We start from the raw sequence: 144,179 nt of genomic DNA, 5'->3' as shown, positions 1-144,179 counted from the left end.
ATAAAAATGTGTTTTGTAGAGACCCGCACTGGTCATGCCAAGGTTTCTCTCCACCCTCTCTTTCTTGGCGTTCCCACCGAATGTTGTCCAGTGTCTTCCAGTTTCATGGAGGAGCAGTCCCGTTATAAACACAAATTGGCTTCTCCCGTTTAGTTAAATTTGTCTTCTGTCGTTGTTACGAGGAGTCTCGTGTAGTTACAATCGTCCAGAGTACAGGTTCGCTGGTCATCCGCTTTCACTGTGTGGGATCGTTTATGAAGGTTAAAGAAGATAATCTTTGTTCGGCTCCCTCCCCCAAACATTTTGGTCTGTCTGTCTGTGTGTCTGTGTGTCTGCTTGTCTGGAAAAATTTAGAAGCTGGAAACAATGAAAAATATTTCAAGCAAAATTCATAACATCAAGAGTCATTGCATTGAAAATGATTTATTAGGAGGAATCTGTAAATCACGAATTTAATTTGTAGAGCGTTCACGATTATAAGGACTGTTTTTTATATTTTCAGGATTCTCAAATATATGTTCAACTCGTGGGACTCTCAGTAATTGAAGTACTTATGGATGTAAGTATTGCTTTGCGGGGGCTTTTGAAAAAAAATCAAATATTGCCACATTGCAGAAGATGCAAATTTTATGTACACAACTATTACGACCAACCGGGATGATTTAAATATTTTTGTGGTTGGGCCTAAAGTGTTAAACACTATCCCGATGCCTTCTTATCAACCGCATCTTATCAACCTTCACGGTCCGTTATTATATTTAAATATTTATGGAGCTGTCCAGCTCCAAACACTGATTATATTTGCTTATACAACGAATTTCCCCTGGGAACTATTGCATTTAGGCTGGCCAACACATCAGCAATACGGCAACAAACCAGAAATAAGAGTAATATTTAGAAGAAGGATGTTTTATGGCCGCCCTGGTGATAGTGACAATGTTGGGGGGGATGGTTGTTTTTATTTATCTGCGCTGTAGCGAAAGCACTTACATCCAAATTTTGTTGTTATGGCACGTGGCATTTTTAGGATAATCGCGAGTGATACGATGTGGTGAAACGGTGATATTGGTATTCCGTGTAGAAATTAGAATATTATAAGCGCACATAATATTTTAAATAGTAATATATAAAGAAAAGACTATAACTTTATGTGACTGCTGGGGGTTGCAAAATGCTTTTACGGGCAAAACGATGATATTTTTGGAATAGTTAACACCCCTTTGAAAACATATATTCTGTTAGCAATTGCGGGTTTTCTATGGTGACCTCATTGTCATCGAGCGGCGGCGTTTATTCAAAAAACGTCCGACGAATGGCATTAAGTAGCGCAGTACCTTCGTTTTACAAAACAAATGCGAAATAAAATTCCCCAAAGAAACTACAGACTATTGCATCCGGGAATGGTTCACAAGGCGAGGAACGCTCCCGACACTGCTTCCGCCATCTTTAGAGGCCAGTTCGGCGCAGTTCGGGCGCAGTTCGGGCGCAGTTCGGGGTTAAACGGCGGTAAACGTGCGGCGAAGTTCGGGATGAAATAGCGGTAAACATTTGAGAGGACAAGAAACTCGCGGAACTTGCGTATGGAAGATGGCTGCAAAAGTCTTGAATGGCCTGAACATTTAAAGGCAATGGTCGAATGCCATACTTTTCGACACGGTGACCGATGTTGCGATATTGATGATAAGGCCGTATTCGGCAAGGCGACTGAAGAGTTGGCGAAGGTGGTGGATGTGTTGTTCTGCGTCGCGACTGAGCACAAGCAAGTCATCGATGTAAGCGGAGCAGAAACGTAATCCTCGGGTCACAGTGTCAATCACCCGTTGAAAAGTTTGTGCAGCGTTGCGAAGGCCGAAGGGCATGCGGAACTACCGAAAAAGTCCGAAGGGCGTGATGGATGTCGTCTGCGAAATATTTGCCGGCTCCACAGGAACCTGATTGTAGGCCGTACCAACATCAATCTTAGGAAAAACCATCGCTCCATGCAGTGATGCTGAAAAGACGCCGACGTGCGGAAGTGGGACACGATCGGGAACAGGGGCATTATTAAACAACCGACAGTTCCCGCTTGGACACCAGTCTCCAGTGACGGCTTTGGCAGAAGGGCTTGACGACAGTCGAACTATTCCGAGCGCTAGCATGTGTTCGAAGTCGTCAGGGGCGATCTTGTCCCGATCAGGCTGTAAGCGACAACCTGGGGCGTGAATGGGTTGGCCACTAGTGACAATGTGGTGAGTGACGAAATGTCGGACGGGCAGGTGAAGTTGGCGGGTCACAGAAGAAACGGAAATTCCTCAAGAAGATTGTCATAGACCGACTTCGACGAGGTGTTTGCGACCCCCTAGAGCAGTTTCTTTGATGCTATACCAAGCACAGCGAGGTGCCTTTTAGCAACCGTGACGCGCTCTTTATGCATGTCACCTAAAAAGTTGCCAAGACAGCGCGAAAAAGACCAGGGACGAACGAAGACGACAAACAAGCGCTGTCGTCTTCGTTCATCCCTGGTCTTTTTCGGGCTGTGTTGCCAATGAATTACCAACTAGCCGGAACCCTTACGCTTTTAAAAAGTTGCAGTGATATAGAAAGCCTGTATCCAGAATGGGGCAGGCCACATCAGCGATAATTAAAATCCATCTAAATGTTCTCCGGCGGGCAATGTTGAGGGACAGCCATTGTTCTGCGTAGGTGGCAATGGGGGACTTGTGGCTTCTTGTAAGCTGCTTGCGGCTGTCCTGCGATTGCTCAACACGTCTAAGGAGGGTATTACGCTGCCGTTAGCGCCGGTGTCGACAAGGAAACGCAGTCCGGTGCTTTTGTCCGTTACAAAAAAACGAGCGTCTTACTTTTCAACTGACACCACTCGCCGCCTCTTGTCGGGCGCCGGCGAGTTTACATGAAATGTGCAGGGTGCCGTACACTACCGCGCTTATTTTTCATACTTTCCGCGCCAGGTAGAGGGATGGCACAGGTAGAGGGATCGCGAGAGCGGCTATTCTATCTGATAGCCTCGTGTTATCACCCTAGAATTCCTCGCGCAGGCTCGTCAGCGCAGGTGAAAACTGCGTTGTGGGTGCCCTTTAATGAGCCCAGAACGTTCCGGGAATGATAAGCTGAACACAGTAAGTTCACCAGGAGTCGTTACGTCCATGACGGAGTCTGAAAGTTGGGCCAGCTGCGAAATGGATGAACTGTTCACGCTCACCAGCACCAGCATGACAAAGGTGGGGTAACGTTGAAGAATAAGCTGGCGAAGCAAATAAAGATTGAACAGAGCTGCCTTTTCTCCAAGGAGCTATTAAATGCAACGCAGTAGCTGTGAGTGCTTGCGATCTGCCATCTCTTGTGATTGTAGAGGCGCAGCTGTTGCTGTTCCACATTGCCGCCCACTTGATAAGTTCATTCATAATGGTGGCAAACCGGGGGTGCAACAATCACGTGGCGAAGCCCGGTTTCGAAAGATCTCAGGAGGCAGCGCAGACACGAGTTGAATTTTTGTCTAGGCGACGTGAAGCACGCTCTAGTGAAGTGGCTGTTAACTTGCGCGAGCAAGAGCTGTGGGGAAGCCCCATCGAAAGTGCAGCCACGTGACCCTGCGCGGCGTACAATGTTCGATCGCAGTCATCTGCAGGGATGGTTTGGAGCCGAGCATCCAAAGCGTTGTGATTGTCGCCAGTCATGGCCGATGTCCGTGGTAACCATTACTGTGGCAGCACGAGGAATCGAAAACGCCGAACCACAGAACGACGCATCTACTTAGAACAGAAGTAGCAGCTGACGAGCCAGCGGCAGCTATGCCTCGTCGAACGAACGGAGTTCCTAGGAGCCCTGACTGCACACGTAGTAGGGTCGCGCTGTGACCCCATAGTGGTGCTTCGTTGTCTTCGGCAATGTCGCTACAAAGTCGCCCTGCATTGACAACCTCCGACCAATCTCGTTAACGTCCTGTGTCGGAAAACGCATGGTGCATATCGTCCACGCTCACCTCCGGCGTCATATAGGCGATCACGATCTCCGGCCGGCCTCTAAGTTTGGCTCCAGACCTCACTTCCCCAGCCAGGACATCCTCCTCCAGAATAACGAACTGGTCATGACCCCGGCCACCCAACACTCCCCAACAGCGATGCCGGCATTGGAATTCCATGGCCTTTTCAGAATGGGCCTCACTCAGCCATTCTGTCCGGCCGTCGAGATCTGCATTGCGGGGAACGCACATACGCATACGTGTGTGACTTCTTCGCAAGCATGCAAGCGGTGATCCACATCGGTGAAGCAAAGTCTCATCCCAGCAACCTGACGGGCAGAGGCACGCCGAAAAGCACAGTACTCTCGCCAATGTTCTTTATTATCGCCCCAATCAAACTTCCACAACGTTTTGCGGCTCTCCGAAACATTAAGCATGGTATCCATACCGACGAAGTGACAGTCTGGACAGGCACAGGCTCATGCGGGGACAGGTAAGCTCGCCTTCAAGAATCGGCTGATGTGGTCAAGGAGTACGGGAAATACTGCGGAATCTATTGCGTCCCGATAAAGGTTGAACGATTCTTAGTCTAACCAGGAAAACCCAAGAGGGACCCACCCCCACAAGTCGAGATAGCCCTCTAGGGCCACACTATTCACCCCACACCTCAAATCGAGATCTTTGGTATGGTCTTCCAGCAAGCCTAATACACACTACGCACAAGGTGTCCCATATGCTGCGCAGGATCATCACGAAGATACGCGGCTTTCGAGAGTATGCGGAGATAGGTCTTGTGCAGGCCTTCATAATTTTTCGCGTCATTTACGCAGTCCAATACGCTCAGCTCAACAAGCACGAAGAACAATGCGTGAATACCATCATCCAAAGATCATACAAGCGCGCGATATGCCTTCCCCTAAACACATCCACCTCGTTCCTCCTTCAAATTGCATCGATAATACATAGTCTGAACCTAGTTGAAATAGATATGTTAGAGCAATACCGACCACTTTCTCTCACCAGGGCTGCCCGCCGTGTCCTGTCAGAATAGGGAATACATACACCAGGCTACAATGGCCCACTTCTGGAGCACTTACTACGACTGACTGCAGATCTCATTAAAGGCCGACCCTTACAGCGCAACACGCACCCCGAACACCACAGTGGACCACGTAAGGCTGGCGCGGAGGCCATCTCATGGCAGTACACTCAAGATGCTGATGGAGTCTTCACACACGCGGCGGCATAGCCCTTATATACCCAGCGTTCGCCCTGGCAGTAAGCCCCGCCAACAACAGATTATCACTGCGTCTATGAAAACACGCTCACCAGCTGAAGCTGAAGAAGCACCAATCGCGCTAGCCATCTCCTCTATCCAGTCTACCTCTGTAGTGACCGATAGCAAACAGGCCTCCCGCCACTTCCAGGCAAGTAAGATTCACGCTGTCGCCCGCACAATGCCACTCCTCCAACCCCCGTAGCGACATATCAAGGTCGTATGGACTCCAGCCCATCTGGGAGTGAGAGGGAACGAAACGGCCAACGATGTTGCGCGAGAAATGACAAGGCGCAAGAGGAGTGAAGACGCCGCCCCGGAAAGATTCACTGCCCTGATTGCATACACAGAAATGACCCAACATCTATGCCTGGCCCAACGCACCCTTCCCCATCCCAGCGACACCAATCTACTGAGCAGGCACACCAATAGCGTGCCTTGTAAATGAACATCTTTCCTCACGCAAAAAAGGGTCTGCCACTACTCCTAAGGAATTACGTCCCCAAGCTGCCCCTTCTGTGGAGCAGACTGCACTTTTTTCCAACATTGCTGGAGGAAGCCCATCTCACCCCCTCCCCAAACCGAATCCCTACACCCTCCCTAGCCCTGTAGGCTCGCCCTGTCCAGCTTGTGCCTGTCCAACCAGCACCGACCGGTGTGAGCGGGTTGTAGCGGCTGGCAGAGCATATGGGATCCTGGACTGAGAACTCCAACGCCTGGAGACGCCACGCAAATTTGCTTTCAATAAAGGTGTTTATCCTGCTTATCTTCCCCAATGTACGATGATATTGAAAATGTTGTTCGAGCCCATCAACTATGACGCAATAAAAATGGTAAATTTGAAGCCATTAAATTACAAAATAACATAACATAACAAAACTTTATTTCAGAAGGTGGACGCGTCGGTCAGCATGGGGATGAAAGGAAGGTGGGGGGGGGGAGAGTTTAAATGTTACATTCTGCGGTCGACACCTGAAGAGCGCGCGAAATCCCACAGCGAAAGCAGCGTCTGTCTTGCAGTGGCGGGTTGCAGCGGGGTTGTCCATTCCACAAGCCACTGGACGCCGGGCGGAAGATACTGTAAACGGAGCGTTTGAAGGCCGGGACAATCCCACAACATGTGGTGTACAGTGGGCGTGGCTCCTGTGGAGCAAGAGGTGCAGGCAACTGTGGCCACAGATTGCGCAACCTCGACGGCATGGTGGTGACGTTTTGGCACATACGCACGCCACTTGGCCAACACATCATCGGTTAGCGCGGCACCAGCCCGTGCCTTGTGCAGAAGTACTTGTGCGCCACGGGGCAATCCAGCGGGCTGGGGGGCGGGGTCTGGTGGAACCAAATTCCGCAACGACTGTTTGGACGCGTGCCGTGCTGCCGCTTTTGCTTCTGAGGGGTCGGGGTCGTATTGTGCAAATGGGACGGGCAACGCCGGGTTGGAGCGGAGTTCAAAGTGCTCGCTCGCGCACGCGTAAGCGGTCTCGCTGCCGATTCCGCCTGCGTGTCCCGGGACCCAGTCTACCCGAACGACTATATTGCGTGTGTCTCGCAGTCTGCGACAAATGGTCTTGATGAGGTCGCAGGTGGTTCCGACGTATGGGGTTTTGCCAAGTCGATCGAGGGCTTGGGGGCTGTCCGTAAATATTGTGAAGTGGTGGTTGTCACCGACGCCGTAAGTTGCCTCAATGTGCTCCGCAGCGAGAAGAACTGCCGCAAGACGGGTCTGACATGGGCTTGGAGGGTGAAGAAATTGAATTGGCGGGAAATGCGCATTTGGCCGTCAATACAGGAAAGTGAAGCGCGAGATGTTGTTTCATTTAGGACTGCTGTTATAAAGATGGCGCCGGCTCGGCGGTCTGCGCGTGCAGCAATAGCGGCGCGGTCATGGTGGTTATGGTTTCGGCCACGCAGGCGAGATAGAGGCTTTGACACACGAACCAAGACATCTTCCCAAGGGGCTCGAACAGCCGGCAGTTGCAGGAAAAGCGAATCGCTCTGACCGGAAGCCAATTTTTGGACAAGCTGCCCCGCGCGGGTTGCGGCGCGTCTCCTGTTGTGGCCTTCGACCCTCTCCGTTATGATAGCGCGGAGGGGGGGCAGCTGGGAATAGCGGTAGAGTTCTTCCACGCGGGTGTGCCGAGGTAAACCAGTAATTACTCTGAGGCTCTCGCGGTGTAATGTCTCCAGTCGGTCATAATGTGTCTTCGTAAGGGCAAAGCATGGAGCACCGTAGCACGCCTTGGAAGTCAGGACGGCCTGTGTAGGTGTGCGCAGGACCTGCGTTGTTGCCCCGCCGAAGCGGCCTCCAATTCTCTTGATGATATGAAGCTGCTGCTTCCAAACACATATGATTTGCCGGATCCATTCACTGGCCCCTCCGTCTTCGTGTAGTGATACGCCAAGTATCCGGAGCCACCTGTCGGCAGCACGCTCGATGGGTTGACCATTCAGCGTGAAATGTATTTGTGCCTGCAGATGGTCGAGCCCTCCAATGACGAGGTATTTTGTCTTTTCTGGAGACGGACTCATTCCAGTCGGAGGCAGGCACCTGTCAATGGTATCAAGTCCGAGCTGAATTGTGTCGATGACTTGCTGCGTGTTCAGCGTAGTGCATCGAGGGTCAACCCAGGTGGTGATATCATCAGCGTACATAGTGTGCTGCAGGTGTGGAATGTTGCGAAGTTGTTTTGCCATCTTCCGCATCACTAGGTTAAACAGCGTGGGTGAGAGGATGGCTCCTTGTGGTACACCAGTTGTATTGGTGAAGACGCGGGGATGGTTTAGCTCCGTTCTAATTTCAAACGTGCGGCCATTTAAAAAGTTTTTAACAAAATTAATTACGCGCGTACCCGTACCACAGTCCTGGAGAGCTTCAATAATGGCACTATGGCGGACGGTGTCGAAAGCCTTTTTGAGGTCGACTGCCACGATCACGGCGGGGATCTTCGTTCGTCGGCGCTTCTTGCCGGTCAAGTTGCGCAGCAGGCTGTCGTAGGTGCAAAGACCAGGGCGAAATCCAGTTTGCCCTTCGTCATAATACGGCTCTGCGCCAGCGTTCTCAAGAATGTAGGTTAACCTGGTGAGAACCATGCGCTTAAGAAGCTTGCAAAGTGTAGAAGTCAAGGAGATGGGCGTCATGTTGTTGATGTTATTCATCTTTTTTCCTGCCTTAGGAATGGGGTAAACTACTGAGTGCTTCCAGTCGACTGGCAGCTCACCGGACATCCACACAGCGTTTAACTCTGATAACAACTGCATTTTGGCGTCTTCATCCAAGTTTTGAAGCATTCGCCATGTAATCCCATCTTTACCGGGCGCGCTCCTCACGTTGATCGCCCCCAGAGCTATTGCCATTTCCTGTGGAGTGAACGGCGCATTTTGGGCCACATCATTCTCTGGTGGTTGCCATTGATACGTAGTCGGTGCCGGGGAAATGCTGGGTTGCGGGAAAAATGTGCGAGCGGCCTCCTCCTCAAATTCTGCAGCAGAAAGGCTGGTTGCCAGACAAATATTGCGGCCCGTATGCGCTGCTTTGGCCTTCCCTATCAGGGTACGAAATGTGTGCCATAGCTTGGTTGAACCGGTCTTTTCACTAAAGGAGGCGCAGTGGTCGAGCCACCGCGATCGCGCTAGTCGTTTGGCGTACCGTCGAGCCTCAGCCGCCTTTTTTCGTACCCTGAGAAGATCTTTAAACAGCCTTCCATTGTTCAAGTACTGAATGCATAGTTGTTCCCTCGTATTCCAGATATTGACGAGGTGTTTGTCCGGTACCGGCATGTCTTCACTCACTTGGATTACGCGTGTGGAGTCCTGAACTGCGCGCTTCAACTTTTGAGTGATGGAAAGATTGCTTTCATATTCAGCCATAGCAGCACGGAAGGCATCCCAATCGACTGTTTGTGTTGTACGCTTGGACTGTCGGAGGCTTCGGGGGTTTAACTGCAGCCATATGGGATAGTGGTCGGAGCTCATGGGATCTGCTCCGCAGCGCCACTCTTTAACGACGCGGTGATCTGCCCATGTGAGATCTACGGTGGTATCGCGCTGTCTCACGTGAAGTCCGCGCCTCGTAGGGTATTCCAAGTCATTGATGAGTGTAAGGCGGGCTGCTTCAGTAGTCTCCTGAAGTTTGTTGCCACGTGCGTCCGCCGTGCTGTATCCCCAGTCTGGGTGGTGTGCGGTAAAATCTCCAGCCACAAGGAAGCGGTCCTCTGGGTACTGTTTTCTCATGTCGAGCATCCACTGGTACCCGACAATGCCCCCTTGGGACCCACGGCGGCAGCAGCTGGGCTCAGGACGCGCGTAATACGACGCAATTAGCATAGTCTTTCTACCAATGTATAAACGTACAGCCACGATCTCTTGGAAGCTGCTGCAGTATTGAGCAGTATCGATTTGCGCGTGGGGAATATCCTGTCGCACAAACACAGCCGCTTGTGCCTCAACCTTGTTTGATTGTTGTTGAGTTCTGGGCACACGATGTTCAATAGTGGGTTGGAAATAGCCTTTGTATCCGGAAATACCAGGTGTATCTCCCCGAGTTTCTTGCAACAGGAGTGCTATGGGTCTACCGACATTACGGAAGAGCTCATTGAGCTCGGCCGCACACTGTCGAAGAGAGCGGCAATTCCACTGTTGTAGGTCCGGAGGTGTGCCCGCTGTGGATGCCTTACTGGAGAGCTGCATTTGATGTCTGCTTGCTGATCTCTGTGGCATGTTGCGGAACTGGTGTCGTGGTAGTCGTCGCTTGCTGTATTACGCATTGAGGAATGCTTTGTGCTATGAGCTGCGTAATCTGCTGAACTAGATGGTTGAGTTGCTGCTCGTTTAATTGTTGTTGCGCCTTTAGAAGACGGTCCACCCAAGGGGGAGGTTCCCCTACCGTTTTATTATCCGTTGTAACTGTAGTTGCAAGCTGATGTCGTTGCTCTGTTGCCACAGGAATGACATGAATCACCTGGGAATTCTGGTAGTTGGGTGGTTGGTTGGGGCTGCACTGCTTGCCGGTTGTATGCTCGGCTTCACTTGAAGGGAGATGTCCGGGTGTTGACGCTGGGCATCAAGTTTGCAATGCTCCACATATTCGCTCCGTTTGCGGTGAACCTCAGCCGCTTTATCTTGGGCAGTGCGCAGGAGGTTTTCTTGATCCTCTTCCCAATGGCTGTATTCAATACGGAGCTGACCTATTTGTTGCTCAAGTTGAATCAGCCGTTCCTCAAAAGCAGCACGCTTATGTTGCCGTTCACGCTGCAACTCTCTGCATCGCTGCTCCGCGTCCGTGCATTCTCTGTCGTAAGTCGCAAGCACTTCGTCGTTTGATTCCGCATTTTCTTCTGTGCGAACTGTACCCGTGGAGTATTTCACTGGAGTTGCGCTGGCTGAGTCCACTCTGGAAGGGTTTCGCCCTGCGTGATGTTGGAGTAGGCCACTGGAGTAGGTAGCTGTTCTGGATGATTCCCATTTCTTCCAATTTTTCCGGTAATTCGCTTTCGCCGGGCACTCAGGTTCGATAGCGAGGTGACCGACATGCTTACAACGCACGCAGTACTTCTCCCCGTTGCTCGAACAATCATCCGGCGTTTCGCCATGCTGCTTACCACACTTCCCACACACGGCTTCACCTGCGGGGCAGGTGGCCGCTTTGTGACCTGGGCGATGGCATCGAAGACAAACCAAAGCACGCTGCTCGTATTAACGGACTGAGCGACGAAAACTCCAGTAAAAGACTTCTTTTGGTGGGCTTGGCGACGCAAACGTTATAAGTACGGTCCCGCGGCGCCCCATCGGGCGCGCAGCAACAATTTCTTCCATATCAGCGTCAAGAGCTTTCATCAACGTTTTGAATGTTTCACAGGGCCTGCAGCCGTAAATTACTCCACGTGAGATGCCGCTCGCAGGAACTTGGTGAGATATAACTGGCAAGTGCGGCCGTGATGACAGCGGCAGCTTCTGGATACGCAGGAGACGCGCCGCTTGCTTTGTGTCGCAAGTTGTCACAATCAGTGCGTTGGACGACCTACTCAGCTTCAGTACCAAGTATTTGGCTAGCTGCGGGTCTTCAGCCATGGAATGAATGATCTGCTGGAGCTCGGCAGGATCAAGTTTGGACATATCGCATCTCTCTGAAGGTTGAATGCGGATCACATGCGTGCCGAGCAGCTCACGTTCCTGGTGTTTAGTAATGGTTGTTGCGTTCCCATTCTCCTTGAGTTTAGCTCGGCGTTGTGCACGCGTGGTAGCTAGTTCCCATGGCCCGTCATCCTCCGGCGTGGGTTCTCGTGCTGTACAAGACGCTTGCAGTTTAGCGGCACGTTCAGTGTCATCAGTTGATCTCCTGCGCTTGACCGCGACTGCTGCGTGCACAGCGCCTCTCGTAGCTTCCTCTTGGGACTCCATCAGTGGTTCATATTGGACTGCGACTTCCACGCTGAACTGAATTGGCTAGAGAGCGCTGCCTCACTACAGGATGCAGCGGCGCCAGCACCTTCTAGGCCTAACCTGCCCACGGTTGAAGATCTCAGCTTCGCCTTTACAATGGACAACATCTAGGTCGAAAAACATGCTCCGTGGTGATGCACGAGTACTTCACTGACCTTTCGGTAGTAGTCGCAGGTACTCCGCCGATAATTTGAAAGACTAAGGTCCGAATTTCTCAGAGCAACAACGTACGCCCGACTCAATCCCCCCCCTGAGGGGGAAAAAAAATTACAAAATATAACTGTGCCGAACCTGGCCTATATACTTCGATATTCAAATACCGTATTTCCTCGTATAATGATCGCACCAATAAATATGTCGTCCAAGTGCGTTTTTTAATTCCCCGCGCAATGAGCGCCCCCTGAACTAGCCGCAGCAGTATGTCGTATGCGTGCAACATCTAGGTGATGATTGTTACGTCTACCCCTGTTTCATTCCCATTTGAAGATATCTGACATGGGTACGTTACTGCAGCAGACAAGCATGCGTTCAATATTTATGAGGAAGAAACTCTCAATAAATGCAGATAATATCCTCAAAGCACATAGAAAAAGCGCAGTCGGGTGGCTGAGTCGGCCGCCATGTCTGCTTTCCTGTCCCGCACTGCATTAGTGGCAGCAACGTATTAGTCCAATTGTTGTCACCTCGCAAGAAACTGATACCGGGCGTTCAGTAATTCATGAAAACAGAGTGGATGGTGTGGTGTGCGCAGCTTCCATCTCCTTTTTTATTATTATGGTTGAGTTCATGAGAAATGTCGTATACATTTTTCCCCACAACTAGCTTGTGTTTACTGGGCTCAAACATGTTTTGCAAAACATTTACACCCCGTAATAAACGCACCACTAAATATACATCAAATTTATTGAAAAAAAAGTTCGATCATAACGCGAGTAAATACGGTCTCTCTCTCAGGAGCACGACTGGTTCATTATGGATGTTCTACATTTTATGGTTTAAGTCATTGTTATTTAATTGTGCATAGATATATAGCCAATTAAAAACAGCGTGCATATTTTTATTCCGAAGAAGGTATGGCGTATTACAAAAGCATTACAAAACCAAATTGGTCCGCTTTTTAAAGAGCTCTCCTATCAAACTTTCTTGCAGTATTGGTACGTGTGATGGTTTTGTTGAAAGGATAACCATCCATTTCTAACTAAAGTTGACAAAAGCGCAAAAGCTGTGTGCATCCAACCTTCACGTCCAATGAATTTGCAAACCTCCAAAGGGTGAAATCACAAGCAAAAAACGAACCCTCGCGACGAGTTTTTGCGTATTAACTAAACGTATCTAAAGTTTATTCCCTAAAGTTTTTACCAAATCAAGGTGTACCATTGCATTCCGTCTTCGTGACCGATACTGCTAGTCTCACATAAAACATTTACACTCCCGCAGATTTCAAATATTCGTTTTCACAAAAGGTTACCACGGTCTGACACATGCAAAAGGTGGCCAGAGACCTGATCACAGAATTTTGGTCGGTCAGCCAGTTTAAGGGGAAACGCATTGGCTTTTAAGTGCAATGCACTTCTTAAGCGACCCTGAACCTGTGTCCACCGGCGATGTCCGCATAACATACCCACGTGGGGGATTGGCCAGTTAAGTGCGAATGCACTTCTTAAGCGACCCTGAACCTGCGTCCACCGGCGATGTCCGCATAGCATACCCACGTGGGGGATTGGCCAGGAATCTCCTCGTCTTCCTTGGCAACGGGGGGAGATGGGCGCGCGCTGCCTGGCCGCTGACATGGCACATACCCACGTGGGGGATTGGCCAGGAATCGGGCGTGAGAAGGGCTAATGCACCCGCTTAAAGGAGTACTGACACGAAATTTCAAAGCTGAGATCCGCTCTAGCAATCAAGTACAACGACAACACAAATAGGTGTCTGTGAATAAATGCATCTTTCTTTCTTTGTAGTTGTGTGTGTGTGTGATCTCTCTTTCGCGAACATTACCGAACCGCGCAAATTCAACTCGTGCGTTTGCACTTTCACATTCTTCCCCTCGGGGAAATGCGGGGAATTTTTTTTACATGACGCCGTTGGTCTCACCAAGAAAGCTGTCGTTTTAAAAACTAGAATTTATAGGTGAGGATTGGAGAGATAAATTCAAAAATCCAGTGAGCCTACAAAGAAAACTACATCGTAGTGCTCTTTCTTAAAGCAACATACACTTACATGCTTGTTATTTATTGTGAATTTCAACCAAACAAAACGTTTAGGCACCTTTTCTACAGTTCTTACCGCGCCAGGTCGGCAACCCTGGTAGCGCGATTTACCTCTGAAATCGAAAGTACACTGTGCAAAATTGTCTCCAATGTATTTTGTCCTATACCTAGGCTCGCGATGGTATATCGAAACCTCAATCTTCTCTGACTGCTCATTAGTTAAAATCTAGAGGGAAAGTGTTTCACAGAATATTGGTGTACATATTAGCGTCTTCGGCCACTCAGCCTATTTGAGCTCACAGGAATACAAGGCATGCAATGTTCAGCACAAAACTCCGCAAAGTTGTACAATTCGCTGACGAGGCAGTGAAAAGCTAACCCAAAATCGCGTTTTTAGTGCGTTCATGCGTGATGGGTGGTTATGCTGGCACACAAGTCTAGGCAGTTCTTTTTTGCTCGGTTGTATACAGTGGCCCTCAAAATCCGGTCGGGACAACTATAGTCAACGCTTAAACTACTCACTGTTTTAATACCCGGCAGTCTGCGCATTGCTTCTGTTAAGGTCTCTTGATACCTGCAATGTTCTGTTTTTGTCTTTCTTCATGCAGTGCATCGTCGCCCAGAGACTGAAAATTTATGCCCACAAGATATCCACTTCGTCAGCTGCAGTTAAACACTGAGCTTGCCCCGCAAGTGAAACTGCAGACGACTCTCCCGGGATATACATGCTGCGTGTCTATTTTGCATCTTATCATACCTCTTTTCGAGAGCAAATAAAAGCAAGCGACTGTTTGCTGAGGAGATAACATTCCTGCAATTATGTCTACGCATAAAGAACATTCATCTGGGGTTGTTGATCTCTCGTTTAAGCACGGCGAATGCAAGCTAGGACATATAAAAGAGTGTCACTAATATATTCCACGCGGTAAATACAAATTCTATCCTCGCAAAAAAATTGTTTATGTTCGATTCAAAGAAGGAACAAGTGTTCTTTCTTGCATAGCCATAATCATCACGATCATGGGAAGGGAAACGTTATATTGAAAAGTGTTCGCTCGTTTTCTTCCTTTGTGTAAAGAATTCCTGAGTAATTAACATAGCAGAATCCACTTCGCTGTTATTTATTCAAGGTCATAGCCAACCTCCCTGGTACATGGCCGGAGTGCATGTATCCGCCGTTAAGAAAATGGCGCAGGTGCAGGAATGCGGCTCCGCAAAAGCTGCACGCCTTGTTAACAACGGCATTGTGCCTAACCTGTGTACTGCGATGACACGACCTATGTATAGCAAGACAAGTTTTAAAGCGACAGCTCTACTACCATACATCTGTCAAGATCAATGATTGTGCCCCAATAACGTTGCCGTGCCGGTGCGCCAGCTGCACCTTTCTTATCTCTTCGCATGCAGGGAGCTTTCCAGGTGCGGTACCACGTCTACAGGCGAAGATCAAATGCGTAGTTCACCTGCGAAAAAGGGACGGCTTCGCCGTCTGTGCGTGCGCTTCAGTGCAAGCGAACGAAATGTGTTGGACGGCTTTCAACGATTCAGAAATGAATACACTGGGCTGCCATAATTTAGAGAAAAGAAATCTAGAGGACAACACGATGCACGCCGACAAAGCACGGGTATGTGTGCGTGCACTTGGGCGCCTGCGAAAGGATGAGTGCATTGTTCCAGATGGTACAGCTTGACAGCAGTGCACGATATCGCAAAAGCAAGGTTTCACAAAACATACTCTGGATAGCCTTTGCTGTCACACATGATAACTAGATTTTTAAGTGTTCAATCGAAGTTCCAAGTCCTCATATAAATTTTTATCAGATCTAAGAAAACACAGGCACATGTCGGTGGACGATACTTGTGCGCCTTTCTTTGCGCAGCCTTCTTAACACTTAAACATTCAACCTTACCTCCTACCGTTGCTTTTCTTGCTACGTTTAACCAGCCGTAAATATTCGCTAATATTGTTTACATAGTACGTACTAGCGGCCAACGTTAAAGAGGTATAATGTGTTCGGTACGGCTAAAGTGTTTGACAAGATTATGCAGAGTATTTGCATATTTGGCTTAGAGGGATTGATCGTAATGGTTCATTTACAAAGAAGAACGACGCCATTCCCCAAATTTAGCGCTTCATTCCTACATTTGTGAGCCGTAATCTATGTCACAGTAGTATTCAAAGTAATTGCAGCCACTATGATTACACAAACATCGCGTACCTGCAGTAATAATTCACGTACAGACGCCTGCCGTTTTTATCATACTCTAACAAATCCGACTTCCTAGACATTGGAACTTTCTCTTCAAATACCAGTTATCCCATATCAATAATAAACAACAGATATTTCGGACAAAATAGAGAGAAAAGTTGGATGTTTTCGATGAACGTTTCCGCGACAGTTGCAAGGTGCGACTCCAGGAGGACCCCATTTTGAACCCTGAGCACCTGGCTATCTTCGGATTCGATGGGGATTAGCTTAACTCCCGAGGGGAAACAACTTTGATGTTTCGCGATATTTCGAGAGTTTGCTGCCGTGGACCGCAACATAGTGTTGTGCGGGGAGTTAACGGACGAAGATATCGTACGTAATGTGACCGCGCTGCAACATGGGGACCTGACTCCGACGAAGGCACTCCAGACCGCCCGCAACCATCAACGCAAGACATTGCGAACGCTTTGGCGTTGTTGTCCAACATTGACGAAAAAAACATGACGCTTGCTATTCGCGACTTCAACAGTCCTGTTTAAATAAAATAAACGTTGTTTTCAGACTTGCGGATTCATCCGACATCTCTTTATTCAGACTATTTTTAGTTCCCTTCCAGGTCCGAAAAATCGGTCGGCTACAGTCCTGCATGCAAACAGCTATCTTGCTGCAGTTCCTTATGGTTGCGAGTTTCTAAACGCTTTGCTGATTTTCCATAGGACTAATACTGTCTTAAGCGTATTCGTATTTCAGTTACAAACCAACGTTCGCAACTGAAACTTCGGATTTACATCTTGCTAATGAACATTTTCAGCTCCCCTTTAACGCAGGTCCAAACAACTGCTGAAAAGTTTATATAAAATATTTTCCACCACAGCCGATACTGCGCCAAGATTTTGGCTGTCAAATATTACGCCACCGTGCACTCTAAATCAGCGAACGCTTAGGTTTGAGAACTGAAATTTCTGAAGCACGAAAGGCAATACATCAGAATTTGGCGACTAACTTTCAAGCCACCATGGATGCCATAACATTCACAAATGCCCCAATAATTATTAAACGTTCCTTTGGCAAGGCGAACATTTTCGCGACATTATGCGTGGAAATAAATATTATATCTTTTACGCTGACTGAACAGTATGGCCTTGGGATTTTTTAAATTTTGTGACAAATGCAAGAAAACCAACCGCTCAACAAGATGCTTAGCGGTGGAACCCTTATTATTGATTCAAAGATATTTCTTATTACTGCATGCGAGACAGATAAGGTGATCGCTTGGCCAAACGAATCGTAAAAGCAATGTCAAGTTTTATATTTTTTTTCTGCCACTGCCAAAGATAAATATCTACTTTTGCAATATTGATTTTGAAATGGCCGATTTCTGTCGCCGATTTCACCACTGTATTGCCGATTTCTGTCACTTTGAATATTTTAACAGCGAATTTTTTTATCGCACCGTTACAGTTTTGGATCCAGACTAAAAAATACCAAGCAAATGCTTAGCGCCCGTGGGCGCGCGCCTGACAGGTTCCGCCGGGCAGTTAAAAAAAAACTCAGAGCGCTCGTGTGTGTGCTCCTCGCCGCGACCTTCCGGCATCCCGGGCGCACGATTGTCACGCCAAGCATACCCACATGAGAAGGTCAGCCAAGATTGCAGTAACCTCCCAGGAATTAAAAACCAAGACAATGACAAACACTCGTGTCTGTGTGACGAGCGACCACCGCCCAGCGTTCCCCGCTCACGTTCGTCAAGCCACGTATACCCACTCATTGAGGTTGGCCAAGAAGGGCAAAAATAAAACTCCAGCAAGGACACACATCATAGCGTACGCCTTTCCAAGGTGATGCCCAATCATCATCGCATCCAAAAAACAGTAAAGATCGTTACGGCAGCGAAGAAGAAGCAAACCGGCTGCAATCCTGAATTTAATTCGCCCTGATGGTCGTGAAGCTTGCCTACAGCTTCGCTACGTTCAACTCTTACGCGTTCTTGTTAACTTTCGGCTTGTTTCAGATGAGAGTTTCAAATTTATTTGCAAAAACAGAATGCTTGAAAACCTTCCTGGTGGAGTGAACGTAATTAACTTTTTTCGATAGCCAGTGGCCCTCTCTTCGTTGCACGAGCGCTATTTTGCGGAACATTGTTTTCAGAATATAAAAAAAAAATGTATAACGAAGCCGCAACAAGAACGTCATTGCCAAGATTGCCAAATAAAATATCAGAAGGCCAAAGCTAATATTGATGCCTGAATAACCTGGCTAAATAGATTGTTTCATGTCCGGGGAGAACACTCATTATTGTTTCTGTCCTGCGCATAATAACCTACTAAAATGCGTGGTTGCCTTTGTTTTGCCCTCATTGTACTCCCAGAATAAACCAAGAATTACGCTGGAACCAATACTTCACACTACACAACGATAACATCAGCAAGCTCTTTTGTCTATGCAGTATACACCTAAGCTAATGCGTTCAAGCGATTTCAGCTGGTCAGTACTGAAAATCCGTGGTAAAGCATCACTTCGTTTGTTCTAAGTTGGCTTGATAATACGCTATAGAAGCTAAAATAACATACAAAGCATTCCTTGATCTTTTTCTGCACGTTGCGTGCTCTTTTTTTAGGGCAAGGCGAAACACATAGTATGCTTACATAAAAGAGCAGCCAGACGTGAGCAGTTTCATTTCCGTTGTGTTTCTACCCTTTAGGTTCCGTTTAATGTTTTTCTTAAACTTTTGGTCTCATTGGAAGTCTCAAAGATAATTGGAATGTAATCCCGCATTCCAGACTTTTTAATCATGTTTATTCAAATTAAGAGGCCTGTTTCTAGAACCTAATCAATTTAATTTTGCTGAGCGGTTGCTCACAGTAAAATATAAACAAATATGGAAGGGACCGCAGTCTTATATTTGTATTAGATTCTGAGGCGACGGAAATATGTATATAGATTTACGTTGAGAGATCTGAGAAATTTACCAGAACCATGCTTTTGGTTTGCCTGTTTGTTTTGTTTTTTCTGACTGGCTGCACCGGACTATGTTAGGTGCGTTATCCGTGGGCCCAGTTAAGCACATGTTCTATTTCTGATGCAGCACTGGTTATCTCGTTTGGTAGAGAGTGTCGCGAACTAACGTCACAAGCCTAGAATAATCTTCTGATCTACAGTGTTCTCGATGCCATTCGACTGTTCTAGAAGCCCTCGAGCCGAGAAATAAATTTGCTCCGGCATGAAGCCCCCGACGTCCTAATCGCGGACCGCAGAACGGCCTTTCCTGTGGAGCTCATGCAGGGAATCTTGAGCTACAGCAATACGGTTCAACGAAGAACGACGGCGTCCCACACCCGAAAGAACGGACTAACGGAACTTCTAAACATGACAATTGCGTATATGCAGTCAATGTACGTCGACGTTGAACATGATACTTGGGACGAAGTGCTCCCGTATGTCGCGTTTTCGCACAACATGGGTCATCAAGAAACAACGCAGATAATACCGTTCGAGCTTGTCTTCAGAAGACGCCCACTACGATGCTTGACGCCAAGCTTGCGCATGTAGGAGACGACAACCTCAACGCCGACGTGCAGGTATACCTTCCGGGTTGACAGGACGCCCGCCAGCTCACTTGAGTTCATAGAGCGTACCAGCAGCTGGTGGATGTTGGATGCTGGGCGCTACAACCTCCAATGCCGAGACGCCCACTACCACACAGGGGATCGTGTGTGGTTGTGGACTCCCATCCGACGACATGGACTCAGTGAGAAGCTCCTGCGGCGGTATTTCGGACCTTACCAGACTCTAGAATGTGTTGGCCAATTTACCTACAAGGTGATCCGCGATAGGAATTTCGGAACGTCACGACGACGCACGCGGCCCGAAGTCGTCCATGTGGTTCACCTGAAACCTTACTACGCTAAATAAGGAACTTTTTTTGTTCTTTGTTTGACTGTCTTTTGTTTTAGCATCGGGTCGATGCATTCTCCGAGGGGTAATGCCTCAGACCATGCATTTGGTTTGTTTGTTTATGTTTTGTTTTGCTGACTGGCGGCGCCGGGCTATGTTATCGGTGTGATCCGTGGGCGAAGTGAAGCCCATGTTCTATTGTCCATGCCGCACGCATTATGTCCTTTGATAGAGACTGTCGTGAACTAACGTCACCACCCTACACTAATCTTCTATGATTTACAGTGTTCTGGATGGAATACGACTGTCTGAGAAGCCCTCGCGCCGAGAGATAAATGACCGAAGAGCAGACGCCGTGGCATTTGACTCCCTGACACTCGCCTACACACATCGCTTTGTTGAATGCTGCTTCGCAGCTTGTATACCTTTTCAGTTGTTAAGAGAGCAAAGGTTCGCTCCAATAAACGTGTTTTTCCTTCAAGACAACTGTGTCATCTTAGGCTTCGTGACAATATTTTCAGAGTACCTTGAATTCCCCCCCTCCGCCCCTCCCAAAAAATTACTGACCATGCTTAGGACTCTAAAAATATCGGAGAGATGGCCTATTTACCCCTTCTGGTCACCTTCTTCTGAACTCTCAGTTGCGGAATATCCAGTCTCTCGTTGACCAACCCTGAATATGACCCACCGAAACTCGTTGCGCGCGCTAGCCACCCTCAGGAGCACTCACAACTGAAGCTGCTCCGCACTGGAGTACATTTTTTTTATAGCTCGAGGCAAATGCCCGCGCGCGTGAGAGAGAAAACATCTTTATTTGTCTTGCAAACGTGACGCGGCCTCACGTCGTGTCAGCCGGCCACTCGGCTTCCGTCACCTACTATGCCTTACCCCTGGTTGGGGGTGACACATTGGAGCGTTGAAGCTCGAGGGCTTCCGACACTTGCTGGACGGCCATGTGTTGTATCACGTAGTCTTTGCACGCCACCGCACTGACAAGGTACGGCGGGAACGTCTCTGCTGCACTGACCTCGCTCGGGTGTCTTCTGCAGTAACACAGGATGTGGGCCGCCGTGGCCCTGTCCTTCTTGCACATCACGGGGTACACCTCCAGGCATGTGTGTTTAGCTATCACTGGAGTCATCAGCTCACATGTTTGCTACGGCCTAAACACCACTGCTAAGCGTCGCGTCTGCTTAGGGTGGGGTGGGGGTAGCGTCCGGCGGTTAGTCCGGTACCACTCCAGGGTGTCCTTGTAGGTGGTGTGTAGCACCACCTCCTCGTCTTTCTCCGCCGCAAGTTGGGGGCTCGGGCTGCCTCGTCGTTGCGGTTCTCGCCCGTGCTCAACGGGCCGGCGTGCGCCGAGAACGACTTAATAGTCAACGCTGATCGTCTGGGGAGTAGGGCCCCCCACACCCTCACAACACTGAGGGAGACACTATTCGTAGCGTTCTGCGATATCGCCTGTCTCTCGTCACTGATCACTGTGGTGCACTCTGGGTTCGCAAGGGCTAATGTGATCGCCATCTCTTCGGCCTGGTCCGTGCTCTTGGCCCTGATGCTGCCCGCCGTGTACAGCGCCCCGGTGGTGGCTGCTACCACCGCCGCGGTACATGTTGGGCCGGTCCGGGTACTTGGCTACGTCCCCGTAGTATGCTCCGGTATTCGTCGCGTGCGTCACCGTGAGTGTCTTGGCTCTGGCGAGCCGTCGTTCCTGATTGTGCTCAGGATGGATGTGCCGGGGGATGGGTGGCACGTGGACGTTTCGGAGCAGGTCTTGCGGGATCGAGGCTCGCTCCGCGCCGTCCTGGGTTCCTTGTCCCTGGTGTCCATCCGATGTAGGATCACGCGTTCCGCTGGTGTTGGTCTTAGTCTCGTTAGTTGTGCCGTGCGCTGGTCCTCCGCTATCTCGTCGAGAGTGTTGTGAACTCCCAGCTCAAGGAGCTTGTCCGTGCTGGTGTGCGTGTATAGCCCGATTTCTACGCCTTGCGGATGATGGCGTCGAGCTTCATGCGCTCCGCCGCCTTCCAGTCGTGGAAATCCGCTACATAGGCTACGTGACTGACTGCGAATGACTAGACGAGCCGGAGCAGACTTGCTTCCTTCATCCCCGCATGCCTGGTGGACACTCCCCGGACGAGTCTAGTGGCCGTTTCCATCTTAGTTTCCAGCTTCCTGATTGCGAGACCGTTGTGCCTGAGCGCGTCTATGTGGAGGCCAAGGACCCTCAGGATCTTAACGTGTGGGATAGCCGTGCCGTCCCACGTTCTCAATGTGATGTCCGCGGTTGTACCCTTGCACCTTCCGTTGGGTGGCAGAATTAGGACCTCCGAATTTGGAGGCGAGCAGATCAGCCCGGTTCCCTGCAACTCGTTCTCGATAACGTCGATCGCCTGCTGGAGTGAGGCCTCAATGTGGCCGTCACTGCCTCCCGTCATCCACAGAGTAATGTCGTCGCTGTAGATTGTGTGCTTGACGTCCGGGAGGCCGGCCAGCCTGTTGGCCACCCCGATCATCACCATGTTCAACAGAATAGGCGATATCACCGACCCCTGTGGCGTCCCGACACGGCCCAGCATCTTGATAGGTAGCTATATATCCCTGAATTTGATTGTCATCGTGCGCCCGGTGAGAGTGTCCCTGATGTATGCGAACGTTCGCTGCCCCATGTCGAGGCGGGACACTTGCTCGAGGATAGCTGCACGCTTGACGCGATCAAATGCACTTTGTAAATCTAGGCCCAGGACCGCTCGGTTCTCTAGAGAGTGGGTCGCTTGGTCGATCACCTTCTGCTTAAGCAACAACATGGCGTCCTGAGTGCTAAGCTTAGCCCAGAAGCCCTGGATCGTATCGGGGTAGAGTCCTTCGTCCTCGAGGTACGACTGCAATCGCTTGAGAAGCACATGCTCTAGCACCTTGCCCACGCACCACGTAAGCGATATCGGACGCAAGTTGTCGATGTGAGGGGGCTTCCCGGTTTGAGAATGAGCACCGTCCACGCCTTCTTCCATCGCTTCGATAGGTTGCCGTTGCGCCAGCACTCGTTTAGTACCTTGTGAGAGCCGAGATGGCCGCGTCGTTCAGGTTGCGGAGCGCCTTGTTCGTCGTTCGGTAGGGTCCTGCCACCGATCTGCAGTTTATTGTCTGGAGTACCACCCTGACTTCCCACTCGTCGATGTCGCCGTCGAGTTGCGCGTTGACTGCTCCTGTGTAGTTGGGGAGGGGCTCCGGAGGCGTGGACGGCAGGTGCTTCTCGTTCAGGCGTCGGCGATCCTCCGCCTCGCCGATTTCCTACCAGGTCTTGTGTAGGGGGCGGGGCAGGACGTGCTGCTGCGTTCCCTTGGTCTTGGTCTCGTCGAGCAAGTGGCGGAGTAGCTGCCAGGTGCGACTCTTGTGCATCTTCCCGTCGCAAAACAGTCGCGCGTGGTGGCAGACAGTTGTGTTTGGTATGGGTACCTAGTGATATCAAAAGGGCATCGGCAAGGTGCACAAAGTAGTTACTCCCTAATGTCGTGGTATCTGTTGGAGACGCAGCCAAGTATATGACTTCACACCTGGACGTGGTGCGCTCGCATATGGTACCATAATTCTGTTTGTAAACTTGAATAGTGCCACAAAAGCTCAAATAAGAGCCGAAACATATAGGCTAATTTCATTGACTCTTCATTGGATTAGCGGAAATCTTTTGCACACCATGATAAGCTCAAATATTTAAGAGATACAGAGAAGGAGAATCAATCGCGCGTATTGTTTCTGTGTAAGTGGCTGCTGTAAGTTTTTTCCGAATTTCACCTGAATCACCCTTATCGGTCCAGGTAGTAATATGAGACACTCCTAAAGAGCACAATGAACATAAGAGATGATTCGAAGCTGACGAGAAGGGACTTGCAAGGCTTTTTCGAAAATTGAAAGTTAGAATTTGAGTTGTTTTCATACAGACGTCCAACAGCCTGCTGCGGGGGCATGCACTAAAAGCAGCAGTACCTGATGGTACCCACGTCCCGCTGCCATTAACAGCTGTTACAGGTGTCCATACTACAAACAAGTGAACCAGGAAAAGCAACAGACAGACATTAAAAACCCGAAATGAACAAACTCGCATAAAAAGCAATTTTATGCAAGTTCACAATACCTCTTTTCTTAGAGATAGAGTTGAACAACTATTCGGGCTATATTGGGTAGGGAAAAAAACTAGTAAACAGAAAAGTTGCAAGTTGAGTGTAAAAAGTACTGACGTTTTCTGCTAATGAAGTGATCGCGCGGACGGCTCTAATTGTAATTGTTTAAGTTCAATACTGCCAATTTCTCTCAGTGGGGTATTTGAAAGCTTTGTTTTCAAGTATTTTTAAAATTTGTCTTGCCGCTAATAAAGTTTAGTTTGTTATAAAATGTAAAAAAAAGTTAATTTACTTGCCAAGCAATTGTCCTGTTAGCGTAATTCGTTGTTTTTAGCGGTGTTCCGCATTTTGTAGTATACGAAGGCATAACAACCATTCTCTTTCTGTGCATACAATTTGCTATCCAGTATTATTAAGCAGCGAATTGAAGTAGTATATCTTGTTCACAGTACCATGACATGTTTAGTGAAGAGTAGAGCTGTTCGGAGATCTTGGTACATACCATAATTTTTTTTGTTCCCCAAACTAATATACCGTAAGCTAACCGTAGGAAAAAAGGTAATAGTACCACATATGTTTATCCAAACATGAAATCAACTCGCTAATTTGTAAGGATACAACATGGTTCGCGCAAGCCCACTAGTTTTTTAGTTGCACAAGTTGCCCAGCTACAAAACTCCAGTGCGCAAACGCCAGACATTTTTCCGTATTGACTTAAGGAATATATTCTCCTTCCAACTGCACATTTATAACACTGTCTTTTGCTTTGTTTACATGAAGTACAAATATTTATGAAGGTTTTAAAGCGTTTAACTGCAATTTTGTCTCCTTATTCAAATCGGAAGTTCATTACGTAGTTGTGTACCCTAGATTCCGGAGTGGTGATATTTTGTTACGAAAAATAAAAGTTTGCACCATCCGCGCAGCTAATGATTTCTACGGAACTGGGTATGTAAGTAAGGTCGTTCATGAAACAGAGACACACAATGAACACAAGTATGGATCCCTGCGGATTGTTTTGTATTGGCGTATTTGCTGCAGACGTTTTGGGCTTAATTCCATTCAGCTGTTTTCGCTTACAAATGTAACGACTGAGAAGCTTCGGGGTGAGGCCACGTATGGATTACTTGGAGAGTTTGCATAGCAGAAGATCTAACAGTAAAAAATTTAATGCCTTTTTCTATCAAAAATAAAAGAGGGGGTATTATCTTATCAACAAGTTTTAGTGTAACTGTCCTGAAATGTAGCTACCGCTTGTTCACTTGATTACTCTTTTAAAAGCACTTCTTACTGTGTTTTGCGGTGTTTCCAAAAAAACTAACACGTTTCGCAGAAATAATGCCTGCAAAAAAATTCCGCAACGTCAGAAATTCCAAAACCGGGCAATAATTTGACAACTCATCAACCCCTACTCTTTTATATAGCGTTTTCATCGTAGTTAGGCTGAGCTTTTTCGGAAGCACACCTGTGACAAAAGTAATGTCTTTGACGTGAGCTAAAACATCGCATAATAACGGTTAGATAACTTGATTTCAGTGGCACTCCTGGATACACTGTTTTCTCAGTTTACTAATTTTACGTTAAAAATTTTTCCGCAACGTTGTTCGTAGGAACATATGTTCGTGTGCTGTTGGGGGAGCCCGAAAGGCTTCATGATCTTTCTCGGCACAGTAGATACTGTATAGGGACATGTCTCTGTAAAATGCATGTCAATTGCATTGGCCAAACGTTCACGTTTGGCCAATGCGTGGGGGATAACCTATGTAGTTTGCAAAGCCGTATGTGGATAATAGTATGGAAAAATCGCTTTCATGGGGGTTGTTACTTCACATATCAACATTTACGTCCCCCTATAATCAGGGAAAGGATATTTAAAAAACCAGTTGATTGCATTGTGTCAATAAAATATAGAAACTCTCTGTTTCGTCCGTGGGTAATCTGCACACATAAAAACATATTGTTTTACACAAACGTTTAGCTGCGTATTTTATATCTTCATCTACTACCAAAAAGTCATCTAACAGGTCATATAAAACGTCATCTCCGAATTTAGGTCCAACGCCTTATTCTTTTTTTCTTCTTGCAGAAAAGAAGATCAGAACAGTGGCCAGAGAGCTACGGTGTGTCAGTTTTTATGTACTCCAGGTTTCTGTGAAGCTGGCCGTTGAAAGTTATAATGTGTCAATGCGCTACTTCATCATGGAAGAAGGGTAAGCGCCAAGCACAACTGGAGGAAGCAAAACTGACAGGAAAGGGGCGCACTGACAACTGAGCTTTATTCGATTCGGAATCGATGATAATGGCACAAAATAACACCATTTAATACTACTTACACTACGTGTGAAAACGATAACAGCTGCAGCTTCCGCCTTACTGATCACCCATATAATCCACCTCACTCGAAAGAAGGTCAACTGAAGGCTTGCTAATGCATCAGTCTTCCATATGTTTCATGACGTAGGCCTCGAACGCTTCCCTTTTGTTTCTGCTGTATGAATGCACCACTCTCGTCCTATCGAACGGTGGTACACAGCCCCTTGGGTCGCATTCCGTCTTACAGTGAAGCGCAAGATTGCTTCCTAATCCCGTCTTCACCGCCGCCGCATGCTCATGCAAACGTTTGTTGAGGGAGTGCCCCATCTGTCGTACGTATGCAATTCAAGGGGATCTGATACACTACACTGTGCTGTACGCTCCAGAAAAGAAGAACAGGAAGTGTTGTTCCGAAAAAAAGAAAAAGGGGAAAAAAAGAATTGGAACCTTTTCACTCAAGGTTTTGGAGGCGTTGATACAATTTCAGGTCTTCAAAACGTTGCGTTAGTCTTTTTTTCAGCCCAGTGGCGTACACTTCTTATTTTTCCGGGGGGGGGGGGGGGGGGGGGGCAGATCTGGAGTGCGCCTCGAAGCGGCTAAGGAAGGGGAAAGGAAGCGGTGGGGAGGTCCAAATGAGATGACACGTCATCACCCCCCTACAAAGAGGCTACCACTGATCATTATCATCATCATCATAAGGGGCACCTGCAGCAGTGAGGGCATTTTACATTGTGTCGGCTAACTACGAGGTGTACCCAAATAAGACGTGCCGCAAATCTATGAACCGTGAACTTCAGCGGTTTGACGCATCCAGTAGAAATTTCTTTGCATACGTGTTTTACTGGTCACATTTATTCAAAAATATTGCATGACTGAACCATCACCAAAAAAAAACGAGTCGATTTGTTTTTCTTTTAATGGGCAGCTCGGGGGTAAAAAGAAAGGGACACGACAGGGGCGCTACGCGCTGCTATGTTCATTTCCTTTAAGAGCCCCCGAAACGGGTCTGACTTTGACCACTCATTTTGTATCCGTTCGTGTTTTGTGCCAGAGCACCCGACACAAATTCGCTGCACCTGGCGACGTGCCGATGGCGGGGTTGATTCGCGCCTAGGTCAAACCACCCGCGTCAGACGTGCCGCGACTTGGCGGGAAAGGCGCCGCCGAGTCTGCTCTCCCTTTCCCACCACGACGGCTGGACCACATCATGCCTGGGACGAACTAATCCCCGCATGCACGCAGCAAGTAGCGCCTGGAGACGCCGCCGCAGAGTCGCCTTCCCTTTCCTGGTCGAGGCGGCTCAGCTGACGCAATCGCTTCGCCTCCATTCACCAGATTCATAATGCGGCCAGTGATAGCTCCGACTGGGTGGCATTGGAACTGCACGCCGCTGCAATCGAACCCTGGGGCTATAAAACCAGCCCGGAAGCAGCGGTGGTGCGGCGGCATCTCATCCAAGGCCCTGAGTTCAGAAGTGCTACCGCGCTCGTCTTAGCCATGTAAAGCTATTGCTACCTTTGTATATATTGTTTATAAATGCTGCTTCAAATAACCGTCAGCTCGGCTACTTCGTCGCTATGGTCTGCGCCGCGTCGATAGCGGACTCGGCAGGGCAACGTCGCAACAGTAGTGACTGAGCTGGGATGGCCCAGTCCCAACAGTGTATGTGTATGTATTTTAGAGACTTGGAGCGAGTATCGCTCGCAGTCGACGGCCGCAGTGCACCCAGTTGCTGCCGGTGCTTGGCAGCCGTTACAGCACTGTCAAACTGCTCTGGCGTGCTTTGTGGCATCGAAAACAAAGTTTGCAAACAGGCTTTTCGGAGGCGTGATAGCTTGCACTGACGTCACTGTATTCCCGTGTTGGTGCATTGGTTGCACACTGGAAATCTGCAGCTCTTGGTTCGAGAAGCGCTGATGAAGCTGAGAGCTATCGATAAAAAAGTGCGGTGGCGTCGTTATGAGCAAGCAACGTGTTTTACGAGATGTTCCAAGACGCGAGCTAAAGGTAAAAACCCAACGTCTGGCGTTGGCGTTCATCATATAAAACGGCCGTTTCACGAGGCCTTCCACAGTGCGAGCTTAAACTCGGCACAAGTTGCTAGCGAGGAGTGGTCGCCCCGCCAGTAAACAGCAGATGAAAGTAGAGGAAGAACAACCACCGAACTTCACCGTCGCCGTCAGCTTCATCATTACACGGTGGCATAAACGAGAAGCAGCGCATCGGGTTGCCATTCGAAAACAAAACGCTCCTCCAGCAGCAAGATGCCAGCGCTGTTCGACAAAATATGCGAGGCGAAACAAGCCGTCACACGCGTTTACTGGGCATTATGATGTCCGATTAACAACCCACAACCTGCACGGTGGGGCTATATGCTCACTTGTAAATGGACAGCACGAGGACATAGTCCTACCAAACCTGAGCAAAAAGTTTCAAAACGGGAGCCTAATAAAACCATGTGGTTGACACAAACCATGCAGTCAATTTGACGCGAATCACGCAAACTAACTGCGACTGTTTAAATGAGAGGTTCCGCTCACGAAACGACTGCAGAGCATGACATGCATCTATGGAAACTGCTTAAGACCGGAAAAGAGCGACTTCGGTGCGCGTAGTGGATGCATTGTGAGCAGCCTCCACCGCTTCCCCTAAAACAATTTTAATGAAGCAAGCGGAACGAAGCAGCTACGCGTTCCCAGGCCGCGCATTTGTAAACAAAAATATTTGCTCCAACCAACAGGTGCCGTAGAAACAGAGCAACTGTGGCCGCGCTTCCCACCGGGACCTAACCCCCTCGTTTTTCCCTTTTCCCCGTGACCCCTTAGCGAGCGACCGCCGAAAAACGTTAATAGCGCCAAACAAGGACAGCCAAAGGAGGGAGGTGCAGTTTTCGTTGCCTGATTTTGCCATCCTTGAGAGTTAAGTGCTAAGCGCCACCGCTGAATGTCTGTAACTCGTACACGTGCGTCCAGAGTTGAGTTTGTGATATAACTTGTTTGAACTGCTGTACTCATGAGTGCATGTACTCACGAGTGAAATCACTCGAAAATACAGTATTCATGAGTATTGTAATCATGAGTACTGTGTACTCATGAGTACCATACTCACTAGTACTCATACTCATGAGTACTCATGCTCATGAGTATTGTACTCATGAGCACTCATACTCATGAGTAGTGTACTCATGAGTTCTGTACTCACGAGTAGTGGACTTACCCCCGTACTCAATCGTCATCATACTCACTTTTTTAATCTGGAGGTGTACTCACTCATCATCGTACTCCCTAGTGAGTTTGAGTATAAATGAGTGTACTCACGAGTGAGTGCGCCGACCTATGCTCCCGACAAAATGTCGCTTTGCTGGCGTGCTGCTGAAGCCAAGCTATGGTGGTTAGAAGGGCCACCCTCCTAGCCACCATAGCCAAGCGCAGTGCTACATTGTTGTCAACAATCCGCACAATGAGCACGTCTAACTCACCGTGAAGAAAAGCGACACGGCCCTGCGTTTCCCCCTGCCCATCGGGAGGATGGAACTGTCTTTCAAGATGCCAACCCCTATTGTAAACAATAGTCGGCAGACAGGACGGCCAACAGTCCGATGTCGACGGACGCGGAGCCGAGCCAAGCCCTTAAAAAAATCCTCAGCCGGGGCCGGAGGGGGCTCTGCCCCCCCGTAAAGCCGTCCGGGGGGGGGGGGCACGAGCCCCACTGCCCCCCCGTAGTTGGCGCTTCTGTTCAGCCTATATTCTTCACGTTGCCTCATCAACTCCTAAATTTGAAGCTTCAAATTTTTAATGTAGGTTGTTACGCTTTTTACGTCATTACACACGTCAGTGCAAAAAAACTGCGGTCTTCCGATTCCCTCGTTTTATCTTGAAATGACGTTTGATGTTTTCGAATGATCTCAAGAACTGGCGCAGGTCTGTAGCGCTTCTATCAGAATATTTTCGGCACCATCAGCGCCATCTTTTCCCATCATCGAATTGCCAATAAGAGCTGCGTTTGGTAGCACTGCACCAACACAAGACCAACCTAAACACTGCTCGTCAAGATCTACCCTTCAAAGACTAGTAATGAATGGTTACGGCCTTGTCATTTGTGTACTGCTGCCGAACTATCGACATTTCCAGGCCACCGACTTTCTGTGTCCAGTGGATACACAAGTTGACCTGCCGCCAGAGATAGTTGAGATTCACGCGCAGACGCACTCGTCCACTTCACAAAATCAGTGCGTCAGTGATTCCGGAACCTGAGACTTGGTTATTAACATGGCAACTGCAGGCGAAGAATAGAAATTCTGCAAAATTGGAGACAACAATGCTTACGGCACTGTCGTGCGCACAGTAAAGTAGCTGTACCTAACTGTAAAAAAAACGTGCCTAACTGTAAAGTAAAGGTACAAGAACAGGTGAAGGGTAAAAATAGGGCCGTGAGGGTTCCTCGATCTTCTATGACGATGCGGTTAGAATTGAGATTGCTGCCCGCAGTATTGCCTGATTTTTCCTAAGAAGTTCGATGTTTGAGTTATTGTCAGCTTCACACTGAGATACCTTCTAATTTCACACAAATATAGATGCAACTCAAACGTGATTAAGGATATTTGTGTATATGCAATCTCAGTGCGGGTGCGCGCCATTTATCGAAAAGCTAACACAAGTGTTCATCTTTTCTCGACGCGTCCTTCTTCAAGCCATACTGTTTCTGCAGCTACTAGGGCGGCCTGGGAGTAGGCTGCCCAGACGTCCGTCTCAAACTGCAGCCCTTGACCCGCTCCAGTCTATTAATAAACTATTTTGGGTTTACTTCAGGTCCCATCGAAGAGATCAAAACGGAAACGGCGCATGCAAAAACAAATGCGTTCTGCGCTCTTGCTTTGTTTTTTTGAAAGGTCCGTAGAACAATATGATGACTGCCAGGCGAGATCATGTGCGTCAGCGCAAAATAGTTGTCCTAAACAGCCTACTGTCTTTACCTCTAAATATTAGGCTGATTCCCGGTGTCTTCATGCTGAAGCCCGACTAGGTCGGGCGCAGAATCCCTCTCACTACCTTATTTAGAAAACCACAGCTTATGAGACATCTTAGTTCTGCTTCACTGAATTTTCGGTTGACCTAGTGTACATGTAAAACGTTTAAAATGAATTGAAACATGTTGCGTGGGACCAATACTGTAAATGTGACAACTCAGAATTCAGTTTTTTTATGCTACCTGTTCAAATATGTTGGGGCAAAATGCATCTTATTCTACAATTACAACTCCAATCTTCAACGCGCACTCACAAATACACCTTCGCTGATTTTCCATCCATTATTAATGACAACAAGCTGCTCTTGTCCTTGACGGCTGTCCAAAGACAAATAATTGTAGAAGTATAGTTTTCTTGGCACTATGCTTTTTTGGTGCGGCTGACTTCAGGCTTTCACATGTACGAATGACAATATCATTTCCGAAGACAACTTAGCCGCAATGAGGTCTCCAGTTCTAAAGTGTTACTAACCGCAATTGTTGGAAATGGCGGTTTCGTGTTGAGAAGGTACACCCATCACTTTATTTTCCAGAGTAACCATTTCCATTATTCTGCCCTGTCTGGGGGAATTTTGTGAAGCCTGTTTTGTGAAGTCTCAATTGTCGAGTTTGTTTGGCGACAGTTTAGCATAGGAGAGACACAGAAAACATTTATTGCCCAGCCTCGAAACTAGGTCTAGGTGAGCTAGAGGGCCGACGCCCAGGCTTTACTGTCTTCTTAGTAGGCAAACGCTATTTAAAACCTTCTCCTGGGCCACCCAAAAGTCTAATCCGGGAGACATAGCTAGCCATGTCTCCCAGGGCATGATGCTGTAGAGGGAGAGTGAAAGGTTTGCGTGCGGCAGACTCAGTTGTATTAAGACATATAGGAGAATGCACCAAATAAAGAGCATGTTTTCCGAGCAGCTCTCTTGCGTGTCCGATTTAAAAGCATTCAAAATTTTTAAAAGTAAAAAAGCTCATAGGACGCAGACAAAGAAGCCAAAATATTGTGGACAAGCACTGAGGGCGAGCTGGTTTATTTGAAAGCACCTCTTCGTATATAAATGCCGGTACATCGCGGTCGCGCGTGGACACCAGCTACCCGAAGTTCCATGCACACGCGCTGATAATTAATGCAAAAAAAGCATATCTAACTCTCCCGCAAATACACTGCCCGTCATTATACATGATTTTTTGTGTCAAATGTAGAATTGAGATGTGTAAAATGTGGTGAAATGGGAGGGAAAGGAACTGGAGAAGCGTAGGCTGTGTGGGTGTCAGGGTAGGAGAGAAGAGTGAACTGACGGCTTGCGCGATGGCGGAGACGAATAGAAGATGGTATAACGTTGCCGGAAGCATAGATAGACCCGTTTATATATTTTACCAAACGTGTTTCCTCTTGCGCTGCAGTGAACGTTGGTTCGACCACGTACCCATACATGGATGAAGAGGGCAAAAGTATAACCCTTGAGACTTTAAGTGGCTATTTAGAAGAGGTGGAATGTATTGCGTAAATAATTCCGAATCTCCCATCGCGACTCTGTGAAGATGTAAGTGGGTTTTCCGGGGGAGATTGCGAGACTGGCACGCTCTAGGCCCAGAGCCATAATGGTAGGTTGCGTCTGTGGGCAAAAAAATGCTGTTTGTTCGGAAACTAGGAATAGGCGACTGAAAAAGTTTCCGGTTCCTCTTTTCCAAGATGTAAAATAACTGGCGCATATAAAATATGCCGTCGATCCCTACTTTCTATTAATGATGAGGCAAGAGTTCTATGCGGGGAAGAGGGAATGTGGTTCATGGAGTGGGAGTTGTGCGTATTGGGGTGATGACGCATTTGGATAGGTCACAGTCTGCAAGATGGCTTAGCCTGCTGAGACCCCTGAAGGAACTGAATTTTGGCTAGTATGTCTACTTGATTACGTTTTTGGGTAGGTTTATATATCCTAGTCTCAGTACGATTGGGAGTAGGTAAGGGGGCAGGCTCCGGCATTTCTTAAAGGTTACGGAGAGCTTTCTATGGTTGGGTTAGGTGTGTGTGCACCGAATGCCGATATGGTATCATGTATATACAGTATGCGGCACTTGATAAAAGCCTGTATAATCGCAAGGAGGAGCAATGAAGAGTAGCGATTTGTAGCCTTAAGTAGCACTTTCTGGGAAAACACCTGCTGTTGTAATAATACTTGTGGCCCATCCATCAATACAATGGACGCTGCTTGGAACATTACTTGAAACATGAGTGTTATCCAAAAGGATTTGAAATTCTGTCTTCCTACTATATGCCCGATGTAAATGCATCACTAGCAGACACACAGTAGATCCCCACTGCTCTAGCGCTTCGAAGTCTTGCGATTGGACAACAGTTAGAGCAGCACAAGCAGCTGTCCAAGTGAAGGTGTGCGCACGTGAGTAGAAACTTTGCATCACAGCCGTGCACAACTCTGATTCTGGGGAACCTGTGGCTTGACTCAAAAGTTATATCGACGTATTTTGCACCCGACACGATAAAACGAAATCCAATGAAATGACGCGAACAAACTGCAGCGAAATGTTATTCACTCGTAGAAATTCCCGCCAACTACGAATAAATGAGCGAAGGAAGGGACCTAAATTCGACGCAGCGGTAAGGAATTTTGGTTTAAGTGTAACGACGGACCTCTTCGCATCGCAGGCGTTACTCTTCCCGGAAGTGTTCTGCTTAGAAGATTCCGATATGTTCCCTTTCAGAACATGCTTGCACTAAGGGGAAGGGTGTAATGCGGGCACGCAAAAACACTGGGTTACGAATAAATGAACATTGTAAAGTCAGCATGGCGACGCAGTGCCGTGAGCGTTACCTGCAGTGAGTGTGGCATTGCTTTTCTCGTCGGATGGCTCAACTAAAAGCTCCCGTCATGTGTAAGCAGGAACGTATGTTAGTCTTAAAGTCAACATGTTATATCTTATATCGCGCAGGTGGCTTTGCCATTGGCAATAGCGGTATTGTAAATACTCCTACGTCAACCTCCGTGCACCGTTTTCACTCTTAATACCTTGTCGCGAATGCGACAAAGATAAGAGCCGATACACAACCGAATGCTATACCGTGCCCCCAAAAACTGCGGCCCCGTTTTATTCTACGCTGGTGGCGTTCGTGGCTGCTTGCACACCAGTGCTGCATAGCCCGCACTCATTGGTTGGCCCAAGCTCCATCCCCGCTGTAGCCAAACGCAGTCTTTGCATTGCGAGATTCACGGGTGGCGGTTTGACCTGGAGGGAGAGTGGTGGTGTTCAGGGTGCAATGGTGGATGGTAGAGTGGAACGCAGGCAGGGCAGCTTCGGTGAAAGCGGGCTTCAGGAGATCAATGGATACGATGGTGTCGCGGCCGTTGACGCGACCTGTAAATGCCTGGTCAGAGCGTGAAATGACGAAATGAGGGCCGGTGTATGGCGGTTGAAGTGGCTCGCGGGTACTGTCGACACGGATGAAAACGTATTGGCCCTTAAAAGGGTTTGTATAAATAAAAGTGTGGTTACTGGAACACGACCGTGGTGCTTGTGGATGAATATAGCTGAAAAACCTGGTTAAAACGTTTACGTAGGACACGCCAGGGGAGGAAAGTTTGTCTTGCGGCTGCGGAGGTACGAGGAAGCCTTTCGGTAAGCCAAAGACGTGCCATAGACCATGTGAGAGGCCGCATTACCAAGATCGTTTTTGATGACAGTGGGTAATCCTAGCAGCAGAAAAGGAAGGTGAACTGTGCACTGTTCCGGTGATTCGGGCGCCATCAGTGAGGGCTTCAGCTGCCGATGAAATCTGTCGACCTATCCGTTGGCTTGAGGATGGTAGGCCGTTGTTTTCAGATTAGTTACACCGAGTAGGCATGTCAAACTGTGAAAGAGCGTGGACTCAAATTGGCGGCTACGGTCTGTGATAATCTGTGAAGGCATGCCAAAACGGGCGGTCCACGTGGACATAAATTTGGAAGCAACCGTCTTGGCTGTAATATCGTCGATTGGAACCACCTCTAGCCTGTAAGTAAAACAGTCGATCACTGTCAAGATGTAACGGTAGCCCTTAGATGGTGGTAGCGGGCCAACGAAGTCGACGTGAATTGTGGATAGGCTAGGGTCCGGCAAGAGAAAAGGAGCCAAAGGTGATGTGGTTGGCCGAGATATCTTGCAATGCTGAGAGGCGAGGCAGGAACGAGTCCATGCGCGTAGGTAAGAATTCATGCCAGACAAGACGTATTTCTCGGCAATCAAACGCCGTAAGGCACGACCTCCAGGGTGAGAGAGACGGTGAACACAATTGAAAGCAATGCGCCTGAGAGAAGCAGGAAGATACGGTCGTCTGCGGACTGAAACCAGTTAAATGTCACAAACGATGGTGATTCAAAATCAGGGCAGATAATGTCCTGGAGTTGCAGAGAGGAACTGTTTGAAGAACCCAGAGTGCGAAGCTCCCCGTCATCTCGTTGGGCTTCAGCCAAGTCCTGAGTAGTGAAACCGACACGTTGTATGGCCGAAATACGGCTAAGAGCACTGCATGGCATGTTGTGAACTCCTTGACGGGCTGAATGTACGTCGTGAACTCTGCAAGATACTCCAAGTGTCGCGTCTCTCAGGGAGAATATGTAGTCTTGATGACTTCAAGGCGCTCGTAAGAAGCTCGTGATCGGTGAAGATCAAGAAGCTGCGGCCGTCAAGGAAAAAACGAAATGCTTAACAGTGAGGTATCCCGCCATGAGCTCCCGCCCAAAACTGCTGTAGCGTTGCTAAGTGGGACAAAGCTTCTTCGAAAAAAGACAGAGCGGGTGCCAGGTGTCACGTTTGGTTGCTGAAGTACACCTCCAACTGCACAGTTGGAAGCGTCTACCATCAGGCTCGTGGGCGCGTTGTGCCGCGGGTGCACAAGGAGAGTAACAGAAGCCAGGCGCTCCTTGATGTTAGCGAATGCGCGATCGGCGGTTTTAGGACATTCAAGCTTGCACTCGGTAGTCTTGGAAGCTTGAAGGGAAATTTCGAGAGGGTGCACATCGGCGTCACAGTTTGGAATGAACCGTCGACAACAATTTATCACTCAAAGGAAACGGCGCAGTTGGCGTATGGACTCAGGCCGACGGAAGTCGATTATGGACTTGAGTTTGTCTGACAGAGGGTGAATTTCATTGTGGCCAACGAGGTGACGAAGAAAGTCCAGAACGGCAGCCCGAATGCCCACTTTTCCTTGTTAAGAATGAGGCCATGCTCTGCTATGTATTCGGAAACTATCCGTAGATGGTTCAGGTGATCAGATGATGATGAACTGGCGACATGAACATCATCTATGTAGGGGAAAACAAAAGGTAAGCCTCGGAGGCCGACATCTATGAAGCGTTGAAAAGTCTTAGCTGCGTTGCGCAACACGAAAGGCATCCGGGCGAATTCGAAAAGGCCAAGCGATGTAATCCTGGCTGTTTTCTTAATGTCATGCGGGGCTACATGGTTTTGGTGTTAGGCTTTTTGGAAGTCAAGCTTTGGAAATATGGTACATCCGCTGAGGTTATTGGTGAAGTCCTGTATATTCGGTAGATGGTACCTGTCGAGTACAGTGGGCAAGTTCAAGGAGCGGTGGTCACCGCAGGGTCTCCACTCAACTGATTTCTTTGGAACCATGTGTAATAACGAGGACCAGTTCCTCGAGGACGGGCGAGAAATGACTATCTGGACCATGTAATGAAATTTTTATTCCGCGATTTTGTGTTTCTCCGGAGCCAGGCGACGCGCCACGACATGCGTAGGGGGGCCGGTTGTAATGATCTGCTGAATGACGTCTTGCTTCACTCGCTTTGCCCAGTCAAGAGGTGCAGTCAAGGAAGAAAACTCGTTCAGCAACTCCAGATACGGAGAAGATAGGTAGCAAAAAGCGTAAACGGGAAAGGGTAGACGGTGGACGATTGGCCTGTGATAGAAAGTCCGGTTGCGGCGTCGAAGATTCTTTCCCGCGCCATTCCAGCAAGGAGGCCGAAGATCGAAAGGAAATCGGCTGCTACAATGGCGTGACTCACGTTGGCCACGAGGAAAATCCAGCGAAACGCAGGGCGTAAGCCAATGCTTACCATCAATAATTTTTTTTTGTGCGCGGGAATGCTGGACTTGTTAAAGGAAGGTAGTGGCAGTTTAGTGCGGTCGAAGGAATTAGCGAGGATAACACCGACTTCTGCACCAATGTCAACTAGGAACCGTTGACACTCGTTGCTTCCGTGATGTAGAAAAGGCGAATGTCGTTTTCTGGGGGATCAGTCTCCAACGCTAACGATCCCTCATCGCGTTTCCCGAGAATGCACAAGGACGGGTGCAACGTTGCGCCGCTGCACCGAAGCAGCGGTGGTACCAGCACAAGGAAACAGTGTGTTAAGGTTGCTGGCGCGTTGTGTATTCATGACGGCAAAGCAGCGTCGAGGGGTGGGGAGAACGACGAAGCCGACGGTTGTTGCACCCTTGCGACGAGCGGTAGCCAGCAGACGCAACAAACTCCTCCAGGTTTCGCATACGCTCTTGTAGAGCGGCGACGCCGTCGGATACCGGTGAGGGCAAGATGGTGGGTGCCACCACGGTGGTATGTTCGGAAGATCGAGACTATACCAGCGTGGATGGAGACGAATGCAATGTGGCGACATCTATTGCCTTGTCGGTGTGCGCTGCCAATCGTGGTAAGGGGAGGTCAGAAGCCGTCGAGAGGATCATTTGGACAAACGAGGGAAGCCGTGGCAGAAAAAGTTCCTTCAGTAAGCGGGAGTCTGTGTCAGAAAGCCTGTAGCCGAGCACGATTTGCAGTTCGCAAAGGAGCTGCGAAGGGCTACGATCACCAAACTTCTCCGCACAAAAATTCCGCTAGAAACGCTGCCGTTCTGAAGGCCTCATGCGGCTCAAGATGCCGCCTTTATGGGTCGTAAGGACTGTTGATTGGAGGGTTTGCGAGGATGTCGTGAACCTCGACCGCGATCTTGATAGGTATTGACTGTCGGAGATGGTGGAAGCGGGTCTCTTGCGACATGATGTGGCTCACCCGGAAACTTGCCTCGGTTTGAAGGAACTACACTTCGGGGAGCTCAGCGCTGAAGGTGGGCAAACGGCGGGCTACGGCGGAGATGTCATGGGAAGAGGAAGCGGAGGACGCCGAATTACCGCCGTTGTCGCGACAAGGGTCTATTCTGGCTCCTTGACTCCTCTGCGGTGTCCGGGTCACCAAATGTCTCGAACGCGACAGAGATGAGCCGAGACACGTCCGAATGGTATGCCGTGCCCCAAAAAACTGTGGCCACGTTTCATTCTGCGCTCTTGGCGTTCGTGGCTGCTTTGAGACCGGCGCTGCAAGGCCCGCACTCATTGGTTGTCACTCAGCCCCAGCGCCATCGCCGCTGTAGCGCCGCCACAACCTCAAGGCGAAAGTTACGTTGCTAGAACTTACGCGAATGTGGCTGATGTATTTTTATAAAAACAGTAGGTAACCGCCTCGTTGCGCATATACTCTCAAGACAATTGACATTGCTCTGAATCTCACGCGCACCGTGAGTCGGACGGCGCAGCTACATAACCAAAGAGTACCGTATTTTTGCTGCAAACTGTTGGAGCACAGTTATTCAGCCGATATGCTTTCCGTTTCTGGGTGATATTGGGCGGATGTCGCAGCCCAACCATCGGCCAATTTGTTTTTGCCCACTGAACATATATGCGACAATAACCTTGCCCGTGCCTTACTCGTGGTGCAAGACCAGTCGGCTGGATCAACTAGATTTCACGCACTACGTCCCGCGTGCGGCATAAATTATACAAAACAGTGTGCTCGCACAGCATGCACAAGTGTCCGCACTTTGAGCCTTTGAGTAGCCATACGCACCGCTAAAGTTACTTTCACTTTCGGCTTCTGGTCACAATAGAAGCCATGCACGCACCCCAAATAAACGGAGATATTTTTGTTCATGAATCTCTAAGACACATCATAAAATTTGCTGTTATACCGAATACCTAACCAGAAGTCGCAATGCCTACACAAACAGTAAACGAAATCCTCACCAGGGCTGGAATTCTCGGTTGTGTTCATTCTCCGCTATTTTATTACTTGACTTTGCATCGATCTTCGATTGGGTAAAGCAAATGATCGGATCATAAGCAGCACTAGAAATCCCGAGCATTGATTCGTTTTCGACGCATTTTTAGGAGGCATCCGAAGTGCCCCAACGTCACAATAAACATGAACGCGGAATCACCGGTCTGAAATGCCCACAAATCCTAAATATTCGCCCATTAATTCCGTGAACGCTCCAATAAGCATTTTAATTATATATATATCCCTATTCATAAATACCTACGCGGACGTGTCAATTAATCTGTAACCTTTCAACAATATAACTGCTACCAGCCACTACGATAAACACTAAACCACAAACACATAGGACAACAGTTGCGGCCGAAATCATACTTCATTGCTTCAGTGCGACTGTCGTACAATTTTACACATTCGCCTGCCTAGAACACTATAATAATCACAAAAAGGCCATTTCCTGTTATAACTGGCGTGGAAAACTATAGGTTATTTTGAACACGGAGATTGTTACAGATTGCTCAGTGAATTTAGATTGCACGCGTTTGTACGTCAACAACTCTTCTCCTTGTTGTTTCATTGCGTTGGTGTGATGGCATGCTAAAGGCCAGATTTGTCTGGTTTCATGCGAGCTAACTTTCGCGCTAGAAACTGGCAATTTTTCAGTTCACGATATCCCAATCGAACAACCGAGTTCCAACAAACCCCTTTTGCACCAATGTAACCAGATTTTTAATAAGTTTGTTTTTATATTACCACACCTGGCATGTAGATACGAAATATTCGGAACGAATACAGACTGATCATGTGCAGGGTTATTCCTCAAGGAAAGTATTTTCTTAATTGAGCTACTGCGCGGCCTTGCGTATTGCAGAAAAATTTTAGACACCACAAAAGCTACAGTGTAAAGAATTTTTAAGCATTGCATAATAAACTTTGTTGCCACGAAAAAAACAGATTAATCATTGCTTTATTTAAACATTGCAATTTCCAGTGCTTAAATAAACAAATTTAAATCATTTCTACCCTGTAAAGTAAATATGTTTTGCTTGACATTTGTGGGTATTTAGGCTTTTGGTACGCAGATAAAAAGATGCGACTATGTTTCTTATTCTTCTCCATTAGGGCTTCCAGAGAAGAAAATGAAAGCCGCCCATTGTTTGTTCCTCGGAGCTAATAGAGAGACGGCAGAAAACTATTTCTGTTCTCATTGTATTTTATTCGCGCAAGTAACAGGTTAGGGATACCGAGCAAAAGTAGTATATCATCATCCTAAAATACCTGCTCTATAATTACAGCGGGGCTGTCTATGATGCGAATCTACCAGACCACTTCTGGCAAAATAGCAACGTAGATTGTATAGTACGCCAGTGCATGTCACTTTGCAGCGCCCACTCAAATCCCTTTCATGGTAAAAACTTTACGCCACACCTTCGCGTGTATAGAAAGTTTAGAAATCCATTTGAAATATCTAAGATCATTCATATTTCATTTTTTAAAGCATATGCTGACCCTTGAGAAGTCTTTTCCGGTGAAAGCTTTTTCGGGAAATTGGCGCCAGCTCGGTCTTTGTAAGCTGGCTTTTCCACGTTGTGCGTTGCGTGGTGAAGCATGGCCTTCTGCGGAAGGAGTATGATTTGCGGAAAAGATCATCAGTCCCTTGTTCCCAAAAGTATTTAGAAATAAATTATACGACAAACACATGTCGGGACAAATGTGCCATTTCGGATGGTTTCATTTACTTTCCATAGTTCAGAGTAATGTAGTAAACATCAATAACTTAGTATGTGCTGTCTCGGTTTGAGAAAACGGCTGTAAGGGTTTCCCCAGAAGCATCCAGGAAAAATTGTATGACAATCAGACGTTCAGATTACTGAAAGACTAGGCACCACTACAACGCTTGTCATCTTTATTAACAGCGTGGAAAGGCAGTGTAGTTTTTCTTGTAATAATTACATTTGTGTTCAAAATTGCTATTTCAGCGGCGCATGTTTAATTTTTGGCAATTGAGTAATCTGTATTTCGCAGTCACATTCCAGGTGCACTAGCAGTTCGACGTTGTTGTAATGGGTCAAGTAGATAGAGGGTTGTGCGTTGCAAGCCGAGAAAAGACACATGAGCATCTTAGCCGGCTCCTGTTCTTCCACAAAGAGCAGGCACTGTTAAATGACCTGAAAAATGCACAGCTAAAAAACACGGTTGAGCTCCGTGAAAACAAGATTATCGACTGATAGTGCGCGTCTGGCGGAGTGCAGACCAGAAAGCCGCTTTTGTAGCAGCACCATCCGCGTGTGTACTCACTCCTGCAATATGTACCTGCAGCTGCAGCACTTAAAATGTGTACCATGCACAGTGGGCGTCAGGCGTGTCTCTGGCAAGCAAGCGCGCGGATCGTGAGCATGCCGGCAACATGCAGTGGTGGCTGCTGGGTTCGGGATAGCTGGCCGTTGCACGTTAGCGCATCTCGGATGAGGTGGGGCCAGTCATTGTTTTGCATGGGCCTGCTTAAAGGGACACTGAAGTGAATTTGTCAAGCTCCCGTTTTTGCTTGCACTGCGTAGACTGGCTCAAATTAGCACACTTTTCATCGTTTATCCGGTTGACAAATCCGTAATTATTTTACAAAGCGCGAAAGAAGAAAAACTACCATGCGCGGTTTGCGCCGGCCGCACCAACTAAGGCTGTGACGTTGGGAGGAGGGCACCGGGATTGGACGATGCCCAAGGTTAACAATCAAACAAGTTTCGGTTTCGGTTCTGTAAAACATAACCAATGGCGTTGCTGGATGGGCGTTCTCAATATCTCAGTAATCATCGTACCGCGCTTCTGCCATGTTGTCGGCTGTAAAATGCACAAGATAAGCCTCCCAGGACGGCTTGTAGTCGTAGCATTCACTAGCCGAGACCTACGCAGTGCATGAACGCCCTCCGCGTACCCGCAGGCGCCCAAATGTCATGCGCTTTTCCCCCATATTTGGAGCTTGCCTCCCTTGTGCCTGTATCGTAAAAAGCGTGTTCGCACCAGGCCAAGGGTCTGTTCATTCTGGCCTGTGCCACTGCCTGCAAGCAGTCGGTGCTTATGGCAACAGCACACCAACGAGAACTCGCTAGCGCGCCAGTGCCAGCCTGCGCGCGTTTTGTGAACTAGTTCGTGTAGCCATGAACGTTGCGGCCCAAAAAAAGGTGAACTCAATATAGAAAACATCGGCAGAAAACAAAAAAGTTAACTTGCAAAAAAAAAAAGCACGTACCCGCGGGGATTAGAACTCGTGACTTGCAAAACACTTGCGGGGACATACCTAGCGCCACAGGCCACTGAGCCATGAAGCGGGACGCGAAGGCCGTGCTAATATAAGGTATATATTGTACAACCGGTTTACACTTTTATTTAGTTTTGGCATTTCAAGCAGCGTAGGTGACTATTTGTTGTACTAGGCTCGTGCAGTAAGCGTCGCCCCAGTTTCCTCAGTAGCTCACGCCTAACCATTGCATTTCGTAGACGTAAAAGCGTTCGCAGATGCGTAGTCGTGCTGCTGACCGCTGTGCACTCTTGCTCCGTGCCGCTGTGCTTGTTCGCCCAGCGCAAAAAAGTGCTTCCCGCACCCTAGTTTTACGCTGTACGGTAAAAATATCAGATGATTTTATTTCCTTAGTACCTATATTGACTTCGCTGACTCTTCTCCCGCCTTCAAGAGGCCTTATATTTTCCTACTGGCGTACCAGTCAGCGAAGCGTCGCATGTGCGCTTGTGCAGCGCTTGTGTGAAGCGACCTTGACTTGGAGCTAGATACAGTGTACAAACTAACCAAGTAAAGAAAGGCACATTCTTCCATTCACAAACGAGTCCTGGCTTCGTTTCAACTGACCGAACGAATTGCGAGGACCCGTCGGCGGCCGGCGGACGAAACGCTGGGCCGACTGACTCTGTCTGAAGGCCGGGGAGCCGTGCAGTAGCGCAGCCAATTGCCAGCTCATCCCCTCCTGACGTCACACGAAAACGCCACAGAAAATGGGCGAGCGTAAAGAGAGGAGGACAGCATTTTCGAATTAGTTTTTCTACTAAATAAAATCGCGTAAACGCGCCTAGAGTGGTCGAAACATGGCCTGGAGACTCCGGACTAGAATTTGCGCTAGTAATCCCGCAATGTTTACATATCACTTCAGTGTCCCTTTAATTTGCAGACGCCAGAAAATACGAGATCCCATTTTCCGCCGCGGTGACTGCCGTAGGCAGATATAAAGGATATTCCCGCGAACAACGCATTGAGTTGGTTTGTATATGTTTCGGTTTTACCTCCCGGCCGCGCTCGGCTGTGTTATCTGTGTCCCAAGGGAAGCGCGTGTTCAATTCGTTATTTTTATGTTGCACGGGGTGTCTCATTCTGATACGGAGACCGTTGCGCCCTAACGTGATTAGCATAGAATAATCTTCTTTAATCTACAATGTTCTGGGTGTAAATCGACGGTTAGAGAAACACTCGCGCCTAAAGGTAAAAGCCTGCAGAGCAGAAGCCACAGTATTCGACTTGCTGACGCTCGCTTGCGCACGTCCCTTTGCTGAGCGCTGTTTCGCCGCCTCTGTATTCTTTGAGTTGGTAGGGGAGCACAAGTTTGCTCCAAAAAACGTGTTTTCTTTGAAAACAACTGCGTCGTCTTTGGCTTCGTGACATCTGGTAAGGTGCTGGGTACGCACCCTTTATAGTCACTGCACCCTTTGGAAGCCCACAACCCAACCCAAGCCATTCAAGCCGCTGAATTTAAGGTTTACCGCCGTGTTCAGTCTCCTGCCAGAAACAACGAAGAGTAAGGCCACCGTACTCAACAACATGGTGCATGAAGCCAATCCTCCTTTGTTCTGGAATAGCCGCGGGAACCCCCTTCGTTCCGCGCATCTCCCACTCAATACCCTGAGGCCTGGTTGGAGAAAGTGGAGCGTGTTCGGTTCTTTAACTGGTGGGATGACGTAGAAACGTTTCGGCATGTGTTCTTCTATTTGGAGAATGCAGCTCGAGCTTCGTTTGACAATCATGAAAGCTCTATTACTGACTGGACCCGCTTCAACACCGGCTTCCTTTGAACATTCGCCACCGTCGTGCAAGAGGAGCGCCCGCACTTGTGATTTAAATCTACACACAACACCCCAAAAAGGGATAGTGATCATTGGTTTGGAGAGGAAGAGTTTGTTTCACCGTGCGGATCCGGAAATGAGAGAACAAAAGAAATTAAGATTTCTGATGCAAGGGGTAAAGCAAGAGTTCTTTGCTCCTCTAATCTTTTACGCAACCCTCTTAATATGGTGCTGTATACGCGTCTCAGGCGGCAGCAATGGAGACGACGCTGGAAGTTCAAACGAGGCAGTACTATCGCCTGGTCAAAGCGCTGATTTCCGAGACGATCGGTGCAGGGTCTTTTACCTTCGACACTGCGCGAGGCCATCCGAGCAGTGGTCAGGGAGGAGCTTTGGAAGCTTTTTCCAACGACGCCGCAACCTCCAGTGGCTTCCCTGACTGGCGACATCAGCGAAGAGGTTCAACGGGCACTCGGGACTTCTACGCCATGCGAAGCACAACGCGAGCCACAAGCGATGACCTACTCCACGGCTGTTCGTCGACCCCGCCCTGCTCTAACCCGTCGTAGGCACTGTCGCCCGTCCGACCCCCTCCAGCCCAAAACCAGACGCCGAGGAAGAAGGAAGTATGGTGAACCGCTGATAATCGTCCGCTGTGGTACCACTGCGGAGAGGCCGGCCATATCAACCATCCCTGCCCCTACAGGAGGCTAGGTGCGAGGGTACTCCGTCGACTTAGTGCGCCCCCGACCCGGCCAGAGGCCATCTAACATCGAAGAAAACCTGCCCAACACCAGCTGTGAACCAGCCTGTTTCAACCATTTGCCGTCACCCTATCCATATCAGTTGCCGAACCGCAGTAGCAATGCTGACTTCGCGCGTGGAAGGTCCCCCAGCCCACGCGGGGGAAACTGAAAACAGCAATTTCTTGAGGTGAAATTGCTCTTCCGCCAAAACCCGGAAACCATTCAGCGACGCACGGACGAGCCGTAGACCGTGATTCACGACATGCGCCCATCCAGACGACGCTCCCTATCCCTGACGCCACTCCCGAAGGTGACGGCAGCCACAAGGTGCGATGCGTACCCGAAATAACCGAGCCTGCCGCTGAGAAGACGATGACAACGACGACGCACAGTGCCTGGCCGTCAACAAGCACAGGCCGAGATGCAACGCTCCGACGCACCCGGAACTCAAGGAAGGCTGCGTGCGACTTCAAGGCGTCTATCGACGGCTTTGATGTAGCTCTCATAGACACTAGAGCCGACTACTCAGTAATGAGCTGATCATTCGCGTCCAAGCTGAAGAAAGTTACGACCAGATGCGACGGTCCGGACATACGCACAGCAGGAGGCCATGTCGTAACTCCAAATGAAACGTCCACATCACCCATAACCATAGACGGAACCCGCCGCGGTGGCTCAGTGGCCAAGGCATTGCGCTGCTTAGAACGAGGGTGTGGGTTTGATTCCCCGCCGAGGCGGCCGCTTTTTCGATGGAGGCGAAAAGCAAAAACGCCCGTGTGTTCTAGATTTGGGCGCACGTAAAGACCCCCAGGTGGTCAGATATAACGCCTATCAATTGCAATCGCATGAATCAGGTTGAAATGACACAGGCACCAGTGTAGCTTTTGAGGTGTTTATTTTACTTAAAACCCAGTTCTTTTTATCATGTGCGTTGCCACTTATAGAACATTATAAAATTCTAAACAGAATTTTGGGCGTTTTTTGTCGTTTAGGGTCAATTCCAGTTCTCGTTTTGTACTGTCATTGGCTTGGTCCCATTCATGCCAGTTAAGCCTACCACTGCTGAATATTTTTTTGTATTAGCATGATTTTATTCATGATTCGATGTATTCTGGTTCATAGTTTTTTTAAGATGGGAGGTTCTGTCCCTTTTAGGTCATTTTGAACTGTCCAGTAGCTAGCTGAGCAAGGGCTAGCTGTGGTGAACATGTGTGCATGACTTACCTCTCAGTGGGGCTGTGTAGCCTGTTTTAGGTTGCTATTTCATTTAAGATGCTTTTCATCTGCTTAATATAGGTTTCCGCTGCCAAACGTGCCCCCATCAGGTGCAGGCCCGTATGGGATTGGGATTGTGAATACGCAAACGGTCCAGGCTCGCCGGTCAGTACTCTTTGTCAGAAGGGGCCAGGTGTACTGCAATAGGCACTAAGCCCGGGCACAAATTTCCGGCCCGTGCACAGGTCTAGTACAACACTCACTCTATTTTTCATCTAGTTTTGCTGGCGTAGCACGCGTATTAGTCACTGTCGGGAGCCCGGTGATCCGGGAGTGTAATCCGGAAACACACCGAACGTCCATCTGGGCTTGGGTCCAATAGTGATGCGCCAGATCCCGCGCCCCCTTCATTTCCTGCCTACGTGCGGTAATATATTTGAGGCGCGTTTCTTTTATTTTCATGCCGGAGCCTAGGTGCACCTGCATAACACACAAAATACGCAGAATATTGATACTGGTCCCAGAATACACTATAGAGCTTAAACGCCAACTGCACTCAAATTTTCCTTTGCCCAATTTTGATCCAAACATGTAGTCTATGCTCGGAACATCAACGTGGCGAAATCCTACGCTTCTTAAGCAGAGGGAACACTAGGTACCATCGTTTAGAGTACCTCCAAGCAGACGACGTTTGCACCTGCGGAGATTCACCGGAACAAGTTCTGAGCGGCCAGTGTCGGAGAAGAGGAGCCTGGCCTGTGGAGCACGCACTTCTCCGGCGACTTGCCCGGCGCTCTCCACGGCGCTTTGCTACACGACGACGCCGTACACCATCACCACCACGTTTAAAACTATCCAAGTAGGTAGCAATATCTGCCCTTTTTGAAAATTCAATAAGAGAGATTAAAAGCCTACAAATCATGCATGCGCTTGCGAACATTCCAAAGCTGTCAAAAGGTTTTTACTTCAAAATGATATTTTACTTCAAAAAATAGCGCAAAGTGTGCACTTGCCTTGCGTGTATCGTTCCCGCTGCATTTATCACAGAAAGAAAGGATCTCTTACAAATCCTGCACCCTTGCACTACCACATACAATGTTTGCCATATTTGGTCTGGCCGAATCGCACCTCTGTCCCTTAGAGTTTGCAAAAGTTTGACCACCTAACTAGAGTTGTTATACGCGCGTGTATAAACATTCGGGCGACTTTTGCCTCACTCGCTAAGTGAACCAAAACCAGCCTTTCTCGTGGTTGCAAGCATCCGCACAAGTATCGGTCGTGATCTTCGCGAAGGGCGAATGTTAACGAAACTGCTCCTTTCCTAAGCGATGAACTATATTTTTCTTTCAATTCCAAAATGATGTAGTTACTTTTGTAGACGGTTTCATGTAGTTTACTTGAAAGTAAGATGTTTTCAACTGCACATATCTCTGTTGAAAGTAGAAAACAGTGGTAGATGGGTCACTTTTTTATGTTTTAGTGCATCTTCAGCTGTGGAAGATTACTTATGCTGTCAGACAAATTTTATAACTCGATTCTCGATGTGCAGCGAGATGAAAAATACTGGGCCGATACTCACGAATCTGCATAATGTGTAGTCAAAATAATTTGTGGATGAGTTCTGCCTGTGCAAGGTTTTCTCCAACACGAAAAAATAAACAATGACATCACAGCTGAAGCTGAACCAAAGCTGTTTATCGGTATCATACAAGATAGTAGATTTGTAAACCAGGCCCGCTTTTTACTCGAAATGCCAAGGATTCCTACAACGGCAGGTATTGTGATGCAGAAGTTACTCTCGGACGGCCTACTTCGTCTCGATTGAATGAAAAGCGATGTCAAAATCACACCAACTATATTATCCAGCAAACGTAAGTCACAGTCCTTCTGTGGAAGTAAGAAGCGCAACGCGAACACGCGCATTTGAACGCGGCTCTGAGCGGCCACTGGTTCTGGCGTGGCCGCTTCAGGTCCATTACGTTTATCACCTCCGGCCACAGATAATGGCTGCCTTTTTTAATCACTTTCGTTTCAGGAAATGCCATTTGTGTGAGCCGTTTGCGTTGTGTGTGTTCATCTTTGAAACGCAGTATTTTACATTTTTAACTCTGTTTATGTGTACTGTAAGGTGACATTGTTTTCACGATGTCGTAAATTTGAGTGTAATTTAAGAGGCTGGCCTGAATGTGCACACACAATTTTTTTACTACGTTAGGCATACATTGTTTCAAATTTAGTATTAAAATCACGAATGATCTAACCACTAGAACCTAGCTCTTTAACTGTTGTGCTTATTGGTCTTTTTTTTTGGCATTGCTAATCTGTCACAACACAGTTACAGCATGACAATTTTTCCAGCACCACAGCAGCATCGCTACGTGACAACATAAATAGGCAGATATTGCGCCACGTCGATTATTACAAACATGCTTTCTGTTAAAAAAACCTTTGTATAGCAATCTTTTCGCAGTGCTTCATTAACGGAGCACAGGTTCATAGCTTTTATGTTTGCATAGTTACAGTGACATGCAAACCCTAGCCATAAATATGCCAACAGCCCTGTATACATGGACTCAATGAGGGGTAGTTGAGAAAAAGAGTTTTTTTCGACTCGATTCAAGAGAAGGGTGAGCCAAAAAGCCGTTGGATTCCGTCTGTTCAACCTGCATGCAGGGAGTAGATTAACTTTCTCGTCTGGCTGATTTGGCGGGCCAACAGGTGCTGAACAGTTCCTTTCTTAGAAACCCTTCACTCCCCACCTCAATTCTTTGGATCGAGCTCGTATAATTGAGGGAGGGGTCAAAGTGCGCTAAATCCATCAGTCGACTTGACCCTCCCTCGTCAGGCCCATGTATCCAAGGCTAATGATACCAATTTTCATCATGAAATATTATGAGCACACTACAGAATGGGATGGAAAGAACACTCAAGATAACCAATAGTTTGTGGTTCTTTTGTCCCAATCCATAGCGTGCGATAATGTTTTGCAATCATTACAAACTAGCCTACACTGACACACTGCAAATTCTTATCGTCGCACCACTAACACACGAGATAATTCAGGTCTCAGAGCTGGTCGAATACATTCCTTACTTGTTTTAAGCACCAGTGACCTCCATAATTTTAGTTAATGCAAGCTTCTCTTAAACATTTCAAACTAATTATGCCCTCTTGTTAATTTTCTAAAACAAAGGTGCCCATACTAATCTCTGAAGTTTTTAATTTTGCTACAGAAACAGAAGTCACCCAACCGTTTATTATGCAAAAAGCTACAAAATTATGATGCTGCTCTCACTGCTTCAGTTACGTTTACCTCTCCATTCACTACAGCAAAAAGAAGCAGGTACTCCTCTTCTGCTTTACCAGAGTCCTGGCTGGAACCTGAACACATCAATCACATGTAATGGAACACATCAAAGATACAGTGAAGTTGGACTTATCAATAGTTGATATGTAATGAAAAGTTGAAATTACACACTATACAAATATCTAAAATGATCTCACCATTCTCAGTGGCCGGGCTGGTATGTCCTGCTTGAGCCCCAACAATGTTTAAGACCGCATTTTTGCCCGAAAATGCCACACCACTGTAACACATGATGCAGAAAAACCTTTTACCCTTTTCCTACTGTGTGGCATAATACCAACTGCACAGCAGAACTTCCCCTAAAGGGACACTAAAAGCAGAGTGAAATCTTAACTGAATAATCTTACGCTTCTTAGTTCTCTCAGCTTTTGTTTGACAAGCGATAACGCGTTATTGGCAGAAAAATAAGTAAGCAAATAAAAAGCACTTCTGTGACCCGCTTCCCTTTCATTTTCTCATGATGTAGCCATTGCATCAAAAACTAAGAGCGAAGCATTGGCAGCACTGGTGCGGTCCACAGTGTAAACGCTCGCAACAGTAGCTTGTACTTCGTCTTCAAGTCATGGCTTTGAAGTCGTCTTTTACGTCGTTTTCGAGCCACGGAGAACTACGGCAGCCTTTCTCAGGCCACGAACGCTGGTCTGGACGGTTACTACTTTTCACCGAAAAAATAACAAACACCTTTAGATGCTCGGGCGGCCGGTGTGCCCGCCTACTCCACCTTTCCAGACTCCATCGAGCCGGCTGTGAGCACTGAGGGCAGTGGCAAAGCCGCTTTTGTAACAGGTGGCGTTTCGAATGTCAAGAGCGGTGCCCCGGCTACCGGCTAGCGCCAATCAGAAGGGCGCATTCACTTCACCTCATCTGGAAATCACAGCCATCACATTCCTTCTCTCGTACAACACGACCCTAGCATGAAATTAATGCTCTTTACTCAACCCAGGTCCAGTAGTCGTTTCCCATGTTCCCCCTTCCTCAAACATGGCAAGGGCAAAGCAACACAAACTTTACAGGTTATTAACGGTGGCTTGACGAGAACAGAAAAGCACAAGGGCCGATAGGTAAGCTAACCACTCGCAGTAAGCTTATCTCACGGGCGATTAAGTTCAAACCAGGCACGCTTTACCGATGGTGCAATTTTTACATAAAGTGTTACGTAACCTTTTACTCCTACTCCCCCGCACGCAGAGAACGGGTGAATACATGGTCAGGCGGGTCGCTTAATCACTGCAGTGCATCTTGTTCCTTTTCGATTGATTGATTGCGGGGGTTTAACGTGTCGACGCAACACAGGCGATGAGACGCGCCGTAGTTTAGGGCTCCGGGTTAAGTTTGACCACCTGGGAATCTATAACGTGCGCCGAAATCTCGTACACACGAGCGTTTTTGCTTTTCGCCTCCGTCACAAAAGCGGCCGCCGTGGCCGGGAATCGTACCCGCGACCTTGTGCTCAGCCGCGCAACGCCTTAGCCACTGAGCCACTGCGGCTTGTTGTTTTTTTTCTGTTCTATTCAAGGGTCTTAGGCCTAATCCCGCCAGGTATACTGCTTGCAGAAGCTCGGGTGCTCTCTGCCTGAAATATTTCCTTCGCTATTTCCGTAGTGTCCCAAAGTGTACAGGGCGTGGTCCCATGTTTTCAAGTTTAGGCGTTTTCTGCCTTATCAAGCAGTCGCTAGTAGCGAGAATGTTGTATTTTGTCTCTTGGCAACCTAATCAAACGCTACAAGCCAAGCTGTTTCCAACAAGCGTTAAAAAGGTACACCCGATTGTTACAGGTCTAGAATATCCAGTAAGTGCAAAGCTTGCGGCTGACTGTTTGAGATTGTTTAGCACCCACTTCATATCAGGCACTTATGTAATTCTCATATCTGGAAAAATTCGTATTTCTTTTCCTTCGAAAAAAATTGGAAAGGGCTCTTAGTAAAATTTAATACCCTTCACAGTGGTTACGAAAATATGTCACTTATCATCAGCCAACTACAAGCCACAACATAGCAAAAGAAACCACACAAGAAGCATACAGGATTTGCATGATAGACAATGAAGAAACGCAGAAAATTTATATGAATTACGCTTCCCTTCTGAGGGGCCATGTGCCAGCACCTTCTAATAGCTAAGATTAGTACCTGTATATAAAGAAAATTTCACTAAGTGTTATGCATTCTTCGTGCGTTCATTGCCTCTGCGGCTTCAGCGAGAACTATGGCATGCCTTACCCTGTAAAAGGTAATACATGTGTAAAACAAGCACCACTGACTTTCTGTAAGCTTTTCCATCACACGAGAAACAGCCACTGTGAGCTTTGAAATGTCATTTGCATACTACGAACTTCCCCTCCGGCGTTACATGCCCTGTTCATAACCAACACTGCTCCCGTTGCGTATATTAGCAACAACCTAGAGACGCAGGAAGTATGAAAGCATGGTACCACGCCAAGTAAGAACACATACACCTGCAGTGACAGTCAGGGCACTACAGGGTTAGGCAGAACTGTCTTATTGTGAACCTGCAGTGGTTGCTAGCCAGCATGTACCAAAGGCCATGAACTATGTACCAAAGCACTAGTACGGGTGTTTTTTTTTTTTGCATGGGAAACATTTTCTACGTTGTTTGAAGTGCATTGTTCTGTGTTCTCACTTAGGTATTGTACTGTTCATTTTGTTGTTATAGCATGGTTAACCAGTCTTCTATGGCCCCACGTTGGGGCTAGCAGTATTGCTGCATAAATAAATAAATAAATAAATAAATAAAAAAAAAAATAAACTCTATTACCTTTCTACACAGGCTGCATGACTACAGGCAATGTACAGTGCAGTCCACTATAAAAGGGAAACGGCGAGCGCGTGGATGCTGCGCTCCGTGAAGCGCCGGCGCCGAGAAGTGGCGAGACTTCGAGATAGCCGGCACATGCGCACTGACCGCATAAGGCGGGCGTAGCCGCTGTGTCGTCTGCTACGGCACTTAAACCGGCTGCTCAGATCATTCGAGTGCGAAATCCCTCAGCTATTGCAACCATACCAGCGCAGCGCAGCGCCGTAGCAGATGACACAGCGGCTGCTCCCGCCTCGTTCGGTCAGTGCGCGTCTGCCGGCTGTCTCCGATTCTCGCCACTTCTCGGCGCCGGCGCTTCGAGGAGAGCAGCATGCACGAGCTCGCCGTTTGCCTTTAACGGTAGACCGCACTGTACATAACTGCCTTTCCTGGTAGGCAAATATAGAGTCCGTGGATACCCACTTAGGGGAAGCCCCCAAAGTAGAGTAAGTCTATGCAAAAGAAAACTTGACACGCATTTGAAATGCAGCTATACAGCTAGAATTGGAAGCTCTGCAGCCTCCTCAGAAAACTTCGCTGATGAACAAAAATTTATCCCAATTTAGAATACTAACAAGGACTAATACATACTTAGGGCAGTCACTCAACCAAACACTACGAGGAGGAAGCTAGCCATTTGTAGCTTGACAAATTATTCGGCCATTATACCATAGCGCAGAAAAAATCTGCATGTTACACTTTGTAGAGTAGTCCACATGCTTAAAAGGTTTGAGCTTTTCTGCTCAATGAACAAGATCTCTGTACTGAAGCCGAAGTGTATCTTTTTAGATGAACAACCTTTTATCTGTGCTTTTTTTCCTTTTTGTGTGACTCCTCGTCCCTAAAAAACGAGCTTTGGTTAAACCTCAGATGTTATTTTATTTTAGTAAAGTATGAATGCTGGTCAGCCAACCTAGGAGAATTTAAAAGGGCGGTGAAAGTTGATCTATCTCTTACCTTAAATGACAATTGAATTCAAGCATGCTACATACGACTACGTAAGTGCCTAGGTCAGCTGGTAGAGTGACTGCCCTAAATACCGGTTGATCCAGGGCAAATTTCTTTTACAGCTGCAGTTTTTTGAGGAGGCTGTATAGGTTCTCTTCATAGGCATACAGCCATATCTCAGTTGGAGGTTATATTTTTATTATGGTTCTTTTTATGGGATTTTTTAAAGCAAAGCTTTCTACCTCTACCCCCCAAGGGTTCTTTCGCGACCGTTGGTGTCACCAGAAAACTCCACCGAACAAATAAAATATTTCACTGGCACAGCCGGGAATCGAACCTGGAACTAATGGACAAACAAAGCCAGAGCACGTTGTCTTACCGATTTAGCTTCGAGCCCACGCGACGACGGGGAAGAAAGGTGGTGTACTCACCAAGCACATCTACGGGTTTACCCCCTGCGTTCTCACTGAATGCAACGGGAAAGCGTCACGCGACCACTCACACCCGTGTAGCGGCCCTGTGCGCACCTTGCCCATGTTCTAAGAGTTACAAAAATTAAAGGAAGCTCACACCAATGCATCGCATCTCACTTCTGGTACGCCAATGTGCTAAAGCCTGTGGCATCCAGTGTTCACGTAAAAAATCACAGCTCCTCGTTGTCCACCCTCACGCCAAATCAAGGAATACATTCAAATACTCCTTGTTTGCCAGGCCATCACTCCAAGCCCCAGTATCAAGATCCTGGGCCTACATCTCGAGGCTAACACCAAGAGTGACGTATCCTTGCAGCGCCTCAAAAACAGCATTAATCAAATCATACACATGATCAGGCGAGTTGCCACCAAGAAGCGAGGCCTAAATGAATCCGGTACCTTTCGATTAATTGAAGCTTTTGTCCTCTCTAGAGTCACGTACGTCAACCTCCTGTCTTCTTCTCAACAAGGAAGGCATAGAGATGCTCTATGTAATGATTAGAAAGGCGGTCGAGCAGGCCATTGGTCTTCTCATGAGTGCGTCCACACAGAGGCTGCTTAGCACGGGGCTCCACAACACGGTGGAAGAGCTAGCTCGTCATGTGAGGGGTTCATATTTCTAAGCAAAGGGAGCATCTTTACTTTTAGTCGCCAAGAGTCTGGGAGTACGTCAAGCGGAGTGACATTCTGGCCTGCCCAGCCAATCTGGTGAAGCATGCGGTTACTCACCGCAGTTCTGAGTCGGACCTTATGGTTAGAAACATTGCCTTCTATCACCTAGGGTCACCGAAAAGCACGGGCTCAAGCGCTAAACACCACCCTCGGTGGGTATCACGCAGTTATCTACACACACGCCTCTAAACATCGAGGGCAGCAATATGCCATCATCGTGGCTACCTCCAGAACCAACCTCCTTGCGTGTACCTCGCTTAGGACCCACGAAATGACGGCAGCAGAAGAGGCAACCATCACCGTGGCTCAGACTCATCCAGGGGTTCGGAGGATAGTCACCGATTCCTAGCAAGCCAACTGGAATTACCAGTCGGGTTGGGTGTCCTGACCTGCACTGCGCGTGCTAAAAAAAAACCACTCCCCAAACGGTTCCATTCAGCTCATCTGGACACCCCCTCACGCTTCGATGGAGGGCAACAAATACGCCCACCCAACAAGCCTGCGCTTTTACCTCCCGTGCTATGGAGCTGCACGAGGACAGTCACCCACTTGTCACCTTCAGGGAGATAACCCAGCATTATCGCCTTCTGAGACAGACCGTACCTTCGCCTTACCCTGACCTTTCCAGAGAACAACAAACTACCGTACGGCTCATACAAATAGGTCTCCTTCCCACAGCCTACAGGTCCTCACTTAATGCATCCGAATCGCTACGACGCTGCATGTAAATTTTGCTCAGAAGTAGAAACACCCTGCCCATAATCGGGGTGTGTGACTTTAGCCTTGAGCACCCTCTTCTCTTTCCGTCAACTACCCAACAAGAGCAATGGGAGATGCTGCTGTCCAGGCCCTCGCTACCTACCCAGCTTTAGCGGGTGGACAGAACACAGGCCACGTGGACTGCATATGGGCGCCACAAAAGAAGGAATCACTCCCCACAGCTGCAGTCTGGGCCGTTCAGAAATCTGAACAGAAGTATTTCTTCCTCCTCCTTCTCCTTGTCTGCCGCAAATCTCGTCGTCTCCGTTCGCGGCGCAGAGAAGGAGAAGTCAAATCGGCTAAGACCGGGTTGGAGCTTTAATTTTATAAAAAAAGTTTCCACTCTTAGGCTACACCAATACAACTCAACCAAACACCGTTCATGCATCGTGCATTGATTTAACCTTACCAAGAATATCTCTTTGAAGTAATAAATGGTGTGGTTAAGGGCATTTCACTTTTCTCTGGTTGTACTATTTGTAGAGCGATGTGAGTGAATTTAAGTGACGTCGCATGGGTAATCGTTATGGGTGCTGTTTACAGCTTTGCTTTCCAACCACATTCACGGGGTGGATTGGCGCGATTTTGTTCACTTTTCTTAAAGGTAGCACAACTTTTCGGATGTCGTGGCTATAAATCTAGTTACCAAAACAATAAAGCACAAACAAATGCACACAAGGGTGCAAACCTGGAGCCACATGATCGGGAACAAAATACACCAGAACTTTATGCGGGGCTGGGTTGATCCGGGCAACATCTGCAAATCAGAAACAAATATAATTGCATTTCTTGCCATCACAATTTTATCCCGTTTCTTCTGCTTTTTTTATGAATGCACTCTAATACTCACTCGATCATAACATCAACTCAATTTTCACAACCGGCAATTAGAAGACTCTGACGGCCACTGTCGACCAGTTCTTAAACACTGAAAACTGGCGAAGTTAGGGGACGGGCAGCTCTCACTGAACACAAAAGGAACCCACTGCACAGGGTTGCATCCAAGCGACACAGAAGTGTGAAAACAAGGTTGCCTGCATCGATAGATCGGAGTGCTATGCATAAAGACACGTTAGACAGAATATTTCTTCAGTAACCTTTGCTTGCAGATGTGAAGTAGGCCAAAGTATTTAAATAATAAAGCCGTTTTTTTTACTTGCCATCGCGATTTTTGCATAGCGCTACCTTTTAAAGGGACCCTGCAACACTCTTTGAACAGTGCAAGTAAACCTGCGCAACGTTTAGATTACACTGCCAGGAATACCTGAGCCAAATATTACACGTGCACGTGAAGCGTTGAGCGCGCAAATCGATGTGAAAGACGCGGAAAAACAAACCGCTCTCTCTTCAGTTGTCCTCATTATGCATGGCCTGAGGGACGTCACATAGGCCATGGCTGCCCGATCGGCTGTCACTGGTCAACTTCGCGGGTAGATTCTCCCATTTCCGTCGTCGTCATCGCTGTGTACGAACCACGAACCTCTTCAATGCCTCAACCTGTAGGCACAGTTCTGCCGTCTCTTTTTTGTTTTGAGTGCGCGCGGAGTTTGAGTGATGAGCTCAATACTTCCCTTTCAACGGGACCACTCGACTACAAACGTTTATTGCTTCAAAAACGACCTACCAGCCCGAGCGCGCACTTGCGAGGAGGCACGCATGCCTGCTTTTTTGTGGCACCAGACCGGAAATAGGCCCCTCCGCGTTGCGGAGAAAAGGAGAAAACTACCCGGCATGTGATATATCGAAGGCCGCCGAAGAGAACGCCGCGAGCCGCCCCACTCTCCGGGAGAGAGCGCGCAGCTTTCGTCGCGTTGCCCGCGGTCGAGTTGAGAGGAAACGATTATGCGCGATTTCTCATCGCGCGTAGTTTCGTTAATTGTGAACGGATTTTCATAATTTTTGCGGGAGGAGATTTCTGGGACAATAGAATTTACTTCAAAATACATTACTAGTAGTCGATGGCAAGTGTTGCAGGGTCCCTTTAAATGCAGAGCATTTCAGTAACTCACCATGTCATCCACGTTGACGTCCGTAGTCGTAGTCCGCATCGCTCCCCGTCGGTGTGGCATTGGATTGGATTCAATTGGATTGGCTTGGATTGGCTTGGCTTGGCTTGGCTTGGATTGGTTTGGATGTGGATTGGATTGGATTAAAGTGGATTGTTTTGGATTGTGTTGCGTCATAGCCGCGCCACGTTCCGTCATAGCCGCTCCACGTTGCGTCATAGCCGCGGCAGGGGGTTCAGGGCACGTTTCACGTTTAACCATCGACTTCATCGACACTATCTACGCTGGAAGAGAAGGCGGCGCGGCGGCGTGCTGCGGATGCTAAGCGCAAGCGCCGCAAGCGAGCTGCCGACGCCGAAGTTCGCCAGCCAGAAGCCGCAGCCATTCGTGAACGTCGGGCGGTGATGCGGCAGGGAAAACAAGCACAAAAAGAACAGAACTCCTGCTGGAGCAGGTTCAGGCAGGGGGCGCGCCAGCACTGCGAAGGCGGGAAATTTGAAATGCGTCGGGTGGTAGCAGTGAGCGGATAACGGCGCTACAGCCCATTATGGCGTATCAGTGCTCTGCATTTCCGACAGTTTTCACGTAGAGTGGAACGGCTGTAATTTTTTTGTTTTATTGTGGTGAATTGCCAATAAAACAGCTGGCTGTAATACTCAATGCTAAAAGGCCACTAAGCTCAGTGCTGCATGGAATGTGACCGTGCCAGGAGAAGTTTTTTTTTTAATTTGCTAAGTATGAGTTCTCTCAACTTTCAATGACGGATCGCAAGTCGTTGCCCACTAAGTCGGCATAAGACGAAGGAACAGCCTCCATTTTCTCTATTGAGATTGGTCCAACTTTAAGCTGAAAAACACAAATTAAGAGGGGTAGCTGAACTGCCACATTGCATTGGCGGGCATGTTTGCAAAAGCAAGGTAATATGGCTAGTTGGAATGTGTTTAACATGAAGAGCACAATGAAGCTACAAATACAAGCAGACGTCAGGGTGAGTAAACCACCAGTACAGAGGGTTCCTCTCATTTTTACTTGAGTTTACATTTGTTTTTTGGTTGCACTCTTCACTGCAAATACTATTGCAAAATCAACTGGTAGATGCATCGCCGTAGCCCGAATATTTTTTCCCGATGGGCTTACGAGTTATTGGAATATTGGAATAGCGGAGTTTTGCCAATGAAACTCCAAGTCTCGCTTACACCCTGCCTAGAAAAAAATTCAAAGGGGGTTCAAAACCCCAAACCCCCCTCTGGCTGCGTCCCAAGCTATACTACTATCTGACATTAGCCGAGCAGCCTCTGCAAGAAGGTGAAGTTTGTACTTTGCAGAAGTGTAAGAAGGGGTCTTTGAAAAAGGTATGTGTTTTTAGCAGCTACCGTTGCTAAAAACTATGCTCTCCTAGTGCATGCATTTTCACTCTTCTCCTCTTTCTCCTGTAGCCTATATGACATGCGTTTTTGCAAGCAGCTATTAACACTGAAATGTTATTTAAAATGTGACCGGAAAATTATTCTCACTTCCAGGCAGCTTGCGCTACACCACCCAACAAACGGAGCCTAGCACACATCTTGGAGTGCTGCGCGACATGTACATAGCGTTTGTTCAAGATGAAAGGTTCAATGGCTTCAATAAACCATCAGCCTTGATCAATATGCGAGGTGAGTGTTGTCTACTGGATGGAGCTTCCAGTAGACTTGGCTGGACGACTATTAAAAACGTTTAGCCTGAATAGTTAATTCATTTAGTTGATTACTCAACTAATGAATCCGTAATTTTTACTGATTGAACATCATCTAAAAACAAACCAAAGCTACAAGGGAGTGCAGCTTTGGTTTGTGATTAGGCCATTCCAGACATTTAAAAAATATTCATATACAACGGCAAATATTTTACACTCAATTCCCTATAGCACTGTGCATCTAGATGCAACTACACAGTTAAGATTTTTGCGTGGCATTTCTGTTGGGCACAAGCATATCACCATAGTCAAAACATGTCCCATTTCTGTGTGCAAGGAGTGTAGTGATCCCTGTTATTGCGTGGGTCTGCCTAATTTTTGACTGTTTTTTGCGCTGAAAAGCTTGTGTCTGCAGATGTGCATTTCCACATTTTCCTTGTGTGGTAATCTTGCGGTGGTAAGCAAAGAGAAATATTGTCCACCTTCTTCCCCTTCTTTGTTTGCATAACAAGCTAAGAATTTTTCACGATCGTGTTTCTTATGTTTAGCCTTAAATTTATTCTAGGGATGGAAGGCAAATTACTTAAGGGACAATGACTTGAGGCAACACATATTGTTGTTTATTTGAACAAACTAGCCCTTCTAAACTCACTGAAATGCATCCATACTTCGAAAGGCATTCTCACGATAAAGGGATTTAAATTATTGACCAACTTTCAAATCTGCAAAAAAATCATGTCAGCAGTGATGTCGGTGACGTACGAATAGGAGTCAGTGATCAGTGATGAATGAGTAATCAGAGCGTTGAAAAGATGCTGATGTCAAGGAGTCAAAATCATATTTGTGGCTGCATTCAGCAGATTCTCTCATGTATTTCATTATTTGACTAATGAGTGCAGGTTTACCCTGTTCACAGGAAAAACAGAAAACGTTGAGTCACAGCCACCGTCCCAAAGTTGTAATGACGTTACAGTGACTTGCAATGCGTCTTTATTCTATCCCAGCTCTCAAAATTGTGATTTATATCTATTTCATGCTTGCGATCGTTTTTTGTTTGTTCACTGAATGATTGTACAGATTAATCGTGCCAACAGTTCTCCGATTTAGCCTTCTGGACTCGCCAAGGAGTTGTAGTCGGTAGCAAATCAGCAGGAAAAATAGTAGGAGGGAATTGACATTTTTCATTGTATTCTTCTTGTTGATAAATGCATGTAAGTAACACCGACTACTCAAATCAGTCAAAAGATAAAATTGTTGAGCTGTTATTGTCCTTTTGAAGTAATTTTTTCAATTTAGCATAGGTATAGCTCGTTATGTGGCTTTTGGTCAGGGCCAACCAAGGCCACTCAGAAATGGAGACAGCAGACTGTGAAGAGCGTAGTCTTCTTGATAGTTAAACCAATGCAAGCCTGCTTGTGTCTGGGCTGTTTCCCGTTCTCTCCATGTTGCAAAATAAGGTGCCAATAAATTACTTATAAAAATCACTTCCCATTTCCCATTTCTGTATGAAGTACACTGCAAGCCAACTAATAGCAGCCTGCTAAACATTCATTTGTTTCTTCTCTGGTAGTTAGATTTAATCTGTTTCTTGGAGGTAACTAGATGCCAAGCTGCCTTCCAAACAGTTAGGTCACACTTCTTGGCAACAATATTTTTTTTTCTTATGTTTGAAATATTTATGAGGTTCAATTTGATCCCTGGTCTACGTGTCGACTACATGCACTGTGTGCTGCAAGGAGTGTGCAAGCAAGCGACGGAACTGATGTTCTACAACCCAAAGAAGGGGGACCCACTAGCATACCAACATACTCTATTCATATGTGCCATGCATGGGGTTCAACGTATGGTAGCATGAGGTGCAATATGCATAAGCAAAAAAATATTCGAATGCTCTTTATTGGCACCGGACACTGCCGCGATTGCAGAGCCGCTTCTTTGGGTCAGTGGATGTCGCGACCGGTCGTTCAGTGCACGTGAAAACGCGCACGCTGCGTTTGGTTCTGCGCTCTGTTGCGGAGTTTTTTTAAGAAACATTGTGATAATGCCAAGCTGCAGTTTCCAAAAAGATGAAAATGCTGCAGGAAAGAATTCGTGGCAGCGCCCCATCTGCTGCGTGAAGGACTACCAAAATCGCGAAGGGCAGCCTGGCATCGTTCTGTACAGGTTTCCCGGGCAGCCGTAGGAGAATGAGCATCGCAAGAAATTGATTTCTGCATTACGAAAAACTAAAACGTTTCCTTTCAGTGGTTCATACATATCACAGACTGTGGTATTTGTGAATCGCATGCAGTAGTATATGCATAACGCAAGGTAATACGGCCTCCGCCACTATTTTTTATCAGTAGTAATCCTTTTTAGCGACATTTACGACAATGAATAGAGGCCAAAAGGCGGCACAGGAATATGCTCACAGCGATTCCCGGGTGGTGCAAAATTATTGTCAACAAGCATCCCGCCTACGGCCTTACTTGGTTTCCTAAAGTGCACAGAGTTCGGCCACGCATTCACAGCGAGAGTGTGGCACGATATCAAACGCGTTATTTCACTCCTTTAATACGTTTGGGTACTCTGAAAGTTCAGATTTTTTTAAAGCAGAGGAGGGAGGGGTGGAGGAAATACTTTTATGGAGAATACCTAATGACCTGAGCAAATTGAATCACAATTGCCGCCAAGATGACTCTAACATTGCTCGCAACAAAGTAGCCGAAACTAAACCAAATCTTCATAACACAACGCGCAGCTCTAATCTATCAGCAGGTTGCACACTGAGTGGAACTGGGTTAACTTTGTCATCAACTAATAACGTTTAGAATGTGTTGCTAATCACGGTCAACACCAACCGAGCTGAAGAAGGGCCACAGGAAAGTAACAGTAGTGTAGGTGCGGCAAAACAGCCACAACAGAGAAAACAACTACACAAACACGCCCCTGTCGTGGAGTGTATTTGTATACGCTGGAGTCACTTTATTAGGCCGTGGTACACGAACACCTGCAAAGAAACGCTGTAGATACGTTTCCCTTGTTGAGAATGTCGCTTCGCAACGATGACGTTCCCATCAATTTCTTTCACGGCGTACACGCACCCGGCAACGTGCAATCTCTTACTCTTCTCCCGCACGCGAGGCCGAAACTAGTAGTCCAACCCCATAATTGTGCAGGAACCACAAAGAAGCACTTGAGGCGTGGGGAAACTATTCGACAGAAGAGTTTTAGAGCACGAGACACCTTTAAAACAGGTCGCAGAATCCCAAAAAGAAACAACCAAGAGGTCTCGAACATTAAAACGCGTGCCCACCGTCTGGCTCCCACCGATCCAAAGTTTGCTCAACTTTCCGAGGGGCGGCGTGGGTGCACTTATCCTTCGCCGCCTCTGAGCAGTGACCGGTCCCTATAAACAGACTTGTTCCCAGCTTTACATTAGTAGCATCGCACGTTTAGTCTATGGTTAAACATATATTGGGACTTCTGTTTTATTATAACAAGCACGAAACCTAGCCTATTGTTTTAGGGGATGTATTGGAACGAAATTTATTCACAGTTTTGATTCACTCATTGGTCAGGATCTTATACAAACTGTGTTGCTATTGTAAGTTTTACTGTTCCACCCAGAAGCCCAATATAAATATATTTTTTACTTGGCCTCCACGCTCACAGGGTAATTTTATCAAGGTGCAGTACAGTGTAGACCACTTCGAGTGTTTGCAATTACAATGCATACTTGAGTAAAAGGAATAAAAGTGGAGTGACCGTCACAATATGCAATAAGAATATAGCATTATATGCGAAAAAGAACACAAATGTGCAACAGCTCAGCTTAGGTACAGCGATGACCTGATGAGGGCAGGGGTTACAGTTGACACATTGCACTGCCTTTCTCACGTGAAGAGTATCACATGTGCTACTAAATGTGATCACACTGCTTTTCACCTTACCAATTTTACCAAAAGCAGCCAGCAAACAAAAGGTTGACATAAAATGTAAACAAAGGATGTCGTCGCCATAGGTTCGAGGTTGCCCTGCAACAGCCCTTTGTCACGTTGGATGTAGGGAACAAGTCTCCGGAGGGGAAACATGTGTACACAGTGTAGACAAACACAAAGCTACCTCCATCATCTCACCGCTTCAGCCAGGGCAATGCTGCTGCTGGCTGTTCCATGTAGGTAGTGTCTGGACTGCGTCAGAGCATCCACCATATGCAGGCCTCATTTTGGCATGTAGAAAAAGCTCAATTATAAATTGAGTATCTAATGAAAAAAATCAGCATTGCAATCGAGTTCATTATGAATATGCTCGACTACACTGTAATTTTTGGGCTTCAACTTTTAGGTGCTACTTCATTGCTAGTCCCTGGCACAAACGAAGGAGTGTATCGTAAAATTTAATGCACATTCAAGCTTGTGCTGTTTACAAAAAGAAGCGTGAATTGCTATTGATTATTTCAGCACATAAGGACTGCTTATTCAAATTTGTGTTACCATGTGCACTGATTTGTGGTAAACGGACTTCCTGCAACAGTAATTAGACTTACATGGATTCCTTCTAAGCAGCAGTGTTAATCCGGCATGTTTCTCACTAAGGAGGAGTTGTATCGTCAATGCAAGCGATTACAAATAGTACGTCTCTCAACATTTCAATGTAGGTGACCCGCCAACCTTGAAGAAAATCAATCAGTGATTTCTGAGCATTCACCCTCCTCATTGCGTGAAAAGACTACCCCGACCTATCGGTGTACGCATTGAGTGGAAGGAAACAGAATGGAGGAATCGGCTCCTGTACTATGCTTTTCCTGGCCTTGATGGTGTGCTTTCACTGGAGTATTGGCGCCACCTGTCGAAGTTCTCGGAAGCAGTGCACATTCTGGGAAATTCAACGTGCAGGTAATTGCTCGCTGAGCACTGTGATGGTTTCACGTAACAAAATCTCCAATGTGTTAAATTTACAAAATTCACATCCAGGATTTTTAGCTGAGACAAGATCTCCCTGAATGTCCTGGGCATTTTATAAAAAGACACTTATCATTCATGGTTGTCAAAACTGCTCCAGGAGTGGCAGCTAAGGTTACGATGCTGTTTTTGTGAACACAAAATACTTTTTAGCCAAAGCATCTTTTCTATTTCAGATGAAGGTAAAATTCCATCATGAGCTACTTCCTCTTAGCGAGAGACTCAATCACACCTCAATTGATGAGGAGTACCATGACCCTACTCTGCATAAGAGAATGGCGTGGTTGTGCAGAGAGCAGAGTACAGTCGCATGCCATTGATCAACTTCAAGGAGGGGTATTGCGCTTCCTCTTTTCAGGGGGGGGGGGCATGATGTGTTGTGAGATGAATCGGTAATTGGAATTATGTTCTCTCAAAAACAAAAATTTGTTATGTGTCTCATGTTTAAGAAAAGGATTTTCAGTGCATGTACACATGCATATACAGGTGCCGTCACACGTAATTGGAGCACGGGAGCTGTGGCCAAAGGGCTCAGGAGTACCGTGTAGCTGCACCGGTGGCAAACCAAAGGACGACAACACGCATGCGTGCCTGCCGACACCAGTAGCCCCTCTATACTTCTCAACCCACTTCTTTTAACTTTGCTTCCAGCGTTGTTCGCAGCATACTGGTCTCGGCGATGAAGCGTTGTTAGCTGACCCACGAAAGAATATTAGAAAAGAAAAATTGTCACTTCAGTTCCCTCCGACTGCGACACTTCTCCAGCAGCTCGCGTGCGCTTAATGTGTGGGAGCGACGCTGCGAAACACCGCCTCTGCTATCAGTGCCATCACTGGGACCAGTATGCTGCGAACAACGCTGGAAGCCACGTTAAAATAATTGGGTTGAGAAGTATAGAGGAGCTATCGGCGTCGGCAGCCACGCATGCGTGTTGTCGTCCATTCGTTTGCCGCCGCTGTAGCTACACGGCGCTCCTGTGTAGTTCGGCCACAGCTCCCATGCTCCAATTACTTTTGATGGCACCTGTACACTCAATAGCTGTCATTGTATTCTAGGTTGTTGCCAAAACGTTTGGAGGAGACACGAGCTTGGAGTTCCAGATTTTTGGCCATGTTCTTGAATGCAATAAAAATTTCCACTATGTTGGTGTCGACAGGTGCCACAAAGATTTTGGCAACTGATGGTTCAACTCCCCATCAGCAGCTGACACTCAGGCATGTAGAGTAAACGCATCTTCAAGGGGTTTTACTGCCAATTTCTATTTTGGTTGAGCTTGACCAGCCACAAAAGTACAGGAACAGGGCAGGCGCGCAGAGGCCTAAAATGCCAGCTGAAGCCCGAATGCTCTCATCTTTATGCCACTTAGGCAAGCCAAAGTGTCTCCAGGAGTTTTTTTTCTTTTTACTGCATAATGTCCTTTTCAAGTGCTGTCACCTTGACTGGTGCGCCTAGAAAAAGTAATCCTTAGTGATATATTAGGCGCAGCAATTTAGTGCTTACTTTTTACGACTGATTTCAGATGTTTTTATAAATACGTGCTGGCATTAATGTTGTTTGATGCAGAAACAATTGGGATGGGACCCACTAGCATCCATTTTTTTCCGTGTGGGTAAATTGCAACTCCGATGGTTCTTGTAACATTATTCCCAGGTTGCTATGCTTTATCAATTTCAGAGTGCCTCCTGCTTGCTTTTGTCTAGCGGTGTGCACCACCATTGTATGAGTCCACTGCAGCCAAGTTCAACGTCAATTCCCCTGCGCATCTTGCTGACAGCTTCCGTGACCTGGGGATTTTGTGGGCCAATTCCACTTTCACCTTCGAAGGTGGAAACTGCAAACTTGTGAAGTCCATTACAGCAGCGAATAGTCTACATCACCAGGTCGTTGATTGTGTTGTGATGTACCAGTGCCTAGATAGCTGCTTAGCACTCTCAGGCATGCTTTCCGAAGATGAGAAGGGAGTTTGCAGAGTTTTTGGAACATGCACAAGTTTCCAGTGCGGTTCAAGAGGGTGATACCACGTTGCTTGGGCGCAACAAACAGGCCATTCTTAGCAGCCCTGAGAGCAATGCTTTGAATGAGCTTAGCTGTGAGAAGGTTGAGTGCTATTGGAAACGCATAGTTAAGCACCAAATCTATCACAGAACTCTGTATAAGAGGCCAACAAAGAGTGACACCACCTTTGTGGAAACGTCAGAAGGCTGCTTTAGGATTCGAAAAATAGTGCTGGCATCACGCTCTGCTGAGCACGAGTAGACATGTTCGCTTCCTGGCCGCAGAGCGACCGCTTTTCTGATAGAGGCAAAAAGCAAAAATACCCAAGTGTTAGAGATTTCGACGCATGTTAGAGAAAAGCAGGTGGTAAATTATTCCGGAGCCCTCCACTACGGCGCGCCTCATCGCCTGTGCTGCGTCGGGGCGTTAAACCTTACAATCAATCAATCAAACTACATTCACACTTGTATTTCAGCATTGGAATCTGAAACCTGACGAAGTCCGGTAACAAGAAAGGGCCATAAGAAGAACCCTCATGGTTTGTAAAGGCTTGTAACTTTGCAACCTCAACATCAACAACTGAAGTGAACAACTCAACGTCAGCAACTGCCATCAACAACTGCGTCAACAGCCTCTACCAGCCAACGGTTTTTTCGTGGTGTGCGAGGCAACGAACTCCCAACATTGGATACAGCGGCGAAGGGGGGGGAGAGGGGCTAAGAGTTTTACTCACGTAGTACACCGTAGATGGCGCGGCAAATTCGCCCAGCATTTTCTGTGCAGAGGAGCCAGCTGGTGAGCACGTCGGCCGGACAGCTTTGTCGTCTGCGTTAGCAACGGTTGTTTTGGGCCTGTTTGGAACAGCTTCGGGTCTATTGCGCGCTTTCGTCACACGGCTTGATTAACTTGTTGTACTGCACCTCCTGAGTAACCCAGACCCAATGAAATGAAGTGGTCACATGGCAAAGGTACGTTAAGGATTGGTTTAGCAGGGTGGGAAAAGAACATGAAGAGACAACATGCAGACATCTGGCTGCTAGAAAAACACTACGTTTTGCGCACTGCTTGCTATGAATAAGTCTCCGTTTTCTAAATCTGTGACACTCAATTCAGTTGTGTTTTAAGAGGTATTAAAAAGGCGAAAGGAGCAAGTAGTTATGATAAATATTGATCATAAAAGTTCCCTCAGCTTTCTCGCAATCATCAAACATATTAAATTAATTAGTTTAAATCGGTGTAAATGGGAATCACTAAGCTCACATGCCGAATTATTCTGTGTCTGCGCTTTTGTCCGTCGGCGTTGTAGCACCGAGCTAGCACATCAGGATGGCTAAGTTCTGTCGTCTGATGTTTTAAGACGCTCCTCCCCGCTTTCTGTCGACGAACGGGCGGGCTACAGCGGCGGCATCTGCTGCTCTAGCCCGGCCGTGGCCGATGCTGCTGCTGCGTTTGGGCACCTCCCCCGCGAATTCCAGGTAAAACCTGTCAGAATCTCTCATTTCACTCTTTGTAGAGTTACGTTTGTGAATTCAAGTGAAGTCGCATGACCAAATGTTGGGGGGCCGTTTAAAGCGGTGTTTTCCAACCACCTTGACAGCGTGGATTGGAGCCGTTTTTTAATCTTAAAGCCATCTCTCTTTGCAATAACCCTTAGTGAATAGTGTATTATGCATGCATTTTTGTATATCTGTATATGTGTGTACAAAGATGTGTATGTGTATATCTATGTGTGTATGTGTATATGTATATATGCTGTGTCTCTATTGCGTACGGTGGCATAGTGAAAGTTGGTAAGCCGATCCATCGTTACTGTCACACGTATGTTGTATTTTCTTGTATGGCTTTTTGGTTCAACTCATTGGCATACATGGTTTCTCTTGTTATTTTCATTGCACTCCGGTAAAATCCCGAACATCAGCCCTATATGAAGGGGTAAAATGAAGGGTAAACATCCTGTATGAAGGGTAAACATCCTGTAAAATCCCGTAAATGTCAGCCCTATATGAAGGAATGAATAAATGAATGAATGCAAGACTTGTAAAATGCTTCGGGGAACTCTTATCGCAAGGTATTTGGTTTTGGAAGGATGCTGACAAACATCATAGGAGCCGAATAGCAACAGAAATGTACTTAACACCTTGAATGTGTTGGGCTATTTTTTACATTAGCCACTAGTTCGAAATTAGGAAATTACGCTAACATTGAAAAATAACGTAATGGCTGCCCAGTTGAGTTGTCAATTTCGAATGAGGTAGCTAAGTTTGTTTTAGATGTAACTGGCAACCAGGCATATAACGAACGGCGATGGCGAGAGGAAATGCAGTTACCACAAAGTTACAAAAGAACGCCCACACATATCACTCTAAGAAATCGGTGCAGGTGGGCTTCACGAAAAAGCCCCAGAACGAGCATTCAGCGTGGTTAAATGTGCTAATTTGGCTAATAACGAGACCTCCTTGAGAATAAAGCAAAAACTAGGATCTGCGCTAGGACAACTTCAAGGCGTGCGTTTGCGCTGTTGTACAGGTGCAGATCCTATTTTTTACTTTAAACTGAGTGCATGTCATTTAGCCCCCGCACGGGGCACCTTGAGTACCTTGGTGACGGTGAGTGGCGACACCTCGTACCCCGAGCCCCCCATACTTAAGCTGTCACCTACCGTGGCTAGAAGTTGAAAGGTGAAGGGTTAGAAGCCGTGAACGGTGGACGTCGGAGCCTTGGTCAAGCTCCGGCCGATGGGCTTCCTGCCTGTCTACCAGGCAGAGAGCTACGGGACCTCTTTGACTACAAGGGTAAGGTCAAAGGAGAAAGTACCCCCGTCTCCCTGCTTCCCAATGTATCATATGGCATTTTCCGAACCCCCCCAAACATGATCGGCCCCCGAAAAGGGGCCGCACCGAATTATCTTTTCCTCCTTTGCAATCAATCTCGCTCCCAAAGCCCGATAATTTCTCGCGCTTTCTGATCATGGAATCTCTTGATAAGACAAAACCAATCACTTCCCAGTCCATGTTTCTGATCTCCTTTTATCTTGAAAGCCTTGTCGGAAAGTCATACAAATCTAAGAAGCTGACAACGGGAGAACTTTTGATTGAGGTAGAGAACCAACAGCAGTCCGCAAACCTCCTTTCACAAACGCGCATCGTCAATGTTGACATCAATATCACGCCTCATCGCAGACTTAATAGCTTCCAAGGCGTGATCTCTGATCCAGATCTTATAAGTGAAACTGAAGCCAATCTGCTCCAGGGCCTCCATGATCAGGGCGTGATGGCAGTGAGGCGAATAACCATACGCCGAAACGATCAAACCATACCTACCAGACACATCATCTCGATATTTGACCGCTCAACACTTCCTGAGTCGGTCAACGCAGGCTTCGTTAGATGTCCGGTCCGACCCTACGTGCCGAATCCACGCCGCTGCTATAAGTGTCAGCGGTTTGGCCACGGCAGAAACTCTTGTCGTGGGAAACTGACGTGCGCCAAATGTGCAGCAGAAGATCTTCCAACCGATAATTGTGAATCTGAGCACTTCACCTGTCCGAACTGCCAGGGACCGCATGCTGCCTATTCCAAAATTTGTGAGAAGTTTAAACAAGAGAAACAGATTATTGCCTTGAAAGTAAACGCGAACATCACCTTCGCCTAGGATCGAAATAGGTTCGCCTCCTTCCCTCTGGCCAGGTACGCCGACGCAGCTAGCCGGGGGGCAGAGCGGCGTCTGGTTTCGGCGAGGATCCAGTAGCGTGAGTCGGACTTGGTCCCGGCCACCCCCCCCCCCCAGGGTTGCCCCAGGCAGCCCAACCAGCCTCTGCACCGTTTGCTCACCCAGCAGCGGCTGTGGTGGAAACAACGTCTGTTGTGGATGCCGCTGCATCAACTGCTTCCTCTCCACCGGCCAAAAGCACACGCAAGGGCACGGAGATGGAGACGGAAGCAGTCGCAGCGACCGTGTCCCCCGCCTAGTGCCTGTGAAATCTGTGGTGCTCCCCACGCCTTCGGCACTGGCAGCACAGGCAAAGAACACCCGAAAGGGTACCACGTCAAGGGGGCCCAGTCCGCTGGGCACCCCCTTCCCTTCAGATGACGACATGGACGTCGAGCCCTTCCGGCTTTCATTGCAGCGGAAGGAACGAGCTTCGACGTCCAGGTCAGTAGAGAATGCCAGAAAACCCCTTCCAAGAGTCCAAGCCCCGAAAGACCCTACATAAATAGTCACACTCCAGTAGATCCGAACACATCATAATGGGAAGAGAAAACATAATACAATGGAACTGCAGAGGCCTTATGAGTAATCTTGACGATGTATACGAAATACTGCATGCTTATCGGCCAAGTGTAATGTGTGTTCAGGAAACACATTTGAATTCTAAAAACACAAATTTGTTTAAACACAGATTTGTTGAACTTCTCCAGTAGGGTGTGGGCACTGACCCATATGGCAGTGACCACTTCTCCACCTCACTGACGTACATAGGTAAAGGCCAATGCAGTCCATCATCCCATAATAGGTTCAATGAAGCACGAGCAAACTGGAATACATTTACAGAGACACCCAAACTACACCGCACATTTATAGGACACCTACACGTTGAAGAAGCTACCCAACTCCTCACGACGCACATCCTCGACGCCACCGAAAAGTCCATTCCCCACGCCTCTGGGGCCCCGCGCAACCAGCGGAGGCCGTGGTGGAATGAGGACTGAAGGCGGGCGCGAGAGGCCCAGAACAAAGCGTGGGGTATCCTTCGTCGGTGCCCCACGTCGGGAAACCTCCTCTTGTTCAAACGGGCCAAGGCATTAGGAAAACGTGTGCCGCGTGAGGCAAAACGAGAGAGTTGCCGTACATTCATAACATCAATAAACTCCCACACAGACACACGGAAAGTATGGCCACGAATATGCAAACACAAGGGACAACAAATCCCCAGCCTGCCTCTGGTTAGCACTACAGGGGACACACTCGAAGGCCAAGCTGACACACTCGCACAACACTTTCAACACGTTTCTAGTTAAGCACACTACACAAACACTTTCATGAAACACAAACAAATGGCCGAAAAGAAGCCTATACTAGATAACAATAGGGCAACATTTTCTTATAACTCAGAGTTTTCACTGCATGAGCTGAGGGCTGCTTTGAGCACGTGTAAACCCTCTGCTCCAGGCCCAGACAACGTCACATACACAATGATACAACACCTAAACGCAGACACTCTTCTAACACTCCTACACCTATATAACAAGATATGGCTTTCGGGGCACATTCCAAACTCTTGGAAGGAGGCTATAGTTGTAGCTTTCCTAAAGGAGGGAAAGGGCCCGTCATCCCCCTCATGTTACCGTCCTATTGCCCTCACGAGCTGCCTGTGCCAGCTCTTCGAGAAGATGATAAATCGCAGGCTCGTGCACTTCCTTGAGTACAACGGTCTTCTCGAGAGCAGCCAGGCAGGCTTCAGGGTGGGGCGATCGACGAACGATCAACTGGTAGCTCTTGACTCGTACATCAAGGATGCCTTCGCGCATAAGCAGTATTGTTTACCTGTGTTTATTGACCTTGAGAAGGCATACGACACCGCTTGGCGTTATAGGATACTTAGTGACCTCAAGTCTTTCGGTGTTGAACGGTGTTAACATGTTGAACGCTCTTGTCAGTTACTTGTCAGACAGTACGTTCCGAGTAAGAGTCGGTCGTACACTCTCAAAGGTTCACGTGCAAGACGATGGCGTGCCACAACGTGGCGTGTTGAGCTGCACTTTCTTTATTGTAAAAATGAACTCTCTTGGTAAGGCACTGCCACCTACAATCTCTTATACAATGTATCTAGATGATGTCCAGATATCCTATAAATCATGCAATATGTCATTCTGCAAACGTCAAGTCCAGCTTGGTGTAAAGATACTTGCCAGTTGGGCAGACAACAATGGTTTTAAATTGAATCCTGTTAAAAGCTCCTGCGGCTGTTCTCCAGGAAGCGCGGGGTACATCCCGACCCAGACATTCACCTTAATGGCGTGTCGATTTCTGTGAACAAGGAGCACAAGTTCTTAGGTGTTGTGTTTGACCACAAACCTACATTCATTCCCCACATCAAGGAACTTAAAAATAAATGTCTCAAAACAATGAATATACTTAAGGTTCTCTCCCACCAATCCTATGGTTCCGACAAAGAAATCCTGCTTCGCTTGTATACTGCTTTGGTTGGGTCTCGTTTGGACTATGGCAGTGTGGTGTATGGGTCGGCGACTGAGACAGCCTTGCGAATTCTAGACACAGTGCTTCACCTGGGCCTTCGTCTTGCTTTGGGTGCTTTTCGCACTAGCCCTGCCGAGAGTCTTTATGTCGAGTGTGATAAGTGGAGCCTTGAGAACCAACGAACGTACATGGACTTGCTTTATGCTTTCAAAATTTCGTCGCTGAATAATCATCCTTTTTATTCTGTCTTTAACAATACATCAACATCTCTGCTCTTTGTAAATCGCCCATCAGTTCCTCGGCCCTTTTCACTTAGAGTGAGAGAGCGAGCATCAGATCTCAGTGCTTCGTTTTAAGATGTGTACAGGTCATGCTTTTCTAACAGTTTACCGCCTTGGCAAGTTCGCCCTGTGTCGTGCGACCTGTCCTTTATGAAACTTGACAAACTCGTGGACCACGAGCTGCAATACTGCAGCGCTATCGGTCTTCGCAGTTTAAAAACACATGTGCAGAATTTTATAGTGACGCTTCTAAAACCTCCAGTATGGTGTCGTGCGCTGCTCATGGTCCAAATTTCAATGCAGCCAGAAACATGAGCGCGCACACAACAATTTTTTCAGCAGAAGCGTATGAAATTTTACTGATTGTACCACACATTCTTAAAAATCAAATTCTCAATTCAATCATCTATACAGATTCTTTGAGTGTTGTTCGCGCACTGTCATCGCACAAGGCCCCCCAAAACCACATATTTAATCTTGTGGTTCAACACTATCATGTCCGGGTATGCACAAAAGCATGAACTGGCCCTCTGCTGGGTCTCAGGACACACAGGAATCACTGGGAACGAGTTGGCAGAGGAGAGGGCCGCTGCTGCTGCACTCAGGAACACTGTAGACATTACAACAATACCCTACACAGACCTCAAGCCACAGATAAGACAACACCTGCGCAGAATTGGCAAACACACTGGGATGAACAGACAGACAACAAACTACATGTAATAAAGCCATGCTTGGGACGGTACACAGCTGACTCACACAACAGACACACGGAAGTCGCCTTCGGTAGGCTGCCGATAGGGCACACCCATGCGACGCACTCGTATCTGCTGACGGGATCTTCTAGACCCCAGTGCAGCAGGTGCGGAGAGGCCCTATTCGTAGTGCACATACTAATCACATGCAAGGCACTTCACACAACACGACACAAACACTTCAGAGAACTCTACAGACAACATATTCCCTAACATCCATCGTTTTTTTCTAGGTGACGATGCCACTGTTTCCGTGAAACGTGTGTTTGAGTATTTGTCAGACGTCAAGTTTTTAAACCTCATTTCCTATCACGCATAATGAAATCTGGCCCTATACACCAGCCATGCTCATTGTCGTTTTGTGATTTTACTATTGTTTTTGCTGACTTTACTTAGTGGTAAAGCTTTCACCCCTCATATATGACTATTGTTTTGGTGCTCTTTGCCCTAGTTGGCGTCGCGCCTTAAACATCCAACCATCATCATCATCAGCAGCATATCATTTTGCAAAGAATCTAAACTCATACGAATCTGAATTTTTCTTCCTGCACGAACCACGGGTTTTGATAAAATACGTGACGTACACATATCAATAGGTTGCTCTATGAGTATAACATACGGTTTTAGATCAACAGAAAACGTAGAATTATGAATGAGAAGAAATCATGACTTCCCATATGAACAGTATGACCACAGCTAATCTGGTTGTTCGGTCTCACAGTAACCATTACTTTCTTTTTCTCACCGTAGTTTCAAGGTGGTTTGCTTTCTTTTTTTATTTAAGAAACCAAGTAGGAAACACATCACAAAAGCCAGTGGCAATTTTACACACGTTTTTCTGCAGAGATAGCATAGTCTACGTTTACCTCAAGACTGAGTGCATTCAGTGTGTGACGCAAAACGCCACATTTGTGAATCTTCGAAAACATGTTTGGAGAATGCTTTAAACTATGAATCTTGTGTAGGTACCCAAAGAATTCCTACTACATTGGGTTCGTTGACCACAACCATTCTGCGGAGGTTTCTTTCATTATCTGTATTAAAAATGCACAGTCAATTTATAAGTAATACAAACTTCCAAGCTGATTTGGACACATGTCTGTCTAGGCTGAAAATATGGTATACGAAAACAGTAGTGTAAGCCGCATAGACAACATAAACAACATTGCGAGTTCAAGCGGCTCTTCAGAATGAGGCAGTTAGCGTTGAACTCTTAATAGTTACTAATTTCAGGTGGCTGTCAATACAACGCCTTGCTGGTAGAAACGGACGGTCTCATGTTTTACCACTAGATTAAAACTGTAGTCCGTCGAAGGTTCCTACAGATAGTTAAGAAGAAAGTGTTTGAAACGTCATTTTCCACTTTCTTATACTGCACCCATTTATGTTTACTTTGTTTTTCGAATTTTACATTTGCAGAATACAGAAGATTTATAACTGATTTATTTTGATAACTTGGAATATGAAAATGTGACTGGAAGGTTATATTATTCGCGCACGAACAATTGCACTTGAGGTCTGTATGCGCAAAACTGAAGGTTTATGTTTATATGTGGGTTTCTTGATAACCAAAAACAAATGCCACCGTCTCAGATGCGGTTTAAAAATTCTACCATGAACGAGAAGTATTACAAAAAGTTTCCATGAATTCTTGCACTGATCCTTCGATAAGGAGCCTTTACAATGTTACGATTTAGGCCTCTGCTAGATTCCAGGGTAATGAAAACAGAGGTTAAGATGTTATGAAAAAGCAAAACAAAAACAATTTTATAAATAAGCCAATAATTTTTATAGTGTAATCGCACACGCGTCCATTTTTCTTTAGGTAGCAACAAATACTCTAGAATTTAGCTTAGCATATTATTGTATAATAAGGCAAAGATTTAATTGTTTGTTTCTCTGGACACGCCTGCAAACTACCACGCTAAAACATACTTATTTTCGAACAATTCGGCGTTTCGACTTTTATTGTGAAATTAACACTTTACAGGATGCTCCTCGGTGTGCTTAATGCTAGAAAGGAAATTTTTTGTGTTTTTGACTGCACCATGACTAATTGTTTTAAGAGTCACGCTGGTTAACGGGGTCGTTGGGCCGGCAAACGTTTGCAGGAAAAATTTGGCCCAGCAATGACGTGATCGCGAACGCTTTCACCGCTGCACCCTAGCCTTGCCGCTCTGGCCAGGGATTGGTGCCGCCACCTGCAGGAGCCGTGATGCAAGGTCTACAATCACGGCTTTGGAAATGATCAGCTTGGTGGCTGTCTCAATTGATTGTTGTGAAGGGCTGCGGGTAATTTTCCGGGTCAAACAGGAGAAACATTTCAAAAAAAAGAAATCAAAAACCTGAGCCATAACATTAGTAAACTTCTTAATTAGCGTCCCGCACGCCATATCAACCAAGTCAAACGGAGGTTACTGAACGAGTTAGAGAATTAGAAGCAAACGCTCTCGCGACGAGCTCCGATACGATTGGAGATTCACTGCGAAGAAAGCCAGCCCCCGTAATTTGTGCATACTTAACTAAAGAGTGTTCATTGACCTTTGGAGCGCTAACAACAGCACCACGCACCGGACATGTGCGAGTCTCGATGCATAACCAAGCACCAAATTTTTTTAGATAAAACCAGTGCGAACTCAGACAAAGACAAAGGAAGTGCAACACAAGAACTTCCTTTGTCTTTGTCTTAGTTCGAGCTTACTTTATCCAAGAATATCTTTCACACTAGCCCAGTTAGCAACCCTCCAACCAAAATGTCCCGAATGTCCAGAGATAACCACGCGTAAACTTAGCTGTACGAAAAAAGCGCTATGTAGTGCCGCCAGCTGCCCCAATATTTGTTTTCTTATCAAAACTGCTGGCTCACATCGATCATGGAGAACGTTAATTGCAGTTAATTATTGGGCTTTATGAAGAAATGGGCAATCATCTAGAGAGCAAAATAAAATTATTGTCGTACACGCACACAGCACGCACATTATGACCAGTTTACCGACAATTTACCGTTTTTTTTTCAATTTTACTGCCGTCGGGCGCAATTTATTCAAATGTGCAATCAAAGCAAGGTAGATGTTTTAAAGCGTAAGAATTAGTCAAAACCCATACTGCAGTAAGCTCTCTAGTGGCTCAAAGAAGTCGTCGAGCATGGCCAATCTTCATAACGCTCTTATTTTTATTGTCCTTTGAACAAACACTTGCGTTAACATTCATCCTAAGCGTAGATCCCTTTAAGTGGTTTCATGCGAGGCAGAGTATTGGTCAAAAATATGAGGGAATTTTTTTACATAAATGCTTTATGCAAGGCGTTCGAAGTATATGGTGGTGCTAAATACGTGCTTGGACATGACGTCCACGAAGAGGCAATGCAAGATCAGCGACATCAGATGGTGTTCCGAAAAGACGGTATCCTGCAGTGGATGGTCGAATAGAAACCCCCGAACAATCGGAACGTTGATTCTGCATCCCGAAAAATTCATTACTGAAGGTGACTGGAATACTGCAGCTGCAAAAACAATACATCTCGCTATTACCGTTATTGGAAGGAGGCGCTCCTTTCAAATAGTAACACCCTTTACCTAATCGATACAAATATTAGCATTTAGGCTAAAATATATAGGGAGTCAAAGTTGGGGAGGTCCATTGTAATAAAAATCGGATGTTGAAACCAGAGTGGCGTTTCATTTTTTCTTGCATTTAAGGGGTCAATAAAAAGGCAGATGCTTACGAATCTACATTGTCGAGGGGACATTACTCGCAAAAACTGTGCCCAAGGAGGAAGATGACTGCAGGTAACCAAAGATGTGCGTACAGTATTTGCAAGTTGAGTTGCAGTCTCGCAGCATGGAGGACATAAAAGTTATGGTTCACTTTCCCCGAGAGTACGTTCTGCGATGCTCTTTCTAACTACCTGAAAGCCCCATGGAGGTTTAAGAAAAGAGCCGGTTTAGGTTTCCGCGCAACACGAAGGGTGCAAAAAGTTCATTGCAAAAGCATTTGGAACCACATAAAACCTAAAGAGGTCACTGGAGGCCGTTCGCCGTAGCAATCGTATGGCTTTCCAGAAGGGAACACAGGGATGACAGAACGTCAAAGAGGAAGCTTTTTTTGTTGTGGGATTCCCCCAATATGAAGCAGCCGCGTGCTTTTTGATGGAGGAATTTGTTCTACGAACCAAGAAAAGTCTTTTTTGAGAAACAAAACACGGAATTTTATTGAAGTGGTTGATTTTGTCTCATACAAAAGACAAAGTAAATGATTAAAACTTGCATTGTATGTATGAATGTTTCAGAATAGTGCTACGGTGCGTAGTCAACTTTGCGGCTGTGGAGCAATGAATGCTTACAGCTTTGGAACAAACGCACTTCAAGCGTCTTTAAGCTGAAATAATGTCTCTAGTGGTCATTTACTTAACACTGTCAGACGACGTCTGTAGACCTGAGGTGCACTGTTGTTTCAGTGGATCGTCACGGCCTGAATGGCGATTCCACGTGAGATGGTGTGCAAGATTTTTCAGAGAGGGTGCGTCACTAACAGTATATACAAAAATGACTGTAATGCCACACCTATTTTATATCTTTTTTCTGCTGCTTCGGTCTCGAGGAGTCTATAACTAATTTTGCATGTCCTCCACAGGATTTAGGGAGGTCTGAAACACACGTTCTCTCGGCTATTTGCCTGGTAATAGTGGCCGTTATATGGGGGGAGGAAGAGGAAGAAGATGAGACGCGTCAGCCTTTTTCGTCGGCTCTGATATTTTAGGCTCCAAGCCATTTTTCAAGATGTAATCCTGCTGTGAGGGTACGGCGAGCATCGCATATGCAACCCGTGCCAGGCGTGCGGCCAGTATGAGCGCTCTATAGCCTGCCTCACAGCCATTCATCAGCAACAGGACATGATCCCCAGCCCGTAAAGGGTGCCGCTTCCCTTCTACATAGACTTCCAGTGCACCCGGATGCCTCCGCTCCTACGAGCCGAATTCCCGAGTCAAGTGGGCCACCATTACCTCCTTGTCAAGTAAGCTGAGTTATAGACTCTGTATCTTCGAATCCGACTTCACCGGATGTAAAGCCGCAGCTACAAGAAGAAGCATGCACCGTTTCCCCACCAGTAGAGGGTGATACCATCTCGGACTCTGAGGAATGAGACAAATTTTGTTCCCTCCCGCAAAAGTGCCCCCCGTATTTCTTCGCAATGTCAGCAAGTCCCCGACAGAAACTTTGCTGCATATGCTCCCAAGTGTGGTCCCGTTGTTGTTACAAAACCAACAGACCCTTCAAAACTCATAACCCGTTTCAAGCCCCTTGCCGGGAAAAGCGCATTGGAGTCCGTGGCTCCTTGTGGGGTGCTCGGAGTACGACCAAATTACAGATTTGATCTACTAGCCATTGATACGCCAAATGCGGTTTTCATAGAACGTCTGCTAAAGAATAATAGCATTGCAAAGATCCAAATACACGCATATGAGCCCCACCCCAGAAATCGCGAGATGGGTGTAATTAGAGGTTTGGTCACCGACCTTTCAGACTCGGAAATTACTGACGCTTTGCGTAAGAGGGTGGCTATACTATCAATCCGAAAATTAGGACAAATAGCAAAGCGTGCTGATTTATTCGCTACAGAAACTACGCCCCAACACGTCATTATATGCTACACACGGTACCGTGTCTTCGAATACAATGAAACTCAACGGTGCATGAAATGTCAACGTTTCGGCCACGTGGCTGCGGCATGTACATTTTCCTTGCGCTGCGCCAGATGTGCAGATAACCATGATCGTTCTGCTTGCGGTGTTCAGGATCCTCGCTGTGCCAACTGCGCTATGCAGCACGAGTCAATATCCCGTAGCTGCCCAGTACGCCGTAAGGAGAATGATATCGCACGCGTCAAGTCGACTAAAAAACTGATTATAAAAATAAGTCAGCCAAGGGATTGTACAACAGCACTGTGGTACGACAACAAAAGATACGCCGAAGAGGAATATCAAACGCCTAATGGGTACACGCCCGTTGATGTCGACAATTATTTCCCACCTTTACCTCTACGCGAGTGCGGGCAGTTGATGAAACTCCACATGGAACCAACACCAACCCAGCCTACCCTCGAAGCCGCTAGTATGGCTGCCCGCCACATTTGACTCTGCATACATCACCAGATGTGCCCTCGGTTGCATCCCCACCTTCAGCTCTAACCTCGCCTACACCAAAACAAACTGCTGTTCCCACTCCCAGAGAGACTCCTAATGCCGGTCTTGCAAAATCTCCACATCGTGCATGCGTTAGAGGTCATTCAGAAACCTCCAATAAACAAGGCTTGGGCAAACATAACTCCTCCATTCTCTTTATGACACAGACCTTGCGTACATTCCTGGCCTCGTTTTCGTCACCAGAAGCTGAAGCCCTCATCGCCCTTATAGACTGTGGCTCGCTTCCTCACTCAGTGACTGTAGGGGTTATGTGTCCGTCCAGTACTCCTACAATGCAACAAATTCGCAACGTAGCCACAATTGTTCAGTGGAATGTGGGTGGGCTGCAGTCTCTAATACCAGATTTCCGGAGATTTGTAAACAAGCACCGTTTCCCTGTGATCGCAATCTTGGAATCACGTCTATCTGGAGACGTACGCCTATCAGGATGCACAGTACTGCGTTCCAAAACTGATATGCCTTCAACAAGAGCACTTTTAGCTCTCAGAAATGACCTCACTATTGAACACCGTGATTTGACGCCAAGTTCAGAAAACGAATACGTAACAGCCACGGTGCAAATCGAAGGTCTGTCTTTCACCGTCATTGCCGCCTACAAACCACAGCGAAAGGCGTTAGATAGCGACCGTTTGGAGAGTATCCTTTGTGCTACGCCACCTCCGCATATACTCACTGGTGATTTCAATGCGCACCATCCGTCATGGGGAAGCCGCGGAACAACTATTAAAGCGCAGCACTTGCTAGGTATTGCTGATCAGCAGAACATGACTGTACTTAATACCGTGGAACCAACTTTTTTCCGTAAAGGCGTTTCAAGCGCTCTTGACGTCACCCTCGTTTCCTCTACGCTGCTTTCCAGATTAAGCTGGTCTGTGGATATTGAATCCCATGGCAGCGACCATCCTCCCTACCTACATAACACTGAATGGTGTTCCGGGTAGTTATAGAAAACATGAGGTCCGATTGACAAACTGCGAGATATTTACCACAGCAGTCCAAGAGGGCCTGAGTTCAGTGTTATCCTACGACGACTTTGTAAGCACGATAGCTAATGTGCGCAAAATGAGCACGACGGCTTTTGTATTACCCAGGTCATTTTCCGTCGCCGACGCAGACTTTGGTAGGCTTCGTGCCATACGCCGGCGAGCAGAAAGTAGAGCGCGTAAAACACTGGCACCTGAAGACATTCGAGAATACAGACGAGTGCAGAAGCACATTCAACGGCACATGGGCAAATTGCCCATGTGCCGGCCAAGCGTGAATGGACATCTTTCTGCTCAAAGTTGGACCCCAGGAAACCACTCAGTAGAACATAAAGCCTCGTCAGAACTATTCGCACACCACCGACGCGTCTCCACCCTTTTAACCCAGTTTCATTACGCACCAATTCCACATTCTTAGACGTCGCTGAAATGTTCTGTGCAAAAATTGCGGCCACATCAACGTCACCTCCGTGACTTCCATTTTAGGATAACAGACGCCTTACACATCACACGCCCCTTACAGATGCCCCGTTTACAATACTGGAACTCGTTAAGGCTTTATCTGCAGTTAACAAGTCCGCTTCCCCTGGTCCAGAAGGCGTAACTTATACTGCTCTGACCCATATGGGGGAAGAGGGAAAGAGATTTCTCCTGGAAATTTTCAACCAATCCTGAAGGACCGGTCGTCTGCAGCCCAGCTGGAAGACTGCTCGCATTGTGCCTATATTGAAACCAGGAAAAGACCCCTCAGGCATTCAATCGTATCGACCCATTGCGCTTTTGAGCTGCGTAGGCAAGGTGATGAAAAAAATGGTGCTCCTCTAGCTGGATTGGGATCTAAGTACTAGAAATATGTACCCGCCACAAATGTCCGGTTTCCGCAAAGGCAGGAGCACTATCGACAATGTAATCGGCCTTGCTAATTGTGTCAAGCGCGAAAAAGCACTACGTAACACCAGTATAGCGGTGTTTTTGGACACCAAGCTTGCGTTTGACTCTGTCACGCATTACGCTATCCGCTTTAAAATGCACTCATTGGGTATTGGTGGTCGGCTGGTCGAGTGGCTTTCGAATTACCTTAGCAACAGAAGCATCTTTACGACCACCTCTGATGGAGACATATCGAAGCACACAGTAACTCGTGGCGTTCCACAAGGAGGAGTACACAGCCCAGCGCTTTTTAATATTTGCCTCACCGGCATTGAAAAATGTTTGCCACCTCATATGGCAATTTCCTTATATGCTGATGACATTTGCATATGGCGCTCCCGCCGAAATAGGCGTGTGCTTCGTGCGAGGCTTCAGCGGGAAATATATTCTATATCAGAATTCCTCGCAGTGCGTGGACTCCAAATCTCGGCAACAAAATCAGCAGCCACCGCTTTTACGAAACGTGATGTCACACGGTACGAGCTCACGGCAATGAGGATACCAATACCTTCGGTCACAAAACACAAATTTCTCGCGTCACATTCGACAGATTGTTGATATATGGACACCCCAATTCGCAGTTTGAAAGAAAAATTCTCGTCATTTTTCAACATCTTCCTTATGCTTTCAAGCAATACTGGCGGCGGCACAGTTTACTCGCTTCTTCGTCTCTACGACGCTCTCTGCGAAGCTCTTATACGCTACAGCCTCCTGCATTGTTTCCCCTATCAGCAGGAAATCTCAACGCTTTAGAAAGCATGCAGGCGCGCATACTCCGGGTGTGTATCGGCGTCACCAAAACAACATCCACCTTGGGAACTATCATTGAATGTAGACAATTGACGCCGGTAGCGCTGCGCAAACAGGAACTGCTTCGGGATGTTTGCTTTTTGTCACGAGGCAATGTCACCATCCATTCGCTGAGACTTCTGCTTCAGATCTGCAGGGCCTTTTACCGCAAGATAACGAGATCCCATCTCTGCCTCCCTACCCGCTATGATTGCTCCCACCCATAAGTATTCACACAGCCGTGCCAGGAGTGATGTGAAGAGCTAATACTTCCGCTCCAGCTGTTAGGTTTTATACTCTGCAACTTCTAGGCAGCAAATACATCTGCCATAAATATATATACACTGATGGCTGAGTGCCAGAAGGATCTTCCACAATTTTGTGTTTGGATACCTGCGTCGTGCACAACTATAACCAAAAAACTCATTGAAAGGAAGTCATCGACAGTGAGTGAGCTCGCCGCCATCCGTACTGCTCTTGAATAGATCACCACGCAGTCACCCAGCCAATGGGCTATCTGTACGGATTCCCGCGCGGTCCTTCAATGCCTTCAGTCTTTTCCTACTATCACCGAGCCGCCAGTGCTTGCCATTTCGTCGAACTACAGTGGATACCGGCACATTGCGGGGTATCGGGTAATTCTACAGCAGACGCTGCATCTTCCCAAGCTTACAACTGCCAAGTGCCTACTGCGGCAATACCATTCTTTAGGAAGGATTCGGCCGCACTTGCCTGTCGTGTTGCGTGACAGGTACAGCTTTCGATATGGGTGGATCCTTCACGTCGCTATACACGGCTCTATTCTGTCGACGCAGAATTTACTTTCAAGTTGCCCTCTAATCTCACCAAACACGACGCAGCCGTAATACACCGCATACGCCTGAACGTCGCCTAAACTCGCCTTTTTCGTTTCAAGCTTCAGCTGACTATCTAAACCTTCTGTCCAGACTGCAACTGTCCCGAAGATATTCACCATGTCGCACATGCCTGCAAACGATATGACGAACCAAGACGCTCCTTGACAAGGACTTTGGGCAGGCTACCCACAACGTGACTTACGTTGAATGATGTGCTTGGCCCCTGGTCGTGCGCAGATGGCTTCACATGCGACGAGGGCCTTCCTAAGCTTCTTCGCTTTTCAGGCCTAGTTCACAGACTTTGACAGCACCGAGCATTGATTCGACATGTGCTACAGGACTGTGACCGTTGCTTTTGCGCTCTCAAACTCTTACTGGTGTCCCAGTGAACATTTCGGGGCTGTGATCACCGTGACTGCTAGGTTGGCTGTCAACGTGCCATGATCGCTTGTGGTCACTCCGCAGTTTCCTCCACTGTGCTCAAATTCAAAGTGAACCTTTAGCCATGGCGTGTTTACCACTTCTTTTATTTTTAACCTGACCTACTGATCTCATGGCCACGTGTAGTCACTCTGCGGTTGTCTGAACTCTGCTAAAATTGAAAGCGAACATTTCCCCAGTGCGTTACAACAATTCTTTAGTGTGTTTTAACACTTCTTTTATTCTTACATCGAACTACTGAACTCTGTCTGCAGACCTCATGTCGTTTTTTTTCTCATTTGTGTCATTATTCACCTGACGTAGCAAGTTAGGCTATCAGGTGGACAGACCTCGTCAGCACCATTAAACTGCGTTCTCTCTCTCTCTAGCAGTTACATGAGAAATACGCTTAGAATTATCGCCTAAATATGCATAGTCAATCTTTGACACTTACCGCGCAAAAACGCGGGTAACCTCTCATTTATGTTTTGTGCACTTAGTGTGTGCTATGTGCTTACAATGAATCTCTTACGACTATAAGCCGGCTCGATTTATTATTTCTAAACACAGTGATCGATGTAGTGTGTGCACAGTACACGGTGCGACAAACGCTGCCCTTCACCTTGAAAGCAAAAAGAATTTATGTGTTTGTGATGTACAGCACTTTTTACGAAACCTCATCCGCCATGAAGACCGTGTCCTGAGCAGGCGGGCGGCCCAGAAGGGCCCTGCGAGTGCCGCTGTTTTATTGTTGCACGGTAAGAGATCAAGGAGAATGTTCATTCTCGCCTTCGTAGTGTAGCCGCCGCGACAACTGGTATGGCACGTGTTGATGTTCATCTCGGGATATTCTCTGGAGGGGGCAACATTAAGTATTCAAGCTGCATTTTGAACCGCCTCCTTTCCAGCAATATTGCCCAATAAACGAGCTTCTTGTTTTGTCCTGATTAAGGGCGCAAACGCTTTACTAAAAAACAACAGTTGTTGATACTTGCAGCTATTGTTTACTTTCGCAGTGTTTTTGTAATATCGACCTAGGAACTTTTTTATTCGGCGGGGCGCACACGTTGGAGTACACGCCATCCAAGACAATAAGAAAGGCCTTCGAAGTTTTGACCATGGATGGCCGTCTGCCCTCTGTTGGATTGTTTGCTTAGCTGGTCACCTGTGAAAATATTCATCCGTGTCTAAAAGCAAACAAAAAGTTATCACTGTGGTACAATGGTGATCTGACGGTGAACTCAAAAGCACTGATCGACCTTGTGTTCATCATGACGGTAGTTTTTGTTTGCGTTCTCTAACAGGCAGCGGCTGATTGTGCCCAATCTGAGCTGAAATGTTCACTATTAACGCAGTACTTTATGTGTGTTTTTGTTAAAAGCATTCGCACTGACGGCCGACGATCCCGCTTCGTCTTGTAAAGCTTGGTTTAGGGAGCTCGGTGCTTTCCCTTCAGACGACCGAGTTATTGTAGTTTATTCGGTCACTTAGTGCAAATGAACGCCACTAAACCACGTGCCATAGGTTACAGCAGTGGATGGGCTGAAAATTTGGGTCCGAGCCCAGCCCGGGTACGGTGTGTATTGCAGTAGGTCCGGCCCGACCCGAAGAAGATTGCCGACGGACCGGGTCGGCCCGGCCCGAGACCTTACCCTTATGGCCCAGGCCCAGCCCGGCCCGGCTGGGTGTTTCCAACTCAAATAATGCAGGGGCCTGCGCCTGATTGGGGCTCTTTTCGAAGCGAAAAATACCTAAAAGCGGTAAAATGCATGTTAAGAGAAATGATAACAGGCAAAACCAACATAAACGGGCAAAACAACCCATATTAAGCTAACAATGATGCACATATCCCTAATGCAGCGGTCCTTAGCTCAGCTACACACGAAATAATTGAAACCGACATAAAGTTGACCGAACCACCCAACCTTAAAAAAGATGAAAAAAGAGCCCCCCAACTACGGAAAATTCATGGTAACTTTGAAAAATATTGAAAAGTAGCCGAAACCGAAATGGCCGAAACCAATGGAAAGTAACAAAAAAAGAGCTGGAGCTCACCTAACGGGAACAAAACCACCCGGCATTTTGTGTAGAATTTCATAATGTTGCAGACATGAATTAACAATTAAAAATAAATGGCACCTTGGGCATTTGAACCTGATTCGTGCGATCGCTGTCCAGAAATAGAACCTGTATGCCAGGGGACGAGCAGATCCGGGTTTGTTTAAAGAGGGTGTGTACTTTCTTTGTTGTTTCGTCAGTATACGTTTCCTTTTCTGAAAAGTTTATAGGGCCGTCGGACTCCGTCCCTTCGTTTTATCGAGACGCAAAGCGGACGCGTGCATATATTAACATTTTATCGTTGCCGCTTCACTACTACGTTCTATACCGACTCATATCGCTTTTCTATAAAGTTACAATCTTATTGTTACGTGGCGGCAGGACACGAACAATGAACGATAACGATCTATTTACACTATTTACAATTCACCATAGCAGAGTCCGCTCTGTCTGGACGGCCGGTTTTTCCTCGTCGTCTTCGACGCCGGGCTATTGCGCCGGTCCCGTGATACTACCGCCGGCCCCGTGACACTACCCACCCCGGCCAAAGACGACCGTCCCGGTCTTCAGGCGGCTGCTCACGGATGGGGTGGACGCCATTGCGGAAGACAGGTGCTGTACGGTTGGAGGTTCCGGTGCGACGTTCAGCTTGGTAATTGAGGCCTCTCAATCGGGCAGCTCCAGGGAGTTCCTGGTCCACAAGCTGTTACAGCAGTCTCCATGTCTTCGCGGCAAAGCTTTCCCTTCGCGAAACATCCGTCGGAAGAAATGAGCAACGAGCTCGATGATGACGACGCGCAGCCGGTATGTTTTGACGTCGGCAGCTGCAGTGAGGATGAGATGCGATGAGTATAAACAGTGACGTCCATTCCGCCACTGATGACGATGATGTCCTCGATGATGCCTGGCCCCAAAACACCGATGTTTTGAAGACAGAAGCCAACCGTCTGAGGAACTCAAACCCCGTCGGACGAGAGGGCAGGGGACGCGGCATCTTCTGTTCGTCTAGTCTCGGCTGGTAAAGTCAGGTCTTGATCGGCTGCTCATGGGCTGGGGACACGAGGCGGGGGACATGGTCGAGTACTGGTCGCTGTTGGCTGGGGCTGCCCGTCACGGCCAGCGGTATCTCGACGGTTGCGCCCAGGGCGAGACGACGCGCTGTGGAGGCCAGGATGAGGATTACCCCGCACACTCCACCAAAATGTTACGTGGCGGCTGGACATGAACAATGAACGAAAATTATGTATTTACACTATTTGCAATCCCTAATGGCCGACTCCGCTCTTTCTGCACCCCCGGTTTTTCCTCTTCGTCTTCGACACCGTGCTATGGCCCCTTGGGGCAAACAAAGTGCACCGGTCCCGTGACACTACCCCCGCCCCCCCGGCGTCGAAGATGAAGAGGAAAAACCGGTCGTGCAGTCATGGCGGAGTCTGCCATGGCGGAACGAAAATACTGTAAATATATCATTATAGTTTATTGTTCGTGTCCTGCGGCCACATAACAATATTAAGAGTTACTGCTTTGGCGGCTGTTGGCGCAATTAAACCCCCCTATCCCCGGTTGCGCTTTTCCTTTCGTCTTCGTCTGCCGGCCACGACGCCCGAGGGCACGTGCCCCCTCCTACCATAAGCTACGCTCGCCACCATGTTTTCCCGCCGAAATAAAGAGCAAAGCTAAAGATGAATTGTCACCTCAGTCTTTTACAGCTTCACTTTTGTTTGCTCAAAGAAGGAAACGCAACTCTGAATAGGGCACTGTACAGAAAAAAGATGGACACGCTGGTTCCTCTGGCAGTGTATGCAGTTCAAAGTGTTTCATAGTGACAAGGTTTTTTTGCCCCACCTTGGAGGTAGAAACTAGTCACGCTGAATTGTCATTCGTTGTACTTCCCTGGGCGGTGTGTCGCCTAGCCGCATGTGTTGCTCAGTTCATCCCAAGACATGCAGTTGCAGATCTCTCAGACTTACCGGCTTGCCATACGCCCACATGTGCCTTAGGGCCTAACAATATGTCCCGTGAAATGTAAAAAGAAACCTCAGGCGTGCTTTTACCGCGTGAGCAACATGTAGTTTCTGTGATATCATAGAAAACCTAAGTATTGCTTCACTGTGCTGTGCCAGCCCTGGCCGTCAGGACGGCCCGGCCCGTCCGAAGCATTTACATTTCGGCCCGAGTCCGGCCCGGGCCCGGGTGATAATTAAAACGGGTGGCCCGAGCCTGACCCACGCCCGAGCCCGTGCACACATCTCGCGCAAAGTTGTGCAAGTTCTGTTCAGCAGCCAGCAGGCTACTGACATTTATCATATCGAGGCAGTAGTGGTACGCGTAATCCGAAAGATGTATCGGCACCATCAGCTCAGATCTCCTTCGTGCGTGAACTGCGGAGGCAGGGCAAGGTCTTCGCTGATAAACAGGGGCTAATAGGCGTTGATGCAGAGCCCGGCCTTGGTATCCACATCGGATCCAACATCTGGCGCTTTCTTACAGGAGAAGTAATCAGGAGCACTAAGTTGGAAAGACTCGTAGAAGTGAACACTATGTTCGGATGGACATTTTAGGGACTCACTTTACAGAAGTCGTCCCTCGAGTGTGCGATTGGTACGATGATCAGCGTTTTCAAGCAGAAAGTGCAGTAGCACTCGAAGCAGTCTGCAAAAACCCTATGAAGTCCGAGAAAACAGTGCAAGCATTTTCTGGTGGCACTGGAATCGCGCCCTCGTTTGAGGAAAGGCCCTCAAATAGTACGGTGAATTCTGCGAAGTGTTGGACTATGCGACTAGGCACGCTATCATTAAACAGTGCGGAGGAATCGCCACCTGTTCATGTGCCCTCGCAGAGAGCCCTAGTAAACTTTTTCTAACCATATCATCAAACAGCGCTGAAGAATCACCACTTGTTCTTGTGCCCTCGCAGGCAGAGCTAGTAAAGTTGTAAACGACACAAGCCCTACTCTAAGCTCATCTTTAGTCGTAAATTATGTCCGAGGGCCCCGGTAGCGCCTCATACCTCGATCAGCACCGACAGCGAGATGGTAAAACGCATACGTCTTCAAAGAAAGAAGCAACGAAAGGGAGCACTGGAGAATGAGCTAGACATTCTGAAGACGACACGGTACGAGAACGCAGGGGAACCTCCAGTTCTCCTACTCATGAAGGCTGTGGAGCAACGGGAAAGAATCACAGTGCTTGAAAAGGAACACCACAGTTCTTCCGAAAATGAGAGACAAATCAGCACTACCTACGTTTCAGCCATAGACCCGTACAGCATCACCAACCTGTGGAAAAGCATTGTTCACGGAGTAACCGGTGCACTGAAAGCATCAGCCGGACCACGTTTACAAACATTACAGCTGTAGGAATGAACTTGGTGACAGAAACTTTGAAACGTTGTGAAAAATCTTGGCACACAGAGACAGTGGAAAGCTGTGCAGTACGATTTCTGGTAATAAGGCATGGATTTTTCAGCAGGGTAAAGGATGTTGAACTGGGGATTTGTGGGATTGGGTCCGAATATTCCTTGGGGGGAGCATGTAGAAGAAGATGAAGTAGTAGTACAAAAAGAACGAGCAGGATCTCCGAACGGTAGCCTCCGGTCCCGGTCTTGTCTTCGCCCGTACCTTTATTTACATTAGGCTCATTTTTTTTTATTTCGCCGTGGCTGGTAGCTGTCCACTTTCAGCAGCGCCAATCAAGCGTCGCTCAAAATGTGTTCTCGCTGTAACCCGGAAGCTACGAGTTGGGCAGCAAGATTCAAAGGCTGGCCTTAGTCAGGAATATGGGGAAGGATACAACTAAAGTGCGGAGGAGCGGGCAGGAATTAAACGGCGGAGGTGAAAGACTGGAGACGCATATCAGAAGTTACCGCGCTGCGCAGTGAACTACATTCAATACCAAGCCAATGGTAGCTGACTACACAGATATGTTCCCGAGTTGCGACCGAAACTGATGCAATGACACTAAACATTCTTTTGGGATGGAAATGACGTAAATTTCCGTGAATTCGGGTGCCGAGCTAGACTTGGGGTACGACACAGGCCGTAGTAAAAGGTGCGGAAATTTTCGACCACCAGGGCATCCTAAATGTGCGCCAAAATTACGATACGTTGGCGTTTCAATTTTTTTCTTCCATCAGAAAGTGGCCGCCGTGCCCGAAATCGGACGTGCGACCTTGAGATGACTAGCTTAACTTGTTACCCAGTGAGCCGCCGCACTGTGTTTACCGGCGGAACTGATGCCACCGCAAATATTGGGTGACATAAATACAACTGGTGGCAAAGGATTGGCGCCCGTCTCACCAATGATGAATGGCACGATTATAAGCAGAAGAGAGGTAAAATAACCGAGTATGCAGCGTCTAATCACGTCACTTTTCGAACTTCTTTTGAATATTCCCGTAGTTGTGTCTAAGCCGAAAAAGTTCCGCACGGAGAATGATTTTGGGCGCGCCGCGGGTAGGTTCAAAATCATCCTGAAGTAGGCAATCCCGCCGACCCACGGAACCGTCTCGTAAGAATGCTCGTCAAACGAAACAGCGGAATTCACACCAGTCGAAACAGCTAAAATGTTTATTGATTTGCCCACAGTATAAAACGCCCAACAAGTGCAGAGCACAGAAGAAAGACGAAACGCGGAGATGCGTTCCACCACTGAGCATGAGCAGCATATTGCAGAGCCTTTCGTACCGATATTGAGCGCACCGATGAAAATAAAATAAAATTCACGCCATATCCACAGAATGAATGATGATAAGTGGGGCGAAGCTCGAGAGGGGGAGATCATCGGTAACCGTAACTCTCCCGTGAAAGCTCGCCCATTACATGATTAAGAAAGACGTAAGACTGTGTGCGTTTCTTCGTTTGTTCTTTTCATTTCGTCGTTTTCATGACTGGATTGCGAGGTCCCTTCATTACGACGGCTCTATGATATGTGAAATGAAGCGAGAGAGGTTCTTGTACTGGCTGCAATGGGAAGTTTGCAAACACTAAGTCTCTACACGTTCCTCGGATCGTGGGAGGGTTTATATGGATACATCTGAGTGCGTATTTGAATAAAGAACTTTTATTTAGGGCGAACTTGTGCCCGAACAAGACGACAGGAAACGAGCAAAGGTCCTTGCGTCTCGTTCGATCTCCGAGAACGACTGCCTGCGTTCGTGGCGTGATCTCCTCCGTGATCTCCCCCTCGCAGTGCACGTGCGCTCGCGCCTCCGTTGGCGAACACAGACAAGCTCGCGCTCCCGGTGCCGAGTTTGCGCCGCCGGTTGCAGCCGCTTCTTGCGCGTGCAACGCGGCCCACTTTGCGACATCTCCGAAAGCATGCGGCGGTCAGGTACCACGAGACACAAGGGATGGACAGATCTATGGCTTTAGGAGCTTCGCCCCTAAAACACGATCATCATGGCAGTGTATAACAAACTCGTGAAACTCGCAATTTTGACAGCGAGACGAACTGTCAATCGGTGGACAATCTGGGTAAGAGGATCGACAGCTATAGACTGCACTAGAAATGGAAGGCCATTACGAGGGACCAAATAGCAGCATTCGGAGGTAAATAATGGAATCGAGGAGCCCAAGACAAGAGCACCAAAGTGCATTGAAAGAGAGTTTTGTCCTGCAGGCGACATAAATATTATGTTGTTGTTGATGATGATGAAGAGTATCCCCTTAATTGTGTGATTAAATTCTTCGAAAAAAATCAGAGAAACCCCTTTCCTAGCACCAACACAGCGGCTGTGTAACAAAGTGAGGATGGGCAATTGAATGAAAGACTGGCATCCGGACTCAAAAATACGAGCTGCACGCCTTGATAGGCATGTCTCAGAGGCAGCGGCTCCACTTAAAAATCTCCTCTTCCAAAACCAAGGATCCAAACAACCACAACAACAAGCGATATGGCAGGAACAAGTTTGTCATAGGAAAGTTCCACAATCATAACAGCACAGTATACACCAAAAGTACCAGGCAGCAACTGCCGACGTCGCGTATATAGGCACTCTTTGTGGCTAAATGACACTTCTACGTGGGCGAACAAAGGGGCGAAGTTGGAGACCTGTTCTCGCTGTTTAGTAAGCCGAAGTACCGTATAGTAGCGTAAACATCACTAGCGACACTCGAGGTCATTCAACTGGTTTCTGTGGACGCAATACCAAAACACCTATACAAGATACTGTTTTCCACAATTACGACAGTTTATAATGTCACTTCAACACTCTGGCACAAGACGGCGAAAGAGAACGGGTCACATACCAAACAGCAGGCGAACCCACATACTAGGCACCATGCAGCCACGATTATACCGCACTCCCCTCCAATAAAAATGTTAATGGCATCTTCTCATCCTGCTCTCATGAACACGATTTTTGGCGTTGCTAAAAGGGGCCTCAAGCTGGAGAATCGCAAAGTCTGGAGAAGATAAGCCAACGCAAGTTTCTTTATATCCACCAGGGCGAAGATCTTCGGGAGGAGCATAATACATTGTCTTAAAACTCTTGTAAAGTCGGGGAAACATCCTCCCGCTTCTACGCAACCTAATCATACCCAAGCGTATGCTCATGGGGGAACAGCTCAGACATTGTATATTCAACTGCTGTCGAGGCATGGGAAGCAGCTATGACCGTCTTCTTACCTAAACATCAATGCGAGCTGCTGAGAATACAAGGAAAGGCGCCGCTGCATCCGGAACCTTATATTTCAGGTTCCACCCTTGAGCTATCTATCATTTCTTTAGCAAGTTTTCTTAGACGCCAATCAAATAATCTAAAAAAATGATTTTCGCACACATGCTGTCTCTCCCTTCCCAAAAACAAACACGTTAAGTCGCCCTAAATATAAGCGAAGAACACATTAAAACACTAAAACTAGCGCCTCAGTCAAACTGACCGACACCCCGCGTAGGCAACCTTTCACGCTCATATCTTAAGACGCATAATTGCAGTGCGCGTTTGTCTCTCATGGGCCACGGTAATTAAACACCCGGGCTAGTAGTCTTTATCTCTTCGCTGACATTCAGTTCTGGTGAAGCATATATCGTAAATATAGCAACTTCGTTCGAAAACGCTCCTTGGGAGTCAAAGTAAAGCTATCGCGTCTTAATACTTAAGCCTCAAACGTAGATGGCACCTGCAACATTTTGGTTTTATTTTCTCTTATTAGAGGGACTGTCTCAAAATTATACGCGAAGTGCTTATGCGTGATCATTTGTTCCTTTCTATGCTATAAAACAAAACACGCGAAATATATTTTGAGGGGGTGTGGTAATGGATTTACGCGCTCCATCAGACATGTAGAACGCGAGTGAATTTGTCAGCAAAAGGCTGGATACTATGTGTACTTTTTTGCAGACAATGTCTGGGTGGGTCAGCGCTGAGTGCTCATCAGCCGGGTGTTTGCTTTCTCTGGTATAGCCAAGGAAATATTTCGCGTCAAATACTCTTATTTGGGCGCACTGTTGAGACAACCGAAGCTGTTCACCTACGGAATTGTGAATCGGCAAATAATGAGCACAAGTTGCACAATGGACCATTAATACAATATAATAAAAACGATGTAAGGCCGATAAAAGGCGCAAACAGCAGACGAATTGGGATTAACCTCAGCGCAAAAAACTAAAAACACTGGTAAACAAAAAACATTGCGCCACGCTGAAATAAAAACTTGGCAGGTAGCTACTTCGGAATCTTGCCGCGCCCACGCAAGCTGCTTTGAGTTAAAAGGTATTTAAGAAGAATATTTTTTCTTCGAAGAATGTATGCAGCTGTCAACAGCCGGCACACTTTACAAGCTATTGCGCCTTTCATTGTGGAAACCGCTAGGTTGAGGAATCTTCTTCGGTTTTCGTAACCCATTCTCGAGAATAACAACAGATACAGCAGTTTTAGTTATTGTTGTGCGTACTGAGAAAAATATCAATCGACCTCTCCCTGTATGTAAACACCGTGACGTCACGAAGCGCACGTGCGCGACGGGTGGCGCCTGCTGGCGGCCGCGAGGTAAAACGTTGGTTGGCAAAAGGCACCGTGTTCCGCGGCGAGCTGCTGTGGTGTTGTGCGTCGTTCAGCGATGGAGCTTTCCGATTACGCTTAATCGCTGCCTGATGTTGCCCGCCAAAGGTATATCGAGAAACTGCAGGTCGCAGGCGAACAGTATCCTGACCCGTTCACTGTGCAGGAGTGCAAGAATGATCCAAAAGTGTGGCCGAACGTGCGGTTCGGCGACATATACGTGTACCTAGTAGGTGAGCCCGGCCCGTTCACCGCCAAAACAATGGAGAACTATCGCTCCTCAAAGCCGTTCTGCCTCGTGATGGAGGGACACGTGAGGCGAGTGTTGATTGCCCCTCTCGGCCATCGTTTCTGTGTCCTGAAAGCTGAGGTGACGCCGTCGCAGCGCACAAGTAACAAACCGTACGAGGCGTGGGCTCTCGTCAGCGAGGAAGGAAAAGTGCACGCCGCGCACTGCACGTGTATGGCTGGGTGAGTAAACAACGAATTTACGCCGCATGTCATTCCAGCGACTTGCTCTCGGTGAAGTCGCTTAGCAGTGGCGTTCAATATATGTTTGAGGACATTTATCTTCGGATAGTATCAAGGAGAAAAGTAAAAACTATGAGAAATAGCAGGAGCGTGCGGCCACACACGTTTATCTGAGCAGGCGGGCCTGGTTTGCCATGTGTTGTGTGGCCGGCTGTTATTTCGCTGCAGCCAGTCGTACTGCACCGGGTAGTACTGCTCGACTCTCGAGCTTACAAAAGTAGCCTCTCATGCTGGGTGAAATACAGTAGCTGCGGGGTGTAGCGGCACCGTCTCAGCTTTGTAACACGTCGGTTGAAAATTCGAATCCGGCGCTGGTGTTCGAGGATTCTTTTTTTTTTACCTTTCAAAATGTTTCTCTTGTTTGTCAGTTTAAGTAAGGTTAGTGTGCGCGAAGTTGTACAAGCCTCCCCTATGAAGTCTACTGGACGGCAGCTTAGTGGGTTGCGGTCGGAGGCGCTCTGTAAGAAGCGTAATGAAATACGAAATGGTGCTAAGTTACGTTTAGGACTCATGGGTAAACAGTATGAATTAGATTATTTTTTTGCATGGACCACCGGAAATCGTGTTTATGCGAACCTTGAAATGTTGTTACTCTAGTTTAGGCACTGAGGCAACCAAATTAAAGGGAGTAGCTGCAGTGTGCATGCTTATGTCAATATTTGCAGGCTAGGGGAGCTCTGCATACACGTTGGAGCTCTTCTTTTCAAGGTTGAAGTACTGGTTTCGACGGGCCTGGCAGGTTCCACCACGTCCCAGCTGTGCGATTGGAACAATGCATACAGGGAAAACGTATGTGAGCTCTCCTCTTTTTTACATTTTGCGTTATGCTGACTTGGTGCGTGTTAACAACCTAGTATTTATGCTAGTTCATTTATGTGAAGGTTTCATGTAGCTTTTCATGCTGGCCTGATTCCACTTTGTTTTTAAAATGTCATACCTTTTCTTCTTGGCCACATACAGTGCACTTGGCTACTTTATTTTGGTTCCTAAAATCGCTTCTCAGTGCGTATTGTTCTTCTCTTTTTTTAAATTATATTGAAGGTGGAGCCAACAAGGCTGCGGGACCTTGTGCTCGTGAAGCACAAGCATGGCAAAGCGTCGCACCCGGTGAAGAGAAAGCGGTCGGAGCCGCCCACGCCCAGAACGAAGTTCCCCGATGCCCTTGACGCACTGCATGCACATGTGCCCAATGCGGCAATCTTCACAGCGTTTAGTAGGTATGCGGACGATAGGGACAACACCGCAGACCCCGGCTGTGCAGAAGGGCCGTTAGAGAGCTTGTATGAATTATACGACAGAGAATGGGAAGCTCACAGTCGAGAAGAAAAAGACGGAACGGTAGCTTCTCTCATGGAAAAGACGTTGACGCACGCCAATATTGTAGACATCGAGCAACGTACCAGGCCCCAACGTGAGTGCCTTGAATGGTACAGGCAGAGGTGTGGACGCATCACGGGGTCCGTGTTTGCAAAAGTAGCAAAGTGTAAAAGTGCAGCAAGCGCAGCACGTCTGGCTACAAACATAGCTCAGCCGCCTCTGGTGCAGTACCAGGCTCGAGGCAGGAAGCCTGCACCAATAAAACACGATTTGGAGAATGAGCCGATTGCTCGGCAAGCGTACACTGAATACCAGACTCAGCAGCATGAGAATTTTCAGTGCTCAGAACTGGGCCTTTGCATTAGCAAAAAGTGGCAGTTTATTGCTTCGAGCCCTGATGGCCTCGTTGAATGTAGCTGCTGCGGCCGAGGGGTGCTCGAAATAAAGTGCCCATACAAACACAGGAATGCTCTTGTGAGCGGTATTTCTGACAAAACGTTTTGCTTGGATGAAAACTTAAATCTGAAGGATACCCATGAGTACATGTACCAAGTACAGGCAGAAATGGAATGTGCAGATGTTGACTACTGTGACTTTGTTTGTTGGACGCTGCAGGGTTTTTCTGTCACTCGAATTAGGCGAGATCTTGATTTTTTGGAGGGGCACATGCCAGTGTTGAGGACGTTTGTTCGAGATTTGCTGTTGCCGCTGCTTCTTTCCAGGAAGAACAGCATTTAAGTTAATGCGATCAGTCATTTGATTTTACTTAGAATGTGGGACCATTGCAGTGGGCAAAACTGCGAAATTTAACCTTGAGCACCCATGTGGGGCATAGCCTTATCACGCACCGCTAAGGCCATTTTGCGTTGTTGGGTAGGGCCTGACGAGGGCCTGTCACTTGGATCTGCAGCGATTAATCGCATAAATAAATCTGTGACGTCACAGAGAAATTACAAAAAAGTGGCTGGGAATTGCCACTGCTTCATATGTTCTCCTTCGTGTATCCATTGTTTGTTTGAAGTTTGTGATAAAAGTGGTTGATTGATTGATTGTGGGGTTTAACGCGCCGACGCAACGCAGGCGATGAGGCGCGCCGTAGTGGAGGGCTCCGGATTAATTTTGACCACCTGGGTATCTTTATCGTGCGCCGAAATCTCGTACACACGGGCGTTTTTGCTTTTCGCCTCCATCAGAAAAGCGGCCGCCACGGCCGGGAATCGAACCCGCGACCTCGTGCTCAGCAGCGCAACGCCTTAGCCACTGAGCCACCGCGGCGGGTTCGTGATAAAAGTGGCATCATTGTTATTGGGACAAAACAGTCTTTCTAATGAAGCAAAGTTGCATTTCGTCTCAATGACACCTTTAATGTTGCGCTCACTACCATCGTCAGCTTCCCTGTGTTTTCTGCATGACGAAAGCATCTGCCATGTTCATCCAGTTCCTCCAGTCATGTGGTGACCTAGTCCAATCCCTGCGTACAAATTTTGTGGTTTCATGTCCGTCATGTTACCGCTCTTCTTCTAGTCCTAGACCCACATCACAGTAGCCATTCTGTTACCCTGATGGTCCTTCTAGTCGTCAGTCCTCCGTATTACATGCCTGGCCCAAGTGCCCTTGTCGTACTTTCGTGCAATCTGAGGTCAGTGCTTTTAGATGAATGACAGACTGGGTTTCTGTACGTGCAATTCTTGTGCCGTGATGTTCTGCTGTGAAGCTTGTTTAATTCGATTTAGTTTCCTCAATTTGATTCCAGCAGTTATAGTTTCACTGTAATTGTGCTGTTTTTGTAATCTATCGCTGGAGTTGTTTAAAGGTAGCTGCTCAAATTTTTTTTCTGTGTTGCATAGTTGAATGTCTTCTGAATGTGTTGTATGGGTTTGCTGTGCAGTGTCGTTAGTTTTTAGTTATTGTGTGCATGTTTCCTTATTTACATATATTTGTGTTTCTTGTACTGTTGTGAGATGTACATAGCAGTTGTTGTGAAGGCATACATAGCAATCGTTGTGAAGAATAAATACCTCATGCTGCATGGTCATAGCATGATGAATCAAAAATATTGGCTCCAATCCGCACTATGAGGGTGTTCGGAAAGCAAGGCTTTAAATGACACCCACAGCAGTTAACTGTGCGACGTCACTTGAATTCGCACACGTGGCTCTACAAAAATTGAAACCAGACATTCGGCCAGCTGTTACCTGGAATTTACGGGGGTGGCATCCCGAACGCAGCAGCAGACGCCGCCGCTGTAGCCTGGCCGCGAGTCGGAGAAAGAAAAGAGAGGAGCGCGTATTTCGAAGGGTGAGACAGTGGAACCCAGCCATCCTGATGTGCCGAGTTGGGGGTACACCATCGCTCGACACAAGCGCAGACACCAAAACAATTCTGCATGTGAGCTTAGCGATTCCGATTTATACCGATTGAAACTAGTTAGTTTGAGAATTGCGAGAAAGTGAGGAAACTTTTCTAATCGCTATAAAAACATGCTGCTCGGTGCAGATAGCATGAGCTGCTACCAGTACACTGCGTGCCTGGTAAAGTTTACGCCGCACCACATTGTATGTACATGTATAGCCATATTGCATCAGCAAGAAATTGTATGGAATTGCTTTTTTTTTTCAAAGTCGAAGCGCATTTTTTTTTGTTAACAAACAGATTAACAGAAAAGCTGGGGCCCCCAATTACTTAGAATGTAGCAAGACCTTCAAACATAGTTGTGTGGTGAGTATTCTTTATATCCCATGCTGTAACGAATAGAAGGAAAAAATCTGATTGCTTTCAAACTTCATTTTATTGCAAGTTCAGGGTTTTCCACTTTTCCTATATTTTAGTAAATGTATTCAAAGACATTCAAAGATTACTCGACGAGTGTTGTAACAGCATTACACCAAGGGCAAAACAAATACAAATGTGGCATTGAACAGGATCATTCAACAGATGATGTGATCCTATGCTCCAAAATTGATTACAGTATCGTGCTGGGCACCTGGATACAGCAGCACTTTTGGGAAACAACTCTCACCAGAGCACTGCTGCGGCATTGATGCTCCTTAGCTGCATACTTATTCAAAGAGAACTGAAAATGCAGGCAGCAGCAACAGTTTGACACGCAAACTCCTCATTACAAAACCTCAAATATGCAGGAAGTCCACAGAAAAAACAGAACAATAAGTATTCATGAGCAGACTGTGGGTGGGCCGTACACATTACTCATCAACACCATTTGAATGGAGCATCATCACGACAATGCAACAGATGCAAAAATCGCTCTCAGTCATACAGGTTTTAGTTATGTGAGTACTGTCACAATGCAAGAAAGAAGCACTTTTGGGAACTTAAGTCTTGCATAATACCACTTGATCCTTCATTGTTTTTAAGGGATCAACCAGTCATATAAGCATACAACATTTAGCTTAACTTGAAGACACTGGCACCGAATGATCTCGGTGCCTTTCAGAGAGGACGGAAGCGGTAAGTGTACCTACATCTTTACCCTACCACCCCAATGGTCATTTGTCAAACTCCCAGCGAGCAGATGATTCTGACACGACCGAGTAGGAAAAGCGACACTACATCTACCATAGGGTAAACAGACATTATGAACAAGCACAAAAGCATGTACACTGCGACACCGATACACAAATGAACTGTGTAAAACTCCTGCATGCACACAATTCCGACATGACCAACTGACAAAAGTGACACTACGACTTCAATAGGGTAAACATACGTTCTGGGCAAGCATGGAAGCATGTACACTGCGACACCGACACACAAATCAACGGTGTGAAACTCTTGCATGCAGACGACAATTCTGACGCAACAAACTGGCAAAAACGGCACTACAACTTCCATCGGATGAACAGACGTTTTGGACAAACACGAAAGCATGCACACTGCAACACCAGTACGCTTCTACTATCAATGGTGTGAAACGCCAGAGTGCAGACGACAAGTCTATTTGACTGATTGATGGTAGGGTTTAATGCGCCGACGCAACGCAGGCGATGAGGTGCGCCATAGTGGAGGGCGCCGGATTAATTTTGACCACCTGGGGATCTTTAATGTGTGCTGAAATCTCAAAACACACGGGCCTTTTTGCTTTTCACCTCCATCAGAAAAGCGGCTACCGTGACCGGGAATCGAACCCGTGACAGACAACAATTCCGACACGGCCAACTGTCATAAGTGACACGACAATATAAAACTTAAATGGGGTAAACAGACATTTTGAACAAACACGAAAGCATGTACACTGCGACACCGATACGCAAATCAACGGTGACCCACTGCAGTGGCTATGGTGTTGTGCTGCTGAGCCCGAAAATGCGGGTTCGATTACCGGCTGCGGCGGGCACTTTTCTGATGCGGTATTCATCTTTTAGTCGTACCGAGGCATTAAATTAGTGAGTGCTGCAACTAGAATCACTATGTCGTCTAAGACGTCTTTCATGAAGTATGGCACAATGTTTTTCAGGATGTGGAACCTCTTCATGCGACCGATAACTTGCTCCACCCTGATGCGCCTGCGGGAAACTTCTTTTGAAGCGTTTACTTCAGCGCGCGACAACTGTTTTTTCCCTTTGGTGTACGCAGGCACAACCAGTGTAACTCCAAGGGCTGCCAGCTCATGACTGACATTAAACCCACGGTCAGCCATCACTTCATCCCCACAGTCCAGCTTGCTGGTGAAGTCGGTCTTTAGCACAAGCTGTTTGTCACTAATCTTACCTCCCCAGCACTCTGAAACGTAGGAGATAAGGCCATTTGGAGTGCTTCCAATGAGTACTTTCACCGTGTTAGAGTTCTTGTAAGGTGACCACGTTGCACTCTGTGCAGTGGTGGCACTTGCTTTCTCTAACCGTATCTCAGTACTGTCAATGATGACCTTAACACGGCTGAATTTTGTCCGGAATGCCTCTGGCAGCCATGCGTTAAAAGAAATGTCATCAGGCCACAAAATGAGTTTTTTCAACTCTGCTACAAGCACAGTTAAAACTGTTTTAAATAGCTTAGAAGCCGAATTCTTGCCAATGTCAAACAAGTCTGCCAGGAAACACAGGTGTATGTCCAGGCGCAGCCGCATCAACACAAGCAGCACCTGGTCCTCCTGGCTTAAGCCTTGGCTGGGCACACATTGTGCGCTGTGGGCAAAGACGCTTACGACCCATAACAAAACTTGCTCATTGGGCAAGCCGGTGTAGTAAGATACCTTTTCGGAACTCCCTGCTATTTTGTGGTAGCCCCATGCCTTGGCATGGGTACTCTTTTCAAGCAAAACATTTTTGTCGTGAAGCAATTTAACTTCTTGCTCCAGCAAGTCAACCTTTCGCTTCATGTCGCTCAGTTCCCGGCACTTCTCAATATACTTCTTTTGCATATGTGCCTGCAGTTGAACCGAGTCTTGGCTTGCTGTGAAGCTTGGTGTTGTGCTTGACGCTGTGAATTTAAAATAAGGGTAAGCTCAGAGTCTTAATTCATTGCTGATGCCACACACTTGGTAAGCCAAAATTATCAGAAAATTTAATGCACATGTTCTTGTAAAGCTCCTCCTTTTCATTTGGTTAAGGCGGACAAAGCACTCGAAAATTTACTTGCACGCATACTCTTAAACTCGATGTAACCCGTTTCTTAAATTAACACACAGTGCGTGAAGGCGAAAACAGTGACCAAAAATAAATACAACATTAATAGTCGCAGAGAAGACATGGTTTTTTGGTTGCCCTACACAGGCTGTGGTTCTTATTTCCCACTACTACACTTGTGCCCGATCACATACGAAGAAATTGCAATGTTAGGTAAGTGCACAAAAGTTGTCATAATGTTACACAGGTAAGCATCATGACGAGTGTCACATGCATTAAAATTCATGTATCTGAGTGTCTGCTCATATAAAACGTGACGACAACGAAAATGTGCCCACCAATGTTTTTTCCTACTCTGGTGCTGAGCTCCATAAGGGCATCCACAGCATCTGCAATTTGGAGAGAGGGCAAGGCAACTTTAAGGCAATGATCTTTTTCTTTTTTTTTCACAAAAATGCAAGCGTCATTTTTGAAGGCGTTGACGATAAGTTGACACACAAGGCATGCAGGAGTACACTTACCGACTTCTAGGGCTGCATCCCCACCAAGAGGCCGGTTCTCACCACTGGTAGTATCAAGGTTAACTGGCAAAAGAAAAATGATTAGCGTCGAATTTTAAAGAATAACCAGCAGTGATTTGAGACTAGAGAAAATACAACTGTACTTGCATACCAGTGTTCCATCCTCTGGTGCACAACCCCAGAAGTCCATTTACGGCATCTGGAGGCAAATGAGAAAAGGGGAGGGGGGGGGGGGGCATAAGCATAAATGAGGCAGTGGATTTTGTTGCAATGATAAATGTACAGGCAGGAGTACACTTACCGGCTTCCAGGGCTGCATCCCTACCGAAAGGCCGGTTGTCACCACTGGTAGGATCAAGGTTAGCTGACAAAAGAAAAATGATGTAACGTTGAATTTTAAAAGTGCTGCCTAAGAAAGCATTATGCAGAATCACCAGCAGTGATTCGAGACTAGAGAAAATACAACTGTACTCGCATACCAGTGTTCCATCCTGTAGTACCTAACCCCAGAAGTCCATTCACGGCACCTGGGGGCAAATAAGAAGGGGGGGGGGCAGGGGGGTGGCATAAGCATAAATGAGGCAGTGGATTTTGTTGCAACAATAAATACCATTTCGCGCTTACCTTCTGGTGGCGTATCAGTGTCGGTGGTGCAGGACGCATCCACAGACATTGCATCACTGCTGCTAGAGTCGAAGTTTGCTAGAAATGGGAAAATAGTTTCGTGCCATGTTAGCTAAGGTGTCACTTTAGAGGTCACACTGAAAATCACCTGCAGCAACTCCAGATGTGCTCGAATCCGGCATGTTGACAGCGTTGTCAGGCGGCGCAGGGCTGCTGCCATTGTCTACAATCAACACAATATTTGTAACAAGGCCAGGCCACTGGTGTGCTGATGAACTTACCGCTGCTGTGATCACTTGCTGGCCTAGCGGTGCTTGGTCCAGCCACAGCCTTTTCTATAAAGATTCAATGTGAAAAAGGCAGTTACAACACTTCCTTGTACCTACATCCCTCGCCGTGCACTTTTTGGTGTAACATTTAGTGCTGCCCCCCTTGACTTGACAAAGTCTTTGGTTGTAATAACAACCGCAGCGGACGGACAAACAGCGCCCACAAATCTGACCAAAAGCGACAACTTTACCTGAACATTGCCTCCGATTGAGGGCTCGCTGCAGGCGCTCGCATCTGTCTTTGTTCTTTTGGGTGACCGCCTTTGCAAACACAAACACGCGAGGCACCCAATCCGGTGGGCCGTCATTGTAGACGGTGCACCTGCATTTAGGAAAACATGAAAGTTTGAGAATAGGAACTATTACTACGAAACAACATTTTACTTACCAGACACGAAGTGTGCTCCGCAGACGCGGTCGCTGCTTCTTGGGTGCCAGTTCTTTCGGCGGATTGCACGTGTCCACAACACTCGCCGAATTTCATCTTTTGGGAATCGGAAGAATCCGATACCGCTGCCTTTCTTCGCACGATTTGCGCAGCCGATGGCACAGCAGCTCACCGGCATCGCAAAGCCACCACACGAAGAAAAACCCCACTTCTCAGCGTGTCGAAAACAGCCTCAACGCATACGCGCCCTACGCCGGCGTGAATGTTTTGCCAACCACTCGCCCGGCGGCCGCGAGCACGTGCGTTTGCCGTGACGTCACGGCCTCCGTGTGACGTACCCCGGGAGAGGTCCATTGCCAGCATGGAGCATTCAAATTAACAACCATCACCTACCATCCCTCTAGAATCTGACTCCGAAGCTATACTTACGAAAAGTGATTGCATATGTTTTGTTCCTGATTTTGTGAACAGGACACAATTTTAGATGCGACTGCATCTGATTCACTCGCCTTGTCACTCCATACGGCGTTGTTGTCCGTCCACACCCCTCCCCCTACACTTAAAAAAATATTAGTTAGCGGCGCCGGGTTCCGATCCCACGACCCTGTGGGCGGAACGCGCGGTACATGGTGCTCTTCCCACTGCGCCACAAAACCGAGACAGAATCAAATGCTACGAACGTGCCTTATATGCTTGACTCATTCAAACTACGCCAAGAAGCTACAAATACAACTCATAATCGGGCAATGATTAACACTTGCAATAAAATAAAAGAATCTTCCACTTACAGCAACAATGATGGAGTAAAGGTCGTTGCAACAGCGAAGCCCCAGGCATACCACTTAGAGAGATTGACCACGATTGGCCAATAAAACATAATAATAATCATAGAACATAATAATCATACATGTTCCCGACACGTTTCACGCGATTTCAGAATCAATCCAACGGAAACACCAAGTGAACCCTACGATGCGTCGCATCTACACAGGGTTCCCCTCGAGGGGAGGTGGGCGCAATTTTTTCCAGTTGTAGTACTAATAATTTTCGCTTTGACGTTTATCGCGGTTACAACTTAAGCATGGCAACAGAACTTTCTTCTGTACCTCACCACGGCAGCAGGATGTTACTCCGCGCGCTGCAAGTACTGCGCTGCTGGGAATATTTTAAACATGGCAGGAGCCGTTTCCGTAATTTTCCCTACCTAATATGCTTATAAAGTTCTGCAACGGGGACAAACAAACTACGTGAGAAAAGGCAGAGCATATCACGCATTAATAGCAATCCCCTTTCAGAACGCGCGCGCTCGTTGACATCCAAGTCAGTCACTTACGCGGAGTGATACCGTACATGAGCTATTGGTGTTCTGAACTTGTTCCCGAATATATGTTATCGCTTCTCAACGTGCGTAAAACTATATTCCAACAAAAAGGTGGAGAGAAATACAATTTACTACGCCGAGTAACGGGCAATTGAGCTAATTCGCAGGTGTACATCTTGAAGGCAAAACGTTTACATACGAGGACAAAGACTGGGAACACGACACTAAATTGTACATGGAGGTGTAATGAAAAGACATAAAAATATATAATGACTGTTACGGACATGACAGATTCCTCTTTGCAATGTAAGACCATGAAAAAACTACACAAAGCGATCACCCAGCCAGTATAAACGTTTTTTACACACGACGTATGTGTTATTGCGAACCCTACGCTCGACTTCAGGCGAGTTCATGATGGGATTCCCACTTGCCCAGTCTCATCTTTCCTCGATCGCCTAGGGTTTTCACACTCCTTTTGCGTAAGACCTATACCGTGAACGCGCCGCCGCCCATACTTCAAGAAGGACCATCCGGTTTTGGAAGATCGCCACTGGCGCCCGACTGCACCCGTCAAGCACCAATTGTTGTGAGCGGCGAATAAACCGCTGTGTTATTGAAGCACTGCTCAGCGTATGCTCCTTTCCGGTAGCAGCAAGGCCGACCTGCTGCAGTGGCGCTAACCGTGGGGCGCCACTTCATGTAGTCCTGCTTAGAGGTGTGCATGGGCTCGGGCAACCCGAAAGCGCGGACCCGGCCCGGACCACGGACCGGGATCGGGCCACCCGGCTTACTTATCATAGGGCCCGGGCGATAATCGGTCCGAAATGGAAATGCTTCGGACAGGCGGGGCCATTTGACGGCCCGGGCTGGCCCGGCACAGGGAAGCAATACTTAGGTTTTCTATGATATCACAGAAACTACATGTTGCTGACGCGGTAAAAGCATGGGCCAGGTTTCTTTTTACATTCAACGGGACTTATCATTAGGATTTGACCCACATGTGGGCGTATGGCAAGCCGGTAAGTGTGAGAGATCTGCAACTGCCTGTGTTGGGATGAACTGAGCAACACATGCAGCTCAGCGACACACCGCCTAGCGAAGTACAACGAATGACAATTCAGCGTGTCTAGTTTTCACCTCTAGGTTCAGGTGAAAACAAATTTTCAAGATGGAACACTGAACTACAAACACTGCCAGAAAAACCTGCGTCTCCATCGGTTTTCTGTAGCAGTGCCCTATTCAGAGTTGCGTTTCCTTCTCTGAGCCAACAGAAGTGAAGCTGTCAAAGACGGAGGTGACAATTCAACCTTAGTTTTGCTCTTTGTTTCGGCGGGGTAACATCGTGGCGAGCGTAGCTGGTGGTAGGAGGTGGCACGTGCGCTCAGGCGTCGTAGCCGGCGGATGAAGACGAAAGGAAAAGCGCAACAGGGGAGTAGGGTGTTTTAATTGCACCAACAGCCACCCAAACAGCAACACTTGGTATTTTTACCTGGTGGCAGGACACGAACAATGAACAATAATGATCTATTTACACTATTTACAATTCGCCCTGGCATAGTCCGCTCTGACTGCACGCCCGGCTTTTCCTCTTCGTCTTCGATGCCGGGGGGCAGTGTCACGAGGGGGGTAGTGCCCGAGAAAGGGGGGGGGGGGTAAAGCCACGGGGCCGTTGGACTTTGCCCCATGGCGCCATATCCCTGCTTCGACGACGTAAAGGAAAATATGGGCGTCCAGACAGGGCGTACCCTGCCATGGCGGATTGTAAATAGTGTAAATAGATCATTATCGTTCGTTGTTCGTGTCCTGCTGTCACTTACCGGTTTGGTGGAGTGTCCGGCGTAATACTCATCCTGGCCTCCGCATCGCATCGTCTCGGCCTGGGCCAACCGCCGAGGGACTGTTGGCCGTGACGGGCAGCCCCCGCCCACAGCGACCACTACTCGACCACGAGTCCCTAGCCCATGAGCAGCCAATCAAGACCTGATATTTTCAGCGGAAACCAGACGAACAGAAGTTGCCTCGTCCGTAGCCCTCTCGTTCGAATTGGTTTGAGTTCCTCAGATGGTTGGCTTCTGCCTTCAAGGCATCGCTGTTGTAAGGCCAGTCATCCTTAAAGACATAATCGTCATCAGTGGCCGCACGTACTTCACTGTTTATACTCATCTCATCTCATCCTCACTGCAGCTATCGACGTCGAAACTTTCCGGCTGCGCCTCGACATCACCGAGCTCGCTGCTCATTTCGTCCGACGGATGCTTCACGACGGAAAACTTTTTGCCGCGAGACCGGTCGTGCAGACAGAGCGGACTCTGCGATGGCGGTTTTTAAATAGTGTAAATAGATTAATATTGTTCATTAATCGTGTCTTGCCGCCACGTAACAATATGATTGAAACTTTAAAGATAGGCGAGAAGAGGCGGTATAGAACATTGTGAAGCGCAACTGCAAAATGTCCATTAATGCACGCGTGTACTTTGCGTCTCGATAAAAAGAAGGGACCGAGTGCGACAGCCCTATATACTCTTGAGAAAAGGAAACGTATACTGACGAAACAACAAAGCAAGTACACACCCTGTTTAAACAATAACGAACCGCCTGGTCCCCTGACATAAAGGTTCCATTTCTGGATAGCAATCGCATGAATCAGATTCAAATGCCCAAAGAGCCATTTTATTTTAAATTGGATGTTTTAATTCATGTATAGAACATTATTAAATTCTACACAAAATGCAGGGTGGATTTTTCCCGTTAGGTGAACGCCATCTCTTTTTTGTTACTTTTCAGTGGTTTGCGCCATTTCGGTTTCGGCTACTTTTCTTGAATATTTTTAATATTACCATGAATTTGTCCGTGGTTGGGGTGTTTTTGGTTCATCTTTTTTAAGGTTGGTTGGTGAGGTCACCTTTATGTCGGTTTCAATTGTTTTGTATGTAGCTGAGCGAAGGACAGCTGCAGTAGGGATTGGTGCATGAATGTTTTGTTTGATTGAGTTTGTTTTGCCCATTTAATGTTGGTTTCGCCTGTTATCCTTTTCCTTAGGATGCATTTTACCACCTTTAGGAAGTTTTCGTTTCCAAACGAGCCCCAATCTGTAGCGGGCCTCTACGCTATTTGGGTTGGAAACACGCAGCCGGGCCAGGCCGGACCTGGGCCATAAGGGGAAGATCTCGAGCCGGGCCTGCCTGTCGGCCTTCTTCGTCGGGTCGGGCGGGCCTACTTCGATAAGTACGGGGCCCGTGCTGGGCTAGGGCTCACATTTTCGGTCCCTGCAGAGCTCTACTTTGCGCTTTTGCGCGCATGCCACAGAGGTACTTCCAAACGTGTTTAAGGCGATCGTCGTGTCGTTCACTACCTTCAAACGCAGCTTGTTTGCGAGATCTTCGTTAATGAAGGATCGCAGTCGAGTATACCTCGAACCAGTCTGCTGCTCTTGTCGTGGCTAAGCTATGCTCGGAACGTCAGAAGGTACACTCCGTTGTCCTTGGGACAAACGTGTATCTGTTCATGCCCTACAGCTGTTCGAGCTGTGGCCGAGACGGAAACTGTAGTTCTAGGTGCACCTTCGGCGGCACTGTTGTTCTTGAACAAAGAGTGGTACATGGTAGTTGCATGCCTTCCGTGGCACGACGCACAACTCAATCTGGCCTTGCAGCATCTCGCTTTTTGACCCTAAGACATGCGCATAAAACATCTGCGCTCCTTCGGAAGGGGCTCTTTTTTAGTGACCAGAGAGACGTCATCGGTGCATAAGCGCGTGCGATACTTCTTAGAACGGTAAAAGAAGCACTCTTCTTTGCGATCATCCAAGTGTAATGCCGACGCCGTGAGTAGATTGTTTCGCCGCTTCTCGGGACGGTTGTCAGCGGCTTGTCTTTGTGGCAACCCGCAGCACTGCTCGCTACTCTCCAGATCAATCGTCACGTATGTTAGCAGTCCCTCACCCATCCTCCGATTCAGTCGAGGCTGCGAATGAATTGACTGGAAGCGAGTTGTCCGCTGGGGAGACGCTCACCGCTGTATTAGCTGGGGGTGAGTCGTGTGCTGAAGAGGTATTCAGCGCTTGATGCCGCTTCTGTTTGGTGAAGTTCAGAATGATGTCGTGTGGGAGCGCGCGCTTGAGAATGTCACGGAGCATAGACAAGAAGGCTACACGTTTCCCCGTTCAGGGTGTTCAAACAGTGCTTGTTCTAATGAGCCGCATCGCAAAGCCTTCTGAGCACCCTTATGTCAGCAGGTGATTTTCCGGGACTCAGATTCATCAGCGCAGAAAGATGATGCTGTTGGATCCTTTTCTTATCTCCGCACCGCTGCTTGAGGGTTTCCACATGATCCACAGAGGAGGCCTCCATAGTTGGTAAGCCTGCGATTCCTGTGGCCGCCCCTCCCTTCACGTAACGGCATAGATAACAAAACTTAGACGAGGGAGTAAGGGTGCTGTTGTTTTTGACGGTCTGCTCAAACTGCCCCCAAAATCTCGTCCAACGCTGGCGCTGACCTCGAAAGAAAGGTATGTCCCGCGGTGGAAGCCGATGTGCCAATGTAGTGACCGCGCTTTCCTCTCTAAACGAGATTACATCATTCACGGTTGGCGCTTGTAGGACAATCTGAGCAGCCTTTTCCACGAGGACGATTCTGCAGACAATTTGCACCAAGGTGTTTCAGGTCCGATCGTTGTTTTCCTCACCATCTAAAAAGTCCTTGTCGAGTTCCTCCGCCCTTAAAGGGACACTGAAGTGAATTTGTCAAGCTCCCGTTTTTGCTTGCACTGTGTAGACTGGCTCAAATTAGCACACTTTTCATCGTTTATCCGGTTGACAAATCGGTAATTATTTTACAAAGCGCGAAAGAAGAAAAACTACCATGCGCGGTTTGCGGCGGCCGCACAAACTAAGCTGTGACGTTGGGAGGAGGGGGCGCCGTGATTGGACGATGCCCAAGGTTAGCAATCAAACAAGTTTCGGTTTCGGTTTCGGTCTCTAAAACAACATGTTTGACATTTGATGGCGTCGTTGGATGGGTATTCTCAATATCCCAGTTATCGTAGTACCGCGCTTCTGCCATGTAGTCGGCTGTAAAATGCATAAGATAAACCTCCCAGGACGGCTTGGAATCGTAGCATTCACTATCTGAGGCCTACGCAGTACATGAACGCCCTCCGCGTCCCCGCAGAGGCTCAAATGCATGCGCTTTTCCCCCATATTTGGAGCTTGCCTCGCTCATGCCTGTATTCGCACCAGCGTGTTCGCACCAGGCCAAGAGTCTGTTGATTCTGGCCTGTGCCCACTGCCCGCAAGCAGTCGGTGCTTATGGCAACAGCACGCCAACGAGAACTCGCTAGCGCGGCAGTGCCAGCCTGCGCGAGTTCTGTGGACTAGTTCGTGGAGCAATGAACGTTGCGGCCCAAAAAAAGGTGAACTCAGTATAGAAAACATCCGCGAAAAACGAAAAAAAAATTCCCCGCATTTCCCCGAGGGGAAGAATGTGAAAGTGCGAATGCACGAGTTGAATTTGCGCGGTTCGGTAATGTTGGCGAAAGAGAGATCACACACACACACGCAACTACAAAGAGAAGAAAGATGCATTTATTCACAGACACCTATTTGTGTTGTCGTTGTACTTGATTGCTAGAGCGGATCTCAGCTTTGAAATTTCGTGTCAGTACTCCTTTAAGCGGGTGCATTAGCCCTTCTCACGCCCGATTCCTGGGCAATCCCCCACGTGGGCGGTTCGGTAATGTTCGCGAAAGAGAGATCACACACACACACACAACTACAAAGAAAGAAAGATGCATTTATTCACAGACACCTATTTGTGTTGCCGTTGTACTTGATTGCTAGAGCGGATCTCAGCTTTGAAATTTCGTGTCAGTACTCCTTTAAGCGGGTGCATTAGCCCTTCTCACGCCCGATTCCTGGCCAATCCCCCACGTGGGTATGTGCCATGTCAGTGGCCAGGCAGCGCGCGCCCATCTCCCCCCGTTGCTAAGGAAGACGAGGAGCGCGCGCACCCGCAGCTGTTGCTATGCGGACTACGGCGGCGGACGATTCATGCTCGCTTAAGAAGTGCATTCGCACTCAAAAGTTAACTTATAAAAAAAAGCATGTACCCGCGGCGATTCGAACTTGTGACTGGCAAAACACTCGCGGTGACATACCTAGCGCACCAGACGACTAGGCCACAGAGGGCCGCTGGCGGCAGTGGAAAATATTAGTTATATAATGTATAACCAGTTTACACGTTTATTTAGTTTTAGTATTTCAAGCAGCTTAGGTGACTATTTGTTGTATTGCGCTCGTGCAGTAAGCGTCCCCCGAGTTTCCACAATAGCTCACGTCTAGCAATTGCATTTCGGAGACGGGAAAGCGTTCGCAGATGCGTAGTCGTGCTCCTCTGCTTGTTCGCCCAGCGCTAAAAAAGTGCTTCCCGCACCCTAGTTTTACGCTGTACGGTAAAAATATCAGTTTATTTTATTTCCTTAATACCTATATTGACTTCGCTCACTCTCCTCCCCCTTCAAGAGTGTAGTGGCGGCGTGTGCCGCCGATGAATGAACGACTAGACAACTTGAGTGCCCATCGGAACAAAAGACCCCTTTATTCCAAGTTGCGCATGCTTATATACCTAAACAACACTGGCGCCACCTGCGGCAGTGAATCACGGAACCGAAACCAAAGAGACAACTATACAACACATTCCCTTCCTTAAAAACAGCTATATGGATTAGTAATGTAGTAGGTTAGTAGGTTAGTACATATGCAAAAATACTATACAAAAATACAAACTACAATGAACATAGCTAAATACCAATACAAGATCACATTTACTAAAGAAATCCACCACAATGAAAATGTCAGTTCCTTTCGCTTTCGCACAACTTCGCGCACTAGTTGTAGCCATAACGCTGTGGTGGTAGTCTCTTTCTTGGTGGTTGCACCCTTCGTTGCTGGGTGACTGCTCCGGGGGACTCGGCCGACTGCGTAACAGCAGGAGACCTGGACGCCTGCGCAGCCGAAGGAGACCTGGACGCCAGCGCAGCCGAAGGAGACCTGGACGCCAGCGCAGCCGAAGGAGACATGGGCACCTGCGCAGCCGAAGGAGACATGGGCACCTGCGCAGCCGAAGGAGACATGGGCACCTGCGCAGCCGAAGGAGACATGGGCACCTGCGCAGCCGAAGGAGCAGCCGAAGAAGTCCTCGTCGTTAATTCTGGGGTAGGGCCCTCACATGTAGGCGGAGACCCTCTTTCACTAGCTGTACTGTTTCTTCTCCACGTATAAAGAGCAGGAGAGGCTCGCGGAACCTTTGAGAACTTCGACGCATTCCAGGTTTTACCGTCATCCAGGCGGAAAGAGGCTGGTCCCTTTCTGCTGATCACCTCTCTTGGGCGGCTGAATTCCAGGTCGCCTTTAAATCTAATTGTGGGTTTCTTCACTCTGACTAAGTCACCAACGTCAACTCTGGTTTCTCTTGCAGCCCTCCGAACATCCGTGTATCGTTTGCTGTCCTGTTGTTTTTGCTTCACCCGCTCCCGTAAACGCCGGAGTTCCAACCCAGGATCGTCAAAGAAGGTGCCCGACGGATGCCCGACGACATCCAACCGAGTTCTTGGCAGCCGTCCGTGTAGGAGAAGCGCTGGAGCTTTTGCCGTTGTAGCATGCGGTGTGCATCGGTAGACACCCAGGTACTCTGTTACCGCCTGGCGCAAGGGTCGCTGCTCAAGAACAGCCACTTGAATGAAGCTTTTTAGTACTCTATTAAATCTCTCCACTTGGCCGTTTGCTTGTGGGTGGTACACGGACGAATGCTTCAAGCGAATGCCGCGATCTTGCAGAAACGCCTGGAATTCCCGGGATACAAACTGTGGGCCGTTATCGCAAATAATCTCATCTGGGTAGCCTTCGCGCGCGAACACAGACACCAAAAACCGCGTTACTGCGCTGGTTGTTGTGTCACCACAGAAGTGTACTTCGGGCCACTTGGAATGATAGTCGACCAGCGTGATTGCATATCTGCAATCGTAAGGCGCCCGCTCAAATGGACCGACAATGTCCATGCCCAGCTTCTGCCACGGCTGATCTGGAAATGGGACCGGTTGCAATGGTGCAGCTCTGACTTTTGTACTTTTGTCTGCTTCCTGGCATATGCTGCACCTCTGAATAGCTAGCTCGACTTGGCGGTCCATGCCCGGCCACCAATACTTTTCTCGCAGCCGCGCTTTTGTTCGCACCACTCCGGGATGCGACTCATGTGCTGCAGCGATTACCTGCTGCGTGAGTGACGTGGGAACCACAAGCCGTTCGCCACGCAAGATCAGATTGTCTACCACAGAAAGTTCGTCACGCACTTGGAAGAAAGGCTGAAGCTCGGCCGATAAGGATTTGTGTGCCGGCCACGACGATTGCACATAGATTTTGCTTTGTTGCAGTGTGCTATCTTGCAACTGGGACTGCTCAAACTGTTCTCTGGTAATGCAGGAAGGAATTTCGAGAACTGATACAACCTCGTCAAACAGCGTTTCTTCTTCCTGGAAAGACGACGCGGGCAAGCGTGAGAGTGCGTCCGCCACTTGGTTTTGCGACTCCTTGCGGTACTCGACGGTATAGTTGTACCGTAGTAGGCGTTCTGTCCATCGCGCTACCCGCAAGGGGCGCCTTCCTGTTCCTTGTGTTGAAAGCAATGCCACCAAGGCTTGATGATCAGTGAGCAACGTGAAGGGGCGTCCCCACAATACACGTGCCACCGCTCGCACGCCCAAACACAGGTCAACGCTTCCCGTTCTCCTACCGAATATTTCCTCTCAGCTAGCGAAAGAACTCGAGACGCGAAAGCGACAGTGTGCAGTTTATGTCCGTCCACCTGCTGTAGGACCGCTCCAAGTCCGCACTCTGATGCGTCCGTCTACACTAAGACTGGAAGAGATGCATCGAACATTCTCAGTATAGTGCTAGATGCCAGCGCGTCTTTGGTCTTTCTGAAACTAGCGTCTATCTCGTCAGACCAAACGAATCGCTGCCGCTTTCTTAGCAGGACACGCATTGGTTCAACCATGTCAGCGAAGTTGGGAATAAACCTAGAATAATATTCGACCAATCCCAGAAATGATCGAAGGCTGGCCGGATCAGTGGGCGCTGGAGTGTCTCGGATGGAAGCAACCTTTTCCTTCAACGGCACAATACCGTTTGCAGTGATCCTGTGGCCCAAGAACGCCAGCTCCGGCGTATCGATGACGCATTTTGTGTTCAGTTTGAGTCCTGCCTCTTTTATGCGCCTCAGAACTGCGGTAAGATTCGCCATGTGCTCCTCTCTTCCCTTCCCAAACACAATGATGTCATCGATATAGAACAGGACACCGCTGCAACCCTGCAGAATTTTCGACATCATACTTTGAAAAGTAGATGGTGCTGAAGCGAGCCCAAAACACACGCGCTTAAAACGGAAGAGGCCGTCGTGTGTTATAAAAGCCGTTAAATCGCGGCTCTCGGGGTGAAGCATGACCTGATGGTAAGCTGATGCAAGGTCAAGCTTGGAAAAGTGGGTTGCCCCCACTAGACTATGCAATAGCTCTTCTGTATGAGGGAGGGGAAAGCTATCTGCTACGACGGCTTTGTTTACCTGTCGAAGATCTACACAAATGCGGATACCTCCATCTTTCTTTTCCACCACGACAATGGGGGACACCCACTCGGATGCCTCTATTCGCTCTATCACGTCCATTTTTTCCAAGCGGCGGAGTTCTTCCGAGACTCGTGGCCGGAGTGAGAGCGGAAGGCGCCTGAGTTTTGAAGCAACTGGCTGAACTGTGGACCGTGTCTTGACGCGGTGAACAAAACCCTTCGCGATGCCAAGTCCTGGATCGAAAATACCACCAAACTCTTCAACTAATTCTGATGGAAGGTGAATGGACTCCTCCGCCCCTGCCTTGACTGCGGTGTGCTCCGTTCGAGCGCTAGTACGCACTGCTGTCGTTTCAAGGCACTGTAGTGACGAGCCATCAATCTGCAGACCGAGCGCCCTGATTGCATCAATACCCAAAAGCGAGGTGCCTTGTTCAACGACATAAAAAAAGAAGAACTGTTGTGCAGTTATTGTACGTGACATCAGCAAAGAAGCAACCATGCACTGGAATTGGTTTCTTCGAATAATTCAGTAGTCTAGTTCGAGCAGCTGAAAGCGTCTGTCCTTCAAAATGCTGCCTAAATAGGTCATGCGACAAAATCGAAACTGACGACCCTGAATCCACGAGGAAAGTTAACTTCGTTTCACCAACTGCTACTGATATGTAGATTGCGGGACGAGTGGATGTCGTCACAGCCAGAATGCTTAATACTTCTTCAGTTATCGAATTTTCGCCGTCTAGTTCACGAACCGGAGCGGCGTTTCTGTTGCAGACCGAGCGAAAATGACCCATAATACCGCAACCATGACACCGCTTGTTTTTGGCGGGGCAGCGGAATGAAGCTGCGTTGTGCCGAGGGGAACCGCAGCGGTAACAATGTGCCTGCTGGTTGCGAAAACGCTTCGAGGGACCGGCGGAAGTAGGTGCGGAAGGCGGAGTGTTTGCACGAGCATTTATGCGCTGCACATCTGCAGTGGAAAATTCTTGGAGGTCATTGGTGACCTGTTCGAACTGCGTCGCTATAAGTACAGCTCGAGCGAACGAGAGGGAAGACCCTTCAAGAAGCAACCGCTCGCGCAAATTGCGAGATGATACACCCGCAACGAACTGGTCACGCAAGGAATCTTCTTGAGAAGGAAAAGAGCACGTAGCTGAAAGCTCACGCAACGCGGTAACGTACTCATTGATTGCTTCACCGACTTGCTGCACGCGCCTTCCGAAACGGTGCCGTTCGACCACAACATTGATTGTTGTCGTGAAGTGCGCATGCAGCGCTGCGACAGCGATATCGTACGACGACGCTTCATGCTTTGTCTGAGTAGTGTCCTTGATAACTCCTGAATCTGTATCAGTAGTTGATTGCTCACCGGGCTTAGCCAAGGATGGAAGCGGCAGAGTGTGAAATATGCGCTGGCCTTCGACACCGAGGCTGTGCAGTAGAAGAGCCTTGCGACGGTCCGGCGCGCACTCCGAAGCACCCGATGCGAGCAGAAAATTCTCGAAAATGCGGATCCATTTCGGCCAGGGTACAGCAGGACGGCCAGGCGTGGGCAGGAACGGGGGCGGTGGTGCCAGTCCGGAAACACTCATGGCGGAGAAAACAGTTGGCGAAAATCACGAAAATCACGCCCCCTCCTAAACGAGCATCCCCGTCGCCAATGTAGTGGCGGCGTGTGCCGCCGATGAATGAACGACTAGACAACTTGAGTGCCCATCGGAACAAAAGACCCCTTTATTCCAAGTTGCGCATGCTTATATACCTAAACAACACTGGTGCCACCTGCGGCAGTGAATCACGGAACCGTAACCAAAGAGACAACTATACAACAAAGAGGCCTTATATTTTCCTACTGGCGTACCAGTCAGCGAAGCGTCGCATGTGCGCTTGTGCAGCGCGTGTGTGAAGGGACCTTGACTTGGAGCTGGATACAGTGTACAAACTAACGAAGTAAAGAAAGGCGCATTCTTCCATTCCCAAACCTGTTGTGGCTTAGTTTCAACTGATCGAACGAATTGCGACGACCCGTCGGCGGCTGGCGGACTAAATGGTGGGCCGACTGACTCGGTCGCGGAAGGTCAGCGAGCCGTGCAGTAGCGCAGCCAATTGTCAGCTCCTCTCCTGCTGACGTCACACGAAAACGCCACAGAAAATGGGCGAGCGTAAAGAGAGGAGGACAGCTTTCTCGAATTGATTTTTCTACTAAATAAATTCGCGTAAACGCGCACAGAGTTGTCGAAACGGGGCCCAGGGACTCCGGAATACAGTTTGCGCTCGTAATCCCGCATTGTTTACAAATCACTTCAGTGTCCCTTTAAAATGTTCTGGAGCTCCTCGCTGATAATCGAAAGGTCGGCGCAAGTGGCCACGAGATCTTTCAAGCTAGGGAGGGTAGCGTTATCGTCCTATGCGCATTCGAGCAGTGAGCGAGCTTTATTTATGAGCCTCGTGCTCTTCGCTCTTCGCGGAGAGAACTTGCTTTTGAGGGGCTCCATTGCGTGCAGGCTGCAGCTAGTGGTGGTGATGTTTATTTATTTATTTATTCAAAATACCTTACAGGCCCGGGGGCATTGGGTAAGGGGGGCAAAAACAGGAGATAAACAAAAAATAACAAGAGAAGTTATGCAAAAACTAGATATATATTACAGCAACACGTCAGTGAAACAAGAAAAAAAAGAACATGATAACAGCTAGCAAGAGTTGCAAGACTATAAGAACAAGCAATAACAAGAACAAGTTGACGGGTGGACCTAGTTTTGCGTGGTATGCCGGCAATTGCTCACCCGATCAGCACCTTTATACCGTCTACCTGCCCGTGATGTTTCAGGGGCACAACTTTCAACGATTCCTCCACCACCCGCGGTAAGAATTAGCGGAGCAGATGAGAGACAACGATCTTTGATGCGTGCGTAGACGCAAATCGGTGCCGCACGGGATTTCGACACGAAATGTAAAAATAAGGGAGGGGCGAAAAGGCGACAGAGACCAGAGGACACCGTTCCGAGATTCTACTTCTTCTTCCTCCACGACTACTTCATCTTCTTCTACACCTAATAATGGTATAGCGTGAAAAGAAAATTTCGGCGCGCGGTAAAGTACAAATTGGATCACGAACGCATACCACGATATAATTGAAAGCGACTGTGTATCAGAAATTTTCTACCCTGGCTTTGTTTTGTGTTCAGGTACTTTGGAAACAGGGTAGCAGCAGCATTTTTACTGATTTCTAAAACAAGTAGCTTAACGAGTCTGATGCCGAGATTGTGCTGCATTGCAAGCTGATGCCTATCAAAACGTTACGAGTGGAGAAACAAAATGCGGAAAATTCCTGCTGAGTTTCCGCGTCGTGCTTCTGTGAACATTTTGTACATGAATGTATTAGCCGGGCAGAGCTGACTGCGGAAGCCCAAAAAGCGCACAGAACAGCTGTTTTTTTATATTTGTTGGATTTGTAACCCTCCTTAACGAATCTCCTACAAAGGAGACGCTTCAGAATTTATCCCAACACCTTGGTCGCTGAAAATTTCGTCGTGTTGTAGTCCTCCCTCTGCTCACGTCGCTTCCACGGCGCTTCCACGACGCTTTCACGTATACAATAGACCCATGGGGTGTGAATGCAAATTCAAGTCGTACCTGAGAACTTTTCAGCGTACACAAACGTGCTTTACGTAAACAAAGAACTCCCCGACGTAAAAGAAAAGTCGTGAAAATTTCAGCTTATTTGAATGAAGGAAAATGGTCCAAAATGATGATTCCTACTGGAGTACGTTAAATTTACATCGCTGAGAGACTGGTACAGAAGTAGCCGTGAAATATTGTAGCTGTCGGGCATTCTAGATTATCATCAGTGTATTCATCATTGATTGGTACAAGCGCTAGTTTTCATGCGAGCAAAACAACGCTGGCAAGTTTTGGGCTAACCTTAGTCTCAACTGACGAGGTGATGTGTTCCTACATGGCAGCTTTTAGAACACTGGTTCCCATATTCGCTACCGTAGGTGGCCCGGTCGCTACCTATGAAGCCTGTCGTGGTGTGGCCGCGTTTGTGTCAAAACCTGTATAACAAGGCAGGGGCCCTGCATTTCAATTGCAACATACGGCTTCTTATTACGCAGATGGCCTATCCCCCTAAGACGCAGCCCTCGTGACCTTATTCTGAATGCGGGAAACGTATCATATGGAGGGCCAAAAAAACAGCATTGTCAATTTTCCACAGTTAATAAAGCATTTTTTCTGCTTTTACATTTTTTCTGCTGATCTCATGGATGCGGGTTCGATTAGCGGCCGCATCGGCAGCTTTTCTGACAGAGGCAAAAAGCGAAAACGCCCTTCTGTTCGATATTTAAGAGCAATTTAAAGATCCCCACATGCTCAAAGTTAATCCAGAGCCCTCCACTACTGTGAACCGGAGTGCCTCTCTTGCATCCAGCCTTTATTGATTGATTATGGGCTTTAACGAAAGCCCACAATCAATCAATCAAGGATGGAGTAACAGTGGAGTTGGAGTAGACCCTCCTTTTGATTTCGCTTAATTTTTCTAGGTGCTTCTAGGCTTCGCTAGGCTTTCTTAGGTCTTGTGGTGTTCTGTTCAGGTCAGGTAAATGTTAATTGGGAGGCCACGTCTAGGTGGATTTTACAATTTTATTACTCGCTCACTAACGCTGACAGTGTGTTTCCGCGAAGAGGGTAGCTAGGTCGACTCCCAGCTCCACCCTTGCTCCATCCTTGTATTCCTCATGCGAGCTGTGTCAAGGTTCGGCCTTTTAGAAAACCAAGAAAGACCATCAACTCTTTGGACTTGGATTAAGACTTTCCTGCCTTACCATCCCTTCGACCATGCCTTGCTGTGGAACCAGAACAATGATGAGAACAGCTCTGCTAGCGTGGGCGACGACAAAGGCAGTGATTCGTATTTAAGAGAGTACCTGGATTTAGGCGGAAGGCGGATATACCAGCCCGGGCTCTAAAATTGTTCGCCTTGGAGCATATTAACAACAAAAAGAGCGGTTACACTCTGTACACTGATGGCTAAGTGACACCTACATCGTCGGCGATAGGGATCTTGATTCCTTCGTCACTCACTACCATCTGCGCCTTACTTAGCCACAAGTCCTACACGACCCCTACTGAGCTAGCTGGATGGCGCGCTGCGTCTCAGTATATTCTAAAGCAGCGGGCCAATTAATTGGCTGTTTTCACATACTCCAGGTCAGCCATCGAAGACTGAAAATAAATCGCCCTGGAAATAAATGCGACGCAGCGTAGATCTGCAGTGACTCCCTGCCCACTGCGGAGTTGCCGGCAACGATGCTGCTGACTAAGCCATCTCATCTGCGCACACTTTCTGCACTCATGCTCTGCCGATCCATCCACGAGAAAGGATGTGGCCATACTCGCCTCATCAACAGCATCGTAAGAGCAGACGTCTACCTGGAGTGACGCAAGGCAGCAATGCGCACCTCTTCACACCATTGATCCTAAATGCACCTCCAGAATGCCTTCTGCTCTGAGCAAGCATGGGGAAGCCATGCTGCATAGGCTACGCTTGTATGGGGGCCCACACGGGACAATTCCTGCCCAATCCAGCTCGCATCTTCACTTTTTTGTTCGACATGTTGCTCAAGAGAAGACATGCGTCATGTTGTTTGCGTATGCCTGAAGTACACCATGCACTGGAAGAAAATATTATTACCTTTGTGCCGGCAGCTTGGTGCGGGGCATAAGCCGCGGGTTGTCTTAGGTCCTTCGTCTGGTTCCAGTCAGGCTACACCTGCATCCAATTCTCTCTTGGTGTTTCTTCGGAGCACAGAACTGGACATAATTTCGTGATTGAAACTTTTGGTCCCATGAAATGACGTCTTTTAACTTGTATTGTTCGTTTTTTTTGTTTTCTTTCGTTTCATTTTTTGCTTTCGGTCTCTTTTTCTTTTATCATCTAGCCTAGCAAGCCACCGGACCGCCTCCGATAACCTCCCTGGTCTTTTTTAACGTTTTTCTCTTTATCTCTACCACCTCAAAATGGTGTAGTAACGGGTGCGCATACGCATATGTCCATTTTTCTCACACTAAAGCGTTCCCAAAAACCAGCTTCATTTTTATAATACCAGCTCTGCGGCGGTGCAGACTGCACAGGCGGTGAACTTGTTTTCTTGGTTATGTTTTGCTACCGCAACCGGATCAAGCTCAAGCATCACAAGTTTTACTAATAAAACTTGACTCATGTACGTAATTTGGCCGTAGGCAGAACTCGTTTCTCGCATGTCTTGAAAACTGCAGGAAGTGTTGGCTGGTAGTTCTGACGGCCGAAGTTGCTACAATAGATAACGAAGAAAATGGCTACTGTACTAGGGCATGTATTCTACACCATAATACTCCCGGAAGCCAATCACGCCACGATTGCTTATTGACATCTCCCACGTATCGTTGAAATCAGTACTGCTATATCTCTGTTGAACAGCGGTATAAGTTAGTGATTGTTTAGAGAAAGCAGCTATTTGACATAATTTTGATGATGACATTTTCAAATTCGAAAAAACAGTCAAATCTCGGTACAACGAACACCACATTAACGACCTTTTCAGATTAACGAGCATTTAAGAAATCCCACGCCGACTGCTTATAGTTTTAATGTAAAATTATTTCACTACTACGTACTTCAGAATAGCGAACTTTTCAAAATACGATCGTTTTATTTAGTTCTGTGTCATGTTAACAACGCCTCAGTACTACGAACTCATATTTTCAAGGCCGGAGAATCTTGCATTTCCGTTAAACCATAGCGGAAACCGGAGCCGTATGCTGAAGAGGACATCTTACAGAATTGGACATCTTGCAACTTGCTTCGCGGAATGCACGAGCCGATGCGAGAGAGAGACAAAATATGGTGAGGAGAAGGGGAAAAAATGAAGCATGGGTGGCCTCCTTCGCCCAGAAAGCCGCGGCCGCGCTATTCGCGCCCCACCTCAAGTTTTTCTATGTTCCGCTGCTGCTCGGGTTGCTCGCTGGATCTTCACGGACATCAGCGGAGCTGACCACACAGGACAATCTTCAGAGCATGAGCGTTCAGGATGACGAAGGCAGCGAGGATGGCATGAACGCCGATGCCTCTGAGGGTGCCGCGGCAGCACTCGAAGACTGCAACCAGCAGGTGACGACTGCGGATGTGCTGGACAGCGTACTAAAATCGCACATTTCCGGGGAAAACCGCGCGGCCACGGAGTCAGTCCACAGGAACATGGAAGAGTTGAACTCCTTCCTGCTAGGAAGCTCGTGCTGCACGCACCAGAAGAAAATTGCCAACTACTTTAAACAAACGTACATTGTTTCATGATCACATGTGCATTTCTCCTGAAAAATGATTTCAAGGATGCACAGCTCTACAGGTAGGTCGTTTTAGGCATTTCAATTTTATTTGTTGTCTTAAATTTTGCGATTTTCGCTACAACGACCTTTCAGAATAACGAGCAATTTTCCGCGGTCCCCTGAAGTTCGTTATATTGAGATTTCACTGTAGTTATCATGCTAAATAATGTATTCGTTACCTTGATTAGCTTCTGTGTGTTTTGTCAGTTCAGCGCTGTTCTTTGTAAGGCGAGTCTGGGTACCCCAACGCTCGTGCACATTCGCTGCGAACACACAATTTTCAAATGGCCATCAATGAACAAATATCGGCTAGCTGGATTTTATTTTGGCTAGCTGGATTTTATTTATGTGATCCTGTGTCCTCAAGAGTGCCCACCTCCGCTCAGCAAAATATTAAAAATTTTAAGCGCATTTCGGAGAGTGTCTTTCGTTCGTAAAAGCAAAGCTGCCAGAACTAAAAATAAACACTACGCAAAAAGGCGTTGGCGCAGTTACTGAGAGCTAAACAACCCCTCAAACAGGAAGCACCATTTCCGAAAACAGTGCGCAACAAACGCAACCTAAAGCCATCATTCTGTCTACCTCCATTGAAGTGGCTATGTTGATAAACTGCCCAAGCGCTAAAATTTGGCGTTCAGGTCACAGTACAAGAAAAGCGTGAGGGTTTTGTCCATCGGTCTTTTTTGTGCTTGACTTGCTATCATCGGCCACAGCAGCGCCCCAGCTGGGTCGCGTGCTTGGTCCCGCCACCCTCGCTGTGGCGTACAATATTTGGAAAATGACTGTGCTAGTAAAAGGCGAATTGGTAAGAGACTCCCAATCATCGGACATTCTGAACTTTCCAAAAAACAGGCTGTCCAAAAAATTTGATAATTTCTGCTCAAGTGTTCAAGAAAAGAAAAATTACCGATTACATAGAGACATTAAGAATTACAGTAGACGTCAAGTTAGTTTCTCGGCTGGGGGAACCCGCAAGTCCGTTATTCTGGTACATGACAATATTGTATGTCCTAAACATAAACTTTCCCAGGGATCTACATATCCACGGATTTGCCGACGACAGAAATTTATAAATAAAAAACAACTCAAGGGATAATACTCAGCAAAATAGAACCCAAGCGATCAAAGCAGTAGAAAACTGTTGAATAGAGAAAGAACTTGCATTTAACACAACACAAGCAAACACGCTTTTAATATGTGACCAGTTCAATAAACAACTTCTCATTACCAAACTATTAAACAAAAATCTTAAATTCTGTGAAGAAAATGAAATATTAGGCGTCTATGCAGACATCATGCCCACGATTAGTCCTCATAATAACTATATAAAGGAAACATTTACACCATCTTCCCGCGAGGGGAATCATGGGGTGGATGCGACGCATCGGGGGTTGCCGTTGCGTTATTCAAATCATCGGACGATGTCATCGGAGCGCCGGCGGCGGAACGCCTGAGCGGAGCGGCGCACGTACCGCGTAATGAGAAAGAGCAGGGCATAGCAGCGCATAGCAGCGCATTGCAGCGCATGCGCATGTGTTAACCGAGTGCAAGCTGCGCGCTAACTCACAGCTGACATTGAGACGGGAGCAAGCTGACCGCGCTGACGCACAGATGGCGCTGCGGTGACAGCGGCGGAGCGCCCAGCTACCGCGCCGAGAATGCGGACTACGCCGCGACAATGACGCGGGACAAGGCGAGTTAAAGAGATGCATCGCATCTAAAAGTCAACGACACAATAAACACCCTAGGAAAATTTACAGCATACAACTGGAAGGGGGGGGGGGGTCCTGAACATTGAGCACTTACCAAAAATATAAATCACAGTTATAGAAAGAATTGGTTGTTATCACGCCGCAATTTCTTATAAGAAACAGGTAGTAATGAGAGAAAGACTAACTATTCAATCATCAAGACTCATTAAATATAAACAAGCATTTAAAAAAGTATCCAATCCGGCCTTAAAGGCCAAGTGCACTGAATTTTTTTATTGTCCAAATTTGATGCAAATAAGTAGTCTGTGCTCTTAAAATGACCATGGCGAAATCTTAAGCTTTCTGAGCGCATAGCACACTAGGTACCGTTGTTCAAAGTAGCTCCTTGAGGATGACGTTTGCACTAGGCGGGGAGCCGCCGAAACAAGTTCCCAGCGGCCTGTGGCGGAGATTGGGAACCTTTCATTTAGTGCCCGCGCTTCTCTGGCGACGTTCACGGGGTTCCGCCGGTTGCTGGAAGGCGTTAGCCCGGGGTTTCTCTGCTACAACACCACGCTGTACCGCCGTCGCCATCACATTCTTCAAACTACCCGCATAGGCAGCAATATCAGCCTTTTTTAAGAGAAATAAAACAGATTAGAAGCCTATGAACTACTCGCGCGATTGCGAACGGTCTGGAGCTAGCAAAACTCTTTTAACTTTGCCATATTATTTCTACTAAAAAAATAGCGTGACACACACACTTGCCTTACATTTGTCGTTCATATTGCATGTACCACCGATCAAAAATGATATTTTATAAATTCACGTGCACTTCCAGTTGACCACTTGCACTTCTGGCTGCAATGTTTGCCTTATTTGGGTGGCCCAACACCACCTATATTTCTTAGACCTTTTTAAAAGTTTGATGACCTAACTGGAGTTTTTGTAAACGGGGGTATAAATATTTGTAGGAATTTTGCCTGACTCGGCAAATGAAAGAAAATGAGCCTTGCTTCTGGTGACAAATATATTCCCACAAATATTGCCCGTTGTCTTCGCGAACTGCGAAACCTAGCAAAAGTGCTCCTCTCATAAAGCACAAACTTAATTTTTTTGCAATTCGCAATTAAAGTATTTACTTTTGTAGAGCATGAGATTTAGTTTACTTGAAAGTAAAACGTTTTCAACAGCACATGTCTCTTCTGAAAGTAGAGAACAGCGGTAGATAGGACACTTTCTTTGTGTTTAGTGCATTATTTAGCCGTAGAAGCTGGCTTGTAGTTTGAGACCCCTTTTATAATTGGATTCTTGATGTGCAGCAAGGTGAAAAATACTGGTCTGATATTCACGAAGCTGTTTGCAACTAACGTATAGTAGAATAGACATCGATGTAAGCGAGCTTGCGGTTTATTCCCTTCAAAGAGAGCGATGTCACAGCCGAGGCGCCGGCTTACCGGAGCTGCTTTTCGAAATTGCGCGAGCAACTAACTAGCCTAGTTAACCAAAGGCCCGCTTTCTTACTCCCTATGCCAACGATAGCTACAACGTCTCTTGTTCTGATGTATGTCGTACGCTCTACTTCATTTCGATTGATAGCAACGCGATGTCGGAATTCCGGTTAACTCCATTCCCCAGAACAAACGTTAGTCGAAGTGCTTCCGCGGAAATCACACTGCGAAACACGATGCTACCACGCGAATTTGAAGGCGGCTCTGAGCGGCCTCCTCTTCTAGCGCAGCCGTTTCGCTCAATCACGTAGGTCACGTCCGGCCGCCGCTAAAGGCCACCTCTTGTGTTCAATTTAGCCTCCGAAAACACAATGTGATGAGCCGCTGGCGTCGCTTGGGTGCATGTCTGTAACGTAGTATTTTGCACTTCGCACTGTTTTGAATGTGTACTATTAGGTGAAATTATTTTTACGTTGTCGAACATTTCAGTGCAGGTGCCCTTTAGAGATCACAGCTAATGTCCCAGCCATTTGTTTAGTATCAAAAAATAGACCGTGACATTTCACGCACAATTTGCAAGAAAAATGGTCGCCTGGATAAACACTGCTTTTACAGGAAACCAATTAAGAAATATAGTAGATATGTGGCAGCTTCATCCAGCAGTTTTTCATGCATCTCATTCAACCAGTGTGGCGTTCAGACCAGACTCTTTGTACACATGGCTTCACCCCCCTGAAAAAAACTGACATGGCAGCAGGGTTATTAATTTTATATGAAGTCGCAAAATTAATATAAACCAAACAATACAAACTTTCTGAGTGCAGCAATACACTTGGGCGGAAAGAATCCCTATTTTATCTTGCGTATTGATCTACTGTTCTATATTCAGTTCTACTGAATATTTGTCTTGTGTAATCACAGTTTCTACAGTTCTTAACGATTTTATATTCGGATATATAATGTGAATGTATTTTTCTATACTCGTTATACCCTGCTGCTAGGGAAGCGTGTTTCCAAACGCTTCGATGCACAGAGCACCCACGTGACCTGTGTGATGCCACTGCGCGAGCAGTTTGTTTGAGCTCCTACTAAAACAAACCCACTGTGCTGGCTCTGTAGCCTCGATATTGAGCACTGAATACTGGCGCTCTTACGGCTTGGGTTCGAGCCCCAATAGACGTAAGTTTCAACCTTCTTTTCCAATTCCCCATTTTGTTTCTAAATTTGATTTCTCCCCCCCCCCCTAAACTAACATCTACTCGTCGTTTTTGTTAATGGTGTTTTGGGATGTTTTAGGGCACTTTGGTTTTGGGGCGCAGCCCAGCCACGTTTAATTACCGTCCTCTCATCGCGCAAACAGACACGTCAAGTGGGTGCTCTGTGCGGCGTAGCGTTTGGAAAGACGCGTACTAGACGGGTCTTTATGCTTGATCCCTTTTAATTAAGGAAGGAGCTCATTTGGAGAGACCCATACCCACAATTGTGTCTTGCAGCTTTTTATAATGGCTTATCCTATCGGCTCGTTTCTTCTGTTAAGAAGTTCACCTAATGTATTTTATATTGACGAATCTAATGTGCAAATGGCAAAATCATCAGAACGATGCTACACCAGAAATTTGTGCCCCTGCACTCAATCATTGCGTATTTTAATCTAGGGAAACCATTGCATACTGAAAGATGAAAATGTGTCGGAAACTGGACGTGGACGAAGGAAAGAAGATACGACACATGCAGGTGGTGCAAGGATTTCTTCTTCTTCCTTCTATAAATATGTACCAAATAGATCAACAACAAGTTTCCTGTAATTGCATACCCACAAAGTAGTACCTAATGAGATGCTGCCAGCATTGGTGAATTGACAAGGTAATTAAAAATCTATTTTATGCTGGTATTCCCCGCTACGTGTCGCCTGAACTTGATGGAGCCGAAAATTCTTTAACTCTTTCGCGCCATATCGTCGTCTAAGCCCCCGCGTCGTGTCAAACCCACCATTTGGGCACCTACTCAACCGTGCAGGAAATCATCATCATCAATAACATCATGAAGAAGAAAGGTTAACAAGCAAGGTGGATTCAGCGTCATTACTAGCGTTGTTGTGACCAGTGCGATGGAAACCCCAAAGAAGTCTCGATTTCTCGCAAAGAACCGACCGAAGAGACAAGTGAGCCTGCCGTGTGCACCACCGAACAGTCCCCTTCTAACTGCGTTTGTAGCCGATAGGCCCAGGAGTAGCTACTGCCCTGCAGATCAAGAACAATCAGCCTTCTCCGCCCAGCGGTAAGAACTTTCATCTGGGTTTATTGTGTGACGCAGCTTACCAATAATGTGCTCCGATGTCACCGACATTGAAAATAAGATTTCAAAAACTACCTTATTCTTCTAGGTAGATTGGGTCATTCTTGTATTTTAATTTTCCGCTGCTGCCTGTTTGAATTTAAAATGCACCAGCAAAAAAACGAAGTTTTAAAGAGGTACAGCTGCAAAAACGATGCTGAAATGTTATTTTGAATTGCAGTTGATCCATAATTGTGCCTGCGTGCTCATTCTCCTGTGTCATTTTTAGATACGTTTACGCATATATATCTCTTCTACGGGTGAGGTCTATATGCCCATTCCTAGCATCGCCCTTCAACGCGCATCCCTGTAATAGGCAGTGATGTGTGGTCATGTGATATCTAGACGATTTTGTAGAGAAAGTAACCATTAAAGATATTTAGTCTACCACCCCAAGATTTCTATACGTTTGTAACGCATGGCGCAATGCTTGTATTAAGTCCAAGTGGGCCATAAAATGGTGATAAAACGCCCTGGGGTTTTTGAAAGCAAAAAAAAAAACTAATGCATTTGGACATAGATAAGTTGGTCGTCTGAAAAGCCCGCTACACACCGAGCTCCTATTGTATGAAAACAGTTCTTTGAAAATTGCGAAAAAGAAATGTTCACGTAAGTCAATACAAGTATTGATCATAAAGAAGGTCCCAAGAATTCTCCCTTATTTCATAAACCGCCGTCGACATACATTTAGATTGTAGATGCTGCACAAAATATGAGGATCAAGAATCATCCGCTATTGGCAGCTGCCCCTGTTATCACTATTATTGGGCAGCAGTTCAATATCGCTATAAGCTAATCTATCACGTCCAGCTATTCTCGCCGGTGCTTCTTCAATAAAATGTGGCCGTGACCACAATCGAAGCACTACACAGTTCAAGAACTGGGTACGCATTACTTCTCAACGAGGACGTGAGTGGCTGTACCCACTGAAGCTTACTGCTGACACTGACGAATGACCGCAGGCGGTAGTTAGGAATACGCAAGGATGAATTGACTGCCTGTTATTGTGTGAGCGAACCACTTCAGTAACCGTACGGGTACTTAGTGGACGACTCGAAATAATCAGATTAAGAAAACGACAACGGCTTGGATACCACCTACCATGACTGTTCTCGTTGACTCACGGACAATGACGACGGACAGCGCGGAGATGCAGGCCCTGTACAAATGACGAAATCGTACACGACACTATACCACTACAATGATCCACGACATAAAATCAATGACGAATGCTGAGGTATCATGAATCGGTGAGCTAATTTATCCTAAAGGAAAGCCTTATAGAAAAACGTGAAGTTCAGAAGAAATTGGACAGTGAAATTAAAGAGCTTGTTGACCTGGATGACTTAACAAAATATTATCCATCCGCATATGAATTCCAAACTCCTGTCCGGTTTCGCGAATTTGAAATTTACGGTTTATTCCCGAATTGCAGTTACCTTGTAGCAGTCGCACTGTAAAAATACCCCAAGAAAAACAGGATGGTATCGTAAACATCAAGAAATCGTCTTTTCAGGACAGACCCTAACTAAAAAACACCGCCATTAGACGACGCCTCGGATATATATTTATCATCATCCGGAAGTCAGTCAAGAACACGTTTCTTTCATCGAGCAGTTCATCGATTAACCACGATCCTGCTTCTCGGTCTGACAACTTAAACACAAATGAAGACATTTCTCGATTACCGTCAGCAAAGATGACCCCTCGCCAGAGTAGCGACCGGGCTGTTGGGGCAGATCAAAATCGTCGTGTTCGCAAAATGTTTATTACACGTGGAGGTCAGTGCACAACACATGCGCCAATGAAGCCCACAATGAGCGCACGTGGTTAAACAAGCATATCAACATTGTTGACACGCTAAAGAAAATCAAGCTTACCCATTTTCACGCCGCATAGATCTCGTCATCGCCGCACCAATGGTGACAGAATTATTTTGCCAGCCAAGGTAAATTGTGGAGATGTGAAGACGGCGACGTTCAAACGGTGATCATGAAAACGATAAAACAGGGGGCCCTACTATTACCATGCGCAAGTGTTAGAAACAAGGTTGCCCCAAAGTAAGTGACCAACTGGCAACTATTCAAGAATAAAAAGGTAGGAAAGGTATTCACTAAATATCCAGAGAGAAAGACCCCACCGGTACATTGTTACCTACAAAACACGACTGGCTGTGCGGTGGTCATTCAACCTTATGCTTCGGCAAAATTTGCTACGTGGTTATCCAGGAACAAACGACGGAGACGAACCCCTTACAGCGGTCCAGTTCCACAGAGTGGGTGTGCCGCAGACGCTGGCAGCACAGGTGGAAACGAACTATAGACTACTCTGGTGCACCTAGAATATACATGATATCGATTTGTATAATAGAATGCTTAACGAACTTTAACTTCTGCTAATTGGGAGTGATCAAGGTGGGAACGCGAAATTAGCGTTGAAAGTTTTATTTCTGCATCTGTTTATGCTAATCACGATCCCGGAAGGATGTAGAAAGTATTAGTGAGGGAAAAGGTGTTTATTGGCTGCTGCTCCGAATATCACGATTATTAGTCAGCAACTTGATATACCAATAAAACGAATATTCTGGGACCGCTACTCTCAGCTCGGTTTCTTCAACAGTTGGGCTTAATTACTGCGCGAAAATTGTCGCATCGGTAATCGTCGTCTTTCCCGATTAGGTCCGGCGTAGGTTTGCGATCGATCGCCCACTTTCAGCGAACGGTTTTATGATTTTCCAGAGACGTTTTGATGTCGGAAAGCTGTTCGGCTTCTTTAAACTTTCTTTAGAAACCCATGGTGTTTTTTTTTTCGAAGCAGCCACTGCACTTTGGATGACAGCCCTGCAAAAGAAGCATACCCTCTGGTGTAAGGGTCAAGACAAGCTTCTAAAAAAATGCGTCCGCAATGTTTTCCGAGTTCGATTGTATTCGTGAACTTCCTTTTATTCAAACTGACCTCGCGGCATCAGAAAATGACTGTACCATTTGTGTAACAAAATACAATGAAACAGGCCCCTTTACCCGCCGGAAGAGGACACATGTATTTTGAGACGTTAGTCATGAAACCTGGAAGGCATTTTTAAAAATTCAATCAACTGTAAGTCTTCGCTTACGAGAATATTTGCGCGCGATGCAGTGACGGCACCACAAACTACATTTTCTTAAGACTACTCAAAAGTTTTTTGCATGTCACCTTTCCTATTTTCACCAGCCCATTGGCTCCGGACGAACCATTGCTCACTCCTTTAAATATTCCACACAACGAAGGAAAGCTTGACGTTCAGGGTTTAAAGGCGCGAGAAAAAGTGCCGACACTAGGAGAAAAAGCAAGCAAAACAAACGAAGCGCCGCTTCCAACTAAACTTTCTGAAAGAAGCAAACATCATTTATATGGCATCCAGACATGACGTCACACTGTTGTCTGGACCGCTTATTAACAATTAAATCTCTGTTGCTGAAAGGGCAACAGATGGCTTGCTGATGCAATCTTCACCCGCTTTTTTATGAAAAACGCTTCGATAATTTCCCTTTCAAGCTTATCACTAGCCCTGGGCATTGAGCCCTGAGGCTCACTGCGCGAGCCTTGTGCCGCGAGGCTCGCCCAATAAGCCTCATGGCGGCGCTTACTTGTATTCGGCGAAGCTGCAACAACAGGCCAAACGCACTGGCGATACGTTGAAAAACGGTGGTTGGAGGTTTTTAACTTTGTTTTTACTGCACCAACTGTCTGTGAAATGAAGGTAGCGTCCAGGTCTTTGCGGAGTCCTAGCCATGCCTTCTTCTTCCCTTGTCATCTGATGAGGATTCCAGAAAATTATATGTAGTGGAAGAAATCATTACGGTGGGTATATACAAAGCTCACATCCTGACGCGGCTAACTCGTGTCGGACGGGCGACTTCGGAAGGCGCATTCGCTGGTTACAAGCATCGCTGAAGATGAGGAAGCAACGCTCAGAAGATCGCTGCTCGAGCCTGGTTACCCAGCTCCAAGTGCTCAATGGTCTCCAATCGTTCGGCCAGTCATCAGCACCGCTGGCTCATCCCCTGCTGCCTTCTGGCTGAACTACGCGTCTAGTACTGTGGCTAGGCATTTTTGGTGCCTAGTGCAGCCATCGTCTCATGTAGGTAATGAGGATTTTTCAAGGTGTACAGCTGGGCTAGTGATCTCGACCATGTCCGCTTTCACACGGAGAACAGTTTAAACACGTTACAAACGCTGGGTTGTTTGATTTCTACCGGCTCCGGCAGCCGTTAGTCTTTTTTTAAAAAAGAGACGGTTCTTCATTTCAAAATTTATTGGATTATGTTCTCTCGTAAAGAGCACCACACAATGTCCGGATAAAGCTCATCTAGCCGTGGTCCTTCACTCAGTGTAAAAGCAAAGGATTTTATGTCGGCATTCCAGGGGCGCAATAGTTTATGAAAAGCCGGGGAGACTGCTAACAAACAAATAGAACAGTTTGAAGGAACACCAAAATACGTGAAAAATAATAGCCAAAAGCAGAACGAAACTCATCGGGCATTTATGTCTGCTTCGGTGATTTGAATGCGGAAGCAGCATTCGTCACTGCGGCGTCGTGTCCGGGTCTGTAAATTGCTGTTTTGTTTCTGCGCCTTTTTAGATGAATTACTGTGCCCTCTATAGTAGGCACAGTTCTCAAAGCACCAGCCCCAAAGTAGGAAGGTCGTTAAACGTGCACCTTTCCTGCGCAAGTGGCCAAGTTGACTCGCGAAGGAGGTGGGATCAGGCCAACTCTTTTTCAAAGCAGGAAGGGAGCCGGGATAACTTAGCGGTTAGTAAACTTGACTGCTCGTCAGGCGTCCCTGAATGAAGTGTCACAGGCGTTTAGACGTTGTTGTGTTAATGTACTGTCTTTTCGAAGGGAAGGTCATTGTGATGCCCTTTCTGTTACCGATCAAGACTACGGTATCCGCTTGGTGTTTGTAAAACACCTAAAGCTTGCCCCTTGAAGGAACAAAAGAACCCCGGAATTCGACACAATGGTATTTGTTTAATTAGTCTTTGTTCCTTTTTTGTCTTTTTGAAATCACGCTAACTGGCACACATCAAGCTCCGGCAATGTGCATATGTAAAAAAACAATTACCTACGTCGCTAACTGCAAGTTGCGTATTATAAATTAAGGTAGCACAAATAACCACTGGTTGGCAGAGTACCGAAGAGGAAAATATATATCTGTATCGGTTATTAAAGCCGAATTTTATTAGAAATTTTAGGGTAAATTCTAGGTCCTGCACGAAGCTTTTAAAGCTCAGCCATCACAAACAAAAATACGGCAAGCACCCTGTTATTACAGGTTCCTCTATACAAAATTGCGCACACATTGAGTGTAAATCTGGTTAATTACGAGGAGTCAATGTTGTACGACTACAGTGTGTGTTGCTAAGGTGCATTTTGTAATTGATGATACCCAATCTGCTTTCGGTTCAATCCAGGCTAGTGGAGCGAAACAACTGGCATGGTTCTCCTCCCCGACTTCTGACTGTGCATGCACAAGACGACTGGTCAACCCGGATCCGCTTCGCTGCTGTCATTTTGGGTGTAACCATCCTGTTCTCCATGGTCATGGGCGTCGCCTACTTCCTGCACGACCATGCATCGGGAAGGACGCAAGGGGAGGACGAGCTGGTGAATGTTCCTCGAAGGTAATAAGATTTTCTTCGCACCCAAATTACGGTCTTTGGGACGCAACCTGTGAGCGACGACGCATGGAAAAAAGCAGGTATCATTCAGCGTAGCTGTTGGAAAGCCGTGTACTGGGCAGCGCTGTATTGAACACCAGGCTCGGAAAACTTTTTGGACTGTTATAAAAAATGAACAAGGAACATATATCATGTTTCAGGAAACATAGCTTCCTTCTTCCATAACTCGGTTATGTATAACTCCCGAATCCACCAATAGCGTGGTAGACTAGGATGACTGATCAGCTAGCACTTTGACGTATAGGAAGGCAGCGCTTATTCACAAACATCCAATGTGTACTCTTCACAAGACGAGACAAAAATGTACCTTTTGTCGCGACTTCATCGCAAGCAATATTGTTTTTCTTTGGCGTTTTAGTCAGTGGTAGGTTAACTACCCCGATCCGGTAGATTACTTATGAACGAAGCAGAAAAACGCGCATCCTGCACTAGTGGAGCGGGTTCCAAAACAAGCAGAGCTGGCGACCCGTATTCCTAAGTTAGAGACCAGGTTCTTATACCTACGATTTATTTCCGATCTTGCTGCGAAAAGTCGTGTATAACTAGCAGGTCCGGATTGCTTTCATCCACAAGCTTTCAGAACTCGCAAAGGCAACGGTGGATGAATTACAGTTGGCTTTGACGCTAAATCGGTCTTCATGGTGCTTACATCATAAATATACCCACAAACGCGCATCCCGTGTCCCAGAAATTCAACACCACTGTAAGAATCGACGCTGGTAGGGACAAGTGTCATTGCAAAGCCAGCTGGAAATTGTGGACGCCATCAGTGACGGAGCGGGGGCTCTCGTCCTGCTGCGCCACTTAAAAAAATAGCGCTTAACCTGGCTTGTTATCAGCGCGCGTCATGCAAGGTGCGCACACTCAGGACTTTCGCTCTCTACACAGCAGCAGGTTGGAGGAGAGAACCCCACAAAACCCAAAGAAAATATATTCAACGATAAGGTAGAATAGATTCAATGATTGTTCATGTCTTTTTTGACCTCATAAATATCTTTATATTTCGCCAAAATCCTCGACGAAGGCAGTTTTCGTGCTTTACATGTGTATCACAAACGCAGTCGTCGAAGTCATCGAAGATAAGAATTGAGTCCGCAAAGCAATGAATAATAGCCGAACAATAAACTCAGTGTGCTTAAATTGCAAGTATAACGTTTGCAAGACATAAACCACTGGTGAATGAAGGAGCTCTGAATAACCACAAAACAAAAGTGTCACTTGTGTACAAGCTTTCTCTTGTGTGCCCGTATATTGTATACCGCTGCCAGAGAGGCTTTCTGGCTATGATAGTAATTGACATTTCAGGTGAAATTGCCTTCTATTTCAAGACGAGAACAATTCACCGTTGTTATCTTTGGGGGAACAGGGATTTCGTACGAATGGCATTAAGGCAGTGCAATGCAGTGTCAAACGTGCGGGGTTAGTTGTGTGGTAAGGGCGAAATACACGTCCCATTGAAAAGAGAGCAGGCGTGAGTCATGTGGTCCTCTTTGTGAGCATGCGAAGTTTTTACTTTAGCTTCTCCGCATATCAACCTGAGATTTTAGGAGATATATACTCACCAAATAGTAACAATATGGCTTCTCTTCCTTGTGCAGGACCGCCAACGCAACTTCTGCGAATGTAACAGTTGACATTGCCTATCTCAAGTCACTCGATGCAGACAGCCAGACAGAAGAATCTACCACCGACGATTTCCGCGTGACGTTTTCTTGAGATGCTACGTAGGCATAATATAAATAACTAGAAACAATACCTTTTTTCGGCTACTCTAATGAAAGTGTGCCTTTTCCTCATTATTCGTAACAAGAATATATCATTGCTAAATTGAGTTACCTCATTTGAAGAATTTTTGTTATATCCGGTTTTCCGTTCCTATAATTTCCAAATATGTAGTTTAACATGCTTTCCCAGTAGCAAGCAGTTTTAAAGGCGAAAGTAGGTTGGGCTCTTTTGCAATAGTTGTGGATTAAATTGTAGCACCCAAAAGTCGAAGGGTATTTTTCGGCTATGGCGGCTTACATTTTCCTGTGGAGTTAACGTTTTTTAACAGTACATGTTGGTACTGTGTGTTTCACACTCCCGTGGAGTCTCAGTGTAGAAATCGTATGAAGAAAAACGTTCATTTTGGCCTGAACCAGAACTCAAAAGAACAAAACAACAAACAACTGCAGAAAACAAAGCATGCAACACGGTGATTCATGTGCTTCCATAAGGAAACAAAATAAATAGGAACCATTAGGAATGTAAAAAAAGACACCGAAACACTCGTGCACTAAAGATTAGAAGTGGCACTTCCTTGCATCCCAGATGGGGTGAGGCTAAATGAAAATATGAAACGAGCACCTAAAAGGACGCCATCAGGGCGCGCACAGCGACCCACCGCTCACGTGAAAGCGCCATCGGTCGGGACACAACGGCACCATTCTCCCAAATATCCTGTAAGAGATGCTTTTCCAGAAGAACCCCCTTATAACGATGGAAGATGTAATAATCTATTTGTTATAATGACCATACTTAGGCGCACTTGTAACTTTTCTATGATGCACATTGAAACGGCGTCCCGATATAAAAAACGTTTTTGAAGGCGTCCCACTTTTACAACAAACACTCCCGTCACGGTCACCGTAAAGATGTTGCGCATTCGAAGTGAAAAAAAAAAATCAAAACTGTGCTAAAACCATGAGATAGGGGACGTGCTGGAGCGTTCGCCGCTTCAGTTCATTCGCGATGAAAACATCAGGAGATCGGTGAGCACCACTCGCATATTTATGATGCCGTGGCCGAAGTCACTTACTTTCCTGGCATTTCCGAGAGGGAGAATGGAAAGGAAGAACACAAAAAAATTGGCTCCGATCCACGCTGCGAATGTGGTTTGATAGAAAAGTTTTCAACGACACCTACAACAATTGCGCACGCGACGTCAGTTGAAATAACACATGTTGCTCTAGAAATAGCGAAACCAGAGATTCTGCTAACGGTTATCTGGAATTTGCAGGCTTGCTTGGGAGGGCGGGGGGCGGAGGGGTGGATAGGAGGGGGAACGGACGCAGCAGCAGCATCAGCCACGCCCGGGCTAGAGTGGCAGACGCCACCACTGTATCATGACCGTGAGTCGGGAGAAAGAAAACCAAAGCGCGACCTTAAACCTCTTCAAACAACCGAATTGGTATTTGCCAATTCAGAAAATGCAGTCCCATTCGTGGCAAGCAGTGGGTAAAAAGTAGCGTTTCTCTAGCGGCCAGGTGTCTCTCGCGTTTGTACATTTTATTTTGCCGCCCTGCAAACCAATCCTTAACGTATCTTTACCGTATGACCACATAAATTCTTCGGGTGCGGGTTACCCTGGAGGTGCTGTCGAACATGGTAATCAAGCCGTGCGAATGTAGCGCGCAATGGAAGTAAAGCTACGCCAGAACAGGCCCCAAACTACCGTCAATAAAGCAGACGAAAAAGCGTTACCGCTAATGCGCCTGCCGGCGAGCAAGCATACCTGAGCGGGGAACACTGGATAAATTCGCCGCGCCATCTGCAGTGCGCTCCCTCACAGTAACACTCCGCTTCAACACCTCCGACCCTCCCCTGCCACCCCCCCCCCCCCCTAAACGCCACCTCGTCCGCGTTGACAGTTTATTTACCCGCACGTCGCGTAGGAACCGTTGGATGGTACAGGAAGAAACCTTTGTTAAAAATAAAAAAAAACACAGAAGGAGCTGGCGGTCAACCAGTGAGATCATAGCCTTTACCATCGGCACTCCTAATCAACTGCCGCTCAAGCGTTCCTATCCCGGGTGTCGATCTTCACACCGCCAAAGTCGACGCGAATGTGGCACCGCGCGCTCTCTAAAAAGCCTCCTGGTTACGTAGCCGTCATTTAGACATCTTGGTTCACGAACACTGATTGCAGAGTTGCTGATGAGGAATCGTGATGACATTCAAACTTTCGAAGTTTGCTCTTCTCCGGCGGAAGAGACGTAGCTCCCGGTGCACTCACCCTGTCGCGGCTGCTGGCTGTTGAAGCAATAACGGTGAGAGGAGGTTTTTAAGACAACACCATGAGCCGGCCTAGTTAGAATCGATCCATGGCACCGATTGGGCCATGGTCAGTTGTTAGAGTGCGCTTGTCCTCGTTGTTTCCTTCTTCGTTCTTGTTTGTTTTTGCGCAATAGGTGCCATTGATTTTTAAGACGTCCGGAAGAGGTTCTCCGAGGGCATTTTGCCGGTTGCGCCAGGTTCGACGCAAATACAGTTTAACTCATTCGGAAGCAAGCACCGGGCGTCCCTTCATGAAGCGAGAAGATTACACGTGTCACCAAAAGGGGTTGCTCCAAAACCTCTTTGATCATTGCAATGATCAAAACCTATTTGATCATTGATCATATGAAAGAGCGAGTACTTATACAACGACAAACAGATACAACGACAACTTTTTGCGGGTTATTTGAGTTCGTTACAAGCGAGTTTGGTTGAATTTATTAAGCGAGCTTGGGTTTCGGACAAAATTACCTTTAGTAAGACGGGATTGTTCTCAATTTTGATGGCAATCGTTTTTTGTCCTACTTAACTCGAAAACATTGATTTCCCTTTGTGTCTTTCTGTGTGTCTGTGCTAGTTTATTCTGCTCCGCGAAAACCTTCAAGAAATTCTTCAACGAAGAGTTCTTACAGAGAAAATATTTCTAAAACACTAAATCTGGAACACACTTCTGTGTTTTCAAATGTTCTTCAATAACAAACTCACGGCCGCATTTTGGGCATACATCCCCGCAATAGTGCCACTTTCCACGTACTGTCAATGAAGATTAAACGGCTGCCTGAATTTTGCGATACCAAATAATGAACTCGCAGTGAAAAAAAAAAAAGTCTTAACACGAAATGCAAAACGCCGTCGCTCCAAGCCTAGACTCCTGGCGTCATTGTAAGAAGAAGAAAAGGCACGAGAGATTCCAATAGATGGCAGTACATTAGTTGAGCGTGGTAGTGTTGAAGTGAATTCAGTCGACGTACAACGCTTTATAGTGAGGGGACCAAGACGGGTGGGCAGAGGGTTAAATTTGGACGGGATAGAGGAGACAGGAATATACGCGTGGGGCCGGCAAAAGACTATCGTCTTTCGACAACATGTGCAGCAGAGTTAGTTGATGCGGCGCCATTTTTTCTCTGAATCTGTACTTATATCGTTACTTTGGGCACATTTCTATGTTTTCAATTGTTTACACCCAATCTAAATTCACTCAGATAGCCTTTGATTTATTTATTGCTTGGTATAGTACCAATAGTCCTCATTCCATTACTTTACCTTCTCGAGGGTATTTTACATTGTTTTTGCCATGCGCGTACCATAACACTAAAACAAATTTCTGGCTTAATAGGCATTAGCAGGGTGCTCTGTAATGTGAACCACAATGTGAAAGTGCTTGTGTTTCAGGAGGACCAAATAAACGTACTTAATGGGTGGCCCACAGAGACTCGCGGAACGGGATTAGAGTAATCTACTATGTGACATGCATGCCTCCATGCACCGATGTATTTTGCTCCGGCAAAGGGCAAAATTTATAGGAATGTCTGGCGCGGCGGGTAGGGTACCAGAGTAAGTTTAACGTACGCAAAAAAATATACGCTTCGTTGGCGTGCTTGTTAACTTGATGTCTTTTTGGTCTCTAATGTACAATGCCCATACAGAGTGCTATCATAGCTCCATCTGTCTCACTCACACACTTTCCGAGCATTACCAGAGAATAAACTTTGCTAAAGAGCAACCAGAAGCGCTAAAAGCATAATTTTCAAATTCTGCGACTTGGAAACCGCCCACTTGCAATATAATTTATCTTTTCTACATGAGCGCAGACACGTTAGGAACACCGCGAGGATTAACGCACTGAGCTTTTTACAACACCAACGACTGTCCAACCTTATGTTCGGGCTACACATACACAACGCCACTGGCTACAGAATCTCAGAGTTTCTAGACGACAAACCATATTTAGCAACCCTATTAACGACCCTACCTTCAACTGATCGTAATGCAGATCTGTGGCACAGTCTGTGACACAACTTCAGTCATGCTTTTTTCACACTGACGCATGGTGATGCGTCCGAAAGATGGTGAAGAAAAAAACCTCGACATGGCACATACCAGCCCTCTAAAAGGAGGGATATATGTATCTGCAAGCTCAGCGGTCACTACCGTGCCCAACGCCACGTTGGTGCTTTCGTGCTGCAAATGTATTGCATACAAACTCTAACTCGCGATCAAAGGCGATTCCCGACTACAATAATAATAATGCCCTAATTGCCGCGAACTACTCTAAATCCGAAAAAGCCCGCCTAGGACCACTATCTATGCCTGCCAACCTTTTTCCATACCAAACGACTCTCCCGAAAGCTGCCCGAAGGGTGACGGGGCTAGTGACTGTGGTGGACTCCAGAATAATTGGACTACCAGGTCTTCTTAAAGTTCATCCCAAACTGGATAACGAGAATTTTCACTTGTCACGTACCTTCACCTCAAGAACTGCCGCTACAATATTCCATCACTCTTCTTTTGGTCCGTACAGTATACACATACCCATGAAGCGTACCTCCTTCCCCAATTCTTTCCACTCTTGGCGCACTAAACCGGCAACGCCCAGATTCCGTTACAGATACTCGCACATAACTAACCCAATTTAAATGACCCTTTTTGTTTGTTTTTTTTCGATAAAGATCCCCGGGTGGTCAAAATTAATCCGGAGCCCTCCACTACGGCGCGCCTCATCACCTGCGTTGCGTCGGCGCGTTAAACCCCACAATCAATCAATCAATTAAATGACCCTTTTTCAGTGAATGGTCCGGACCTAGGAAATTGGTATTGTTTCTGTCTCTCGCAAAACGAGTACAACAACGAACGCATCAATCAGGCGTCGAAAAGTGAGGATTTTGAATGATTTCCGAAGACGGAATAAATACGGCTCCCCACAAACACATCAAGTCAGTTGAAGCTAAAGAACTTCATCTCTATAACTTTTCATCTCCTAAATCATAATTCTAAAACAAATTGCGCTACCTGAGGCACATGTTTGAAGATATCATACCTCTTATTTGCTGGGCTTTTCTGCTTGAAATGCCCATTTTTCCTATACTGTTAAGCTGAGTTGGGGATGCCATATCTGGAAAAGGCGCTATGTGTCTTCATAATAGAGTGCGCATGGTGAGGATAAAAATACAGAAAGTCTTATTTGCAGGTGTTTTGATTTGTTCAGAAATAGCAAAGAGCACTTGCTTCGGATTCATCCGGCCTATATATCAAACGACCTTGAATGAATGGTTGGTTTGATACATTTACTGTACAAAATGGGGGGTTTGAAAGTGGCTTCCAAATAAACGACCACAACAAAGTACTCATGTTAGGGGAAAGTAGGGCAATCTGCGTTATATTTATTTATGACCACGCGAATACCAATGCGTCTTGGAGATATTTACATTGTTTAAAAAGTGAAGCTGTTCAGCAAATCGTTATTCTTCGTGTCCGCAGTTAAAAATACGAAGAAATTGCCGTGCGTGCGCACACGAGCGCGTGCTTCACGATGACCGCCTAACTTCGCAAGCGCATGTTTTGCAATCCAAGCGTACCCACTCAGGGAGATTGGTAAATGTTGTCGAAAAACCATACTCCCGCATTCGCCCTGATTGGGGCGACACTTGCTCGGAACAATAAAAACACGTCATAGCGTACGTCTCTTCAAATTGATGTCCAATGATTATAACTTCCAAAAAATGAAGGAAGGTCACACTTATAGCAGCCATGATGGCATAGACATCGTTGTGGCCGCGAAAGAGCAGCAAAGCGACTGCAATCGTGGACTTAAACCTTCGTTACTAGCAAGCCTTACGCATTAGTGGGAGCTTCCATCATTTTTTTGTGTTGCTGAATGCGGTCTTAGAAGAGGCCAGCTTCACCAGCGCACTTGTGTTAACCCTCCTTACACCTCCCGAACAATGTCCCCGCTCGGGGCACCTTGAGCAATCTTGGTGACAGTACTGGTGACACCACAAACGCTGAGCCACCCATACGTAAGTTGTGATCAACCTTGACGATTTGTTTTAAGGTGAAGGGTAGAAACATCAAACGGTGGCCATCGGAGCCCATTTCAAGCTTCGGCGGATGGGCTCCCTGTCGGTTTACCAGGCAGGGAGCTCCGGGACATCTTAAGCTATCAGGGTAAGGATGACAAAGAACGTACCCCCGTCTTTCTGCTTTTATACTATGCTGTATGGTATTTTCAAACCACCCCAAACGCGATCGGTCCCTGAAAAGGGCCGCACCGAAGTATCTTTTCCCCCATTCCCATCCCAATATTTCGTGAGCATGATTACTCCCGATTTCTTGCTATGGAGTCACTCAGTCCAGTCTACTCTCTTGCATCGCAGTCACTCTTCTTGATCGTCAAGTATCTTCAAGCCATAAAACGAAAATCATATAGGGCTAAAAAACAAAGGACTGGTGAGCTTCTCATCGAGGTAAATTACAAGCAGAAGTCCACAAAGCTTGTACCTCAGACTAGACTAGCTGATCTGGACGTCAGGGCCAAACCCCATCGGAGCCTCAACAGCTCGCAGGGTGTGATATCCGAGACAGATTTCCCTAACAAAACGGGTGCGGAACTCCTTGCGGGCTTGAAGGAACAGGGGGTCACTGTCGTGAGACTCATCACCATCCGCAGAGACGACAAGGAGATTCCCACAAAACACATAATCTTCACCTTTGACCGCTCAGCAATTCAGCAACATATAAATGCAAGTTTTATCTGGGGTTCAATACGTCCCTAAATCACGAACCCACGGCGCTGTTTTAAGTGCCAGCGGTTAGGGCACGGTACAAATTCTTGCCGTGGCCAAAACACCAGTGAAAAATGCGCGGCGCGCTATCATCTGAGCGACAACTGCTCATTTGACACCGTCACTTGTGTGAACTGTGGGGGGGCCGCATGCAGCGTACTACAGCAAGAGAGAAAAATTTCAACTAGAAAAAAGATCATAAACATCAAGGTCCCTGAGAACATCACCTTCCCAAAAGTGAGAAAGCGGTTCGCCTCTTTCCCTCTGGGGAGGTACGCCGACGCAGCTCGCAAGGGGGGCGGAGTGGTGTCTGGCTTCGACAGCGACCCAGTTCGGCAAGTCTGACCTTGTCCCTCTGCCTCCCCCCCCCTCCCGCTGGGGTGGGGGGGAGGCAGAGGGACAAGGCCAACCTGGCCAACCCGTCACCCTGCCTCTTGCTGAGGCATTTGCGGTTGTGGTGTCAACGCCTCCGTCCTGACCGATGCCGCCCCCGCCCCTGCCTTCCCTTCCTCCAGTACGTTGGAGTGTACCGAGGGGATGGACACCGGGGGGCACCGCATCGGCTACCACCGCCTCCGCACCTAACGTGCCACCTCTGCTACCCCAGACGCCCTAGGCAGTCTCGGGTCCAACGAAGGGTCCACGAAGCGGGGCAAAGTATGAAGGGCCCGGTCCATCGGGCGCCTCTTTGAAATCTCCCGAGGAGATTGATGTCAGGCCGTTCCTGCCTGCAACGCAGCGCAAGGAGCGGCCCTAGATTTCCAAGCCTACATAAAGGCCCAAAAAGGCCAATCCTAGAGTCACAGCCCCGATAGACAACAAATAAACTTACACCCTCCAGTAGCTCTCACACTAAATAATGGGAAGAGAAAACATATTTCAATGTAACTGTAGAGGCCTTCTTAAAAATCTTGACGATGCGTACGAGATACTGCACTCCAATCAGCCAAGTGTCATATGTCTACAAGAAACACATTTAAATTCCAAACATACAAATTTTTTGAATACTTATCTGGTATTTAGGAAGTAAAGGATGGTGATGGTACATGTTCCGGGGATGTGGCCATCATTGCCCGAAAGCCCTTAGCGTGTCACACTATCCAGTTACAGACCGTCCTTGAGGCTGTTGCCAGTCGTACCATAATTTTCAATAGGCTAATGACACTATGCTCCGTTTACATCCCTTAAGATTTCCAGCTCTCAAGCTCTGATTTTGAGGGCTGTGTAGATCAGCTACCCGCACCTTTCATTCTTTTGGAGACCTCAACGCACATAACTCTCTTTGGGACTCTGCTCACACGGATGCCCGAGGTCGCCTTATCGAAAAATATGTAAAGTCTTCGGGAGCCTGTCTGTTCAATAAAAAGAAGCCTACATACCATAATACAGGACACAAAACTTATTCACACCTCGACTTGGCTATTGGCTTGGCAGTACTCTTGCCATCTCTTGAATGGGATGTAGGCACTAAGCAATATGGTAGTGACCACTTCCCAACCACATTAACATACATAGGTAAAGGCCCGATCTGTTCACCTCCCATAACCTGTTCAATGAAACCAGACCGAACTGGAGTATAGTTACAGAAACATTCAAACTACAACAGGCATCCATAACACACCTAAACATTGAAGAAGCCGCCCAACTCCTCACGGCACATATTCTCTCCACCCCCGAAAAGTTCATTCCCCAGGTCTCCGGTGCACTGTGCCACCCACTGAGGCCCTGGTGGAATGAGCACTGTAGGCGTGCGCGGGAGGCACAGAACAAGGCGTGGGGTATCCTTCGACCGTACCTCACGTCAGATAATCTCATTTCTTTTAAAAGGGCCAAGGCTTTTGGGAAGCACGTGCTTCGTGAGGCGAAGAGGGAGAGTTGGCGCACCCCAGGCAGCACGAGCATATGAGGCCAAGCTTTGCCTAAGGAACATTGGCCAGCCCTTTTCCTCCCTGCCAATCTTGGGCCAAAGTGTTTGGCCCTTAGTCCAAAATGGTCCTTGGCCGTGTAAGGCTGGAGCTTGGCTGACATTCATTGGCCAATCTGCTTAGGCCGCTAATACCATTGGCTGACCGACCATGCCGAATACGTATGGCCTGCAATTGGCCAAAGAAGTATGGCCTACCATTGGCCAAGCATGTATGGCCTACTATTGGCCAAATATGTATGGCCTACCATTGGCGAATTATGTGTGGCCTACCATTGGCCAGATTCAGATTATTCTATGCAGGCCAGAGGAAGCCCGCACAAGGCTGCTGCCATGCATGCCCTACAGCCGGCCGTTAACCTTGGCCCTGTTAATGGCACACAGGTTAATGGCACACACGCACGCGCACGCGCACGCACACACGCACACGCACATGCACACGCACACGCACACGCGCACACACAAACGCACACGCACACGCACGCGCACGCACACGCACGCATGCACACGCACACGCACGCACCCACAGGCACACGCGCACATACGCGCACGCGCACACGCACGCGCACACGCACACGCACACGCACACGCACACGCACACACACGCGCACGCGCGTGCATGCTGGAAGTTAACGGCTGGCTACAGTGGCGGTAATTGCTTATAGCCTGGTGCTTGTCCGAGCTACGAGAGCTCATCCAACCTAGGAAATGCTAATAAAAACTAATACAAGTGCCTCAGCAAACAACGAGGCACTTTTTGTTTGTCCCATGTGATTTCGATTGATTGATTGATTGATTGATTGATTGATTGATTGATTGATTGATTGATTGTGGGGTTTAACGCGCCGACGCAACGCAGGCGATGAGGCGCGCCGTAGTGGAGGGCTCCGGATTATATTGACCACCTGGGGATCTTTATTGTGCGCCGAAATCTCGTACACACGGGCGTTTTTGCTTTTCGCCTCCATCAGAAAAGCGGCCGCCGCGGCCGGGAATCGAACCCGCGACCTCGT

The sequence above is a fragment of the Haemaphysalis longicornis genome, unplaced genomic scaffold (genome assembly GCF_048455015.1).
Source record: "Haemaphysalis longicornis isolate Haplotype H1 unplaced genomic scaffold, Haemaphysalis longicornis Haplotype H1 scaffold_8, whole genome shotgun sequence".
In the NCBI taxonomy this organism is placed as follows: domain Eukaryota; kingdom Metazoa; phylum Arthropoda; class Arachnida; order Ixodida; family Ixodidae; genus Haemaphysalis; species Haemaphysalis longicornis.
The sequence above is the reverse complement of the archived record's forward strand: the minus strand, read 5'-3'. Positions refer to the sequence as shown.